This window comes from Staurois parvus, unplaced genomic scaffold (assembly GCF_062004578.1).
Source record: "Staurois parvus isolate SC_StPar_1 unplaced genomic scaffold, SC_StPar_1.0 ptg000221l, whole genome shotgun sequence".
In the NCBI taxonomy this organism is placed as follows: domain Eukaryota; kingdom Metazoa; phylum Chordata; class Amphibia; order Anura; family Ranidae; genus Staurois; species Staurois parvus.
In genome coordinates, this window is record NW_028318017.1 from 35,871 (window position 1) to 180,049 (window position 144,179).

General features: G+C 46.7%; 4 protein-coding genes across 5 annotated transcripts; 3 read left to right on the forward strand and 1 right to left on the reverse strand.

The window, feature by feature from the left end:
• Window positions 1-39,463: 39,463 nt before the first annotated feature.
• LOC149460701 (uncharacterized) lies at window positions 39,464-47,682 on the forward strand. Its single transcript, XM_089679330.1, has 2 exons — window positions 39,464-39,557; window positions 46,043-47,682. The coding sequence occupies exons 1-2, from the start codon at window positions 39,494-39,496 to the stop codon at window positions 47,455-47,457; spliced, it is 1,479 nt and encodes a 492-aa protein (XP_089535456.1). The 5' UTR covers window positions 39,464-39,493; the 3' UTR covers window positions 47,458-47,682.
• Window positions 47,683-64,565: 16,883 nt separating this feature from the next.
• Window positions 64,566-91,175, reverse strand: LOC149460702 (uncharacterized). Its single transcript, XM_089679215.1, has 3 exons — window positions 90,462-91,175; window positions 71,216-71,357; window positions 64,566-67,601 (listed from the first exon to the last, which is right to left on the reverse strand). Exons 1-3 carry the CDS (start codon window positions 91,173-91,175, stop codon window positions 66,019-66,021), a joined length of 2,439 nt encoding a protein of 812 aa, XP_089535341.1. The 3' UTR covers window positions 64,566-66,018.
• LOC149460703 (uncharacterized) lies at window positions 84,049-98,550 on the forward strand. 2 transcript variants are annotated; one of them, XM_089679331.1, is made up of 7 exons: window positions 84,049-84,118; window positions 92,886-92,938; window positions 93,026-93,823; window positions 93,914-94,000; window positions 94,087-94,152; window positions 97,139-97,203; window positions 97,746-98,550. In XM_089679331.1, the coding sequence occupies exons 3-7, from the start codon at window positions 93,121-93,123 to the stop codon at window positions 98,244-98,246; spliced, it is 1,422 nt and encodes a 473-aa protein (XP_089535457.1). In that variant the 5' UTR covers window positions 84,049-84,118; window positions 92,886-92,938; window positions 93,026-93,120; the 3' UTR covers window positions 98,247-98,550. The 2 variants fall into 2 exon arrangements, with proteins under 2 accessions (XP_089535457.1, XP_089535458.1); XM_089679332.1 differs by lacking the exon at window positions 97,746-98,550 and adding an exon at window positions 97,303-97,450.
• Window positions 98,551-100,261: 1,711 nt separating this feature from the next.
• Window positions 100,262-104,957, forward strand: LOC149460704 (uncharacterized). Its single transcript, XM_089679216.1, has 4 exons — window positions 100,262-100,363; window positions 103,865-104,071; window positions 104,161-104,388; window positions 104,493-104,957. The coding sequence occupies exons 1-4, from the start codon at window positions 100,262-100,264 to the stop codon at window positions 104,643-104,645; spliced, it is 690 nt and encodes a 229-aa protein (XP_089535342.1). The 3' UTR covers window positions 104,646-104,957.
• Window positions 104,958-144,179: the final 39,222 nt, after the last annotated feature.

Consider the following 144,179-nt stretch of genomic DNA (forward strand, 5'->3'; position numbering starts at 1 on the left):
GACAGGAGAGGTGAGCGGTGCCGGGAATTCTGGGACATTCTCCAGTAACAGACAAGGGATGTGTCTGGATGGTGACTGTATCATTGTGTGTGTCAGGTTCCTATAAGGTGTCAGGGTGTCACTGTCTATTTCTCCATGGAGGAGTGGGAGTATTTAGAAGGACACAAGGACCTCTACAAGGACGTCATGATGGACAATCAGCAGACTTTGGGTTTTGTGAAGATTGTAAGGAAGGAATTTCCCCGGAATGAGACGATATTGAAGCTCACCCTGGAGATCCTCAGCCTGCTGACTGGAGAGGTGAGTGTAATGAAGGGGTTAAATCTGACTCAGCTGTACACTGGGAGGGATTCAGAGTCACTTGAAGTCTTCTGATGTTCTGTAATCAATAACGACATCCACACAAGTACTATGAATACATAAAGTGTCCGGACTCTATGAGATTTGGTTATAGCACAAGATGGCGGCATTGGTTATAGAAGAGAACAATCTCAGCCTTCGTCCAATCAGGGAGACCCATGATTACCAGCATGCCACGCCCACTGACCACTAAATCCATGGGTGACATTTCCTGGTGGGTCAGTGAGCCTTACTAGTAAACCATTAGTAACTCTATTATATGACTTCTAGAAGGAGCTATAAATCTGACCCCATTGTCATCATATCATTGGATGGAGATGTCTGTCCTTTGCTGAGTCGGCACATTGTGGCCAATCCCTGGAGAATAAATCTAGAGCTGACCATAAAAGTGAGGGATTATGGGAGAGTGAGATTTATCTTTGTATCACACAGAACTGTACAGGAGTCATGAAGAAATCTACCGACAATGACACCAGAAGGAGATCTCATCGTATGACCACAAGATCCTCGAGAATCCAGAATCCCATCACCATCTCCCCTCCTCCATCCCTGATCCCTACAAGACAGAAGACACAGAAGATTCTAGAAGTCACCAAGAAGATGATGGAGCTGCTGACAGGAGAGGTGAGCAGTGCCGGGAATTCTGGGACATTCTCCAGTAACAGACAAGGGATGTGTCTGGATGGTGACTGTATCATTGTGTGTGTCAGGTTCCTATAAGGTGTCAGGGTGTCACTGTCTATTTCTCCATGGAGGAGTGGGAGTATTTAGAAGGACACAAGGATCTCTACAAGGACGTCATGATGGACAATCAGCCGCCCCTCACATCACCGGGTAAGAGGAGACTTTATTGTAAAGGAGAGAGCAGTACGGAGGATCCACCTAGATCCCCCATCATCTGATAAACACATAGAAACAATGGATTCAGTCTCAGGAGATGGGAGGCAGTGGTGTAGGACATCTACAACTTGTCTCATGTGAACATCTAGGCCACCACTGATTGCTGAATATCAATTTTATGAGTCCTGACCCTTACTCTGTATAATGTATTTTGTACATTCCATACTCCTGACCCCTGCACTATGTACTCTATGTTGTACATTACATCCTCCTGACCCCTGCACTATATACTCTATGTTGTACATTACATACTCCTGACCCCTGCACTATATACTCTATGTTGTACATTACATACTCCTGACCGATGCACTGTATACTCTATGTTGTACATTACATACTCCTGACCCCTGCACTATATACTCTATGTTGTACATTACATACTCCTGACCCCTGCACTATATACTCTATGTTGTACATTACATACTCCTGACCCCTGCACTATATACTCTATGTTGTACATTACATACTCCTGACCCCTGCACTATATACTCTATGTTGTACATTACATACTCCTGACCCCTGCACTATATACTCTATGTTGTACATTACATACTCCTGACCCCTGCACTACATACTCTGTTGTACATTACATACTCCTGGCCCCTGCACTATATACTCTGTTGTACATTACATCCTCCTGACCCCTGCACTATATACTCTATGTTGTACATTACATCCTCCTGACCCCTGCACTATATACTCTATGTTGTATATTACATACTCCTGACCCCTGCACTATATACTCTATGTTGTACATTACATAGTCCTGACTTCTGCTCTCCCCCTCCCCCCACTGCTATATATACACATAATATGGATTCTCTTTTGTTCCCCCCATTTCCTCCCAGCTGGACACTTTATATCGGATGATGTGATTGGAGCACAGACTTTTACATGGTGATAATAATGTGATAACATCCTCCAACTTTGGACTCTTAAACAGAAAGTGATAATGGGGGAGGAGTCAATACCCCAATGATGGTGGTCTTCAGGATCAGTCCAGTCTTCTATGTGAGTCTTCTAACACTATGTGAGTGTTCCTACAGATAGACTTTAACCATTAGACGCCCGGCCTATAGCCGTTTGGCGGCCGCAAAAATGCACTGGCTTTTCGGGTGCACGCCATTTGGCATCTTCCCGCACATGCGCAGTTCGCGCGGTTGCAGAGCCGCGCAGCAGCGCAATCTGTCACCGGCCGTGTACCTCGGACACGGCTGATGACAGATCTGAGTATCGGCCCCCGTTGCCGGTACCATGTGACCTGCTGTGACCAATCACAGCAGGTCACATGATAGTTGTATACAATGGATGGCTTCATTCATGCCATCCATTGTATACTAGTGTCTAGCTGTGAATGGTCACAGCAGGTCACATGCATATGTTATGTGATTAGCCATGGCCAAATCACAGCTAAGCACAAAAAAAAAAAAAACCCTGAATGAATCGATTTCATTCAGGTAAATGCTTGCTTATAGCAAAGTAATTCTTTGCTATAAACAAATTGTGTAAAAAAAAAAATATATATATATTGACCACTTCCCCAAAGTAGTACAATGTTACTATGGTAACATTGTACTACTTTGGTCATAGTAAAATATAAAAAAAATAAAAAAAAAAATAAAAAAAGTGTAATAAAAAATTTAAAATAATAAAAAAAAAATATATATATATTTTTTCATACTGTCACCAGTCAGTGTCCCTGTTCACCGCCATGCCAGTTATATGATGACGCTGTACTGCACTGGTGACAGAATGTAAAAAAAAAATAGTGAAAATAATTTTTTTAATTTTTTCATTTTCCGAAACATTATGACAAAAAATACAACTTCAAAAAACTCGCCATTCCTCTTATGAAGTACGTCGGACTGTCTACTCTGCAAAAAGGGGTCATTTGGGGGATATCTGTACTGTCCTTACATTTGGGGGATATCTGTACTGTCCTGACATTTGGGGGATATCTGTACCGTTCTGACATTTGGGGGATATCTGTACTGTCCTGACATTTGGGGGATATCTGTACCGTCCTGACATTTGGGGGATATCTGTACCGTCCTGACATTTGGGGGATATCTGTACTGTTCTGACATTTGGGGGATATCTGTACTGTTCTGACATTTGGGGGATACCTGTACTGTCCTGACATTTGGGGGATATCTGTACCGTCCTGACATTTGGGGGATATCTGTACCGTTCTGACATTTGGGGGATATCTGTACCGTCCTGACATTTGGGGGATATCTGTACTGTGCTGACATTTGGGGGATATCTGTACTGTCCTGACATTTGGGGGATCTCTGTACTGTTCTGACATTTGGGGGATATCTGTACTGTCCTGACATTTGGGGGATATCTGCACCATCCTGACATTTGGGGGATCTCTGTACTGTCCTGACATTTGGGGGATATCTGTACTGTTCTGACATTTGGGGGATATCTGTACCGTCCTGACATTTGGGGGATATCTGTACTGTCCTGACATTTGGGGGATATCTGTACTGTCCTGACATTTGGGGGATATCTGTACTGTTCTGACATTTGGGGGATATCTGTACCGTCCTGACATTTGGGGGGTATCTGTACTGTTCTGACATTCTTGGACCTCAAGAAATTAGATTGGCTGTCAGTAGTTCAGGATTGATCAATATTCAGATCTATACCATAGTTTGTGAACTCTATAACTTTCCTACAAACTAAATAATACATCCTAATTTGGGTTATTTTCACCAAAGACATGTAGCAGAATACATCTCGGCCTACATTTATGAAGAACAATATTTTATTTGTAAACTTTTATAACAGAAACAAAGAAAAACGTGTTTTTTTTCAAAATTTTTGGTCTTTTTTTGTTAATTTAGCAAAAAATAAAAACCCCAGTGGTGATTAAATACCACCAAAAGAAAGCTCTAGTTGTGTGAAGAAAATGATAAAATTTTAGTTTGGGTACAATGTTGTATGACCGCGCAATTGTCATTCAAAGTGTGAGAGCGCTGAAACCTGAAAACTGGCCTGGGCAGGAAGGGGGTAAAATTGCCCGGTATTGAAATGGTTAATAAAGAGACCTATTGCACTTAGAGGCGCTTCTCTCCTTCTCTCACCTACAGAGTCTGCTAAAGCTTATTTGGAAGCCTTGCCCTCAGTGCAACACGGATTCTCACTCTCTTCTTATAACAGCCATAACCACCACCATCACCCCATACTAATATTACCCAGGACTTCCTGCAGTGTTTGCGCTGTTACAACCCCCCTTATTGTTTCTTATGTGCTGAGGCAGAGACATCTTCATCTGATGTCACAGACTCCTCCTTATCCTGCCAGTCTATGGCACCCTCTGCAGCTGTACAGGGGCTACCACTGGAGATGGGAGGAGGGAACTCACCAGCAGATGGTGGATGTGGTGACTCACCAGCAGATGGTGGACTGTGGGGACTCACCAGCAGATGGTGGATGTGGGGACTCATCAGCAGATAGTGGACTGTGGAGACTCACCAGCAGATGGTGGACTGTGGGGACTCACCAGCAGATGGTGGATGTGGGGACTCATCAGCAGATGGTGGACTGTGGAGACTCACCAGCAGATGGTGGACTGTGGGGACTCACCAGCAGATGGTGGATGTGGGGAATCATCAGCAGATGGTGGACTGGGGAGACTCACCAGCAGATGGTGGACTGTGGGGACTCACCAGCAGATGGTGGACTGTGGGGACTCACCAGCAGATGGTGGACTGTGGGGACTCACCAGCAGATGGTGGATGTGGGGACTCACCAGCAGATGGTGGATGTGGGGACTCACCAGCAGATGGTGGACTGTGGGGACTCACCAGCAGATGGTGGACTGTGGGGACTCACCAGCAGATGGTGGATGTGGGGAATCATTAGCAGAGTCTCCACAGTCCACCATCTGCTAATGATTCCCCACATCCACCATCTGCTGGTGAGTCCCCACAGTCCACCATCTGCTGGTGAGTCCCCACAGTCCACCATCTGCTGGTGAGTCCCCACATCCACCATCTGCTGGTGAGTCCCCACATCCACCATCTGCTGGTGAGTCCCCACAGTCCACCATCTGCTGGTGAGTCCCCACAGTCCACCATCTGCTGGTGAGTCCCCACAGTCCACCATCTGCTGGTGAGTCTCCCCAGTCCACCATCTGCTGATGATTCCCCACATCCACCATCTGCTGGTGAGTCCCCACAGTCCACCATCTGCTGGTGAGTCCCCACAGTCCACCATCTGCTGGTGAGTCTCCACAGTCCACCATCTGCTGATGAGTCCCCACATCCACCATCTGCTGGTGAGTCCCCACAGTCCACCATCTGCTGGTGAGTCTCCACAGTCCACTATCTGCTGATGAGTCCCCACATCCACCATCTGCTGGTGAGTCCCCACAGTCCACCATCTGCTGGTGAGTCACCACATCCACCATCTGCTGGTGAGTTCCCTCCTCCCATCTCCAGTGGTAGCCCCTGTACAGCTGCAGAGGGTGCCATAGACTGGCAGGATAAGGAGGAGTCTGTGACATCAGATGAAGATGTCTCCGCCTCAGCACATAAGAAACAATAAGGGGGGTTGTAACAGCGCAAACACTGCAGGAAGTCCTGCAGATTTTCAATAAAAAAGCCAGGGACACCCTACTGACCATGTCCACTTTTATTGGAGTTGGGGCAACTGTGGAAGTGGGGGTGGGGATAATAGCAGCACTCAAAGCACTCTACACCAAATACTGGTTGTGGCTAAAATGTGCTCACAGTGGGAGGGGCTTAAAGAAGTATAATTTAATAACACTTGAGTCTACCTTTCTCTGGGTCAAGAGTGCATAGCTCACAGAGTGTAGAGGCCAAAAGTAAGTAAAGTACATTATGCCCCGCAAATATAAATTCCTCCACCCCCCAAATCCCTTCCCCCAACCTCCATGACAAAACCACCCCCAGCACAAAATCTCCCCTCCCTGAATTGTACTCACCAGACCTTGGCATGGCATTGCTTGTGAGTTCCCACAGTCCACCATCTGCTGGTGAGTCCCCACAGTCCACCATCTGCTGGTGAGTCTCCACAGTCCACCATCTGCTGATGAGTCCTCACATCCACCATCTGCTGGTGAGTTCCCACAGTCCACCATCTGCTGGTGATTCCCCACAGTCCACCATCTGCTGGTGAGTCCCCACATCCACCATCTGCTGGTGAGTCCCCACATCCACCATCTGCTGGTGAGTCCCCACAGTCCACCATCTGCTGGTGAGTCCCCACAGTCCACCATCTGTGGGGACTCACCAGCAGATGGTGGATGTGGGGACTCACCAGCAGATGGTGGATGTGGGGACTCACCAGCAGATGGTGGACTGTGGGGACTCACCAGCAGATGGTGGACTGTGGGGACTCACCAGCAGATGGTGGATGTGGGGAATCATTAGCAGATGGTGGACTGTGGAGACTCACCAGCAGATGGTGGACTGTGGGGAACTCACCAGCAGATGGTAGACTGTGGGGAACTCACCAGCAGATGGTGGACTGTGGGGACTCACCAGCAGATGGTGGACTGTGGGGACTCACCAGCAGATGGTGGACTGTGGGGACTCACCAGCAGATGGTGGACTGTGGGGACTCACCAGCAGATGGTGGATGTGGGGACTCACCAGCAGATGGTGGATGTGGGGACTCACCAGCAGATGGTGGACTGTGGGGAATCACCAGCAGATGGTGGACTGTGGGAACTCACCAGCAGATGGTGGATGTGAGGACTCATCAGCAGATGGTGGACTGTGGAGACTCACCAGCAGATGGTGGACTGTGGGGACTCACCAGCAGATGGTGGACTGTGGGAACTCACAAGCAATGCCATGCCAAGGTCTGGTGAGTACAATTCAGGGAGGGGAGATTTTGTGCTGGGGGTGGTTTTGTCATGGAGGTTGGGGGAAGGGATTTGGGGGGTGGAGGAATTTATATTTGTGGGGCATAATGTACTTTACTTACTTTTGGCCTCTACACTCTGTGAGCCATGCACTCTTGACCCAGAGAAAGGTAGACTCAAGTGTTATTAAATTATACTTCTTTAAGCCCCTCCCACTGTGAGCACATTTTAGCCACAACCAGTATTTGGTGTAGAGTGCTTTGAGTGCTGCTATTATCCCCACCCCCACTTCCACAGTTGCCCCAACTCCAATAAAAGTGGACATGGTCAGTAGGGTGTCCCTGGCTTTTTTATTGAAAATCTGGTCCCCTTCCTGTCTCCTTCTCTCCTGAACATATCGTAGAATGAAGCCGTATTGTTCTTTCAGTGTCATCATCCCGTGTTCTGTCCATTTCCACACTGACACCAACAGTTCCTCCACCATCCTGGAGTATTTGTTGTCTCGCCATGTTTCCAATGATGGAGATCCAGAGACTGACCGGGGTCTTCTCCATGTCACCAGACCATCTCTTCCTCTACTATTGGGGTGCTGGGCCTTTCTATGAATACTCCGGGCCCCAACCTCTTCTATATGATTGTGAAGATTTCTATTTACTAAGAAGAGAAAGAAGCTGAAGAAAATGTCCATGATGGAGATGAGGGTTCCATATAGTATGAGCAGCATCACCCTTCATTCTGTAACCAAGACCTAGTCTGGCAAAGCACACAATGACACCAATGAGTCTCTGACCAATCTCACAGTTTGGATGAACTTTCTCCTTTTGATGATGTCCAGGTGACCATGAATTAGAGTTCCAATATCTCCCCGGTGTTCTGCAGACAGATATACATTTCCTGATGACTTATGTTGTACAGATTCCTCGTGTTCCCAGATATGAGCTCATACATTGGACTTGTCCTACTCTCTTCAACCAGGAGTGAATGGACTTGGCAAGATACTCTCCCTATGTGGAGGACACATGGCCCGGTATGGTTCTGGAGGTGGGGGAAGTGCATGCATGTCCTCCCCTTTCCTGACCAGGCAAGCTGCAGACTGGGATATGGGTCTAGGATGGATTTTGTGGGGGACCCCATAAGTTTTGGGGTTTTGTTTTAAGGATTTGGTATGAATTTATCCCCTCCCTCCTAGATTGTAAGCTCGAAAGAGTAGGGCCCTCGAAAACCTCATGTTTTGTCTTGTTACTGTCTTGTCTCATGTTCTGTCCCCTACTATAATGTACAGCGCTGAGAAAACCTTTCGGCGCTATATAAATACTGTATAATAATAATATAATAATATTAATTTTGGTGGAGACCACGTGCCATTTTTTTACATGGTGTCTCCTTTGAAATCCATTGTAAACCTGAAAGGCCTGGTATGAATTTTATGAGTAACACCCCATGCCACCCCAGAAAACCGCAGCTGACACCTGAATGGAATGAGCAGGAATTCATTACTGGTTGTCAGGATGCCTGGGGTTGCTGGTTCTCTACTAGAGATGAGCCCAACTGCCCGGGGTTCTGTCCAAGCAAGGTTCAGAGAAGTTTCCATGCCAATTCCAAATTCCATTCAAATCAATGGGAGAAAAATCAAAAGGCCCATTTTCTAGGCCAATAGGTGTGCGAAAATAGCATGGGGGAGGGAGGGGCACTGTCATGGGGAACATGTACCAGTGCAAAATATAAGTTTTTCAAAAGTTCCACATTCAGCCAGGAGCAGGAATTTTTTTTCTTAAATGCTTAAAGTGAAGCAATAAAAATGTCCAATTCCTTTAACCTCTTCATCTCTGGAGCAATGTTTTCCCTTTTGTACACATGTATAAATCTGCATTTGTGTTGAGTAAATAGATACCAAACAAATAGATACCAAACAAGTCAAGTCTTACAATTGTGTGCGCCTGAGACATGGCAAAGAATGACGGCCCCTGAAAATCTCCATAGGAGACACTATAAAGCCTTTACTGCTCATCAGTATAGAGACAACTGTGATCTGTGGTGGTGGAATGATTCCTCATTCATGGCGATACCTCACATGTGTGGTGCAATCACGCTTTACATACACATACACACCCTTTGTGTACTTTTGTGTTTGCAGGGCAATGGGGGTTATGTTTAATTTTTTATATTTCAATATTTTTATTGAGAAATAAACATATTAAAACAAGATGGCTAACAATAAAAGAAAAGAAAAAAAAAAGAAAGGGCCCACCAACAAAATGGAACCAGATTCAGAATCATAAACATAATACTGGTAGGTAAAAAAAAAAAAAAAAAAAAAAAAAAAAAAAAAAGAAATTTAGCAGATAATAGCATTACAATGCACATGAAAAAAGTCAAAGCCATCAAAATATACAAGTTTCAAAGATCAATAAACAACAATTATAGCAAAATAGACCAAAAATAACAAAGAAAAATAAAAATGTTTAACAAATAGTAGGAAAAGAGAAAAAAAGAGGAAAAATAGAGAAAGGAGGGGGGGGGGGGGGTCAGCTGCCAGACACTCACGATACAGTAATATAAGCAATCCAAGGATCCCAAGTCCTCTCAAATCTGGACACATCATCAGAGACGATACTCGTCAGTTTATCATTAACCATTATCCAGTTCAGTTTTTGTTTCACCCTATCCAGCGGGATCAAAGATTGCTTCCAACTCCTAGCTATAGTAATGCGAGCCGCCAATAAGATATATACAATTAGTTTAATCGATCTTTTGGGAACATCAGAGGGTAGTATATTAAACAAGGCTACTTCCGGCGATCTACGGATATTAATTCCTGTCACTGAGTAAAGAAAATTAAATATGCGGATCCAGAACCTACTCACGACTGGGCATTTCCACCAGACATGGAACATAGTACCCTCTTGACCACAGCGTCGGAAACAGGCAGAAGAAACGGAAGGATACATAATGGCTAGGCGAGCAGGGACCAAATACCACCGAAGTAGCGTCTTGTAATTAGATTCAACAAGATCAGTGTTAATCGAAATCTTCGATAAGGCATGGGCCGCCGTCCGCCAGGTATCCAAATCCAATGAACTATTTAAATCCCGTTCCCATAAAGTCATGTAAGACAATTTTGTTAGAGGATCAACCAACAAAGCATAAACAATGGACAAGCGACCCCGCATTACCCCACTCGCCCCACAGGAGACCTCGAGGGAAGTAAGCGCACAAGGTTCTGTGAGTAGTCTAAGTTTGCTATCAATAAAAGAGCGAAGTTGATGGTAACGAAATATCTCTCCACGAGGCATCCCACAAAAATTCACAAAATACTGACGAGACCGAGGGCGAACCCCATCTAAATAATCACCAATACGTAGCAAACCCTTATTAATCCACCATTGGAACCCCGCGAAAGACAAACCCGGAACAAACTCAGGATTACCAAACACCGGAGCCAACGGAGTATGCGGAGAGAAAAAAGGTTTACGAGCTCGCCATCTATCCCACACTGACAATGAATAAGATAGAGTAGGACACAAAATAGGAGGGCGCAATCTATTGGGAAGCCACATGAGAGTACCAATAGCATATGGACGGCACGAAAGAGCCTCAATCCCAACCCATTGGGGGACATATCCCCTGGCCGTAGTACAAGATAATTGTGCTATTTGGGCCGCCTGAAAATATGCGAAAAGATTAGGGAGTCCCAAACCACCATGCCTCTTCAAAGAAAACAAGGTAGATTTGTTCAGCCTAGGGCGCTTTCCCCTCCAAACAAATCTGGAGACTGCAGCCTGCAGGAAGACTAGTTCTCGTTTGGGAATCAAAATTGGTAACGTCCTAAAATAGTATAATAATCTAGGTAGGAAGGTCATTTTAATAGAATTAATTCTACCGAACCAGGAAAGAGAAAGATCCTGCCAGGCTAATAAGTCATTCTTAAGTCGCTTGAAAAGCGGGATATAGTTGGCCTGGTATAGCGTCGATACAGATTTCGTAAGAAGAATCCCCAGATAGGGGAGAGAACCAGGAGCCCACTGAAAAGCAAAGTTTTCCCGGCAGTAGCGAACCTCTGAATCGGGTAAAGAGATATTCAAAGCAACAGTTTTAGAGGAGTTGAGCGTAAGACCGGAGACCTCAGAAAAACGATGAAACAGATGGAAGAAACCAGGTAGAGACGTTCGAGGATCAGATATATACATAAGAACATCATCGGCAAATAGGGCACATTTATGAACCCTTTGACCACAGATAACACCCGATATAGAGGAATCAGCGCGAATAGCAATCGCAAGAGGTTCCATCGCCAATGCAAAGAGCAACGGAGAAAGAGGACATCCCTGTCTAGTTCCTCGCTCTATCGAAAAAGGAACTGATTTATGTCCACGAATGGATACCTGAGCTGACGGGGTAGAATAGAGGGCCCGCAACAACGTCGTAAAATAAGGGCCAAACCCAAACCTGTCCAACGTTTTAAACAAATAATCCCAGGACAGACTGTCGAATGCCTTCTGAATATCCAGTGACAGTAGAAAAACATCCCTTTGCGACGATCCATCCCAATTGGACTGCACAGCTGACAGCAAAGCTATAGTCCGCCTAATTTGGTCCGATGTTTGTCGACCACTTATGAATCCTGATTGGTCATCATGAATGTATAAGGCCAAGAAGTTATGGAGCCGTAAGGCCAGGATTTTAGTAAGAATCTTTAAATCACAATTAATTAAAGAAATAGGCCGGTAATTGGAGACCATAGCGGCATCCTTGAAAGGCTTGGGAATGACACTAATGAATGCCTTATTTTCCTCTGGGAGAACCACACCCCCCTCCCGCAAATAATTAAAGTACAGGGCCATATGGGGTATCAGAATGTCCGGGAAAGCTTTATAGTAAGTATTAGGAAGACCATCCGGTCCCGGGGCCTTGTGAGAGGCCAGGGATTTCACCGCATTCCCAACCTCTTCACAGGAGATAGGTTGTTCCATTAGCTCCCTATGTGCCTCCTGGAGGGGGGAAAAGGAGATAGACTCCAAAAAAGCCTCCAGAGAGGAAGAAGAACAGCCCCCCGTGGGCGAACTATAAAGCTGAGAGTAAAAAGACTGAAATTTGTGGAGGATCTTACCCGGGTCCTGGGATAACGAACCATTGTCCAGTCTGAGCTTGGGAAGGGCCGTCTGGGAGTGTCTAGGAGTCAGCTTGCGTGCCAACAAGGTGCCAGGTCTGTCCCTCCACGTAAAGAATTTATGATTAGACCAACGAAGTTGTTTATCCGCAGTGGTAGTAAGACATAAATTAAGTTCCAGTCGGGCCTGGTCAAGTTTAAGTAACAAATCAGAACTGGGATGATGTTTATGTTGAGCAACCAGGTCAATATATAACTGAGTTTTAGTAGCAAGTAGGTCAGTTCGGGCTTTTTTTAAACGAGAAGAGAGTTGAATAATATAGCCCCTGACTGAGGCCTTATGAGCTGCCCAATTAATCGCCGGGTTCGTGTCCTCTGCTTTATTAAAATCAAAAAACATTTGTAGGTGCGATGAAATTTCCCGACAATGAGATGGATTACCCAAAATAGAGTCATTAAGACGCCAATGAAAAGCCGTCTTACCAAGAGTCTCGGACGAAAAGGTGATAGAAACTGGGTCGTGGTCAGACCAGGGCGTGGAAAAGATTTTAGCAGTGACAAGTTTGGGGAGTGAATATGTATGAAGAAAAATATGGTCAATGCGAGAATAACTATCATGAGCCCTGGAGTAGTGGGAGTAGTCTCGGGAAGTAGGATTAGCCTCCCTCCATGCATCAATAAGATCATAGCGATATAAAAGTTGAGCCAATTTACGGCTCCGTCTAGAAGGAGGTTGAAGCGTGGCGGTTTGGGAACGATCCAGAGTCTGATCCAATGCTAAATTAGAGTCACCAGCTAGAATAACGTCACCCTCAAATTCTCCTACCAGAGTACTTAGCAAAGATTGGAAAAATTCAACCTGATTGGTATTGGGGGTATAATAAATTATAAAAGTGATAAGGTCGCCTCCCAAGTGGCCTTTCACCAAAAGATATCTCCCCTCCTTGTCCCGGATAATTTTAGAGTCAACAAAGGACACTCGACGAGAAAAGCAAAGGGCCACCCCCCGCTTTTTCTCTGTGGCATTAGCAAAAAAGCAGAGAGGGTAATTTTTATGAATATAACGTGGAGAGAAGGAGGGTGGAAAATGAGTCTCCTGTAAGGCAACTATATCCGCCCCAAGGGAGTAGTATGAGCTGAAAGCCTGTATACGTTTGGATGGGGAATTGAACCCCTGAACATTATGAGAAAGGAAGCGAATTTCTCCGCTAGTGGACCGTATGGAAGACATGACAAATAATTATGGAACTAAGCAGAATAAAGACCCCTCGTTCCTTAAAAGTAAGAAGATCCCTATGAGTCCCTAAATGTCGCCAGCTGACCCCCCAAAAAATCAGAAAACAACAAAAAGAAAAAAGACAGAAAAAAACAGAAAAAAGAAAAGAGAACATTCGGATCACAAAAGTCCAAATGCCAAGTGACCGCGGTACACAAAACAGTATCAGAAAATGAAGGAAACAATGTACCAGGAAATACAGAGCAATAGCCCTGCGGTGGAATAGGTCTGCCCAGAGAAACATTCCCGGGGAAGAGTCTTCCAATCAGGGAGAGCGCAAAGACACTCTCCGGCACTAACAGCAGTTACAACCCAATAACAATAAATCAAACGCACAGTGCATTAAACAAAAAAACAAAGCAATTAGAGCCACTGAAATGATATTCAGCAAACAAATGTAATTAACATCCTAAGTCCCACCCCCAGCCCATCCCCCCAAACCAATATAACAACAGCGGCCAATGCTCCGAAGAGCCACAGAAAGGCCGCCATCAACGAACATATTCCAGCGAAAAGTCCCCAAAAGAACACAAAAGTTCAAGAAGTCCACCCGGGCGGATTCCGGGACCCCTTCTTCTTAGACGATGGAGTAGTCCACAAAGGCTGGAGCGGCGGAGGTCGAGAAGCCGATCCCGTGGGAGAATGGGACGTCGGACTGCGAGATATAATACCCAGCTGAAGCAGCAACTCCTCGCCATCCTGGAATGTAGTAAACCCATAGGACTTTCCATTAAGAGTGAACTGCAGACGAAAAGGGTAGGCCCAACGATATTTAATGCCCTTTTGAACCAAGTGAGAAAGAAGTGGCTTGAGGGAGCGCCACCTCTGGATAGTGGCCGACGAAACATCAGCAAAGATTTGTACCTTGTGCCCTGCAAGCTCTATATCCGGATTCTCCCTGCCAAACCGCATAACCGCTTCCTTAACCTGAAAAAAATGAGGCTTGACGATGATATCTCTAGGAGGCCCCCCTTGCCGGGGGGGGATCAATGCCCGGTGAATGCGATCAATCTCAAGATGAAGATCATCAATCGCAGGCATAGCGGACCGCATGAGGGTATGTGCGCAGCTAGTAAGCTCCTTAACCGACTCAGGAAGACCTCGAATGCGAAAATTGTATCGCCTAGCCCGATTCTCCAGGTCATCAATTTTAGAATACGCCTCCTCCAGGCGATCTTGCAAGTCGGTGATCATGTTAGAATTTTGGGAGATACTTTGGACTGTCGCATCAACTTTAGCCTCAATACAGTCTAAACGGTGGCCCAAGGCCTGAAAATCCTGCTTTAAATCCGCCGCCAATTTTGAGGTAGCTCTGTCTAATTCGCGTTGCAGCAAATCTGCGAATCGAGCTATCAAAGTCGCATCACAAGAGTATAGAGGCGGGTCAGGAGGAATCGTTGGCGAGGAAGCCGGGCTGTCATCAGCGGGATCTGGACCGCTATGCTGGCTTGAAAAAATGGCAGCTATGTCGCTGCTCAAGGGCGAGGATGCAGGGGAGTCACGGCTCAATGGACAGGCCGAAGCCTGGGACTCTAGTGGCACAGGGCTGGAGGATGACTGGGGGGGCTGCAGGAAGTCACTCACCCCACCTAGCGATGCTGCTGTAGTCCTCCCTGGCCCAGCGTGGGACGAGGAGCCCATCTTCTCTCTCCGAGGGAGAGGTGCTGCTGTAGGAGAGGCAGAGGAGACCCCATGAGCCGCGGGCGCCGATCCGGCCGCCATCTTGGTCCTCCCAGTCCCCGCAGGGAGCCGCAGCTGGGAGCCTCCACGGCTCTTAATCGCCGACTTGCCGGGCATATTGACAGGTGCCCGAGATCCGGAGATAGGCAGGGGGGGGCCCCGGGGGTGAAGCGGCACTATGCCCTTTTATGGGCTGCTGTCAGTGCCGGAGATGTGCGGAGCTAATGCCGGGACATCCGATCCCGGCGGCCGCGCATGCGCACTCCCATGTTTAATTTTTTAATAAATGTTATTGTCATTTGTATTTTTGTACTTGTGTATTTATTTCCTATTTAGCTGCATTGCTATCACAAGGAGTTAATAACCCCCCACTGTGGCATGATTGGTCAGGCGACAGGTCCTCTTTATGAGACATCGGGGCTCTATTAGACCTCCAATGTCTCCTCTACCCTCCAATGCACAGATGGCGCTCAGTTAGATGCTTCCTTGGCTGGATCACCCGGGGAATGATGGCTCAGAAACGGGAAACACTCAGAACTGAGGACTGACGGCTTCATTCAGTGCAGAGGAGATTGGGGAATGGACGTTCACCAGTCGCCTCCATCTTGGCCTCCTGAAGGCACTGGATGTGGTCTCTGGATCCCAGAATGAGTCCAAGAACCATGCAGGGGGAAGGGGGAGCTGTGATGGGGGCCTCACCACCTGCAGTGTAAATGTGATCAGGTAGTTATACAGCCACCCGGATCACTTTTACTGTGCAGCTGGGAGGCGGCTGAAGGAAACAAGCACTGCTACTGCCGCCATCAGCTTGTGAGGGTCTGTGTGATGTTTCAAAAGAAAAAAGGAAGACGGCAATTTAAGGCATTTTTTTCTTTGTAAATGTCACTTTTTCTGTAGCCCCTCCTACAGCAAGAATTAAAAAACTTATAGATCCCCCGAATACATACCGGACCCTCTGAGTCTAAGAGTCTATGGGGGTACCTCATACAAAAAGTGTGTGCCCCCCCAGAAAATCCATAGCAGACCCTTAATCCAAGCATGCAGCCTGGCTGACCAGGAAGGGGAGAGGGAAGAGTATGTGGCCCCACCCCCCTCCTGAACCATACCAGGCCATGTGCTCTCAATATGGGGTACCTTGTCAGGGGGGACCCCCTGTGGCAATGCACCTTGTCCCCATATAGATGAGGACAAGGGCCCCACCCCACACCCTGGCATGTGATTGTGGCGGGTCTGTGGTCAGGCAGTTCATCAGAATCTGGAATGCCCAGACACCGACCCCCCATATCAGTGAGTTTGGGGTACATAGTACACAGCACCCCTACTCATTCATAAAAAAGGAAATAAAGTGATAAAGACTTTCAATGTCCTCACTGACTGATAGAGTCCTGACCTGTCATCAGATATATAAAGGAAGGGGCGGGGATAGTGGTGACATCATTGCCCATATATGGCCATATTCAGACAATGATGTCATCCTCTATTCCCTGCTCATTTGCCTACGTGACCATGTAAGTGAGTGGGCGGGGTGAAGTCAGTGGTTGCTAAGGATACAGCTGTTGCATGCAGCCGTTGCTTCCCTAGCAACCAGTGAGAGCCAGAAGCCATCACATCGGTCTGCAGCAAATGCGGTAAACGTTGGATGTTCAGAAGAGTGTGGGAGCCGCCAGTGTTCATCCAAACTTCTGTCCAGACTCGGAGCTCATACCTAATGCAGATTATTGTCAGTGTGTGAGAGGATTGTATCTGCCAGACCGGGATCTGTAGGTGTGTATCACTGCCCGGCACACCAGTCACATCACACACTCCAGGTTGTGCCAATCTGCCCTCAATCATTGTGTGTGGGGTTTGCAGGGGTGGGTGGGCAGTGGAAGAAGGGATCACACCGGGATTATGGATGGGAGGATAACTTGGGGATCCTCTGAGGTGTGTGGGGATCACTTGTCTGCTCCACAGACTTCAGATTGTATCAGATTGTATGAAAGATTTGTATCTGCCAGTGTGTGTCCAGTCAGCCCCATGTGGGAGAGTCTCCCTCCAGTGGTGGTCAGCAGTATTGCAGGCTGTGAGATCTGTATCATTGCTGGTATTATCTTCCCAGAGAAAGCTCCACCCTCATTCCTCCTCTGCCAATCAAAGTCTCACTCCACTTAGCCAGTCACCATGGGCAGGATTTCCTTAACACCCATCATTGGTACAACATTGAGATAAAACCTTGAGATAAAATAAGCCTTATTGTTGGTGTCACTGAGATAAAATAAGCCCCATCGTTGGTGTCACTGGCATAAGATAAACCCCATTGTTGGTGTCAGTGAGATAAAATAAGCCCCATTGTTGGTGTCACTGAGATAAAATAAGCCCCATTGTTGGTGTCAATGGGAACTAAGTGTACCCCCAGCCCAGAATTGGTGGTCAGTGGTGGTACTTACCTGATCCCACCCTCCCGCTGCCTCTCTGCTGATGTCGGAGTTCCACTTTCCCTGTCAGAAAGGAGATGCCGGCTCCCAGCAGTCGAGTGTCATTGCAGTGCCTGGTGATGGCAGAGCTCCCGGCTGTCCCTCCTTCCTCCTCCTTGGTCCCTCATTCTGCTCAGATCTGTATAGTTGGATATAAAATGCTCTATTTATCTATCAGGAAGTGTTTCCCGGGGCTAAACCTTCCCTCCAACGTCTACATTTCTGGATTAGTACATTTCTAAAGCCGGTATAAAGGAATAGAAGTATAAACAGCACTTGTGGGGTTATCTCATCATTTCTTTGTATAATTCTCCTGTAGGGGGTGTGGCAGGGGGTGTGTCCTATGTCTTCATACCTTCACTAATAGGTGTCCCTTGTTCCTATCACAGAAATATGGGAGATACGTGATGGAACCCAGAGAGTGTTCAAGGTGTCATCACCTCAATGCCACTCTGCATTGAGTCCTAGAATCTGTGAGACATGATGGGACAGGAGACTAAATCCCGGGACTGTCCCTCATCATCCGGGACACTCGGCACCAATGAAAGAGCCGGGGCCACACTACCAGACATTTCTCAGGGCTGCAGATCCTCTGACCTCCATAAGGTGGTGATCACAGACAGGAAGTCTCTCTGGAAGACAAGAAGTGATGTCAGGTACAGACAGGAAGTGATGTCAGGTACAGACAGGAAGAGATCTCAGGTACAGACAGGAAGTTCCATGTGGGAGGAATCAGAGAGGAGAAATTGTTGAAAGTGGCAGCAGAGGAGGTAATAAGATGTTATTTCCAATTTACACCCAGTAACCCCCCGTCATGTCTGTCCTCTCTCTCCATAGTCATGTCCGTCCTCTTCCTCCATAGTCACGTCCGTCCTCTTCCTCCATAGTCATGTCCGTCCTCTTCCTCCATAGTCATGTCCGTCCTCTTCCTCCATAGTCACGTCCGTCCTCTTCCTCCATAGTCACATCCGTCCTCTTCCTCCATAGTCACGTCCGTCCTCTTCCTCCATAGTCATGTCCGTCATCTTCCTCCACAGTCACTGTGACGTCTTTTATCTCCAGCAGATGTTGATACACACATATATAGTGTGGGAACCCAGATGAACCCCTTCAGGGGGAGGAGTTGATGTTAATATATTTGCTCCCAAAGCTGGCCTACATGGTTCAGTTTTATTGTTCAGCCAGCGGGATGACCATAAAAAAATATAGAAGCAATTCCCCCATCCACACATTGGAGGTGGATGGGGGAATCCTCCCCGCTGCACTCTTGTATTCTGACAATGGGGGGACTCCTCCGCTCTCAGAATACACAGATCAGCACTGAAGCTATTGGCTGCAGCCGCTGGGGGAGTGGCTTTTATCCGGCAGTGGCCACACATGGATGGAAATGTGAGCGATCCCTGCTGAACCAGCTGAATTTCCATGGATCTATGGTCACCTTCAGTGACTTCCTCCCCTCCCCCTCATCTCCTTCATGATGGAAGTCATGCTGAGATCATCTCCCATTGGCTGAGCAATATTCTCATTTGTCTCTCAGCTCCTTCTTGCTATTCCTCGTCCTGCCTGTTGTTTCCTTGGATTGATTTTCTGTGTAGTGACCCCGGCTTGGTCTCTTGGATGCGCTCGTCTGTTGCTTGCCCTGACCTTTCTCCTGATTCCTGGATCTCCTCCTCATCTCTCCTCCATATCCTCTTACACAGCTTTTCTCCACACCTGCAGTGACCCTGGTGGGAGGAAACATGGCACCAGCACGCCGCCAAATCCATCCCCACCATTAGGGGCTCTGGAGACAATTGTCTGCTATTTACACTCCGTTCCTCCGCACGTCACCTGATCACATGACAGCTTACTTCCACAGATTCCGGACAGATTTCTGGATGGTAAAGGTCAAAGGTCACTCTTCAGTTTAGGAGAGGTAGGACACACCCAGGAACAAGGATTTGGTTTGCATGGGAGCTTCATATAGAGGACCCCTCAAACCTCCCCATCCAAATGTTCCTCCATCCAGAGTCAGAGAATCCTATGACATCACACTGACCTCACAGCTCCTCCTCCCAATGTCCCTCCATCCATAGTCAGAGAATCCTATGACATCACACTGACCTCACAGCTCCTCCTCCCAATGTCCCTCCATCCAGAGTCAGAGAATCCTATGACATCACACTGACCTCACAGCTCCTCCTCCCAATGTCCCTCCATCCAGAGTCAGAGAGTCCTATGATGTCACTGTAACATAAATGTAAGAGTAGAATCATGTTATCAGTAGCTGAGATGTGAGGTGATCAGTAGAAATTTGAAATTGTAGATTTAGTTTTGTGACAGAGGGTAAGCGGGTCAGAACACACAAGGCAGACGGCAAACACTTAAAGCTTTATTAAAACAGACAACAGTCACTCAACGGGGAGAGAGAGTCCACAATACCTGTAGTCCTGCCCCAAGGCAAAGTTAAAGTCTCTACAGCAGTTTATAATCCAAACAGGGGGCGCTGTGAGTCTCTGTAGTAGTTGTAATCCAACAGGGAGGTGCTGTGAGTCTCTGTAGTAGTTGTAATCCAACAGGTAGGTGGAGTGGGAGTACAAGAACAGTTCAGGGAAAACAGGAGAGCATAAACTCACGGGTCCAACAGGGATGTCCTGGTTCACAGCGGACAGCAGCAGGGGCGACCCTGCTCAGCACACAGCAACAGCGGGTAGTTCTAGCACACAGCCGAGGGGCAGTTGAGGCAAAGAGAGCCCGGGCACAGCAGAGGGCAATTCAGGCAGGCAAGGTAATCAGGGCCCACAGCAGAAGGTAGCTCTGGCAGGCAGGAGGTCCAGGCACAGCAGAGGGCAATTCAGGCAGGCAAGGTAAGCAGGGCCCACAGCAGAAGGTAGCTCTAGCAGGAAGGAGGTCCGGGCACAGCAGAGGGTAATTCAGGCAGGCAAGGTAATCAGGGCCCACAGCAGAAGGTAGCTCTGGCAGGCAGGAGGTCCGGGCACAGCAGAGGGCAATTCACAGGGTAGCGATCCAGGGACTCACCAGCCAGCAGTGTACAAAGCAAAGTACAGTTCCAAGCATCTCTTAGTTAAGGCTCAGGCAGGAGTAGCCCTGTCCATCATGGTTCCAGCTCTCCCAACAACGAGCCCACATGGTCCTGCAATTGTCCCCAGCTTCCTGCTAAGAAGTGGCCTGGACTGGTTTTCCCCAGCCACACAGAGCCATGCTGCCTTTGTTCTATATAGAGATACATCCCATTTCCCCTCCCCCTGTGAGGCCCAGGAACTTCAGACAACACACAAAAAAAGAATATTTCTGCTGTCCATCACAACTTTCATTCTATGTTATTACAGATAAGTGTTCAGTATTCAGTCAGAGACATATGTTCACCAATTAGCATCTGAAAGGACAGAGCAGCTTCTTACCTCGAGGTGACACCTGGATGCCAATAAAACATCACCTATGTAGCCAGACTTTGCCACCTTCTTGAACCTAAAAGAATAATCCTAGTCATTTTGGCTACAAGAGTCAGCAGGAAATAGATCAGAGGAATCTATTTCATCTCTCATAAAAGCTAAAATATTAGTTGCAGAGAGATGAAAATACTTCCTTCTGATTGGACACACTGTAGGCTACATCTGCATGTAAAACTGTATTTGTAGCCTCTGTAGAATCCCAGAGAAATGCACAAAATGGTTATATGGCACCTGATTGCGACAGCTGAAAAGTGATTGGTACTGTCGCGATCGGACTGATGTGCTTGTGTCAGAAATAATTTTCCTGACTCAGTGATCCAAACCGTTTCTTGCCCATTCAAGATTGGGCACCTCAGAACACAGAACATCCTGTGGGTTGGTACAGGAACACCCCTGAGGGTTGATTGGCCAAGGGTTAAAGTCCTAATAATAAATTGAGGACCCTGAGATATGGAGGGGGTGATTTGTACGGAGTCGGTTCAATATGACTGGTGAATTGCAGACTTTCTTTGACTTCCTCCAGTCGCAGGATAAATCTTGGTAAGGTTTTATTTCTGTTTTTATTCCCTTTTATGTTATAGTCAATAGCCAATTGTGTGTCTTTTTGTATTCAATCATAAAATTATTAAGTGACTTCTGTGTACTAAGCTCAGGCTCATATCTCCAGAGAGATTGTTGTATTGTAGTGTCTATGTGCTTGCTCTAAGTTCATTGCCAATCTGTATGTAATTGCACTGCGTGTTGGCAGATAGCATGCAGATTGTAAAGTAGCAGATCTGCCAGATGGAGATCGGTGTGTGTGTGGTGGCCCAGCAGACCAGTCTGCGGACAAACTGTTGGGTGGTGGCAAGCTACTGTTTGTTGTGTGTCCGGTGTGGGGGGGTGGACAGTGGAAGACTGATTAACAATGGGGTTCTAGCTTGTAGGATAGCTGGAGGAATCCTAGAAAGGTGTGCCAATTGCTAGATTGCTCCCCAACCTTTGCACAAGATTGTATGTAAGATTTGTGTTTGCCTGTGTGTGGTCAGCCAGCTGGATTGGAGTGGAGTCTCCCTCTAGTGGTGACCAAAGATAGTGCAGGCAGTGAAGGTATATCAAGGTCAGTCTTATATGCTCAAAGTCCCCTCATTCCCTCTTTACCCCAGTCATGGGCAGACCACACCTCAGTTAGCTAGTCACCGTGGGCGTGCATTTTATCTATGACATCACACTGACCTCACAGCTCCTCTCCCAATGTTCCTCCATCCAGAGTCAGAGAATCCTATGACATCACACTGACCTCACAGCTCCTCCTCCCAATATCCCTCCATCCAGAGTCAGAGAATCCTATGACATCACACTGACCTCACAGTTCCTCCTCCCAATGCCCCTCCAACCAGAGTCAGAGAATCCTATGACATCACACTGACCTCCCAGTTCCTCCTCCCAATGTCCCTCCATCCAGAGTCAGAGAATCCTATGACATCACAATGACCTCATAGCTCCTCCTCCCAATGTCCCTCCATCCAGAGTCAGAGAATACTATGACATCACACTGACCTCACAGCTCCTCCTCCTAATGTCCCTCCATCTGACTTTTTTCTGATGCTCTTAGGATGTGGGGTCCCTTGGTATCCTCACATGTAAAGTGGGACTGTTGGTCCTGCGTTGTATGTAATGACATCAGAATGCTGCAACAAGCCTATACCCTGCGTAGTGTGGGGGTCCTGTGGGGGGGAATTATACCTCAGCCTAAAGTGGGGCTTTAATAAAATGGAGACCTGAATGGAGAGGTGAGGAGGATTCTGGGAATATCATTTGATGTGACTATTTGTGTTCAGATGTAGAGTTTTCCTCCTTTGAAGTCTGGAGATCATATGACATCACATTGCCTCCACCTCCCTCCCTGATAGAAGAGAGAAAGAAGAAGAAGATTCTAGAAGTCACCAGAGAGATCACTGAGCTGCTGACAGGAGAGGTGAGCGGTGCCGGGAATTCTGGGACATTCTCCAGTAACAGACAAGGGATGTGTCTGGATGGTGACTGTATCATTGTGTGTGTCAGGTTCCTATAAGGTGTCAGGGTGTCACTGTCTATTTCTCCATGGAGGAGTGGGAGTATTTAGAAGGACACAAGGATCTCTACAAGGACGTCATGATGGACAATCAGCCGCCCCTCACATCACCGGGTAAGAGGAGACTTTATTGTAAAGGAGAGAGCAGTACGGAGGATCCACCTAGATCCCCCATCATCTGATAAACACATAGAAACAATGGATTCAGTCAGTGTGTGTGTTTCCTACAGATGGATCCAGTCATGGGAACCCACCAGAGAGATGTCCCCGTCCTCTGTATTCCCGGGATTCCACACAGGAAGGTCACACCATCCCTCACCATCATCAGGTAGATGATGACAATTATTGGTAGTTGTGATTTATACACAGCATGTTTGTTACAATGAATGTTTTATTATATCTTTCAGAGTGGAATCCTCGGGGATGATAATATTGATGTTAAAGAAGAGTATAAAGAGGAGGATGAGGAGTATGGAGTGATGGAGGAGTTTTCAGAAGGACACAAGGATATGATGGAGCCACCTAATACCAGGAACCCACCAGAGAGATGTCCCCGTCCTCTGTATTCCCGGGATTCCACACAGGAAGGTCACACCATCCCTCACTATTACAAGGTTGGTGGGATGGAGCATCTAGAACATGGATTCATGGAGACAATGTGTGGAGTTCTTTTATGTGACCTTATATTTACAGATGATATTTTCTCTCATTTTCTTGGTTCAGAGTGAAGATCTGATAGACATCAAAGTTGAGGTGAAAGCAGAAGAAGAAGAGGCGTATGTGAGGGATGATCAGCAGTCTATGGAGGAGGATGGAATAACGGGGACATTTATAGAGGAGGACACTCCTACAGAGATCAGCACAGGTGGGTCATGAACACTAAATCCATTCCTCCACCCATACTGCTCACTGATTGGTCCAGAGTAGGGCGGGGACTGGGTGATATCAGCCTGTAATCCCCTGGTCACTTTCCTGAGCTGTGTTCCCCATCCTGTATTCCTGGATTTCTCTCGGATAATCTTCCTTCTCTGTGCTGCAGACACAATTTATGTATCTAGACTGGATTTATGGAGGTTCTGGGGTTCAGCTGGCAGAAAAATGTTCATTACATCATAAGTGTTCCTAGACCTAGGCACCTGGGGTGTGTGTCTTGGGTGTCCTTCCTCATGTCCAGATCTATTAAGATCTCTGACAGAACATTTCTCCCAGGGTTCCTTGCTCTGTTATCTGCTGGCTGTGCCGGGTGGAGGGATATGTCTGTAGTGTCTCAGCCCCAAGTCACTGAGTGCAGTCTCAGGAGATGGGAGGCAGCGGTGTGGGATCTCTGCAACTTGTCTCAAATAACCAGTTAAAGTGGTTGTAAACCCTCCATATACCCAGAGAAGTGACTGGCCTCAGGTGATACACAGAGATAAAACAAATCCTCCTACATACGTTGTACATTATTTATTTGCAGCCTCTCTTCTCTATATTTGTTCAAAGTACAGAATTTATACAGCTTGTCCAAGAGGTCAGAAAAAAGGGGGCAGAGAGCTGAAGTCCCTATTTTTAGAGCTCAGTGAAGTGAGTTCTGAGAGATTATTAGTGGGAAGGGACACACCCTTTTCACACAGGAACAGAGCTGAGGCTGTCAATCACAGGCTGTGTGCATGAGCTCCCTCCCCTGTCATCTTTTTTTCTCTTGGTGTCAGGAAAATTGTCAGAGGTGACTCAGCTACTGATTGCAGAGGAAGGAGACAGCAGACAGAAATGACTGTTATTGCTCTGGAGTGAGACAAGTACACACTGTAGAGGGATATGTTTGTTCATATTCCATGTCTGAGGGTTACAACCACTGTAAGTGATCTCTGATTACTAAACACCAATTTGCTGTGATCCTTACACTATTTATTAGTATCGCCCCCCTTGTCCTGAATAGAGGTACTGTGTGGGTTTAGTTTGTGGCTGGGCTGTACTTGGCTCAGGCTGATTGTATAGTTCTTCACTTGGTTTCTCCCTAAGTTTAGGTTGTCTTGTGATGTCTCACTGTGGCCAGTAGATGTCACTGCTATCACTGGACATAGGATGAGATTTCACCAACCAAACTAAAGGGATATTAAACCACAAATGTCCCATATTGCAGCTCACCAATCATTGGGTGTGGCGGCTGCATTCCTTTTCTTTGGCTTTTTTCCCTGTTTTCACCTGATGATCTGCCAGTAACACACCTTCTGTATTAGAGCGCCCCCACTGTGGAAACAGCAGCATGGTCAGTCTGGGGGGAGGGGAGTGTTAGATGCATTGGCAGATTTAAAAACAGCAACTATTTGAAGCCAAACTCCAGCTCACACTTCATAATCAGTTACATCAAACAGGTTTTGTTCCTTTTGGGATAAAAGTTTTACATGAATAAATAAAAGCTGATCATTGTAAGCCCCCTGTCAGTGGTAAATGGTCTGCCTCATCCCTGGAACTGATACATTCTGCTGCAGAGTTTTTATAAAACAGATTTACTGGCTAGATCACCATATGAATATAGAAGAAATCATAAAATATACTGTATAGTCCTAACTTTTGTGTCCTTTATGATAAGTTGTAAATTACATGCTGTAGGCCTTAATTATTTTTCCCCCATTTCCTACCAGCTGGACATTTTATATCGGATGATGTGATTGGAGCACAGACTTTTACATGGTGATAATAATGTGATAACATCCTCCAACTTTGGACCCTTAAACAGAAAGTGATAATGAGGGAGGAGTCAATACCCCAATGATGGTGGTCTTCCGGATCAGTCCAGTCTTCATCTTGGTTGTTCTCCCCCCCATCCTCACTCTCTGACCTCTGGTGGGGCTCAGCCCCGCTGTTCTTCATGACTAAATCATGGAGTAAATAAGGAAGTGCAGTACTTCTTGTGTTGGGAAGATGGCGATGAGTGATAGAGGGGGTGGGGACCCTCGTCCTATAATCCCCTCATCACTGTCCCTCCTAGAAAAGACAGTTCTGGTTGTTTCCTCACTCTCTGACTAAGGTCCATGAATAAAGAAATGACCTGGTAGGAGATCAGAGGAGCCATTTCCTAGTTCTCTTGAGGGTGGAATTGTAAGCTCCTCAGAGACCAAGCTGCCTGATGTGGGCGGAGTCCTGGTTTGAGGGAACCAATCAGCTCCTGTCTAGTGATCCTCTTTGTCTTTGTATTTTAGTCCATGGCCGGGAGATGAGGAAAACCTCCGAGGATTGTCTCACTTTGTCTCCAGACTGGAAAGTAGAAGATGAGGACATCACACAGTATAGTCCAGGAGAAAACCCGGCTCCCTCCAATGTCCATCCGGCACCACCCAGTGTAGATGGACCATCGGATTCCTCGTATCCTGAGGAACCTCAGACTGTGCGGGACCGGGCCGGCCTTCCAACAGGGAAGAGCTTCTCTTGTAGTGAGTGCGGGAAATGTTTTCGTTATAAGTCCGATCTTTTCAGACATCAGAGATCTCACACGGGAGAGAAGCCGTATTCCTGTCCTGAGTGCAGGAAATGTTTTTCAGACAAGTCCAGTCTTTACAGACATCAGAGAACTCACGTGGTAGAGAACCCATATTCCTGTCCTGAGTGCGGGAAATGTTTTTCAAGGAAGTCCAGTCTTTACAGACATCAGAGATTTCACACGGGGGAGAAGCCATATTCCTGTCCTGAGTGCAGGAAATGTTTTGCACAAAAATCAGATCTTGCCAAACATGAAAGGTCTCACACAGGTGAGAAGCCGTATTCTTGTTCTGAGTGTGGGAAATGTTTTTCAGTGAAGTCCAATCTTTACACACATCAAAGATCTCACACGGGGGAGAAGCCACTTTCCTGTCCTGAGTGTGGGAAATGTTTTTCAATGAAGTCCCTTCTTTTCAGACATCAGAGATCTCACACGGGGGAGAAGCCATATTCCTGTCCTGAGTGTGGGAAATGTTTTTCAATGAAGTCCCACCTTTCCAGACATCAGAGATCTCACACGGGGGAGAAGCCACTTTCCTGTCCTGAGTGAGGGAAATGTTCCTCACTGAAGTCCTGTCTTCCTGTACATCAGGGGTCCCACACAACCCTGGAGGTTTATTAGTGCCTTGAGTGTGGGAAATGTTTTCTAGATGAACGTTGCTGGACATCCCAGCTCTCATGTGGGGAAGAAGCACACCCTGATATACACCTCAGATATACTCCATGGCTGATCTTCATCATGGAAGAAACAGTCCATAAGGAGATCAGAGGTCCCCAAAGACATGGATGAAGTGTGGGACCGGGTTGGCTATTGATGGCAGAAGAATAAAAATGGAGTCCTGCCCTGTGATTGGCTGAGTACATTTTGTGGTGGGAGATTTCACAAACACTTGGAGGTCTGTTTAAAAAGAAATTGTTCTACCTCCTGTATACCGGACACTTCCCCCCCCTTCCTACCCAGGCTGACTGGTAACTATCAGCGCTCTCACACTTTGAATGACAATTACACAGTCATGCAACATTGTACCCAAATTATATTTTTTTAATTTTTTCACACAAATAGATATTTATTTTGGTGGTATTAAACACCACTTTTTACCATTTTTCTTGTTTTTACAAATAAATCGTCTTTCCTTATCAATGTAGACAAAGGTGTATTCTGCGCCATTTCTTGGGTACAATAACCCCAATCAGTGTCTATGATTCAGTGTGTAGGAGAGTTATAGAGTCTACAAACTATGGGATAGATGTCTGAAAATCCATCATGTCTGATGACGGCAGATCTCATTTCTGAGGATCAAAAACACCAGAACGGTACAAATTGTCAGAACTTTATCTGTGAGGAAATAATCCGTATACAATTCATGGAAACAGGCGGGATCTGGAATGAAGGAGATTCCCTACTAATTCTCACAAAGTAACCGACATCCCAGTTCTGTATTTGTGATAATTGGAAGACGAAATAAAACACAATAATGTGCAAAAATATATATTTATTAATAATATAAATCAGTACAAAATGGGGATGAAATATAATAGGTGATGATAAATAATAAACAATACAAGATAACAGTACAATGATCTAATCCACAATAATGGGGAGAAATACAAGCCAGCAATTACTTCCAAATATTAATGAATTACATCCAACTGTCTGGAAATGTCGTGTAAGAAATCAGTAACTCAGCAACATGTGACAACAGATATACAAATCCCCCCCGTGATCTCTCTACACCCAGATATTCAACGCTCAACGTGTACCTTGCCATGACTTGATCTGGAATCCCATACACAGGCCAATCCAATCCGCTTACAATCTGAGATGAAGATGTAATGTTACATGAAGTAGTCTACCTTGTCATATATATACTGTATACATCCGGATAAACCATTGACTAGAAGCCAGAATCAGCTTCAGGGATATGTAAAATCAATCTTCCCCAGAGGAGTGAAATGATAATAATTTATACTGCAGGTAAAATGACGTCACATCCCCTCCTGTGCTCACCAGAACCGTTATCGGACTAAACAATGTATCTGGAGATATAAGGGGAGTACAAGTTATCTGAGGAAAATGAAAGTTCTAGTTCCCAATATGGACTGTATGGTGTCAGTGATGTCAGCTTTCAGTGCGCTCACTTCAGGGGGTGTCTGTGTCCGTCTGTTGCCCCTTGTCTCCTGTCTTGTGAGGTCTTGTTTTGTGATGTGTGTCCTCTTCTCTGTCCGTCTCTTACTTTTATCCCCCAAATAAAACCTAGGCGGGCAAAGGTTATCTCTCCTCACAATGACGTCAGACTAGGTGCTATTTTCTCTACTAATTGATTTCAGTGACCTGAAGGGGGCAGTATAGGATGAGGAATTTTCTGACATGTCTTCTGGAACATGACAAGGGTTGACCTTTAACCTCGGCTGGTAAGGACATGACTACATTTAGAGAGAACTGCTTTTCTGCCAGGTTTGGTGTCACACAGACTGGTACCCATGTCACTGCTAATAATGTATTACTGAAAGTGGTTGTAACCCTAAAAAACACAAATCAGTCTAATCCTGCAGTTGGGTAGATTTTACCTTTACTGAGCCATTCAGCTTAGTCTGGTATCTTGAAGCCATCCCTTTCTCCAGAAATCCCACCTGATCTTCTGAGCAGAATAAATCTGACACCAGCAGAAATATGGTGTCACCACTCCCCTTCTCCTGTGAGTGACAGGCTGTGCTGAGGAGGAGACCAGTATGAGCCTCCATGTAATACACTGCAAGGGGTGGGGGAGGGGGTGTCCTCTCCATGCTGGTCTCTGCCTTCACAAGATCCACAACTCAGCACTCATCAGCACCAGTGATTGTTCTTGAGCCGAGGATGGAGGGGGGTATAACTGGGGGATTGTGTGACATCATATCTCCGCCTACTATTCTCTGGTCCTAAGCCACGCCGACAGACCAGCAGTTTTTGGAGGGCTGAGACAAGCTAAAGGAGCATTTTTCTGAGGTACGCTCACAGCTGTATGGATGTTTACATTAAAATGTATTAATTTATGGCAAAAAGTAAATTTTTTAAATATTTGGGTTTTACAACCACTTTTAAGTGATTCTGGAGAAAAAAAATCTAGTAATATATATATTAATAAGTAATGTATTAATTAAGTGATTCTGGAAAAGAAAACAAATCTACCTAAATATCCTACAAAAATATGAGGTCATTATACTGAGACTTCTTATCTCACGTCTTCTGTAACATAACAACGTTGTCATACAATGAACTCAAACTGATACTTTATAATGTTACAAACAGAATATCCCCAATATATCAATATGTATTCATTGTTAAACCATTTCATATAAATATATGTATGTGGAAATGGAATCTAGTAATATAAACCTGGATGACATAAGTAAGCAAGCATTCACTTCATGTAATACTAATAATAATACAAGTGACATTTTTGGATCAGATATTCCTGTCACATAATAATAACACCATATACAATGTAAGGTATAATATGCACTCTTTCCAGAGGATCATGGGAAATAATCATTGTGACCAGTTCTTGTGTCCTTTGTTCAATCTAGACATGGACTCATCCATTTATCTTACCACTTGGTGTCATGTCTAGTCTTCATGTTGTAGCCGTCTGATACCACCATACCTCCCCCCAGATTTATAACCTGGGAACATAAGCTGTAACCACCTTGGAATGCTCTTAGAATCTGTGTTCAGAAACCATGAAATAGAATATACAGAACAAAATGGCTTCCAGCATGTCCATGTAGTGATGATAAGTTCAGCCTTCCTGTTTCATTCTGTGAGCCCAGAACAGTTCCGACAACCTGGTGATCTATGATTGGCTCATAACCCTGTGGGGTGGTAACCTGTAGGCACCTGGTGATCTATGATTGGCTCATAACCCTTTGGACTGGTAACCTGTAGGCACCTGATGATCTACGATTGGCTCATATCCCTGTGGGGTGGTAACCTGTAGGCACCTGCTGATCTACTATTGGCTCATATCCCTGTGTATCCTGATCAGATGATGATTGCAGAACTCCCAATGTTGTTCATGTAATGGAGTGCACAGTGTGTTCCATCCAAGAAGGGCAGCAAGGTAGAAGCCGGCAATTACAGGCCAGTGAGTCTAACATTGGTGGTAGTCAAGTTAATGGAATCACTCCTGAAAGGAAGGATCATTGATCATCTAGAAACACACAACTTGCTGGATCCAAAGCAGCATGGCTTTGCTGAGGGCAGATCATGGCAGACTCATCTGATTGGACTTTTTGACTGTATTACCATCATTTTGGACCAGGGTGGTGCTGTGGACATAGAATATCTTGATTCCAGCAAGGCATGTGATATGGTTCCACATAATGATCTAATACAGAAGTTGGACAAGCTAGGACTTAGCCCTTGGGGGGTTCAGTGGATGTGCAGTTGGCTAAAGGAGAGATACCAGAGTGTGGTTGTAAATGGGGTTCACTCGGAACAGAGAGCAGTCACTAGTGGTGTACCCCAAGGCTCTGTACTGGGAGCTGCTCTGTGCAATCTATATGTAAGTGATAGAACTAAAGGGTTGTTGGGTAAGGGGATGTCTCTTTGCTGAGGACACAAAGGTGTGTAATAGGGAGGATATCCCTGGAGGTGTCTGTAACATGGAACAGGATTTGGCATTGCTGGATGATTGGTCAAAAAAGTGGAAATTTCAGTTCAATGTTTCTAAATGTAACATAATGCACCTAGGGAAAAAGAATCCCTTGAGAGAGTACAACATGGGGGTTATGTTGCTTGCCAGCACTTCAGAAGAAAAGGATTTGGGGTACTTATTTAGATCTTTATATCACTATAGAGGTCACCAGCAGGAGGAAGGAGGTCCCGATTCCCCTATATAGGTCTTTATATCACTAGAGGGGTCACCGGCAGGAGGAAGGAGGTCCCGATTCCTCTATATAGATCTTTATAGCACTAGAAGGGTCCCCAGCAGGAGGAAGGAGGTCCCGAATCCTCTATATAGATCTTTATATCACTAGAGGGGTCACCGGCAGGAGGAAGGAGGTCCCAATTCCCATATATAGATCTTTATATCACTAGAGGGGTCACCGGCAGGAGGAAGGAGGTCCCGATTCCCCTATAGAGATCTTTCTATCACTAGAGGGGTCACCGGCAGGAGGAAGGAGGTCCTGATTCCTCTATGTAGATCTTTATATCACTAGAGGGGTCACCGGCAGGAGGAAGGAGGTCCCGATTCCTCTATATAGATCTTTATATCGCTAGAGGGGTCACCGGTGGGAGGAAGGAGGTTTTAATTCCTCTATATAGATCTTTATATCACTAGAGGGGTCACCGGCAGGAAGAAGGAGGTCCCGATTCCTCTAGATAGATCTATCACTAGAGGGGTCACCAGCAGTAGGAAGGAGGTCCCGATTCCTCTATATAGATCTTTCTATCACTAGAGGGGTCACCAGCAACCTCATGTAGAATACTGTGTCCGGTTCTGGAGACCTCACTTACATAAAGGTATTGATAAGATAGAACGAGTCCAGAGACGGGGAATACAAATAGTGATATCAGGAGAGACTTCAGGAACGTAACATGTCCAGTCTGGAGGAGAGAAGGGAAAGGGGAGACATGACTGAAACCTTTACATACAACAAGGGAGTGAATAAGGTTCAGGAGGGCAGAATTTTCAATATGAAACCAAAATGAAGAACATGAGGACATGACCTCCAACTAACTGGAGGAAAGTTCACAACTAATCTCAGAAAGTAATATTTTACTGAAAGAGTAGTTGATGCCGGGAATACATTTCCAGTAGAGGTAGTGAGGCAGAGACAAATCACAGAGACCATCACAATAGTACACAATGGATGGCTATGAATGAAAGACATTTATTGTGTACAACTGTCATGTGATCACTGTGATTGGTCATAGCAATCACATGGTACTGGGCTGGCCTGGTACAATGATCTGTCATCTAGTGGACACAGCAGGTGACATATCAAGATACAGCAGAGTCGCTACACTTGGAGGACTTCATATGATATCCTCCCAGGATGGGAGAGATCCCGCTCAGCTGTCATTCTGCTATAGGCCTGGTGGGAAGCAGTTCATTACAGGGGACACTGTACAGGTTCTATATGTAGTCTCGGTGGTCCCTGTGGAAGTCCATGTGTGGACATTTCTACCTATGATAAATGACAGGCTAAACCCACCTGGAGACTTTCTCCACACCTGGAGTGTGCTGAGTTCTTGGAGAACGTCTACACAGTGTTTCCAGATTGGCTTTATCACCCCAACGAGCTCGCTCCAGTTCATGGATGTCATCATTATGTTTGGAGGATCTCACCAGTCAGGAGCCTTTCCTGTCATCCTACATGTTCCCTTCTGAGGACTGTTCTATCCTTCCAAACAAATGTATGAAATCATGGATGAGTCCTCCTTCTATGTGATCTAGAAGATCTTCAATCACAATGTCTTTATGGATGAAGTGGATGGCCCAGTTTATATATTATTTATTGCTTTACAGCTTTATTCCCTCCAGGATTCATTCTTTATTTATAGAACCATTCAAGGAAGTGTTCTTACTGTGAGAGATCTCCACCACCATTCCTCTGTGACCATTACATCCTTGTCATTTATGTCTAACATCTTCATTATGAGTGGACTGATAGATATTTTTATGCCTTTGGATTTATTTTTGCATTTTTTTTACCCAAAAAGATCTGTTTTGGAGGTCTCTGTTTTATTATGTATTTTGTTTTTATCTTGTGTTCTGTGTCTTTAAGACTTTTCTATCTGTAGTAAAATATATTATATAAACAGTTGGTTGCATAAGAGTTAGGTTTATTGTTTCTTACTGTTTTTTAGTTCTTTTTGATCTTCTCTGGTATCCCTGTAAGGTAGATACAATGCTGGAATGGTCTTTAGGGGAAGTTTCTTGGGGCTGCTGTTTCTCTGAAATCCACAAGATGGGGATCTCATTTCTCCCCAGACAGGACTTCTTTATGGGATACAGACAGGAAGTGATGTCAGGTACAGACAGGAAGTGATGTCAGGTTCAGACAGGCCATTCCGAGAGGTGAGTTGGGAGGAAGCAGATCAGAGATATTTTGCTGCACTTGGCAGCAGAGGAGGTAATAAGATGTTATTTCCTATTTACACCCAGTAACCCCCGTCATGTTCGTCCTCTTCCTCCATAGTCATGTTCATCCTCTTCCTCCATCATCATGTCCGTCCTCTTCCTTCATAGTCACGTCCGTCCTCTTCCTCCATAGTCACGTCCGTCCTCTTCCTCCATAGTCACGCCTGTCCTCTTCCTCCATAGTCACGTCCGTCCTCTTCCTCCATAGTCACGTCCGTCCTCTTCCTCCATAGTCATGTCCGTCCTCTTCCTCCATAGTCACTGTGACATCTTTTATCTCCAGCAGATGATGATACACACATATATAGTGTGGGAACCCAGATTAACCCCTTCAGGGGCAGAACATTCCCCCACTTCCGGGGCCGGAACATTCTCCTCATTGTGGAGATAAATTCTAGTAATATGGTCCTCTAAACAAACAGCACTGACAATAAATAGACAAGACAAGGACCATCCTGACCATACATGGCCTACAAAGGGCAATGATGACACTACACAGGCAGCCAATGGGCAATCATTACACTATGCAGCCAACACAATGATGGAGTGCCGGGGTCAGGAGTATGGAGCATAGAGCCCCTTACATTGCTGCTCAGGAGGAAGGAAACATTCCTTTTTAACAGAAAATGTATATAAATCTGAGGCTCTTTAAGGAATGTTCGGGGGTTTCAAAAATGAAAGGGACTTTATAGCGACTAAAACATTTAATATGTGTAACATTGTTCTGTTTATCTCCTCCTCCCCTCCCCCACCTGTCTCCAGCACCGCACCCGGGGACTAGTAGGGAGGGGAGATTCCTTGCAGTGTAATGAGAACCGATTGGCTGCTCCTCAGGAAAGGGGAGTATCCGGCTTATCCTTCCTCCCTTTCACTTCCAGAGCCATTTTTGCAAACATTTAAAAAATCATTTTAGCCCTAAAGATGACACGAAACCCCCAAAATATCGATTTTCTGAAAGTAGAGACTTTAGAGAATAAAATAGCGGCAATTCTAATGTTTTATGTCAGAAAATATTATCAGAAAGTCTAGGAAATGCCAAATTTCAGTAAAAAATACACTTAAGTTAATTTCATGGCACAAAAAAGCAATAAATGACCCATTTATGTGTAAAAATATAAAAGCCGAGGTTGCAGCGAGTAAATAGATATCCAACATGTCAAACCTTAAGTTGTGTGTGCTGAAATGGTGACAACCTTTAGTCCCCGGTATTATCTATAGGGGACACATTTATAGCCCCTTCTAGGTCATCAGTATGGAGTACGGAGGAGGTCTGCTCCTAGAATTTAATGGTGTGAACCTCCTGCACTCCTAACTCAATACTGATGACATAAAAAACTCCTAATAAGAGGAAGCTGCTACCATCTATCATATACCTTATGACAGGGAAACAACCAAAAACATAATAAATTGATGCAGCGCTACCTAATATATAAATAATAAGTGAATAGAAATACTGAATATACAAACATATACTAATGAGTGATAATCATAGAATTATATACAGTGAAACCAATTCATGTGTAGAAGTGCCGGCCTTGTATAGTGTCCCCAATACTCAGTGTTAGCCGGATCGGCCCGGTCACTGCCAGCACTAGTGTTCAGCCCCTCCACTGTTCTTCACAGAAGATTTGTACCAATTGTGGGCCAAGGCAATTTATACACCACAATACATGGCTGCCCCCCAAATTCAGCTCTTGTCACACAATTCACATGGAACTCTATCACCGTTTATGAAATTAAAACATTTTTGGGCCGAACCCCCAACATGGACATTACAGAAAAGAATGAATTGCAGTCATATTGGTCCGCAGACCCGATTCATCGTATGTCCGTGTTCTCTGCTGGTACATATATGTCCAACATGGACCAGCAATGTACTGGAACGTCGCTGGACTTGGAGTGGTTATACCGGGAGGATGCTTGCAGCTACAGGAATCATTCTAGTGCTGGTTTATTAGCTGGAGGGCGGCTTTCATGTAAAAGTAATCCTAGTGGCCAATTAGCTGCAGAATTGTTTTTATGAGCAGCGAGATGGGACATCATTTACATGATTTCCTATAGCAGCAAATCTGATGAGATGAATGAAGTGGGTGTAAAGTGGAAGCAGTGGATGTGCAGGGAGCAGCATCTTGAGCACAAAGCACTTTATGTTGTGGATGGATTTGCACACGGTTCAGTTTCCTTCATTTATTGATAAACCCCATAAGACCAATGAAGTGGGTGTAAAGTGGAAGCAGTGGATGTGCAGAGAATAGGATTTGGAGCCCCGAGCTTGTTATCTCTGAATGTCTCCACATATTTGTAGTGTATTTGTGATGATTTCTGTGCACACACAATAGGACAGCGCTGTGACACATAATGCTCTTCTAGATGACAGGGAATCCTTCCCTTTGTTACAGCAGCAGTCCGCTAGAAGGTTTTTGTAGGTTTGGAGTTGTTACACATAGCGCGGGTTTTATCCATTTATAGTGATGACATCATTGCCCAAATCTGGGGGTCACCAGCCATTTCCACCCTTTACTCCCAGCTGGGGGGCTTTGTATCCATATACCAGATGTTCTACAGGACTAAATCTGCAATCAATGTTACTGCAAAATCAAAGGGGCCAAAACCCCTCCCCCGAGGAGTCATATATTTCTGTCCCCCTTGGTGGGGGTGGAGGTGACCCCTCTATAAGGATCTACAGTCCATACACACCCAGCACAAGGCCGGGGTCACACTACCAGACGCTTCTCGGGGCTGCAGTTCCTCTGAGCTCCACAAAGTGGGGATCTCACTTCTACCCAGACAGGAAGTCTCTATGGAAGACAGGAAGTGATGTCAGGTACAGACAGGAAGTGATGTCAGGTAAAGTCAGGAAGTCTCTATGGTAGATAGACAGAAGTGATGTCAGACAGGAAGTGATGTCATGTAAAGACAGGAAGTGATGTCAGATACAGACAGGACATTTTAGGGGAGAGGTAAATCAGGAGGAAGCAGATAGTCCACATTCCTGGATCTAGTAGCAGAGGAGGTAATATGTAGATGAACCCCTTCAGGGGGAGGAGTTGATGATAATATATTTGCCCCCAAAGCTGGCCTACATGGTTCAGTTTTATCGTTCAGCCAGCGGGATGACCATAACAACTGAAGCGATTCCCCCATCCACACATTGGAGGTGGAGGGGGGAATCCTCCCCGCTGCACTCTTGTATTCTGACAATGGGGGGACTCCTCCTCTCTCAGAATACACAGATCAGCACTGAAGCTATTGGCTGCAGCCGCTGGGGGAGTGGCTTTTATCCGGCAGTGGCCACACATGGATGGAAATGTGAGCGATCCCTGCTGAACCAGCTGAATTTCCATGGATCTATGGTCACCTTCAGTGACTTCCTCCCCTCCCCCTCATCTCCTTCATGATGGAAGTCATGCTGAGATCATCTCCCATTGGCTGAGCAATATTCTCATTTGTCTCTCAGCTCCTTCTTGCTATTCCTCGTCCTGCCTGTTGTTTCCTTGGATTGATTTTCTGTGTAGTGATCCCGGCTTGGTCTCTTGGATGCGCTCGTCTGTTGCTTGCCCTGACCTTTCTCCTGATTCCTGGATCTCCTCCTCATCTCTCCTCCATATCCTCTTACACAGCTTTTCTCCACACCTGCAGTGACCCTGGGGGGAGGAAACTTGGCACCAGCACGCCGCCAAATCCATCCCCACCATTAGGGGCTCTGGAGACAATTGTCTGCTATTTACACTCCGTTCCTCCGCACGTCACCTGATCACATGACAGCTTACTTCCACAGATTCCGGACAGATTTCTGGATGGTAAAGGTCAAAGGTCACTCTTCAGTTTAGGAGAGGTAGGACGCACCCAGGAACAAGGATTTGGTTTGCATGGGAGCCCCATATAGAGGACCCCTCAAGTCTCCCCATCCAAATGTCCCTCCATCCAGAGTCTATATGTCCTATGACATCACACTGACCTCACAGCTCCTCCTCCCAATGTCCCTCCATCCAGAGTCAGAGAATCCTATGACATCACACTGACCTCACAGCTCCTCCTCCCAATGTCCTTCCATCCAGAGTCAGAGAATCCTATGACATCACACTGACCTCACAGCTCCTCCTCCCAATGTCCCTCCATCCAGAGTCAGAGAATCCTATCACATCACACTGACCTCACAGCTCCTCCCCCCAATGTCCCTCCATCTGGCATTTTTCTGATGCTCTTAGGATGTGGGGTCCCTTGGTATCCTCACATGTAAAGTGGGACTGTTGGTCCTGCGTTGTATGTAATGATCAGAATGCTGCAACAAGCCTACACCCTGCGTAGTGTGGGGGTCCTGTGGGGGGAATTATACCTCAGCCTGAAGTGGGGCTTTAATAAAATGGAGACCTGAATGGAGAGGTGAGGAGGATTCTGGGAATATCATTTGATGTGACTATTTGTGTTCAGATGTAGAGTTTTCCTCCTGTGAAGTCTGGAGATCATATGACATCACATTGCCTCCACCTCCCTCCCTGATAGAAGAGAGAAAGAAGAAGAAGATTCTAGAAGTCACCAGAGAGATCACTGAGCTGCTGACAGGAGAGGTGAGCGGTGCCGGGAATTCTGGGACATTCTCCAGTAACAGACAAGGGATGTGTCTGGATGGTGACTGTATCATTGTGTGTGTCAGGTTCCTATAAGGTGTCAGGGTGTCACTGTCTATTTCTCCATGGAGGAGTGGGAGTATTTAGAAGGACACAAGGATCTCTACAAGGACGTCATGATGGACAATCAGCCGCCCCTCACATCACCGGGTAAGAGGAGACTTTATTGTAAAGGAGAGAGCAGTACGGAGGATCCACCTAGATCCCCCATCATCTGATAAACACATAGAAACAATGGATTCAGTCAGTGTGTGTGTTTCCTACAGATGGATCCAGTCATGGGAACCCACCAGAGAGATGTCCCCGTCCTCTGTATTCCTGGGATTCCACACAGGAAGGTCACACCATCCCTCACCATCATCAGGTAGATGAGGAACAATCACTGATAGTATCATTAGGATCTGTACATTATCTGCATTGTTACCATTGATGTCATTTTTATTATATATTCAGAGTGGAAACCTGAGAGATCCTAAAGTTGAGGTTAAAGAAGAGATAAAAGAGGAGGAGGATGAGGATGGGGGGATGGAGGTGTCAGAGCTTCTAAGAGAACACAAAGATCTGTACCAGGACACCATGGTGGAGTCATCCAGCTACAGGAACCCACCAGAGAGATGTCCCCGTCCTCTGTATTCCCGGGATTCCACACAGGAAGGTCACACCATCCCTCACCATCATCAGGTAGATGATGACAATTATTGGTAGTTGTGATTTATACACAGCATGTTTGTTACAATGAATGTTTTATTATATCTTTCAGAGTGGAATCCTCGGGGATGATAATATTGATGGTAAAGAAGAGGATAAAGAGGAGGATGAGGAGTATGGAGTGATGGAGGAGTTTTCAGAAGGACACAAGGATATGATGGAGCCACCTAATACCAGGAACCCACCAGAGAGATGTCCCCGTCCTCTGTATTCCCGGGATTCCACACAGGAAGGTCACACCATCCCTCCCCATTGCAAGGTTGGTGGGATGGAGCATCTAGAACATGAATTCATGGAGACAATGTGTGGATATTTTCTGTGACCTTACATTTTACAGATGATATTTTCTCTCATTTCCTTGATTTAGAGTGGAGATCCAATCGATATAGAATTTGAGGTGAAAGCAGAAGAAGAAGAGGCGTATGTGAGGGATGATCAGCAGTCTATGGAGGAGGATGGAATAACGGGGACATTTATAGAGGAGGACACTCCTACAGAGATCAGCACAGGTGGGTCATGAACACTAAATCCATTCCTCCTGAATATATTTATTCAAGATGGCGGCGGGAGCAGACATGCGTTAGGAGCTCCTGCGCTCCTAGCCCCAATCCGCTGCCATCCGGGCCGCAGCGGACCCCAGCGGGGCCCCTAAGACACTCCCGGCCCAGCCCGACCACCAGGGAAGGCTTCTGGACCTTTTCCCGGAGCTCCGGGAATCGTGGCCTACCCGCGCACCTGAAGCCGGGGCCTCAATTTTTGCCGCGGCCGAGCCGCGACCGGACCACATCGCCGGACATCCGCCCGGACTGTCTCCGCTCTGCCCACCGGGTCCCACCGACCTGCCTGCCTGCCCAGGGCCCTCCCCATCAGCCCTGGGTCCTCGTTGACTACCCTGGACCACCAGGAACCGGCACGGCCTCACTGTCTCCCTGGAGCCCTCCCTGCTAGCTCAGGGACCACCCCAGACCGCCCGCTTCCAGCTGCTGACACCCTGCCGCCACCTCGGGGCACCCAGCATCCAACACCCAGCGGCCCTGCCTGGGAACTGCTTTGGGCCTCCCAGTACCCTGCGGGCTGCCCTGCACCAGCCGGCCCCAGACCAGGGACCTTTCCAGGATGCCGCTGCACCTCCGCTACCTGCACCGAAAGGGTAAGCCTCCCCTTTGGGGCACCTACCACTGAACTGCCCAAACCCTATCCAATTCGGCGGAGCCAAGCCTACCACGTGGCCTTACCGCTCCCACCGACGCAGGTCCCCCAGCACCCCCAGTCACTGGCCCACAACATCCACCTGCGCTGCTCACCTCACCCACGGACGCTGAGCCAGACTGCTACTAACCCACTCCACCTCCAGACGTCGGTCCTCACCACCTCCTGCCAACGGCCCCTCTACACCGCCTAACGCCGGTTCCTTCATACACCACCTGATGCCGGGCCCTTAAGCACCATCAGTGCCTCCCGACGCTGAGTCCTCAGCGCCTGGCCCTCAACATCCGCCTGCGCCGGCTCACTTCGTTCACGGACGCTGAGCCTACTACAGCCTACTCCACCTCCAGACGTCGATCCATACCACCTCCTGACGACGACCCTTCCACTCCTCCCGACGTCGGGCTCTTCAGCACCCTCAGCGCCTCCCGACGCCAAGCCCTCAACACCTGGCCTCAACTTCTCCGGTCTCCAAGCCGCCAGCATCACCAGATGCCGCGCCTACTGCACCCCAGACGTCGCGCCCTACGACCCCTCCGCTCAACGAACCACCACATCCACTGATGACGTGCCGCCGCACCCACGGACACCAACCTACTTCACCCGCAGACTACTACCAACCAGCTGCTATCCTTGCTGCCCTCCACTCTCCCTCTCCCCTCCCAGAAGAACTCAATAGTCTCCTCCACAGCGCTTCAGACGCTCTGCTTCACCATCCCGGACTTGCACCCCCTCACCTCCCACGGCATTTCGGACACTTCGCTTTGCCATCCCTGACCAGCACCCCTTCACCCCCCTGACCTTTCCAGCACCCCGCTCACCCCAACATGCCGCCCACGCTCCTCCTCCTCGTCCTCCTCTCCTCCATCCTTAAAACCGCCTCCCTCTACCCGCCCACCCCCACTAAGCAGCTGTATATCGCCCCCTCGCTTCTCCCCTCTCCCCATTACGGCACCCACCACCTCCTCCTGCTACTCCACTTCCCCGCTGACCCACTTGCCACCACGTCCAGACCCACACGCTCCTACACCTCCCGTTCCCATGCCACCTTCCTCACCCTCCTCCTTCTCATATCAGCTGGGGACATCTCCCCGAACCCTGGCCCCTCACCACCTCACCCCCCCCCTAGAGCCCCCCTTGCTCACGCCAGCCGACGCAACTGCCTCAACCTCATACATGCACCCCTCCTCCCCATACCTATCCCCCCTCTCTCGTTTGCACTCCTGAATGCTCGTTCGGTTTGCAACAAACTTACCGCCATCCACGACCTCTTCATCTCCCGCTCCCTAAACCTCCTAGCAGTCACCGAAACCTGGGTACAGGCCACCGACTCCACTTCCCCTGCGGCACTCACCCATGGAGGTCTCATCTGGACCCATTCGCCAAGACTGAGCGATCGCAGAGGTGGCGGTGTTGGCCTGCTCCTTTCACCGCTGAGCACCTTCCAGGTCCTCCCTAACCCACCCTCTCTATCCTTCCCCTCCTTTGAGGCGCACTGCATCCGACTCTTCACCCCCACCCCCCTAAGGATCGCAGTGATCTACAGACCTCCTGGGTCCATACCCCACTTCCTGGACAACTTCGCCGCCTGGCTCCCCTTCTTCCTCTCCTCTGAGCTACCGACCATCATCCTCGGGGACTTCAACATCCCCATCAACGACAACAACCCGGCCACTTCCCAATTCCTCCACCTAACCTCCTCCTTCGCACTCACACAGCACACTCAATCCTCCACCCACATCGGAGGGAACACCCTGGACCTCGTCTTCTCCCACCTCTGTACCCTCAACCAGTTCTTTAACACCCCCTTCCCTCTCTCTGACCACCACCTCATCACGTTCTCCATCTCCCCTTCCCCCAACTCCCCCTCCCCAAAAACGCCAAACCATCACCAACCGCAATCTCCGCAACCTGAACCCGGCCCCCCTCCACTCGGCTGCCGACTGCCTACATGACAGCATCCTCCCACTGTCATGTCCTGACCTAGCCACCACCTTGTACAACGACTCACTGTCAGCTGCCCTAGACTCTCTGGCACCCCTAACCACACGCATCATCAAACCCAGACCGCTCCAACCCTGGCAGAATGACAGCACTAAACGCCTCAAACGTCGCAGTCGCGCACTGGAGAGACTGTGGCGCAAAACCAGGTTCCCTCACGCATTCTCCCTCTACAAATCTGCCTTCCTCCCTTACACCTCCTCCCTCCACGCCGCCAAGCAGGCCTACTTTGTTAACCTAATCAACACCCTCTCCACCTGCCCTCGCCGACTCTTCTCCACCTTCAACTCCCTGCTCTCTCCCCCCCCTCCTCCACTCAGTACCTCTCTCACCGCCCACGTGATTGCCACCCATTTCCGTAACAAGATTGACACTATCCGTAAGGACATTGTCAACTCGCAATCTACCTCCCCACCTAGCCTCCCCACCCCCATCACCCCTTCTTCTCCCCCCTCCTCTGCCCTCACAACCGCACTGCCCTCCACCGCTCCCAAGGCCCCGCCCACCGTAACCCCCCCTGCACTGCACTCCCTCAGCCCTGTCACTACTGAGGAAATCGTCATGGTCCTCTCAGAAGCCCGCCTCACTACCTGCCCCCTGGACCCTATCCCCTCTCAACTCCTCCGGTCACCACCCTCTTCCCTCATCCACTCCCTCACCCACATCTTCAATCTCTCCCTCTCTACTGGCGCATTCCCCTCCCCCCTAAAGCACGCACATATCACCCCCATCCTCAAAAAGCCCTCCCTGGATCCCGCAGACCCCAACAACCTCAGACCCATCTCCCTGCTGCCACTCACCTCCAAGCTCCTTGAGCGCATAGTCTACTATCGCCTAAGCGCCCACCTTATTGACAATAACCTCCTTGACCCATTACAGTCCGGCTTCCGTCCCCTACACTCCACCAAAACCGCCCTCCTCAAAATCACTAACGACCTACTTACCGCCAAAGCCAAGGGCGACTACTCTGTCCTCCTTCTCCTGGACCTCTCTGCGGCCTTCGACACAGTCGACCACTCCCTCCTCCTTAATAAACTACTCTCCCTTGGCATCAGAGACACCGCTCTCTCCTGGTTCTCATCATACCTATCCCGACGCTCCTTCAGCATCACCTACAGTGGTACCACCTCCCCCTCCCTCCCCCCCTCTGTTGGGGTCCCCCAAGGCTCTGTCCTTGGACCCCTTCTCTTCTCCATCTACACCTCCTCCCTGGGCAAACTCATACACTCCCACGGCTTCAACTATCACCTCTACGCTGACGACACCCAAATCTACCTCTCCACCCCTCTCCTCACCCCCACTATCTCCGTCCGCATCACTCACCTCCTAAACGACGACATCTCAGACTGGATGTCGCTCCATTTCCTCAAGCTTAACCTCTCCAAAACCGAGCTCCTCATCTTTCCCCCTGCCCACACCCCCCCCAGCCTATCCATCATCACCACCAACACCACTATCATTCCCGCCCAGCAAGCCAAAGTCCTTGGCGTCATTCTGGACTCGAACCTCTCCTTCCTCCCTCATGTCAAATCACTTGCAAAAACATGCAGGCTCCATCTCCGCAATATTGCCAAGATACGTACCTTCCTCACCCCAGACACCACCAAACTTCTTGTACACTCCCTCATCATCTCACGCCTGGACTACTGCAACTCCCTCCTCACCGGCCTACCCCAGTGCAGGATCTCCCCGCTCCAGACCATCCTGAACTCAGCGGCCAGACTCATCCACCTCATCACCCGCTCCGCCTCTGCCACCCCCCTCTGCCTCTCCCTCCACTGGCTCCCGATTGCCCAACGCATCAAATTTAAACTTCTAATCCTGACCTACAAAGCCGTTCACAACGCTGCCCCTGACTACCTCACCAACCTGATCCCCAAGTACCACCCTACCCATACCCTTCGCTCCTCACAGGACCTCCTTCTATCCTGCTCCCTGGTCTCCTCCTCCCATGCACGACTGCAGGACTTCTCCAGGTCCTCCCCTATCCTCTGGAACTCACTGCCCCAATCCATCCAACTGTCGCCTTCCCTCCCCACATTCAGGCGCTCCCTCAAAACCCATCTCTTCAGGGAAGCCTACCCCACCTAACGGCCATCCTCCCTCATTCCTCCCACCACTTCATCCCCCTCAGCCACTTCATTCCCCTCAGCCACTTCCTATTGTTCCACTACCCCCTCCCTCCTAGATTGTAAGCTTGAAAGAGTAGGGCCCTCTTACCCCTCGTACGCTGTCTGTTTTTGTGGTACTGGTTCATGTATTGTCCCCCCTATTGTACAGCGCTGAGCAAACCCTTTGGCGCTATATAAACTCCATGTAATAATAATAATAATAATTCCTCCACCCATACTGCTCACTGATTGGTCCAGAGTAGGGCGGGTACTGGGTGATATCAGCCTGTAATCCCCTGGTCACTTTCCTGAGCTGTGTTCCCCGTCCTGTATTCCTGGATTTCTCTCGGATAATCTTCCTTCTCTGTGCTGCAGACACAATTTATGTCTCTAGACTGGATTTATGGAGGTTCTGGGGTTCAGCCGGCAGCAAAATGTTCATTTTTACTATAAGCATTGCATAATTGACTGGGGTCTCCTGCCTTGTGCCTGACTCTTCCAGGGGACCTTCTCTGTTATCTGCTGGCTGTGCCGGGTGGAGGGATATGTCTGTAGTGTCTCAGACCCAAGTCACTGAGTGCAGTCTCAGGAGATGGGAGACAAGCAAGCCTTTAAGGACCTTTAATTACTGAATACCAATATTATGAGTCCTGACCCTTACACTATATAATTTATATTGTACATTACATCCTCCTGACCCCTGCACTATATACTCTATGTTGTACATTACATCCTCCTGACCCCTGCACTATATACTCTATGTTGTACATTACATACTCCTGACCCCTGCACTATATACTCTATGTTGTACATTACATACTCCTGACCCCTGCACTATATACTCTATGTTGTACATTACATACTCCTGACCCCTGCACTATATACTCTATGTTGTACATTACATACTCCTGACCCCTGCACTATATACTCTATGTTGTACATTACATACTCCTGACCCCTGCACTATATACTCTATGTTGTACATTACATACTCCTGACCCCTGCACTATATACTCTATATTGTACATTACATACTCCTGACTTCTGCTCTCCCCCTCCCCCCACTGCTATATATACACATAGTATGGATTCTCGTTTGTTCCCCCCATTTCCTCCCAGCTGGACATTTTATATCGGATGATGTGATTGGAGCACAGACTGTTACATGGTGATAATAATGTGATAACATCCTCCAACTTTGGACCCTTAAACAGAAAGTGATAATGAGGGAGGAGTCAATACCCCAATGATGGTGGTCTTCAGGATCAGTCCAGTCTTCATCTTGGTTGTTCTCCCCCCATCCTCACTCTCTGACCTCTGGTGGGGCTCAGCCCCGCTGTTCTTCATGACTAAATCATGGAGTAAATAAGGAAGTGCAGTACTTCTTGTGTTGGGAAGATGGCGATGAGTGATAGAGGGGGTGGGAACCCTCGTCCTATAATCCCCTCATCACTGTCCCTCCTATAAAAGACAGTTCTGGTTGTTTCCTCACTCTCTGACTAAGGTCCATGAATAAAGAAATGACCTGGTAGGAGATCAGAGGAGCCATTTCCTAGTTCCCTTGAGGGTGGAATTGTAAGCTCCTCAGAGACCAAGCTGCCTGATGTGGGCGGAGTCCTGGTTTGGGGGAACCAATCAACTCCTGTCTAGTAATCCTCTTTGTCTTTGTATTTTAGTCCATGGCCGGGAGATGAGGAAAACCTCCGAGGATTGTCTCACTTTGTCTGCAGACTGGAAAGTAGAAGATGAGGACATCACACAGTATAGTCCAGGAGAAAACCCGGCTCCCACCAATGTCCATCCGGCACCACCCAGTGTAGATGGACCATCGGATTCCTCGTATCCTGAGGAACCTCAGACTGTGCGGGACCGGGCCGGCCTTCCAACAGGGAAGAGCTTCTCCTGTACTGAGTGCGGGAAATGTTTCAGTTATAAATTCAGTCTTAATGTGCATAAAAGATCTCACACGGTGGAGAAGCCGTATTCCTGTACTGAGTGCGGGAAATGTTTTTCAGTGAAGTCCAGTCTTTACAAACATCAGAGATCTCACACGGGGGAAAAGCCGTATTCCTGTCCTGAGTGCGGGAAATGTTTTCCAGAGAAGTCCAATCTTTACAGACATCAGAGATCTCACACAGGGGAGAAGCCGTATTCCTGTCCTGAGTGCGGGAAATGTTTCAGTTCTATATCCCATCTTAATGTGCATAAAAGATCTCACAAGGAGGAAAAGCCGTATTCCTGTCCTGAGTGCGGTAAATGTTTTTCAGTGAAGTCCAGTCTTTACAAACATCAGAGATCTCACACAGGGGAGAAGCCGTATTCCTGTCTAGAGTGCGGGAAATGTTTTTCAGAGAAGTTCAATCTTTACACACATCGGAGATGTCACACAGGGGAAAAGCCGTATTCCTGTCCTGAGTGCGGGAAATGTTTTTCAGTTAAGTCCAGTCTTTACAAACATCAGAGATCTCACACAGGGGAGAAGCCGTATTCCTGTCTAGAGTGCGGGAAATGTTTTTCAGAGAAGTCCGATCTTTACACACATCAGAGATCTCACACAGGGGAGAAGCCGTATTCCTGTCTAGAGTGCGGGAAATGTTTTTCAGAGAAGTCCAATCTTTACACACATCGGAGATGTCACACAGGGGAAAAGCTGTATTCCTGTCCTGAGTGCGGTAAATGTTTTTCAGTTAAGTCCAGTCTTTACACACATCAGAGATCTCACACAGGGGAAAAGCCGTATTCCTGTCCTGAGTGCGGGAAATGTTTTTCAGTGAAGTCCAGTCTTTACAAACATCAGAGATCTCACACAGGGGAAAAGCCGTATTCCTGTCCTGAGTGCGGGAAATGTTTTTCAGAGAAGTCCAATCTTTACAGACATCAGAGATCTCACACAGGGGAGAAGCCGTATTCCTGTCCTGAGTGCGGGAAATGTTTCAGTTCTAAATCCCGTCTTAATGTGCATAAAAGATCTCACAAGGAGGAAAAGCCGTATTCCTGTCCTGAGTGCAGGAAATGTTTTACAAGGAAGTCTAATTTTTACAAACATCAGAGATCTCACACGGGGCAGAATCCACTTTCCTGTCCTGAGTGAGGGAAATGTTCCTCACTGAAGTCCTGTCTTCCTGTACATCAGGGGTCCCACACAACCCTGGAGGTGTATTAGTGCCTTGAGTGCGGGAAATGTCTTCTAGATGAATGTTGCTGGACATCCCAGCTCTCATCCGGGGAAGAAGCACACCCTGATATACACCTCAGATACAGTTGCAAGAAAAAGTATGTGAACCCCTTGGGATTACGTGGAGTTTTGCATGAATTGGGCATAAAATGTGCTCTGAACGTCATCTAAGTCACAACAATAGAAGAACACAGTCTGCTGAACATAATATTACACAAACATTTGATGTTGCCATGGTTTAATTGCACATAACATGTAAACATTCACAGTGCAGGGAGGAAAAAGTATGTGAGGTCCTAGCTTAATGACTTCTCCCAGAGCTAATTGGAGCCAGGAGTGAGCCAACCTTGACTCCAATCAGTGTGATGATATTGGATGTGTTGCTGACAGCTGTCCTGCCCTTAAAAAACACACACCTGTTTTGGGTTTACTGGTTTCAAGAAGCACTGTCTGATGTGAACCATGCCTCGCAGAAAAGAGCTCTCAGAAGACCTACGATCAAGAATTGTTGACTTGCATGAAGCTGGAAAGGGTTACAAAAGTATCTCCAAAAGCCTTGATGTTCATGTGTCCACGGTAAGACAGACTGTCTACAAATGGAGAAAGTTTAGCACTGTTACTACTCTCCCTAGGCGTGGTCGTCCTGTAAAAATGACTGCAAGAGCACAGCACAGAATGCTGCATGAGGTAAAGAAGAATCCCAGAGTGTCAGCTAAAGACCTACAGAAATCTCTGGCACATGCTAACATTTTTGTTGACACATCTACAATAAGGAAAACATTAAACAAGAATGGAGTACATGGGAGGACACCACGGAGGAAGCCATTGCTGTCCAAAAAGAATATTGCAGCACGTTTGAAGTTTGCAAAAGAGCACCTGGATGTTCCACAGCACTACTGGCAGAATATACTGTGGACAGATGAAACCAAGATTGAGTTGTTTGGGAAGAACACACAACACTATGTGTGGAGAAAAAAAGGCACAGCACACCAACATCAAAACCTCATCCCCACTGTAAAACATGGAGGAGGGAGCATCATGGTTTGGGGCTGCTTTGCTGCCTCAGGGCCTGGACGGATTGTTGTCATTAATGGGAAAATGAATTCCAGAGTTTATCAAGACATTTTGCAGGAAAACGTACGACCATCTGTCCGCCAACTGAAGCTCCGCAGAGGATGGGTGATGCAACAGGACAATGACCCAAAGCATACAAGTCATTCAACAAAACAATGGCTGCAACAGCACAGAATACGCCTTCTGGAGTGGCCCAGTCAGAGTCCTGACCTTAACCCGATTGAAATGCTGTGGCATGAACTTAAGAGAGCGATTCACACCAGACATCCCAAGAATATTGCTACATTAAAACAGTTTTGTGAAGAGGAGTGGTCCAAAATTACTCCAGATCGTTGTGCAGGTCTGATCTGCAACTACAGGAAACGTTTGGTTGAGGTTATTGCTGCCAAAGGAGGGTCAACCAGTTATTAAGTCCAAAGGATCACATACTTTTTCCTCCCTGCACTGTGAATGTTTACATGTTATGTGCAATTAAACCATGGCAACATCTAATATTTGTGTAGTATTATGTTCAGCAGACTGTGTTCTTCTATTGTTGTGACTTAGGTGACGTTCAGAGAACATTTTATGCCTAATTCATGCAAAACTCCACGTAATCCCAAGGGGTTCACATACTTTTTCTTGCAACTGTATACTCCATGGCTGATCTTCATCATGGAAGAAACAGTTGATAAGGAGATGAGAGGCCCCCAAAGACATGGATGAAGTGCAGTAAATGTCGGGGTGCAGAGTGGTCAGTAGATCCTGGAAATGAAGGACACAACTTCAGCCCTTCTTGGGTGTCGGAGTTGCGTTTCCTGATAATGATATAGCGGGTTACAGAGCTAGAAGCCGGGAGAGCCCAGATCTCGTTATCGGGGAACTTTACACAGACAACAAGAACTTCTGAAGTTGATGTCCTTCATTTCAAGGCTCTACAGAACAGTGGTGACCCCGAAGCGTCTCTCTGTCTTCAGTCCATCCTTCTCCCATCCCCCAACAGGAGGGAAGGAAAACTCCGCCCCAAACTAGGGGGGAACTTTCCTCTCATTATTTCCCTTGGCTTCTGTGTGGGTTTGGGTGGTTGGAGGAGTGCGGCACGAGAGGGAACACAGCTTGTTGTTCTATGTCTACATATGGGGTCTGGGTAGAGGGGATCCACCGGAAAATATTTCTACTCTTTGATTTTGTGCAAATCGTTTCTGTTTTCACTTTGAAGGGCGATATTATGTGTGGTTTGTAAAAGGGATTGGCCCAATAGATACCGCCCCACTTAGAGAATAGATGAACTACTATGACCAGCATTCATTCAGCCAAGTCACATGTTGGGATCTTTTCTACAATACTTTGTTATAATAATGGAACACGTTGTGTATTGTATTGTACACCAATAATAATGACTCCGCCCCCACATTCCAGACAAGGGATCTTCCTGACCAATCAGATTCCTTCCTTTGTTATTTCCTGATTCTATGATTACAATCTTGTTAGAAGTAAAACTATAATAAAGAATTTATTGAGTGAAAAGAATTGTGTGTGTCGGGGCCACGATGGGGATCTTTGGGGCCCAAACATTTCTCACAGGAGTCACTTTACAGGTCATCCAGTCTCTGGTTCACCATGAATAATGGCCCAGAGTGCAGGGGTCAGGAGACTACTTCATACAGCCCTGCAAACAACGTGCAGTGCTCAGGAGTTACATCCCAGAGTACAGAGTGTAGTGGTCAGGAGTATGTGATTTCCATCCCAGAGTGCATAGTGTAGTGGTCAGGAGTATGTGATTTACCTCCCAGAGTACAGAGTGTAGTGGTCAGGAGTATGTGATTTACATCCCAGAGTACAGAGTGTAGTGGTCAGGAGTATGTGATTTACCTCCCAGAGTACAGAGTGTAGTGGGCAGGAGTATGTGATTTCCATCCCAGAGTACAGAGTGTAGTGGTCAGGAGTATGTGATTTACATCCCAGAGTACAGAGTGTAGTGGTGAGGAGTATGTGATTTCCATCCCAGAGTACAGAGTGTAGTGGTCAGGAGTATGTGATTTCCCTCCCAGAGTGCATAGCGTAGTGGTCAGGAGTATGTGATTTCCCTCCCAGAGTGCATAGCGTAGTGGTCAGGAGTATGTGATTTACATCCCAGAGTACAGAGTGTAGTGGTCAGGAGTATGTGATTTCCATCCCAGAGTACAAAGTGCAGTGGTCAGGAGTATGTGATTTACATCCCAGAGTACAGAGTGTAGTGGTCAGGAGTATGTGATTTCCATCCCAGAGTACAAAGTGCAGTGGTCAGGAGTATGTGATTTACATCCCAGAGTACAGAGTGTAGTGGTCAGGAGTATGTGATTTACATCACAGAGTGTAGTGGTCAGGAGTATGTGATTTACATCGCAGAGTACAGAGTGTAGTGGTCAGGAGTATGTGATTTACATCCCAGAGTACAGAATGTAGTGGTCAGGAGTATGTGATTTACATCGCAGAGTACAGAGTGTAGTGGTCAGGAGTATGTGATTTACATCCCAGAGTACAGAATGTAGTGGTCAGGAGTATGTGATTTACATCCCAGAGTACAGAATGTAGTGGTCAGGAGTATGTGATTTACATCCCAGAGTACAGAGTGCAGTGGTCAGGAGTATGTGATTTCCATCCCAGAGTACAGAGTGTAGTGGTCAGGAGTATGTGATTTCCATCCCAGAGTACAAAGTGTAGTGGTCAGGAGTATGTGATTTACATCCCAGAGTACAGAGTGTAGTGGTCAGCAGTATGTGATTTACATCCCAGAGTACAGAGTGTAGTGGTCAGGAGTATATGATATACAGTCCTCATACAGAGTGAAGTAGTTAGATGTAGTATGTCATGTACAGCGCACAGTGGGTAAGATCATGTCTTATACAGCCCAGCATTTAGAAGTGGTCATTGGTCAGGAACATGTCATACACGGCTCAGCAAAAGGAGTGCAGTGGTTTGGAACATGTCATGTACAGCCCATCATAGAGTGTAGAGGTCAGGAACATGTCATATACAGCCCTGTGTACAGAGTGCAGTGGTCAGGTTTATATTTTAGGCCTGTGTACAGAGCGCAGTGGCCATGAATATATCATATACAGCCCCGTCTATACCTGACATCACTTCCCATCTGTACCTGACATTACTTCCTGTCTGGGTAGAAGGAAGGTCATCACCTGGTGAAGCTCAGAGGAACTGCAGCTCCAAGAAATATCTCATAGTTTGAACCTTGTTGTTGTTTCCAAATGTTCTCCAATGATCCTTTCCATGTCTGGCAGGTTCCAGGACTCTTCAGAGTGGCAGTGAGGTGATGACTCCGGAACACTCTCTGGGTTCCATCACCAGGCACTGCAATTATACCCGACTGCTGGGAGCCGCCATCTCCTTTCCTACAGTGAAAGTATAATTGTGACAGCAGAGAGATAGTGGGAGGGTGGGATCAGGTAAGTACCACCACTGACCACCAATGCTGGGCTGGGGGTACACTTTATTCTCACTGACACCAACAATGGGGCTTATTTTATCTCACTGACATCAACAATGAAGCTTATTTTATCTCACTGACACCAACAATGGAGCTTATTTTATCTCACTGACACCAACAATGGGGCTTATTTTATCTCACTGACACCAGTGATGGATGTCAATTAAATCATGCCCACGTTGACTGGGTAACTGGAGATCCATGATTGGTGTAGAGGAAAGAGGGTGGAGCTTTCTCTGAATTCTCTAGAATTCTCATCTGTTGACAATTGATGGACTGATCTGAATTCTGTGTGAAATGTATCTGGTTGTTAATGATTGGCTGGAAATCAGGCGGTCACACCCCTAACCGATGACTCCTCATCTGTCGGCAGGTTTCCCCACTGACAGCTGAATGTCCACAAAAGAATTGTCAGCAATTACAAATTGTGGAAAACCCCTCAGAATGTCTCTGAGAAGAAATGATATTTTATCTTCTCTCCAACTCAGACTATATTTGTCTTAGACGTAAGAGGCCCAAAATCCCGAGTCCCTGTCAGGTCTGAGCTCCAGCCGGATACAATCACCTTCTCCACTCACATAGTTTGCTTTTGTAAATGAAGTGAGTACAGAATTGAGGAAAGCGAGGACACCCGGCAACAATGGGATTCTGTCCTATCTCCTGCACCCGGAGCAAATGAACAACATGTACCAGCCTTCCCAGCCCCATCAATGTACACTGTGGAGGCATCTTGTATGTAGACTCTGGATTCAACAAACCAGCAGCCTGGCCATTCAGGAACGTACCATTGTTCAGTTCTGGGGGGGAACAAACATCTCTCATGGAAAGGAGCTCTGGGGAGTCAACAGACCAATCTTTCATCTATACATATGTTTCCATCTATCCACATCACTCCATTCTTTTTCTGGACAAAACCATTATAAATATCAGCGACAGATTTACAAATCTAGGATTTTACAATGAGAACACAATGTCACAAGGGATCTATAAAAGATTTTATCCGGACACAAGATCCCATTGTAAGAAAGGAATTCTGAATATGAACAGCGACTGTTATGTGGGATCCCATTATATTCAGTGCGGGGAAATGTATCTTTTACCACCTTCATGTCCTCCACTCGCCTTCATTTGTGGCCAGTGGATATTTTGAGGCCCCAGGCAAGAACTGGCATCGAGGACCTGCATAAAGACCCTGGCATGCCAGAGGTGGTTTGGGAGCAGCACAGCAACTTGACCATCCCTTTCCTCTATGCTGCTTTTGGGGGGGCACAATTGGTTATTGTTCCTGAATGAACTTTCACTGGATATCGGAGTCCTCATATTTTCAGGAGTCATGTGCTGGCAAACAGTGGAGGCAGTTTGTGTTTTGGTCAAAAATTGAGAGCTGGCAGCCATATCTTACCTTTTTTTTGTGTTTAGTCAAATAAAGACTAATTATTTGTTCCTGAAAAAAGTTTCAGATCCTCTTGATTTCATTCCTGAGACTTCAGATGGCCAGATAATATGCAATGTGATGAAAAGTCAGTGTAATGTCCTCCACATGTAGCTAAAGTCTGTCATAGGAGGACCTACCAGAACAATGCATTCATTTGGAGTGGGCCAGGCCCATACAGTACATCATGGAGGCTTGCTATGAAGGAACATTCACGTTTGGATACTTGAGCTCATGTGGTTTGTTTCCAAATATTTCTGCCCATTGCAGCGTATTGACTATTGCAGCTCAATAAAGATCAGGCATACAGAAAAGTGTACCTTGTCCATAGAATAGCCACTGGGAGGTCCTATCTGGGCACACAGATCTGGCCTATCCATAATTGGGTACATTGGGGAAAATGAGAATTCAGTATGCTTTATGATCAGGTATGCTTTAGTTCATGCTTGTGTAGCGCTCTTTGTACACTCTTTGCAGCTACTGGGGTATGATGGTGCCACCTGTATAGTAATTAGGAGTAGAGTCTTTATATAATCTGTGTGATCAGGACAAGATCTCTAACAAGCACTAGTGCCTCCACTCAATTGGGGCTTGTGGATAACAATTGAAATCCCAACTGAGAAATGTATCATCCACATAGACAGTAATCCACACAGCATTGTATATGAAAGTCCATGTACTGGAGAAATCACATTCAGTGACCATCCAACATAAAGTATCTTCCAAACAGGAACATTAAAGCATTAACAGTGTTTTCTGCATGTCTCAGTGAGGGGAGGCTGCAACACTGACAGTCTGAGCTCTCTCTCTCAGGAAAATCCACACCCCTCTCTGATGACCTCATCCTTAGTCCCCAGAGAGCATAGCAGCCATATTGGAAAAGGGCATAATAGAAGTATACAATGGAAGATGGGCAAAGAAATTATCACATCACTACATTCTCCCCCTGCTGAAAATCCTTCCAACCCGGCATGGATATACAGTGAGGAACAGAAGAATTTGAACCCCCTGTGATTTTGCAAGTTCTCCCACTTCTCCATCATGGAGGGTCTGACATTCACATTGTAGGTGCATTCCCACTCTGAGACAGAATTCAGGAAATCCCATTATATGATTTGTAAAGAATGTATTTGTCTTGCACTGCTGAACAGAAGTATTTGAACCCCTGAGAAGATCCATGTTAATATTTGGTACAGAAGCCTTTGTCTGCAATTACAGAGGTCAGACGTTTCCTGTAGCTCCTGACCAGGTTTGCACTGCAACAGGGATTTTGGCCGATTCCTCCACACAGATCTCCTCTAGATCTGTCAGGTTTCGGGGCTGTCGCTGAGCAACACGGAGTTTCAGCTCCCTCCAAAGATGTTCTATTGGATTTAGGTGTGGAGACTGACTAGGCCACTCCAGAACCTTGATATGCTTCTTACGGAGCCACTCCTTGGTTCTCCTGGCTGTGTGCTTCGGGTCGTTGTCATGTTGGAAGACCCAGCCACAACCCGTCTTCAATGCTCTGACTGAAGCAAGGAGGTTGTTGCTGAAAATCTCACAATAAATGGCCCCATTCATCCTCTCCTTAATACAGTGCAGTCATCCTGTCCCCTTCGCAGAAAAGCACCCCCAAAGCATGATGTTACCACCCCCATGCTTCACAGTAGGGATGTGTTCTTGGGATGCAACTCATACTTTTTCCTCCAAACACGACGAGTGAAGTTTAGACCAAAAAGTTCTACTTTGGTCTCATCTGACCACATGACTTTCTCCCATGCCTCCTCTGGGTCATCCAGATGGTCATTGGCAAACTTCAGACGGGCCTGGACATGTGATGACTGGAGCAGGGGAACCTTCAGACGGGCCTGGACATGTGATGACTTGAGCAGGGGAACCTTCTGTGCAATGCATGATTGGAAACCATGACGGCGTAGTGTTCTACCGACAGTGACCTTTGAAACTGTGCTCCCAGCTCTCTTCATGTCATTGACCAGCTCCTCCCTTGTAGTTCTGGGCTGATTCCTCACCTTTCTTATCATCAGTGATACCCCACGAGGTGACATCTTGCATGGAGCCCCAGTCCGAGGGAGACTGATAGTCGTCTTTAGCCTCTTCCATTTTTTTTAACAATTGCTCCAACGGTTGATCTATTTTCACCAAGCGGCTTGGCAATTGCCCCGTAGCCCTTTCCAGCCTTCTGGAGGTCCACAATTTTGTCTCTGGTGTCATTTGACAGCTCTTTAGTCTTGCCCATGGTAGTAGTTGGCGTCTGACTGACTGTGGGGTGGACAGGTGTCTTTAAAGAGCTCAGACAGGTGCTACTAAGTTAGATGAATGAGTGGAGTAGAGGTGGACTTTTTAAAGGCGCAGTAACAGGTCTTTGAGAGACAGAATTCTTGCTGTTTCTTAGGTGTTCAAATACTTCTGTTCAGCCGTGCGAGACAAATACATTCTTTACAAATCTTACAATGTGATTTCCTGAATTTTTTTTTTAATTCTGTCTCTCAGAGTGGGAATGCACGTACAATGTGAATGTCAGACCCCTCCATGATTTCTAAGTGGGAGAACTTGCAAAATCGCAGGGGGTTCAAATACTTCTGTTCCTCACTGTACACATAAATAAACAACAAAATATAGCAAGTTCACATTGTTGTCGCCTTCTGCAGACCACTTCTCCAGAAGCAATCTATTACAGAGATTAGCTGCAAAGAAAACATGGTTAGTAACAAATAGGCATCATGCTAACCAGTCTAGAATGGGCTGTAATGTCCATCAGAACATGAGGTTGTACAGCATAGTTCTGTACAGCACAGCAGGGTCTTCCCAAGGTGTCATAAGTAAACATTGGTGGAGGTCCTCACACAGGATCTCCTCAAGCCCTCAGGCATTAGTCCAGATAAATCTGGGACTGCACTAGTGGGAAAACTTGGTGCTCCAATCATGCCTGGAACTGTAGGCACAAAGGTTTGGGCTGTTGGTTCAAAAGCAGGAGTAGTTGGGTTCAGACCTCCCCTCTGAGGAAGACCCCCATTAGTAATAGGTGAAGGAGCCTGTACAGGAGACTCTGGTGGAGGTGTAAACCAGTCATTGTCATCACACTGTCCTCCACTGTCTGCACAAGGCACATCATTAGAATCTGTAGCAATATCAGGTTGGGGCTCCTCATCCTCAGTAGCAACTTGTGGTACTGGAAGCAAGTGATTCCTATGCCAGGCTTTGATCCGATCCTCAGGTCTTCGAATCAGGTAGACTGGAATTCTAGGCAGTTTTTCTATAACTTCAAACAACTCATTTCTCCAGCGATCAACTAACTTATGTTTGGCTGAGGGTCCCAAATTGAGAAGAAGCACTTTATCACCAGGTTGTAAGTCTTTGTAATGAACTTTGGCATCTAAGCGTCTTTTATTGGCAGCATTTATTTTTGCAGCATTTTCCTCAGAAATTCGATAGGCCTCTTGTAAACTATGTGTGAGTTGTGCCACATACTGGTAGTGATTTCTATGTTCCAGTCCATCGGTAGACACATGCAACTGAATGTCAATAGGCAGACGGGCTTCTCTCCCAAACATTATTATTATTATACAGTATTTATATAGCGCCAAAGGGTATGCTCAGCGCTGTACAGTAGCAAGGGGGGCAGAACATGAGACAAGACAGTAACAATACAATACACAAGGGGTTCAAGGGCCCTGCTCTTTCGAGCTTACAATCTAGGACATGAGAAAATAAGGAGAGAAACCAGTTGACTCATGTCTGGTACAATTCTAGGCATGTACCATAGCTCCAACATGTCGGCTCCAGGTTTGTTTAGCACCATTAGGGAGGGTACCCAACATATTCAACAAGGTACGATTGAAACGCTCAGGGAGAGCATCACCCTCTGGATGATAAGGCGTGGTTTGGCTCTTGTCCATGTTAAGCAATGTTAACAGCTCTTTAATTAGGCGACTTTCAAAGTCCCGTCCCTGGTCAGAGTGAAGTCGATTTGGCAGTCCATAATGAACAAAAAACTTCTCCCACAACACTTTGGCCACAGTTACTGCTTTTTGATCTTTGGTGGGATAGGCTTGAGCATATCGAGTGTAGTGATCAGTCACAATCAAAACATTTCCCACACCACTGCTGTCATTATCAATACACAAAAAGTCCATGCACACTAAATCCATTGGACCAGAACTTTTCAAGTGTTCCATAGGAGCAGCTCGAGTAGGCAGCGTTTTCCATTGCAGACATCTCACACAACAGCGGCAATAGTCCATAACAGCTTCCCTCATTCGTGGCCAAAAGAAACGGTTTCGGATTAATCCATATGTTTTTTCAACTCCTAGATGCCCATGTTGGTCATGCAAACTTCTCAAAACAGATTTTCTGTAGACTTGAGGGAGCACTAGCTGTCTCCTTCCAGGATGATCATGGAACAAAAGTACCCTATACAAAAGTCCATCGATTATTTTGAGTTCATCCCATTCCTTCAGATAGTAGCTACTCTGCTCAGGTAGGGTTTTTCTCATGTAATTAGGATCTTTGCAGAAAACAGACTCTCTAACATGTCTGATTACTGGATCCCTCATTTGTAGAAGAATCATATCTTTCTTTTGCAGCTGGATGTTTTCTGGTACCCCTAGAGCAGTGGGGCAGCAATACATGTCTGGGATACACTCTTCACCAGCTCCCAATGAGTCAATAACTCGTAAGTCAGAGAAAACAATATTGTCTCCTTGTACAGCAGCTGTAGCACAGTAGGCAGCCACAGCAGGCCCAGGTACTTCCTCCAATTCACTTTCTTCTAAGTTCATTGGCAATCCAGGATTTCTGGAGAGAGCATCAGCCCCAATATTTTTGGGTCCTGGCTTGTACTTGAGAGTGAATTGGTAATTAGACAAGGCAGCAAGCCACCTATGACCAGTGGCATCCAGCTTGGCTGTAGTCAAAACATAAATAAGGGGGTTATTATCATTTCTCACCTCAAACTGAGCCCCATACAAGTAATCATGCAGCTTTTCAACAATAGCCCACTTCAGGGCAAGAAATTCCAGTTTGTGAACAGGATAATTATTTTCTGCTCGGCTTAGACTGTGACTGATATAAGCAACAGGCCTTAGACCTCCTGGGTACTCCTGATGGAGGACTCCTCCTAACCCATCATAGCTGGCATCTATATGCAGAATGTATGGCTTTTGTGGGTCTACATAAGCCAACACTGGTGCTTCTGTAAGGCTTTTTATAAGCTGTAGAAAAGTTTCCTCACAAGCAGAAGTCCACCTATCACTGAAAGGAGTTTTGCTGGTTGTGTCAATACCATGTGTTTCTTTAAGCAAGTCATTAAGAGGCCGATCAGTCTTGGAATAGTCTCTAATGAAGCGGCGATAATAGCCACAAAACCCCAAGAAGGACCTCAGTTCTGTCAGATTTGTGGGATGGAGCCAGGTTACCACAGCCTCCACTTTAGCAGGATCAGTTGCTACCCCTTCTGCAGATACGATGTGGCCCACAAAGTTTACTGAAGAATGGGCAAACTTACATTTGTAAGACCTTCTCTCCTCAAACGAGCAAGCACTTTAAACAGTCTCTGATCATGCTCCTCCAGGGTAGAGCCAAAAACAATTATGCCATCTAGGTAGACAATACATTGAGTGGGACAAAGGTCTCCCAGTGTCCGATCCATTAGATGCTGGAAGGTTGCAGGTGCACCACTAATTCCCTGAGGCATTCTAGCAAACTGGAAAACCCCAGGGGGCAAATAAAAGCTGTCTTTTCTTGATCTTCCTCACTCATTGGTACTTGGTAATACCCGGATCTTAAGTCCATTACTGTGAACCATTTGTTGCCTTGCAGGGCATCAAGAGCTTCCTCAATGCGAGGTAACGTGTATTAATCTGGAACCGTTCACCGATTTAGAGTCCTGTAATCAACATATATTCGCACTCCACCATTTTTCTTTCTGACCATCACTATTGGGGATGCATACGGGCTTTTAGACTCAATAATGATGTTTTGTTCTTTCATTTTGTGCAAGCACTCTCGAACATCATCCAGATCTTTAGGAGGTATGCGCCTGGATCTTTCTCTAAAGGGGGTGCTATCTGTTAGGCAAATACTGCGTTAAATACTTTTAGCACACCCGACATCCATGTCATCAGTAGAGAAAACATCATTGTATTCCATTAGCTGCTCTTCTAGTGCTTGTTTATGCTCTGCAGGACTATCAGCATCATTCAGGTGAAAGTCTAATTTGGTTTCTTTCTCCTCGACCTTGGCAGGGTAAGAGCTAATGGTTTCCACTGGGTAACAATAGGCTACCTCCTGCCAGGCTGGTATTATAACTGGGTATGTGATAACATTCCGAACAGTAACAGCATCCACTCTTGGACATTTTAAATGATAGTACGAGAAAGGAAAGACTATCTCCCAGCCATTCTTTGCAGCCTCTTTCAGATCAGTCTCTAGCAGGAAAAAGCTACCGTTTGCACCCGGTGAAATTTCCACATAAACCCGCAACACTCTCACTCCCCCGGCTGGAAGCTCTATGGGATGCCATGGATTCCCCACACATCCTCCAGGAAGATCAGGAGCAAAAGTTTGGCAGATATTTTGAAGTTCTGGAGCAACAGGCAGTGAAGGTAGAGGAGTATCCTGTTGTGGCTGAAGAAATCTTATGAAAGCAGCCTCAACGGCTTCAACATTGGAACCCACAACCATAGGAGCAGACTCGCTACCCCCGGGTGGAGGGCTCACATAGGCAATGACTTTAAGTGGGGGATCCTCATCAGCTGTCACACCAGGAATGCGAAGCTCAACTTCTAGACAACCATCCATAAAAACAGGATTTTCTCCCACACCATAAACAGGCATAGTGTCCATAGGTTTCAATGGGAGGTGGCTTAAGTGTTGCTGATAGAAGGGTCTATAGATAATAGTCACCTGAGAGCCGGTGTCAAACAGAACAGTATTGGGTATATCATTAACAAACTGAAAGGACATCTGCGACTTACTCCAGGCAGTTTAGTGAACATTTGTTTTCTTGATTTTCTCTGTTTTCTTTTATACATTTGTCCAGCTTTACTGTGAATTTCAGAACTATCAGCAATCTGTAGACACTGATGAACTGTGTGGCCTGTTTGTCCACAGCGGAAACATTCAATGTGGAAGAGAGGCTTATCAATGGAGGTTTTATCAGCAGATAGAGCTCTAGGCTGTGGAAGTCTACCAACTTCTTTGTTTTTAGCAACAGTCTCATTTTTGTGCTCACCCCAAGAACTCTGATGAACTTTGCTTTTAGAAGGGGTACTAAAAAGGATATGAGCCTCCTGTTTCTTTACTTCACTCATAGTTTCAGTAAAGTAAAGTTTCTCTCTCTCAAAACAACTCTTAGGGCCGGTGACATTGGGTGATGCGGCAGAAGCCCCTTTATGATTTGAGCAGTCCTTAATTTATCAACATCTGCAGGAGAGATGACCTTTTCAGTGAGCAATCTTCCTAGAAGCACTTCTAGCCTCCTCACAAACACAGAAACATCCTCTCCCTCTCTATGCTTTGTCTGTTTACAATCAGCAATCTGCATCTGATCCGGGTCACGGTGCCGTCCATAAGCATCTGTCAAAATATCAATATATTCTTGAGCACTGGTACTCACATGTGTGTCCTTGTAAGCTCTGACAATAATGGATGCTGGTGGTCTTAAGCTTTCCATGATGCGCTGTTTTTCTTTTCCTCTGTGCATATCCATTCCTCTATCACTTGTGCAAAATTTTTCCACACTTCAAAGCTTTCTTCACCAGCAGGGACAGGTAGCACTCCGGAAAAAGCCTTTCATTTGCGGTAAGAATCAGCATGTAAATTCTAAGCAATGACTTCAGTGACTCAATATTTGTTTCCTGCATGGTGGCTGTAGCAGGCGACATTTCAGACTCTCCTGATGAAGTCGTTGTGTTCAATGGTTCACACTTTACAGGCAGGGCTGGTAACTCTCTCCTTACTGGAGGTGAAATCACTGGAAATACTACAGCACAACCAATTGCTTCAGCCCCTTTGGGATTTATGCAGAAGGGCCCTTTAACTGGATTTATATCCACCTCACTGAGACAAAGATAATGGGTATACAGTTCACAACTCTCATCCTCTTCTCTTTTATCCACAAGAGTGGCATACTACAAGGTTTTATTTGCTTTTAGTGCCTCCTGCAGTCTGTGGGAACTCACAGTGATAGGCACATATGAAATGGCAAATGTCCTTTCAGGTGGCAGTCCCTCTTCTAGGGCTCACTGCCTCACAGCTTCTGTTAATAACAATGACATGGTAGTTCCTTAATGTCCTGATCCAAGATAGCTCTCAGCAGTGCCTCCAAATGTAGTGCTATATGTACACTCTTTGTGGCTACTGGGGTATGATGGTGTCACCTGTATAGTATTTAGGAGCAGAAACCTTATAATCTGTGTGATCAGGACAAGATCTCTAACAAGCACTAGCGCCTCCACTCAATTGGGGCTTGTGGATAACAAGTGATATCCCAACTGAGAAATGTATCATCCACATAGACAGTAATCCACACAGCATTGTATATGAAAGTCCATGTATTAGAGAAATCATATTCAGTGACCATCCAACATAAAGTATCTTCCACACAGGAACATTAAAGCATTAACAGTCTTTTCTGCATGTCTCAGTGAGGGGAGGCTGCAACACTTACAGCCTGAGTTATCTCTCCCCCAGGAAATCCACACTTCCCTCTTTTTCACAAGTCTCTCTCTGATGACCTCATCCTCAATGCCCAGAGAGCATAGCAGCCATATTGGAAAAGGGCAAAACAAACACTGCATAATAGAAGTATACACTGGAAAATGGGCAAAGAAATTATCACATCACTACACGTGATGTGTAGTATGTAACACGGTGTTATGTCCCAATGTCATAGCCATAGATGCCTCCACTCCCATTTTCTATCCCTGCATAACTGCCTGTATATATATAATTCCTAACTCTGATGTCAGATTTCATCCTGCCTCTTCTTTCCAGACCTTCTTAAATCTTTTTAGGAACTCCATAGTTGATTCTATACTGCCCTGGTTACAAGCAACTGCTGTAGCTAGTGACTGCTTATCTTTCCACAACTTCTGCATTTCTGCAGCCAACTCCTTCCACATCTGTTTCTGTCCTACGGACGTTCTCACTCATAGTCCACAGTCAGTTCAAACGGCTCATGAAGCTCATATATAGTAGGCACGTTGATCCAATCTCAACCTGATTCCATATCATATCCCAAAATTCCATCGATGATTATCTTCATGTCCTGTTGTGAACATTGCTGCCCCTGCGTTGCTCTTTTCAAGTAGTTTATGGCAGCAGTGGGGTTTTTCCGAGGATCAGGACAACCCTTTATAATGTCGTTAACATCATTAATTTCCATTTGCTTGATCACCACATCATTTCCCACAATGATGTAAGGGTAAGCTTGGATGGCTCCCTCGCCTTCAGCGTCTTTTCTGGACCTCAAATAATACTTACCAAATTCTTCTGAATTATTTTGCTCCTGCTGACTCACCTCTACATCTCCTTTTGAATCTTGATACGTCCCTCTCCTGTACTGTCTGCTCTTTTACCATTGATGTCTGTCCGCCTCATTTCAATGGATTTCTTACTACCTTTCATTTTTTTTCTTGGTCCTGGGCAGCAGAGCAGCCAGTTTGCTGCATCTGGTCTAATGTCCTTCCCAATGTAATTTTTTTTTCTTTCCACTCTTTATTCATTTCACACATTGATAAACTTCAACCTGACCTGAAGAATCTTCCACATCACCACAGATCACTGCCAAATGGCCTCTTTCATCAGTGTGAGACGGTGGGGGCTCTTGGGCTGGGACAGAGTGTAATGCATTTCTCCTCCAAGAGAACAAATAATCCTCATCCTTAGTGAGCTGAGGATACAGCTGAATATAATCAGGAAGTGCAGTGGCAGGCATCAAAGAAGTGGCAAAAAAAAGGATTATTACTGTGTTTAGCTACTGGGGCAGAAGGGATTGGTGTCGGGTACTTATATCCTGGGCATACTTCAACCAATTCAATGCTCCCCCTCTCATATATTTCATATCCCACTCAGGATCTGGACCAAAATAGGGAAAGGCAGTTTCATCCCCTAAACATATCCCCTTTATCATATCCATGTGAAAATCATCATTGTCCCCATCTCTGGGAAAAGGACTGGCATTCCCCATGGTTGAACTCAACCCCACCAAGCTGTCCACTCACGGGACAACATAACAATCCCAAGGTGACAAATACTCTTTACATGTCTCATTAGCTGGTAGTTGGGATTTTTCTAGAGCTGATCCGTCTTCCTTAGTAAATTTCTTTAACAGGTTTTCTTCCTCTGAATACTTTACACGGTGGCTCTGGAGGGTCTGGGTACTTCCCCTTACCTTGGGAGTTTCCCATCATCACTGCAAAGCAAAGAAGCAATATTATGTGAGCTGACCTATGTGTTTCTGTCCCGGTGATGACTCTTTGTGCCGGGTGAAGCTGGACTGAACTCACGTAGAGCTCCAACAAAATTCTTCTCAACTGCACAAGTGCTTCAAAGCTGAAAATCACCTGGATAGATACACCCCTATTGTCACTCCTTCAGACTGTCACCATGCTTTCACCTATCCCAGGCCAATGGAGAAATCTCCTCACTGAGTAGATGGGGCATTTCACAGTCCTACAGAGACTTGGAATACATCTACTGAACAGTTTCTCTAGTTACAAGCATACATAATCACTGAACACACTACTCTGTATGATTGTATGGAGGACACACACACATTTCTTATATATCAACCTAGGTTCTGTTTAACCCCGCGTGTTCCCAAATCTCCAGCAGACAATTGCTCATGCTACCACAGTACAGAAGCTCGGTGGAGATAGGGGGCAATCAGGGCAAAGGAAGACAAAAAATGCTCACTTACCTCTGATGGCCGATCCTATCCCACTTCTGACACCACTTCTGTCAGGAACATCAATTTATGCCGGCCTCCTCCTCCATACAAACATCCAGTTCAAAGTACTTTGGGAATAATGCAAGTCAGACATCTGGATGTGTGATGCAAAATGTGACTTCTTTATTATTCATCAAGCTTTAATAATAAATGATAACCCAGCATATATCAGGCGGTTTCCATAAATCACCAATCAGAATACAGAATTTTCAGTAAACTACTCCATGTTGCGTCATAACAAAAATACAACAGGATAGTGACTTCTGATTTCTATAAACAAGAAATGTGAGCATGGATAACATTCACATCCCACGGGAACATCTTGTAAAATAAACCAGTTAGTAGGCACAAAGCAAAAGTGAGTGAACTATTAACCCTTTCATATAGTAGGTGGAGCGAATTACTATGATACTTAGCTCCATCTAAAGGCCAGATAGGTTTTCTTTGCTTTAAATCAATGGTTGGTTTAATCCTGAGGTTTTTTTTAATTTATGTCCTTCAATGTCTACTGTACTCATAAATGTAGGAGTGTGATCTCCGTTATTTGTATGACACCATCCCTGACATAGTACACTAATAATATGTTGGGTGGAGAGACAAGCATGTGTCCAGCCGTGACACCAAAATGCCTCAATTAGGAAAAACAGTTCCATACCACATTATGGCCACTAGATGGAGCCAATGATCATAGGAAATCACTGTATGAAAAGACCAACATGTGACATGGCTGAATGAATGCTGGTCATATTAGTTCATCTATTCTCTAAGTGGGGCGGTATCTATTGGGCCAATCCCTTTTAAAAACCACACATAATATCGCCCTTCAAAGTGAAAACAAAAACAGTTTCCACAAAATCAAAGAGTAGAAATATTTTCCGGTGGATCCCCTCTACCCAGACCCCATATGTAGACATAGAACAACAAGCTGTGTTCCCTCTCATGCCGCACTCCTCCAACCACTCAAACCCACACAGAAGCCAAGGGAAATAATGAGAGGAAAGTTCCCCCCTAGTTTGGGGCGGAGTTCTCCTTCCCTCCTGTTGGGGGATGGGAGAAGGATGGACTGAAGAAAGAGAGACGCTTCGGGGTCACCACTGTTCTGTAGAGCCTTGAAATGAAGCACATCAACTTCAGAAGTTCTTGTTGTCTGTGTAAAGTTCCCCGATAACGAGATCTGGGCTCTCCCGGCTTCTAGCTCTGTAACCCGCTATATCATTATCAGGAAACGCAACTCCGACACCCAAGAAGGGCTGAAGTTGTGTCCTTCATTTCCAGGATCTATTGACCACTCTGCACCCCGACATTTACTGCACTTCATCCATGTCTTTGGGGACCTCTCATCTCCTTATCAACTGTTTCTTCCATGATGAAGATCAGCCATGGAGTATATCTGAGGTGTATATCAGGGTGTGCTTTTTCCCCACATGAGAGCTGGGATGTCCAGCAACATTCATCTAGAAGACATTTCCCACACTCAAGGCACTAATACACCTCCAGGGTTGTGTGGGACCCCTGATGTACAGGAAGACAAGACTTCAGTGAGGAACATTTCCCTCACTCAGGACAGGAAAGTGGCTTCTCCCCTGTGTGACATCTCTGATGTCTGGAAAGATGGGACTTCCGTGAAAAACATTTCCCACACTCAGGACAGGAATACGGCTTCTCACCTGTGTGACATCTCTGATGTCTGGAAAGATGGGACTTCCGTGAAAAACATTTCCCGCACTCAGGACAGGAATACGGCTTCTCTCCCGTATGAGATCTCTGATGTGTGTGAAGATGGGACTTTGCTGAAAAACATTTCTCACACTCAGGACAGGAATACGGCTTCTCCCCCGTATGATATCTCTGATGAGTGTGAAGATGGGACTTCAATGAAAAACATTTCCCACACTCAGGACAGGAATACGGCTTCTCCCCCGTATGAGATCTCTGATGTGTGTAAAGATGGGACTTAGCTGAAAAACATTTCCCACACTCAGGACAGGAATATGGCTTTTCCCCCGTATGAGATCTCTGATGTGTGTTCAGATGGGACTTCACTAAAAAACATTTCCCACACTCAGGACAGGAATACGACTTCTCCCCCGTATGAGATCTCTGATGTGCGTTAAGACTGGTCTTAAATGAAAAACATTTCCCGCACTCAGGACAGGAATACGGCTTCTCCCCTGTGTGAGATCTCTGATGCTTGGAAAGACTGGACTTCTGTGAAAAACATTTCCCACACTCAGAACAGGAATATGGCTTCTCCCCCGTGTGAGATCTCTGATGTGTCTGAAGATAGGACTTGTCTGAAAAACATTTCCCACATTCAGAACAGGAATATGGCTTCTCCCCCATGTGAGATCTCTGATGTGTCTGAAGATAGGACTTGTCTGAAAAACATTTTCCGCACTCAGAACAGGTATACAGCTTTTCCCCCATGTGAGATCTCTGATGTTTGTATAGATGGGACTTGTCTGAAAAACATTTCCCACACTCAGGACAGGAATATGGCTTCTCCCCTGTGTGAGATCTCTGGTGTGTGTAAAGATTGTACTTCCTTGAAAAACACTTCCCACACTCAGGACAGGAATATGGCTTCTCCCCCGTGTGAGATCTCTGATGTCTGTAAAGCTGGGACTTCACTGAAAAACATTTTCCACACTCAGGACAGGAATATTGCTTTTCCCCTGTGTGAGATCTCTGATGTATGTGAAGATTGGACTTTTCTGAAAAACATTTTGCACATTCAGGACAGGAATACGGCTTTTCCCCTGTGTGAGATCTTTGATGTCTATAAAAATTGGACATATGTGAAAAACAGTTTCCACACTCAGGACAGGAATACGGCTTCTGCCCAATGTGAGATCTTTTATGCACATTAAGACCATGTTTAGAACGGAAACCCTTCCCGCACTCAGTACAGGAGAAGCTCTTCCCTGTTGGAAGGCCGGCCCGGTCCCGCACAGTCTGAGGTTCCTCAGGATATGAGGAATCCGATGGTCCATCTACACTGGGTGGTGCCGGATGGACATTGGAGGGAGCCGGGTTGTCTCCTGGACTATACTGTGTGATGTCCTCATCTTCTACTTTCCAGTCTGGAGACAAAGTGAGACAATCCTCGGAGGTTTTCCTCATCTCCCGGCCATGGACTAAAATACAAAGACAAAGAGGATTACTAGACAGGAGCTGATTGGTTCCCCCAAACCAGGACTCCGCCCACATCAGGCAGCTTGGTCTCTGAGGAGCTTACAATTCCACCCTCAAAGGAACTAGGAAATGGCTCCTCTGATCTCCTACCAGGTCATTTCTTTATTCATGGACCTTAGTCAGAGAGTGAGGAAACAACCAGAACTGTCTTTTATAGGAGGGACAGTGATGAGGGGATTATATGACGAGGGTCCCCACCCCCTCTATCACTCATTGCCATCTTCTCCATGTTTTCCTATGTTAATATATAACAGTGGGTAGATAGAGAGCAGAAGTCAGGAGTATGTAATGTATAAAATGGAGTATATAGTGCAGGGGTCAGGAGTATGTAATGTAATCGTGCTGGAGCGATTGTGGCCTAAAACCAAATCCCACCAAGCATTCACCCAATATAAACCTGCTTTTCTAACATACACTTCCTCCCTTCAAACTGCCAAACAAGCCTACTTTGTCACTCTCATTAATACCTTCTCTTTGAGTCCTCATCGGCTCTTCTCTACCTTTAACTCTCTACTTTCTCCACCCCCATCGCCACCCAGCGCCTCATTCACTGCCCACGAGATTGCACTCCACTTCCGAAACAAGATTGACGCAATTCATAGGGACATTGCCACTACACAGACACCCACCCCACTTAGTATCCCTCACACCATACCTCCCTCAACACTGTCCTCCTTTGACCCCGCTACTACTGAAGAGGTCACTAAGGTTTTATCAGAAGCCGAACTCACCACCTGCCCCCTGGATCCTGGCCCCTCACAACTCCCTTGGTCCCCCTCCTCTTCCATCCTATGCTCCCTCACTCACATCTTCAATCTTTCCCTCTCTACTGGTGCCTTCCCCTCCCCTCTAAAGCATGCGCACATCACTCCCATACTTAACAAGCCCTCCCTGGACCCCACAGACCTGAACAACTTAAGACCCATCTCCCTGCTGCCATTTACCTCTAAACTCTTAGAACGCTTAGTCTACAATCGTCTGAGCTCCCACCTCACCAATAACAACCTTCCTGACCCTTTACAGTCTGGCTTTCACTCGCTACACTCCACTGACACCGCCCTACTAAAACTCACTAATGATCTACTAACTGCAAAAACCAATGGCCATTACTCCATACTCATCCCAACCAATGGCCACTACTCCATACTCATCCCAACCAACGGCCACTACTCCATACTAATCCCAACCAACGGCCACTACTCCATACTCATCCCAACCAACGGCCACTACTCCGTACTCATCCCAACCAACAGCCACTACTCCGTACTCATCCCAACCAACGGCCACTACTCCGTACTCATCCCAACCAACGGCCACTACTCCGTACTCATCCCAACCAATGGCCACTACTCCGTACTCCTCCCAACCAACGGCCACTACTCCGTACTCATCCCAACCAACGGTCACTACTCCATACTAATCCCAACCAACGGCCACTACTCCGTACTCATCCCAACCAATGGCCACTACTCCGTACTCATCCCAACCAATGGCCACTACTCCATACTCATCCCAACCAATGGCCACTACTCCATACTCATCCCAACCAATGGCCACTACTCCATACTCTTACTACTTGACCTCTCTGCGGCTTTTGACACAGTTGACCATCCCCTCCTCCTCAAAAAACTCCACTCTTTTGGCCTCAGCAACTCCACTCTCTCCTGGTTCTCTTCCTACCTATCCCAATGCTCCTTCAGTGTTACCTATAATGCTGCCACCTCCCCCTCCCTCCCCCTCTCTGTTGGGGTCCCTCAAGGTTCTGTCCTTGGACCCCTTCTCTTCTCCATCTACACCTCCTCCCTTGGTCACTTGAAAAACTTCCATGGCTTCAACTACCATCTCTATGCTGATGACATGCAAATCTATCTTTCTACACCTCACCCCTTCAGTCTCCTCCTCACCTCACCCCTTCAGTTTCCTTTCGCATTACTAACCTACTAAGTGACATATCGGCTTGGATGTCACTCCACTTCTTCAAACTCAATCTTTCCAAAACTGACTTTTCCCCCCAGCCCGTGCCCCCTACCCTGACTTCACCATAAATATCACTAACACCATCCTAACCTCGGAAACCACTAAGCAACTTATTCACTCCCTTGTCATATCTCGCCTCGACTACTGTAACTCCCTCCTCACTGGCCGACCTCATCGCAGGCTATCCCCCTCCAGTCTATCATGAATGCTGCTGCCAGACTCATCCACCTCACTAACCGTTCTGTATCTGCCACCCCTCTCTGCCAATCCCTCCACTGGCCTCCATTCAGTATCCTCCACCCCTCTCTGCCAATCCCTCCACTGGCCTCCATTCAGTATCCTCCACCCCTCTCTGCCAATCCCTCCACTGGCCTCCATTCAGTGTCCTCCACCCCTCTCTGCCAATCCCTCCACTGGCTTCCATTCAGTGTCCCCCACCCCTCTCTGCCAATCCCTCCACTGGCCTCCACTCAGTGTTCTCCACCCCTCTCTGCCAATCCCTCCACTGACCTCCACTCAGTGTTCTCCACCCCTCTCTGCCAATCCCTCCACTGGCTCCCAGTTGCCAAACGGAAAAAATTCAAAACTCTGACAATGACATATAAAGCCATCCACAACACTGCCCAAATTTTAATAACCGATCTTATCTCTAGATATCACCCAAACTGTACTCTCCGCTCCTCGCAAGACCTCCTACTCTCTAGCTCCCTTGTCTCCTCCTCCCATGCTCATCTCCAGGACTTCACCAGGGCGTCACCCATCCTCTGGAACTCCCTACCCCAATCTATCAAATTATCACCTGCCTTTTGGCGTTCACTGAAAACCTTTCTCTTCAGGGAAGCCTATCCCGTCCTCTGCTAATTCTGGAATCCTCTACTCTTCCAACCACTCCATCCCCCACAGTTACCACCTACTGTACCATTCACCCCTCCCTCCTAGATTGTAAGCTCGAAGGAGCAGGGCCCTCAAATCCCTCTTGTATTGAACTGTATTGTTGCTGTATTGTCTCCCACTATAATGTAAAACGCTGACCAAACCATTGGCGCTATATAAATCCTGTATAATAATAATAATAATAATGTACAACATAGAATACACAGTGTAATGGTCAGGACTCATAATATTGTTATTCAGTAATTAAAGGTCCTTAAAGGGTTGCTTGCCTCCCATCTCCTGAGACTGCACTCAGTGACTTGGGTCTGAGACACTACAGACATATCCCTCCACCCGGCACAGCCAGCAGATAACAGAGAAGGTCCCCTGGAAGAGTCAGGCACAAGGCAGGAGACCCCAGTCACATGTCCTGGGTGCCTACATTATGCAATGCTTAGAGTAAAAATGAACATTTTGCTGCCAGCTGAACCCCAGAACCTCCATAAATCCAGTCTAGATACATAAATTGTGTCTGCAGCACAGAGAAGGAAGATTATCCGAGAGAAATCCAGGAATACAGGACGGGGAACACAGCTCAGGAAAGTGACCAGGGGATTACAGGCTGATATCACCCAGTCCCCGCCCTACTCTGGACCAATCAGTGAGCAGTATGGGTGGAGGAATGGATTTAGTGTTCATGACCCACCTGTGCTGATCTCTGTAGGAGTGTCCACCTCTATAAATGTCCCCGTTATTCCATACTCCTCCATAGACTGCTGATCATCCCTCACATACGCCTCTTCTTCTTCTGCTTTCACCTCAAATTCTATATCGATTGGATCTCCACTCTAAATCAAGGAAATGACAGAAAATATCATCTGTAAAATGTAAGGTCACATAAAAAATCCACACATTGTCTATATGAATCCATGTTCTAGATGCTCCATCCCACCAACCTTGCAATGGTGAGGGATGGTGTGACCTTCCTGTGTGGAATCCCGGGAATACAGAGGACGGGGACATCTCTCTGGTGGGTTCCTGGTATTAGGTGGCTCCATCATATCCTTGTGTCCTTCTGAAAACTCCTCCATCACTCCATACTCCTCATCCTCCTCTTTATACTCTTCTTTAACATCAATATTATCATCCCCGAGGATTCCACTCTGAAAGATATAATAAAACATTCATTGTAACAAACATGCTGTGTATAAATCACAACTACCAATAATTGTCATCATCTACCTGATGATGGTGAGGGATGGTGTGACCTTCCTGTGTGGAATCCCGGGAATACAGAGGACGGGGACATCTCTCTGGTGGGTTCCTGGTATTAGGTGGCTCCATCATATCCTTGTGTCCTTCTGAAAACTCCTCCATCACTCCATACTCCTCATCCTCCTCTTTATACTCTTCTTTAACATCAATATTATCATCCCCGAGGATTCCACTCTGAAAGATATAATAAAACATTCATTGTAACAAACATGCTGTGTATAAATCACAACTACCAATAATTGTCATCATCTACCTGATGATGGTGAGGGATGGTGTGACCTTCCTGTGCGGAATCCCGGGAATACAGAGGACGGGGACATCTCTCTGGTGGGTTCCCATGACTGGATCCATCTGTAGGAAACACACACACTGACTGAATCCATTGTTTCTATGTGTTTATCAGATGATGGGGGATCTAGGTGGATACTCTGTACTGCTCTCTCCTTTACAATAAAGTCTCCTCTTACCCGGTGATGTGAGGGGCGGCTGATTGTCCATCATGACGTCCTTGTAGAGATCCTTGTGTCCTTCTAAATACTCCCACTCCTCCATGGAGAAATAGACAGTGACACCCTGACACCTTATAGGAACCTGACACACACAATGATACAGTCACCATCCAGACACATCCCTTGTCTGTTACTGGAGAATGTCCCAGAATTCCCGGCACCGCTCACCTCTCCTGTCAGCAGCTCAGTGATCTCTCTGGTGACTTCTAGAATCTTCTTCTTCTTTCTCTCTTCTATCAGGGAGGGAGGTGGAGGCAATGTGATGTCATATGATCTCCAGACTTCACAGGAGGAAAACTCTACATCTGAACACAAATAGTCACATCAAATGATATTCCCAGAATCCTCCTCACCTCTCCAGTCAGGTCTATCTATTATCCACTTCAATATCGGGCACTTTCACCCCCTCCCAGTTAATGCCAATTTTCATCTTTCAGCACTGTTGCACTTTGAATGACAATTGTGCGGTCATGCAATACTACACATGAATGTTTTTTATATTTTTTGAGATAGAGGTTTTTTTTAAGGTATTTGATTATCACTGTTTTTGTTTTTTTGTTTGCTATATAAATAAAAAAATACAAAAAAAATTGAAAAAAAAACATTTGCTCTCTTTGTTTTTGTTATAAAATTTTGCAATGAAATAATCTTTCTTCATACATTTAGGCCAAAATGTATGCTGGTACATTCTGGGGGTAAAAATAATCCAAAACAGTCTATATTATTTAGTCTGTGAGAAAGTTATAGAGTCCACAAGCTATGGGATATATGTCTGAAAATTGATCAGTTGAGACCCTAAAATGCCAGATGCTGGTATGACGTATTTATTATTATTATTATACAGTATTTATAAAGCGCCAATAGTTCACTCAGCGCTGTACATTACAAAGGGGGACAGAACATGTGACAGAACAATACCAATACAATGCAAAACATGAGGGGATCGAGGGCCCTGCTCTTTCGAGCTTACAATCTAGAAGGGATGGGATAGTGGTACAGGAGGAGATAGCTGTGGGGGATGGAGTGGTAGGAAGAGTGGAGGAGGTCAGCAAGTTAGCAGGGGGTGAGGTAGGCTTCCCTGAAGAGATGGGTTTTCAGGGTGCGCCTAAAGGAGAGGAGAGTAGGTGATAATCTGATGGGTTGGGGCAGGGAGTTCCAGAGGATGGGTGACACCCTGGAGAAGTCCTGGAGGCGGGCATGGGAGGAGGAGACCAGGGAACTAGAGAGAAGGAGGTCTTGTGAGGAGCGGAGTGTGCGTGCTGGGCGGTACTTGGATATTAGGTCAGTGATGTAGTTCGGGGCAGTATGGTGGACAGCTTTGTACGTCAGCGTTAGGATTTTAAATTTGATCCGTTGCGCAATCGGAAGCCAGTGGAGGGATTGGCAGAGGGGGGTGGCGGAAATGGAGCGGTTGGAAAGGTGAATGAGTCTGGCAGCCGTATTCAGGATGGACTGAAGCGGGGGTAGCCAGCGGCGAGGCAGGCCAGTGAGGAGGGAGTTGCAGTAGTCGAGTCGTGATATGATGAGGGAGTGGATGAGCTGTTTAGTAGTTTCTGGGGTTAGGAACGTGCGGATTTTGGCGATGTTGCGGAGGTGGAGTCTGCATGAGTTTGTTAAAGATTGGACTTGGGGCTGAAAGGATAGGTTGGAGTCCAGAATGACACCAAGTACTCTGGCCTGCAGAGCGGGTTTGATATTGGCGTTGTTGGATGTGATGTAGAAGTCAATGGGGGGTGGGGTTCGGGCTGGGGGGAAGACAAGGAGCTCGGTTTTGGAGAGATTCAGTTTAAGGAAGTGGAGCGACATCCAATCTGATATGTCGCTCAGTAGGTGTGTGATTTGGGCAGAGACCGAAGGGGTGAGGTGGGGGGTTGAGAGATAGATTTGTGTGTCGTCGGCATAGAGGTGGTAGTTGAAGCCGTGAGAGTGTATGAGTTGGCCAAGGGAGGAGGTGTAGATGGAGAAGAGAAGGGGCCCAAGGACAGAGCCTTGAGGGACCCCAACAGAGAGGGGGAGTGAGGGGGAGGTGGTAGCATTATAGGTAACGCTGAAAGAGCGTTGTGACAGGTAGGATGAGAGCCAGGAGAGAGCAGAATCTCTGAGGCCGAGGGAGTGTAGTATTTTGAGGAGGAGGGGGTGGTCAACTGTGTCAAAGGCCGCAGAGAGGTCAAGGAGTAGGAGCACTGAATAGTGGCCATTAGCTTTGGCGGTTAGAAGGTCGTTGGAGAGTTTGAGTAAGGCGGTTTCGGTGGAGTGTAGGGGGCGGAAGCCAGACTGTAGGGGATCGAGGAGGTTGTTGTCATTGAGGTGAGAGCATAGGCGGGTGTAGACGAGACGCTCGAGGAGTTTAGATGTAAGTGGGAGCAGGGAGATGGGTCTGAGGTTGTTCGGGTCATTGGGGTCCAGGGAGGGCTTTTTAAGTATGGGGGTGATGTGTGCATGCTTCAGTGGGGAGGGGAAAGTGCCGGAGGAGAGGGAGAGATTAAAGATGTGGGTGAGGGAGCGTAGGATGGAGGGGGAGGGCGGTCGTAGGAATTGTGAAGGGATAGGGTCGAGGGGGCAGGTGGTGAGGCGGGCATCAGAGAGGATCTTGGAGACTTCCTCAATGGTAGTAAGGTCAAAGGTGTGGAGTGTTGGGGGAGCTTCAGTATGAGGAATGTAGGGTGGGGTGGGAGTGGAGGTCAGAGCAGTGGTGGGGCCGTGGGAGAGGGGTGATGAGGGGGTAGCTGAGTGAGGGGGAACGGGGTCGGAGGGAGTTTGAGCAGTGACGAAGTCCCTGCGGGTAATGTCGAGGGGGAGGGGGGATGAGGGGGTAGCTGTGTGAGAGGGGACGGGTTGAGAGGGCGTGTGAGTTGCGGCAATGTCCTTGCGAATTGTGTCAATCTTGTTTTTGAAGTGATTGGCAATCTCAAGGGCGGTGAGTGAGGTGCTGGGTGGAGGTGGGGGTGGAGAGAGTAGAGAGTTGAAGGTGGAGAAGAGTCGGCGAGGATTGGAGGAGAGGGCCTTGATGAGGGTCAGGAAGTAGGCTTGTTTGGCTGCGTGGAGGGAGGAGGTGTAGGTGCGGAAGGCAGATTTGTAGCAGGTGAAAGCTTGTTGGGATTTTGTTTTGCGCCATAGTCGCTCCAGGGCACGACTGCGTCGTTTGAGGGTTTTGGTGTGATCAGTCTGCCAGGGCTGGAGCGGTCGGAGTCTGATGTTGCGTGTGGTTAAAGGCGCTAGTGAGTCAAGGGCTGCTGACAGTGCGTTGTTGTAGGCAGTCATAGCCAAGTTGGGGCAGGACAGGGGGAGGATGCGGTCGTGGAGTTGATCAGCTGCAGAGTGGAGGGGGGCAGGGTTAAGGTTGCGGAGGTTACGGCTGGTAGTAGTGTGACATTTGGAGGGGTAGGCGTTGGAGGACGAGGAGATAGAGAAGGTGATCAGGTTGTGGTCAGAGAGAGGGAAGGGGGTGTTAGTGAGGTTGTGGGGAGCGCAGCGGTTGGAGAAGACAAGATCAAGGATATTACCGTCGGAGTGGGTGGTGGATTGTATGCACTGTGCAAGTGCAAAGGAGGAGGTTAAGTGGAGGAGACGGGCTGTGTCCGGGTTGTCAAGGTTGACAGGGATGTTGAAATCCCCAAGAATGATGGTGGGTAGCTCAGAGGAGAGGAAGAAGGGTAGCCAGGAGGAGAAGTCTTCCAGGAAGCGGGGTATGGATCCAGGAGGCCGGTATATCACAGCAATCTTCAGGGGGGTTGGGGAGAATAGTCGGACGCAGTGGGCCTCGAAGGAGGAGAAGGATAGGGAGGGGGGGTTTGGGAAGACTCGGAAGGTGCTCTGCGGTGACAGGAGCAGACCAACCCCACCACCTTTACGACCGTTAGGCCTGGGTGAGTGGGTCCAGGTGAGCCCTCCATAGGAGAGTGCAGCAGGGGAGGTAGAGTCAGTGGGCTGGATCCAAGTTTCCGTGATCGCCAGGAGGTTGAGGGAGCGGGAAACAAAGAGGTCGTGGATGGCGGTAAGCTTGTTGCACACCGATCGGGCGTTCAGGAGTGCACATGAAAACGGGGGGGAGATTTTAGGGAGCAGGGGGACAGATACTAGGTTGCGGTAGGACATGGCGGCGGGAGGGTGTTGTGCGGGTGAGGGAGGTGGTGGAGGGCCAGGATTCGGGGAGATGTCTCCCGCGGCTAGGAGGAGGAGAAGGGTGAGAAAGGTGGCATGGGAGCGGGATGTGCAGGAGCGTGAAAAACTCCTAGTGGAGGTGTTCGGGTCAGTGGGAGAGTGGAATAATAGGAGGAGGTGGTGGGTGCCATAGAGGGGCGAAGGAAGCAGTGAGGACACAATATACAAATGTTTAGGAGGAGCAGAGGGATATAGTGAATGGATTTTGGGAATGGAGGAGAGGAAAATGAGAAGGAGGAGTAGAAGAGGCATTGTGGGGGGTGATGAGAGCAGTAGTAGGGAGATGATAGCAATGAGGGGGAGATGTGCAAGTTTTGGGGTGGAGCAGAGGGGTAAAGAAATGAGATTTGGGGACAGGGGATAGTAGTATGAAGAGGAGTGTATTATATAAAGGTACACAGAGTGGGACTCAGGCATGTAAGAGATGTTTCCCGGGGTGTTTGCTTGCAGTCTGTCCAGCATGCAGTAGAGTTTCTTGTTGTTGTGTCTTCCTGCTGCTTGAGTTCTCCTGCTTTAGTTCAACTGCTGTGTTTAACTGCTTCGCACTCTTTCGAAACCGCACTCCGTCAGAAGCAGCACCCCCATCAGAGACTGTGCCCCCCATCAGAGATCTCCCCCATGAGCTTATCTGAATGTATAGCAGTGATTAGGACATTGGTATGAGGTATGACAATGTTCAGGATACTGGTATGTTGTATGGTGGGGATCAAGACACTGGTATGGTGTATGGGGTGATCAGGACACTGGTATTGAGTATGGAAGTGATCATGACATTGGTTTAAGGTTTGTTTGTGATCAGGATATTGGTATGAAGTATGACAATGTTCAGGATGCTGGTATTGTGTATGGTGGTGATCAGGACGCTGGTATGGTGTATGGTGGTGATCAGGATGCTGGTATGGTGTATGGGGATTATCAGGATGCTGGAATGGTGTATGGTGGTGATCAGGACGCTGGTATGGGGTATGGAGGTGATCAGGACGCTGGTATGGGGTATGGAGGTGATCAGGACGCTGGTATGGGGTATGGAGGTGATCAGGACGCTAATATGGGGTATGGAGGTGATCAGGACGCTGGTGTAGGGTATGGTGGTGATCAGGATGCTGGTATGAGGTATGACGATGTTCAGGATGCTGGTATGGTGTATGGGGGTGATCAGGACGCTGGTATGGTGTATGGTGGTGATCAGGATGCTGGTATGGTGTATGGGGATTATCAGGATGCTGGAATGGTGTATGGTGGTGATCAGGACGCTGGTATGGGGTATGGAGGTGATCAGGACGCTGGTATGGGGTATGGAGGTGATCAGGACGCTGGTATGGTGTATGGGATGATCAGGACACTGGTATGGGGTATGGTGGTGATCAGGATGCTGGTATGGTGTATGGGATGATCAGGACACTGGTATGGGGTATGGCGGTGATCAGGACGCTGGTATGGGGTATGGAGGTGATCAGGACTCTGGTATGGGGTATGGCGGTGATCAGGATGCTGGTATGGTGTATGGGATGATCAGGACACTGGTATGGGGTATGGCGGTGATCAGGACGCTGGTATGGGGTATGGAGGTGATCAGGACGCTGGTATGGGGTATGGAGGTGATCAGGACGCTGGTATGGGGTATGGAGGTGATCAGGACGCTGGTGTGGGGTATGGTGGTGATCAGGACGCTGGTATGGTGTATGGCGGTGATCAGGATGCTGGTATGGTGTATGGCGGTGATCAGGATGCTGGTATGGTGTATGGCGGTGATCAGGATGCTGGTATGGGGTATGGTGGTGATCAGGACACTGGTATGGTGTATGGGGTGATCAGGACTAGAGATGAGCGAATCGAACCAGGCGAACCGGAATTCGAGTCGAATTTCAGGAAATATTCGATTTGCGGCGAAACCGAAATTTTGCCTACTTCGGGTGTGCGAATCGAACATTTCCCGATCAGCCGGCAAAAGTGTCCCTGCAGTGAGCTCCGCTATTTCTGACAGTTCTCTGACAGAAGGAACACATGTTTAGCGGTTGAAACATTGTATCTATTAGTTTCCATTTAGGATACAGATGTTTCAACCGCTGTACATGTGAAGAAGCTGTGAGAGAACTGTCAGAAATAGAGGAACTCTGCACATACACTTTTTGCCGGCTTGGAATTATTCTTCTTTTCATCCTACTTCTTCTTCTTCTTCTTCATCCTCATCCTCATCCTCTTCTTCTGAGGATGAGGATGAAGAAGAAGAAGAAGCAGTAGGATGAAAATAAGAATAATTCCAAGCCGGCAAAAAGTGTATGTGCAGAGTTCCTCTATTCTGCAGATACACTTAGAGGAGCTCTGCACATACACTTTTTGCCTGTTTGGAATTAATCTTATTTTCATCCTACTTCTTCTTCTTCTTCTTCTTCTTTATCCTCATCCTCAGAAGAAGAAGAAGAGGATGAAGAAGAAGAAGAAGAAGAAGAAGAAGAAGTAGGATGAAAATAAGAATAATTGCAAGCCGGCAAAAAGTGTATGTGCAGAGTTCCTCTATTCTGCAGATACACTTAGAGGAGCTCTGCAGATACACTTAGAGGAGCTCTGCACATACACTTTTTGCCGGCTTGGAATTAATCTTATTTTCATCCTACTTCTTCTTCTTCTTCTTCATCCTCATCCTCATCCTCAGAAGAAGAAGAAGAGGATGAGGATGAGGATGAAGAAGAAGAAGAAGAAGAAGAAGAAGAAGTAGGATGAAAATAAGAATAATTCCAAGCCGGCAAAAAGTGTATGTGCAGAGCTCCTCTAAGTGTATCTGCAGAGCTCCTCTAAGTGTATCTGCAGAATAGAGGAACTCTGCACATACACTTTTTGCCGGAAACCGCTGTATGGAGGGAATGTCCCAGAACTGTCATAAATAGTCTATTTCTGACAGTTCTGGGACATTCACTCCATACAGCTGTTTCAACCGCTGTATGGAGGGAATGTCATAGAACTGTCAGAAATAGACTATTAATAACAGTTCTGGGACTGTCCTTCCATACAGCGGTTGAAACATTGTATCTATTTGTTTCCATAAATGGATCCATTTATGGAAACAAATAGATACAATGTTTCAACCGCTGTATGGAAGGACAGTCCCAGAACTGTCATTAATAGTCTATTTCTGACAGTTCTATGATATTCCCTCCATACAGCGGTTGAAACAGCTGTATGGAGTGAATGTCCCAGAACTGTCAGAAATAGACTATTTATGGCAGTTCTGGGACATTCACTCCATACAGCGGTTGAAACATTGTATCTATTTTTTTCCATAAATGACATTCTGCAAATACACTTAGAGGAGCGCTGCAGATACACTTTTTGCCGGCTTGGAATTAATCTTATTTTCATCCTACTTCTTCTTCTTCATCCTCATCCTCATCCTCATAAGAAGAAAAAGAAGAAGTAGGATGAAAATAAGAATAATTCCAAGCCGGCAAAAAGTGTATCTGCAGCGCTCCTCTAAGTGTATCTGCAGAATGTCATTTATGGAAAAAAATAGATACAATGTTTCAACCGCTGCATGGAAGGACAGTCCCAGAACTGTCATTAATAGTCTATTTCTGACAGTTCCATGACATTCCCTCCATACAGCGGTTGAAACAGCTGTATGGAGTGAATGTCCCAGAACTGTCAGAAATAGACAGAAACTGTCACAGAACTGTCCTTCTTCTCATCCTTCTCCTTCTTCTCATCCTTCTTCTCATCCTTCTTCTCATCCTTCTCCTTCTTCTCATCCTTCTCCTTCTCCTTCTTCTCATCCTTCTCCTTCTTCTCATCCTTCTCCTTCTTCTCATCCTTCTCCTTCTCCTTCTTCTCATCCTTCTCCTTCTTCTCATCCTTCTCCTTCTCCTTCTTCTCATCCTTCTCCTTCTCCTTCTTCTCATCCTTCTCCTTCTCCATCTTCTCATCCTTCTCCTTCTCCTTCTTCTCATCCTTCTCCTTCTCCTTCTTCTCATCCTTCTCCTTCTCCATCTTCTCATCCTTCTCCTTTTCCTTCTTCTCATCCTTCTCCTTCTTCTCATCCTTCTCCTTCTTCTCATCCTTCTCCTTCTTCTCATCCTTCTCCTTCTCCTTCTTCTCATCCTTCTCCTTCTTCTCATCCTTCTCCTTCTTCTCATCCTTCTCTTTCTCCTCATCCTTCTCCTTCTTCTCATCCTTCTCCTTCTCCTTCTTCTCATCCTTCTCCTTCTCCTTCTTCTCATCCTTCTCCATCTTCTCATCCTTCTCCTTCTCCTTCTTCTCATCCTTCTCCTTCTTCTCATCCTTCTCCTTCTCCTTCTTCTCATCCTTCTCCTTCTTCTCATCCTCCTCATCCTTCTCCTTCTTCTCATCCTTCTCCTTCTTCTCATCCTTCTCCTTCTCCTCATCCTTCTCCTTCTTCTCATCCTTCTCCTTCTCCTCATCCTTCTCCTTCTTCTCATCCTTCTCCTTCTCCTCATCCTTCTCCTTCTCCTCATCCTTCTCCTTCTCCTTCTTCTCATCCTTCTCCTTCTCCTTCTTCTCATCCTTCTCCTTCTTCTCATCCTTCTCCTTCTCCTTCTTCTCATCCTTCTCCTTCTTCTCATCCTTCTCCTTCTTCTCATCCTTCTCCTTCTTCTTCTCATCCTTCTCCTTCTTCTTCTCATCCTTCTCCTTCTTCTCATCCTTCTCCTTCTTCTCATCCTTCTTCTCATCCTTCTCCTTCTTCTCATCCTTCTCCTTCTTCTCATCCTTCTCCTTCTCCTTCTTCTCATCCTTCTCCTTCTCCTTCTTCTCATCCTTCTCCTTCTCCATCTTCTCATCCTTCTCCTTTTCCTTCTTCTCATCCTTCTCCTTCTGCTTCTCCTTCTCCGTCTTCTCATACTTCTCCTTCTCATCCTTCTCCTTCTTCTCATACTTCTCCTTCTTCTCATCCTTCTCCTTCTTCTCATCCTTCTCCTTCTTCTCATCCTTCTCCTTCTTCTCATCCTTCTCCTTCTCCTTCTTCTCATCCTTCTCCTTCTCCTCATCCTTCTCCTTCTTCTCATCCTTCTCCTTCTCCTTCTTCTCATCCTTCTCCTTCTCCTCATCCTTCTCCTTCTTCTCATCCTTCTCCTTCTCCTTCTTCTCATCCTTCTCCTTCTCCTTCTTCTCATCCTTCTCCTTCTCCATCTTCTCATCCTTCTCCTTCTTCTCATCCTTCTCCTTCTTCTCATCCTTCTCCTTCTCCTTCTTCTCATCCTTCTCCTTCTTCTCATCCTTCTCCTTCTCCTCATCCTTCTCCTTCTTCTCATCCTTCTCCTTCTCCTTCTTCTCATCCTTCTCCTTCTTCTCATCCTTCTCCTTCTCCTCATCCTTCTCCTTCTCCTTCTTCTCATCCTTCTCCTTCTTCTCATCCTTCTCCTTCTTCTCATCCTTCTCCTTCTTCTCATCCTTCTTCTCATCCTTCTCCTTCTTCTCATCCTTCTCCTTCTTCTCATCCTTCTCCTTCTTCTCATCCTTCTCCTTCTTCTCATCCTTCTCCTTCTCCTTCTTCTCATCCTTCTCCTTCTCCTTCTTCTCATCCTTCTCCTTCTCATCCTTCTCTTTCTTCTCATCCTTCTCCTTCTTCTCATCCTTCTCCTTCTCCTTCTTCTCATCCTTCTTCTCCTCATCCTTCTCCTTCTTCTCATCCTTCTCCTTCTCCTTCTTCTCATCCTTCTCCTTCTCCTTCTTCTCATCCTTCTCCTTCTTCTCATCCTTCTCCTTCTTCTCATCCTTCTCCTTCTCCTTCTCCTTCTCTTTCCTCATCTCCAAGGGCATTTAAATTAAAGGTACAGTGTTCTGCACTAATTTAAAGGCTCTCTGAAGCCTAGAAACCCTTTTTATAAGTCATCTTCGTAGCGAAGAAATTCGCATCGAATCGAATTTCACACTGGAATTCGCCGAATCAGCCGAATCGAATTTTTGAGAAATTCGCTCATCTCTAATCAGGACATTGGTATGGTGTATGGTGGTGATCAGGACATTGGTATGGTGTATGGTGGTGATCAGGACATTGGTATGGTGGTGATCAGGATGCTGGTATGGTGTATGGGGTGATCAGGACGTTGGTATGGTGTATGGTGGTGATCAGGACACTGGTATGGTGTATGGGGTGATCAGGACATTGGTATGGTGTATGGTGGTGATCAGGACATTGGTATGGTGTATGGAGGTGATCAGGACATTGGTATGGTGTATGGTGGTGATCAGGACATTGGTATGGTGTATGGAGGTGATCAGGACAGTGGTATGGTGTATGGTGGTGATCAGGACGCTGGTATGGTGTATGGCGGTGATTCTCTGACTCTGGATGGAGGAACATTGGGTGGTGGGGATGGATTTGGCGGCGTGCTGGTGCCAAGTTTCCTCCCCCCAGGGTCACTGCAGGTGTGGAGAAAAGCTGTGTAAGAGGATATGGAGGAGAGATGAGGAGGAGATCCAGGAATCAGGAGAAAGGTCAGGGCAAGCAACAGACGAGCGCATCCAAGAGACCAAGCCGGGGTCACTACACAGAAAATCAATCCAAGGAAACAACAGGCAGGACGAGGAATAGCAAGAAGGAGCTGAGAGACAAATGAGAATATTGCTCAGCCAATGGGAGATGATCTCAGCATGACTTCCATCATGAAGGAGATGAGGGGGAGGGGAGGAAGTCACTGAAGGTGACCATAGATCCATGGAAATTCAGCTGGTTCAGCAGGGATCGCTCACATTTCCATCCATGTGTGATCACTGCTGGATAAAAGCCACTCCCCCAGCGGCTGCAGCCAATAGCTTCAGTGCTGATCTGTGTATTCTGAGAGCGGAGGAGTCCCCCCATAGTCAAAAAAATGTTCCGGCCCCGGAAGTGGGGGAATGTTCTACCCCTGAAGGGGTTAATCTGGGTTCTCACACTTTATATGTGTGTATCATCATCTGCTGGAGATAAAAGACGTCACAGTGACTATGGAGGAAGAGGACGGACATGACTATGGAGGAAGAGGACGGACATGACTATGGAGGAAGAGGACGGACATGACTATGGAGGAAGAGGACGGACATGATGGGGGGTTACTGGGTGTAAATAGGAAATAAAATCTTATTACCTCCTCTGCTGCCACTTCCACCAACATCTCTTCTCTACTTCCTGTCTGTACCTGACATCACTTCCTGTCTGTCTTCCATAGAGACTTCCTGTCTGGGTAGAAGTGAGATCCCCACCTTGTGGAGCTCAAAGGAACTGCAGCCCCGAGAAGCATCTGGTAGTGTGACCCCAGAAATATACCTTATATACCATATATATATATATATTTTAAATATACCTTATACCAGATGTTCTACAGGACTAAATCTCCAATCAATGTTACTGCAAAATCAAAGGGGCCAAAACCCCTCCCCCGAGCAGTCATATATTTCTGTCCCCCTTGGTGGGAGTGGAGGTGACCCCTCTATAAGGATCTACAGTCTATACACACCCAGCACAAGGCCGGGATCACACTACCAGACGCTTCTCGGGGCTGCAGTTCCTCTGAGCTCCACAAGGTGGGGATCTCACTTCTACCCAGACAGGAAGTCTCTATGAAAGACAGGAAGTGATGTCAGGTACAGACAGGAAGTGATGTCAGGTACAGACAAGACTTTCAGTGTGGAAGCGAAGCAGAAAGGAGACGTTCCTGGAAGTGGCAGCAGAGGAGGTAATAAGATGTTATGTTCTATTTACACCCAGTAACCCCCCCATCATGTCCGTCCTCTTCCTCCATAGTCACGTCCGTCCTCTTCCTCCATAGTCACGTCCGTCCTCTTCCTCCATAGTCACGTCCGTCCTCTTCCTCCATAGTCACTGTGACGTCTTTTATCTCCAGCAGATGAAGATACACACATATATAGTGTGGGAACCCAGATTAACCCCTTCAGGGGGAGGAGTTGGTGATAATATATTTGCTCCCAAAGCTGGCCTACATGGTTCAGTTTTATCTTTCAGCCAGCGGGATGACCATAAAAACTGAAGTGATTCCCCCATCCACACATTGGAGGTGGATGGGGGAATCCTCCCCGCTGCACTCTTGTATTCTGACAATGGGGGGACTCCTCCGCTCTCAGAATACACGGATCAGCACTGAAGCTATTGGCTGCAGCTGCTGGGGGAGTGGCTTTTATCCGGCAGTGGCCACACATGGATGGAAATGTGAGCGATCCCTGCTGAACCAGCTGAATTTCCATGGATCTATGGTCACCTTCAGTGACTTCCTCCCCTCCCCCTCATCTCCTTCATGATGGAAGTCATGCTGAGATCATCTCCCATTGGCTGAGCAATATTCTCATTTGTCTCTCAGCTCCTTCTTGCTATTCCTCGTCCTGCCTGTTGTTTCCTTGGATTGATTTTCTGTGTAGTGACCCCGGCTTGGTCTCTTGGATGCGCTCGTCTGTTGCTTGCCCTGACCTTTCTCCTGATTCCTGGATCTCCTCCTCATCTCTCCTCCATATCCTCTTACACAGCTTTTCTCCACACCTGCAGTGACCCTGGGGGGAGGAAACTTGGCACCAGCACGCCGCCAAATCCATCCCCACCATTAGGAGCTCTGGAGACAATTGTCTGCTATTTACACTCCGTTCCTCCGCACGTCACCTGATCACATGACAGCTTACTTCCACAGATTCCGGACAGATTTCTGGATGGTAAAGGTCAAAGGAGAGGAGAGGTAGGACGCACCTAGGAACAAGGATTAGGTTTGCATGGGAGCCCCATATAGAGGACCCCTCAAATCTCCCCATCCAAATGTCCCTCCATCCAGAGTCTATATATTCTATGACATCACACTGAACTCACCGCCCCTCCCCCCAATGTCCCTCCATCCAGAGTCAGAGAATCCTATGACATCACACTGACCTCACAGCTCCTCCTCCCATTGTTTCTCCATCCAGAGTCAGAGAATCCTATGACATCACACTGACCTCACAGCTCCTCCTCCCAATGTCCCTCCATCCAGAGTCTATATGTCCTTTGACATCATACTGACCTCAGAGCTCCTCCTCCCAATGTCCCTCCACCCAGAGTTAGAGAATCCTATGACATCACACTGACCTTACTGCTCCTCCTCCTCCCAATGTCCCTCCATCCAGAGTCAGAGAATCCTTTGACATCACACTGACCTTACAGCCCCTCCTCCCAATGTCCCTCCATTCAGAGCCAGAGGATCCTATGACATCAAACTGACCTCATAGCTCTTAGGATGCGGGGGGCCCTTAGCATCCCCAGTAGCAAAGTTGAACTGCTTGTCACGTGTTGTATGTAATGACGCCAGAATTGACACATTTTTAACCTATGGAATGTGGGGGTCCTGTGTGGGTGAATTATACCTCAGACTGAAATGGGGCTTTAATAAAATGGGGACTTGAATGGTAAGGTGAGGAGGATTCTGGGAATATTATTTGATTTTACTATTTGTGTTCAGATCTAGAGTTTAAATAATCTATACCGGACGAAGGTATGTTTCCCTTCGCACCATCTGGCCAATTGATGAATCTAAAATATATAACCTTTATTCAAACATATAAACAATGTATGCTCAGCTGTAATTGATGGCTTTATATAATCCCATTTTAGATGAAGTGACGGCATACAAGGAGGTCCTGTAGTTTGATCATAAACCTATCAGCTTGACTCTATAATCTCTGTTGAGGAAATGGAGTTCCCCCCCCTGGACAAAACTAATTGGATTGTATAATCTATCTTGTTACATATATGTATTATGGGTACACTCATCCACAGGCCTGAATGTCATCCTCTTGTGGATAAGCCCCATACATCACCATATCCAGACAAAATACCTCACTGTCTTGAGGAATGCAAATGATGCTTTGTAAAACGCAGTACAAACCTCTCCAAAAAAAGGGAGCGGAGTGAATACCATGTGCATTGAAAAAGTGTTCCCAAAGAAAAAAAGAATCTCTACGTTTCACTCCAGAAAACAGCTTTGTCAGGGATACAAAGAACCAAAATAGGTCACATAGTGGTTGGAAGTTGTGCTCAGCTGCACACGGTGGCACAATGGCACCTATCATTTGTTTCACCTCGATATATAGAGATGATCATCAAAATGCCCCCCCATCACACACAAAAGGAAGGAAGGTAAATCCTTCATTTACACCATGAGGTGCCCTTGATCCTAAACGGAAGATCCATTCTGCAAAAGACATTTATCTCGGCCCCCTTTTCTAGGACCTAGATTATATTTGTCAATAATCCAAAAGTCTAAGAGATCAGGCTATCCATCATGTTTTTGTATCATATGTCCTGCTACTGGTCTACCCTTGTTTGGAGCAATATCATTCACATGTTCAAGAACTCTTCTCCTAAAGGGGCAAATTGCTTTTCCTACATATATTAGGGGGCATGGGGCATTGTAAAGCATAAATCCCCCCCTCTGCGCTGCAATTATAGCAATCTCTTATTTTAATAATCTCCCCAATTTTAGGAGTAACAAACTCCTTGGTATTGCTGAAGAAAGTCCGTGCCTTACAGTGACCACACCTGAAACTACCTTTTGGTTTCTCAGGCAGCCAAGTGTGTTTCATTGATGATTTAGAGGTTTTTTCTAGATGACTATGTACTAACATGTCTCTCAAATTCCTCCCCCGTCTGTAGGTTATCTTGGGGTCTGTAGATAGGATCTGTGATAGATATTTGTCCTCACACAAAATGGTCCAATATCTCTTTATGATGTTGAAACTCTGCTCTGATTGATTTGAATATTTACCTATGATACGCATGCCTTGCTGGTCATCCACTTTTATGTTTTTCTTTTCTTTTTTTTGTATAATCTGTTTTTATTAAAGATTTTAAAAATAGAAGGTAACGAAACAGTAAGGATAAAGACACACAGAAACATATAGGGCAGATATCAATATTAGAAAAGGTTCCAATAGCAGACCCAGCGTACAATGATGTAATACAAGTATAGGTCCAGCACATGGTACAGTACAGATGACATGCCACATACCCCCCACCCGCTGTCATGGCAGCGAGAAGCTGCACAAAACTTATCACCCATAGATCTGACCGCCACGCAGGAGCTACGTCTCTGCTCGAGGCCAGCCAATCTCAGGGCGAAGGATCAAACATGCCCCCCCAGTATACTTCAAGCTTCAAACTTAGACAGTAAAATACCATTATATAGCACAAAGGGCATTTGCAGAAACTCAGCACTCATGTGAGAAGGCAAAGCATATAAAAATAATCCAGAGAAAAGAAAAATAAAAGAGGGGAACAAAAGAGAGTACTAGAGGCCGTATAGGGCCAGTAGAATAGGAATAGTAACACAGGATTGAGGGCATGATGCTCATGCTAAAACAGGAGGGGGACAATTCAGGGAGCAGAACCTTGGAGAGACCCACCACATGGCAAGCTGGCCATAGAGTTTCTGGGTCTAGGCATGCAGAGGGACACCAGCTGGGGGAGGGGGGGTCTGGAAGCCCAGATGGGGGACCCAAGGAAAGGATTGAGAATTGTAGAGAGCCCGTATCTGGAGGAGAGTCAACTGGGTCCTCTAATTCCATAGAGTAGTACAACCACCCTTCCCAAATGCCATGAAATTTCTCAAGGTTGTTTTTGACAGTATGGTTCCAGCGTTCGGCCTGATAGACCCTTTCAACCTCTTGCTTCCACTCTGCTACTGTAGGGCATCTACTCTGCTTCCATAGGCATGGTACTAGGCACTTAGCAGCATTCAAAAGATGCAGAGTAACACTCTGTTTATACGTTTTGATTGAGGAAGGGGTGCCATGAAACAGATAGTGTAGAGGGGTGAAATCAATAGGTTGAAAGGTCGTTTTCTGGATCCAGGGGGAAATATCCCTCAAAAACTTTTGAATCTTGGGGCAATGCCACCAAAGATGTAAAAAGGTGCCTTCCTGAGGACACCCCTGCTATCATCTATTATCAGACCCAGGGAAAATCTTAGCAAGCCAAGAAGGTGTCCTGTACCACCTAGATAAAAACTTATATCACGACTCTTGTGTTTTGGAACTAATGGACAAAGCATTGTAGTAGCAATTATGGCAAACCAGAAAACTCCGAACATGGACTTGAGGAATACAAATGATTTATTAAAAACAGCACTGTTTTGACCCAGCCGGGCACAAGCCTGCAAAGCTGAGTGAGTTATAGAAAACTTCTTACAAGCGTATATACCAACGATTACGTCACAATACATACATTCCTCTTTCACTTCCTATATTTTCAAGAGAGTTCCTAAACTCTGCAGAATAACCTTGGACAGCAGCTGTAGATAAGAATACCAGCTACGAGCCGGTACACAGTATTCACAGGAAATAAGTGAGGAGGGACTATGAGCCAAAAACCTTGCAAACAGATACTGAAGTGTGGGGTCTTGTGAGCTACTATGGTGTATGCTAAAATATTTCAATATTACCAATACTGTGTGGTAAAATCGATACAATAATGAGATTATCAGAAAAATTGTGTAAAGAAATATGAGAAAATGAGTGGTTCGCTTACACTATACACATCCTCATACCATTGTGTCGTAGAAAATAAATTCAGAAGTGGTGTCGCGCTCCACTACCAATTGCAAAAATGTAAATAAATAAATAATTGTCCAGCTTCAATAGAGTGTATATTATACACACTTTCGAAGCTGGACTGTTATTTATTTAATATTTATTTATTCACATTTTTGCAATTGGTAGTGGAGCGCGACACCACTTCTGACTTGCAAGCAGATCCTGTTAGAAATGTTACGGTTTAAAGGGGAACTCTGCCATATCTGGGTGCTACCACATTCCCCCCTTTGATGCTATCGTAGCGAACGTTTGAATGAGATAAAGTATCACCAATTAACCACTAACTACCCAAATCATAAGGGTCTAAGGGCAGACTTACTGATCTTGGACATCTAGGGGTTGATATTACCACATGGCCATTACATGGATTGCAGTCTTACTATTGGACAGCTGGATAAGCTCGGCAAGGACTAAAGGCTAGCGTCATGACTTTCCTCTCCCCATGTTCCCCATGCTACACAACCCCACTGAGGACAGTCATTTCAGAATTCATTATTGCAGCCATTTCCTCGCTTCCCTAAGCAAATATACTTATCATTTGCCAGGTACTCCCTTTCCCATTCTAACCCCCCCCCCCCGCAACCTTTCCTGGGGGAATAGTTTAGGTTAATAGCAGAGCATACATCAAAGATCCGGCTCGCTGCAGCATTGGGATTGGTTATCAGGGTACGGTTTATCAGCTTGCCTGTGGAGCTGTAGCTCCATATGGTCACCCAGGTTTTAGTGGGTCCATAGGTGGGGTCATAACAGGTTACCTGGTTCCCTACCGTGCACATTGAATACGTTGTTTCATTATGTACACAAGTGTCAGTCATTGTTCCCTCACCTTGATAATGAGAATGCCATAGTAACATTCTAGTGGTTACAGATCCTACTCTTGTAGTCTCCATACATGGGTCACATGATCTGCCCTCCCCCCTCTCGTTCTAGTCAGGGTTATTACTATGGCTACCAGCATTTTATTAAAACATTTTTATCAGGTATCCTATCGGTGTATATTCCCATCTTGTGCTGTGCATTGGCCAGTCAGCTTCCAGGTGTGACTGGAGCAGAGCTGGAATTCTTCCTTCTGGTCAGATGTAACCTTTTCTTCCACCATGTGTAGACTCAACAGCTTCCAGGTATGTGCTGAGAGCAGGGCTGGAGTCCTTCCTTCTGGTCAGATGTAACCTTTTCTTCCACCATGTGTAGACTCAACAGCTTCCAGGTATGTGCTGAGAGCAGGGCTGGAGTCTTTCCTTCTGATCTCTTTGGTCAGCTTCAGCTTTAAGGGGTCTTGAGGGTCTGCTTTACTTTGTGGTGATACCACAGATTCCTGGCTGAGCACCTCGCTTTGCTCTGGATTGATGTATCCAGGGGGTCACCTTGGCCACCTTGATGGCTGTGGGAGTGGATAGAAGAACAGTGTAAAGACCACCATCTGTGCCCTAAAGGGATTACGCTCCACTCCTTTACCCACACTGCATCTCCTGGTGCAAAGGGATGGATGGGGTTGGACAGGCATATGGGGAGTTTCTCTTGAACCCACTTTCCTATATCCTGCATGTTCTCCCCCAATTTCTGTAACAGTTCATGGTTCACCACCCTTCCTATCTGGTGTAAGTCTCCCTTGATACCTCCAATGATGGGTGGGGGCCTACCATATAGTACTTCAAAAGGGGACAAATTTGTCCTCTTTGTTGTAGTACTCCAGATTCTCAACAAGGCAATGGGCAGCATCAAGGTCCACTTCATTTGGGTTTCCTGACAGAGTTTTGCCAGTTGTAACTTTAGGGTGCGGTTCATTCTTTCCACTTTTCCAGATCTTTGAGGCCTGCATACGGTGTGTAGTCTCCAAGTGGTCTTGAGTATGGCTGCAAATATCTGAAGGCACTTGTGAACAAAGACAGAACCATTGTCTGAGCCTATGGAAGAGGGATCTTCATATCTAGGGATAATTTCCTGTATTAGGCATTTGACCACTTCTCTGGTAGTTTCAGTTCGTATAGGCCAGGCTTCCACCCAACCTGAATAGGTGCAGATGGCCACCAGCAGATATTTATATCCTCCTGAAGGGGGCATAACAGTGAAGTTGACCATTAATTCTTCCATTGGTGAGGCCCTACTGCTTGTACTCTGGGACTTGGTACAGGCCCTTGTCTCGGATTGTTTCTGGTTCATTCCACACATCTACTGGCTGCTGCTTGTGCTTGCGTGGATAGACAGGGAATGTAAAAATATCTCTCTAGGGCCTTTTCAATGGCTGTTTTGCCTGTTGTGTGTTCCCTTGTAGAATTCTGTCACTAATTCAGTTGCTACAGTAGCTGGAATGACAATTCTTCCATCCTGCAGTTGATACCACCAGTCTTCCTGTACTTTCCAGGTTCAGTCTCTATCCATTCTTGTTCTGCCTTTGTATAGACTGGGTCCCATTCAGAGAGTGGTACTGAGAACAGAGGGGCCATAATCTGTTGTGGGGACCACTGAAGTGCTGCCTCTTTGGCTGCTTGATCTGCTTTTCTGTTGCCTTTGGCCTCCTGGGAGTCTCCCTTTTGATGAGCCCTACAGTGTATTACTTCCGAGGGGACCCATACTGCTTCCAAAGTGTCTAGTATTTCTGTCCCATACTTGATGCTCTTTTCCCTGGATGTGATGAGTCCTCTTTCCTTGTACAGGGCTCCATGAGCATGAAGAGTCAGGAAGACATACTTAGAGCCCACATAATCATTCAGTCTTAGGCCTGCAGCTAGTTGTAACACTCAGGTCAGGGCAATTAATTCCACTTTTTGTGCAGAGGTCCCCTGTGGTAGGGCTGTTGCCTCAATCACCGTTTCCTGTGTGACCACTGAATAACCGGCATAGTGGATTCCATCCTTTACGAAACTGCTGCTATCAATGTAATATTCAACATCTGGCTTTCCCAAGGGTCTGTCTCTCAAGTCTAGCATAGACTTCATCCATTACCTGGAGGCAGTCATGTATTAGGGGTTCTTTTGAGGTGGGGAGCAGGGTGGTGGGGTTCAGAGTGTTAACAGTCTCTAAATGGATTTGAGGATTGTCACACAGCATGGCCTGGTATTTGACCATCCGGCTGTTAGTAAACCAGTGATTTCCCTTATAATCCATCAATGCCTGAATGTGGTGTGGAACTCCTGACATAGATCTCTTGACCCAGTGACAACTTGTCAGCTTCGGCCACCAAGAGGGCTGTTGCTGAGATAGCCCACAGCCAAGGTGGCCAACCTTGAGCTAGTGTCCAGTTTGGAAAGGTACGCCACTGGCCGACATTTTATACAAAAATTTTTTTCACAACTCTGAGTTTATTAAAAAAGTCATATAAGGACACTTTTTGTTGGGAATAATTTATTTTTTGAATATTTTTTGATTATTTTATTCTTATTGATTTTAACATATGATTGGTTAAACACTGTGGTCATCTAGTAAGAAGGAGCGCTGCCTTTTTTTATTTACATGCACACCTGGTTAAGGGTTAGGTGAGCTGCTCTTTCACATTTGCATATTAATTTCCACATTGATTGGTTGATTGATTTTTTTGTGGCCATATTCTAATTATCTTAATGTGGTGTTTGTCTGGCCAAACCCAGTATTTCTTCCTCTAGACCTGTTAATGTATCACCTCCCACGTTGGTTGTGTTGGCATTTTTTACTTGGCTTTGGGGTCCCCCTCAAGCAGGCCCTGGGCTTTCTCTGGAGGCCATAGACCTGACCTTTGGTCTTATGTCCTTTTCCCCATTGCAGATTTTGGAATACTTTGCCCCCCCCTCCATCCCAGGCCAAGAGAGCCATTTAGTTGTCTTGGTAAGTGTGGCCCCCGCCAGGGCATGTGCTGTAGTTGGAGCCCAGAAACCTATTGCCCTTCTGTCTTTTTTCTCATTGCAGGATTTTGACGTATCTGCCCCCCCTTGGGCCAAGAGGGTCAGTTGTTTCTTTTGGTAAGTGTGGCCCTTCCTCCAGGGCATGTGCTGTCTTTGGAGCCCAGACAACTAAACCTTGCCCTTATGTCCCTTTTTCTGTTGCAGATTTTCACACTAACACACGGACATCCCGCCACTTAGGACCTGCTGCTTCTGCTGCAAACAGCACCTAGTCAGACTCACTGCCCACTTATCCTCCCATGGCACCCCCAAGGAGGCGAAGAGTCCAGGGTTCCAGGGGGGGTCATGGTGCCAGGGGGGATACTAGGCCCCCCACTGGCCATGATGCCAGGGGGGCTACTAGGGCCCAGGGGTCCACTAGGGCCAGGGGGGGCATGGTGGGCCAGAGGTCTGGCTGTGATATGAGAAGGTCACAAGCTGGTGGCAGAAGGGGCCAGGCTTCCTTCAGAGAAGAGGCGGAAGCTGAGCTGAGTACCTCACCTGGGTCTGATGCCTCCCCTTTAAGCCCAGGAGAAGGGACATCAAGGGCAGGCAGAAGGTCCCGGTCCAAGCCCAAGTTTCCACCCTTCTCCCGTGATGAGACCTGGGCCCTGGTGGTTGCTTATGTAGAACGGGCTGAACGCATCTCGGGGCACAGGCCCTCCCGCAGTGGTCAGGCAGCAAAGGACCGTCTGTGGAAGGAAATCATGGTGGCCGTAAATGCAGTGGGCAGGATGTTACACCGGAACCTCAAGAACGTGAAGAAGCGTATGCGTGATCTGAGGCGGAGATTAAAGGAGAAGCTGACTCTGTGGGCTGGGCAGGGGCATGTTACAAGGCATGGAGTGGACCCTGACCATCTGCAGGAACTGTCTCAGACAGAACGGGCACTTCTGCCAATCATCAGCCTCAACACGATTGTTGGGGTGAAGGCTCATGGAGATACTGATGATTGTCACAGTGGTAAGTACACTACACATGTCCATATTGTGTCTTCAAAGTTGTGTTATCTTTTTAACATTTAACATTTGTTCATTTTGTGTTGTGTTGTAGCCAGTCCCGAGGCAGGGGCAGCCCCAACCAGCCCATCAGAGGACAAGCCAGATCACGCATACGCTGATCCAGAGGTGTTCCCTCCTGGTAAGCACTCATTGGGAATGCACCCCGTAATGTTGAACAGGCTGCTAGAACATCAAACATCTCACATGTCAATGTCCTATTCACAGCACAACATCAGCAGGAGGAGGAGGAGCGGCTCCCCCCGCTGCAGCCAGGAATGGAGGAAGATCTGGGTATGTATTAATGTGCTTGTCTACAACAATCATAATCACTCAGGATCAGCCAATGAGCATCCTCTTAGGAATGCAGAACAAACCAATGCTAAACTCTGTGTGAACACAAATATATCTCCACAACACGCTGGATTTCTTTGGGGTTCCTCACTGTATTGCACTCAAACCCCTAGAGAAATCAATGTGGAAAACTGTTACCACACAGAAATGTGTCTAATCCCTGCCAAATGTCCTGGGACCAGTTTCCCTGAACCAAGAAAAGCAGGTAACCCCACCAAACCAAATGGGGGAACTAACTGATGAGGGCAATAAAGTTCCAAACATCACTAACTAGCTGACATCTCCTGAGCGTTCCAAATCAGACTCGTCCTCGCAACTTCACAACTTCTCCCAGACACAAAAACATTCCACGCATGTAAACACATACATGTAATCTGACCAACGTCAACATGCCCAACTCTGACAGTCCCAGAATATCCAATGTGTTTGGTGTTTAGTGACATCATATATCATGCCTGCTCAATATACAGGAAATGATCCACTACAGGGACCCATCACCTCCCAATCGTGCCGCTCACCTTCAGGTTTGAGCCACACAAAGGGAAGGTCAAACACACTTTGGTCACCACTATGGGTGGCAGAACTGGCAACATTCCTCCACTTCACTTGGAATCAGTAAGTCTCATTTTAAGGTCTCCAGGCAAATCCTTGTTAAAATTAAAGCCCAGAAGAGCTCATGATTGTTTACATTTCCATTCAATGAGTTTATTGGCCCCTTAAGGATGCAGATTTCCAGAGTAGTGTTTAACCACTTGTCACCTGCACTGTAGCTGTCATTTGGCTACAGTCCAGGGAGGGCATCCTATGACGTCCTCCCAGAACACGCCCTCCCACATGTCCCTGGGGGTGCACACCCAGCCATCTCAGGGGTCGCTGTGTTCTATGGACACAGCTGATCACGTGATGTGGTAAAAGGCCAATCACAGCGGCCTTTTACCACGTGATCATGGCAGATCACCAGTAAATGCAGTTGCCGGTTATCGGCTGCACTTTCCTCATGCTGTCACAGTGGGAGGAAAGTACTGCAGATAACCGACAATTGGCAGAGGGTGGATAGGCACCGATCACCAGCTTACTGATGATCATTGACCTGATGATCAGAGCCCAGCAGTGCTGCCAGTCAGTGCTGCCTATCAGTGCCACCTCATCAGTGTCCATCAGTGCTGCCTATCTGTGCCACCTCATCAGTGCCCATCAGTGCTGCCTATCTCTGCCACCTCATCAGTGCTGCCTATCTCTGCCACCTCATCAGTGTCCATCAGTGCTGCCTATCTGTGCCACCCCATCAGTGCCCATCAGTGCTGTCTATCAGTGCAGCCTCATCAACACACATTAGTGAAGGAGAAAAATTACCTGTTTGAAAAAGAGAAACAAGGACAAAAATTTTTTGATTTAAAATTTTTAGCTCTTTTTTTTGTTTATAGCACAAAAAACAAAACACCCATCAGAGATTAAATACCACCAGATGCAACCACTATTTGTGTGAAAAAAATGATAACAATGTCATATGGGTACAGTGTTGCATGACCACAATTGTCATTCAAAGTGTGACAGCGCTGAAAGGTGAAAATTGTCCGGGGCAGGAAGGGGGTCTTAGTGCCCGGTAGCCAAGTGGTTATAAAAGCCGTGCTGACACTGCTGGCAGTAATGTCTAGTGGGCCCCTCTCCTGACTTGTTTCATCATGTGATCTGGGACTTCAGCATAGTAAAACTTGGTCAACATCAAGAAATGTAGCTACTCACCCAATCGTCAAGTTCCAAGTGACGGCGACCATTCTCCCATTGCTCAAAATGTAGAGGCCAAATCAAATACATACCAAGACTGAGAATTCTTGGGGCCATTTTCCCGGAGTCCAAAAACCCAACCAGATCCAAATAAAATTACACAAAATTTTCATTTTTCTAATTCTTGAAAAAGGAATCCCCAGGGGCAAATCATTTTAAAGTGCTCCCCCCCCCCCCCAAAAAAAAATAGAACCTAACTAATGCTTTGGGCCTCTTATGTAAACTTGGGGCCAATAATTAGACTGCTTTGTTTTGGCACATCACATGACTAGCAGGAAGATCTATTCCTTTGCCAGACTTATCCACTAAGAATCTCAGGATTGAAGTCACCTAAAGCCCAAAAGGCATCATAAAGACTAATCTATAGTTCATTGACAAATACACTATATTGCCAACACTGCTGGGATGACTTCCTTTCCGCACACATGAACTTGAATGGAGTCCCAGTCTTAGTCCGTAGGGTTCAATATTGAGTAGTCCCGCCCTTTGTAGCTCAGCTTCCAATCATCTGGAAAGGCTGTTTAATCTTTTCAGATACTCTGAGACTGCCACAAGAGTTCACTATTTTCCTTTTCACATTGAGTTTGCAGGAGGTCTGCGGTTTAAAAGTGATTAAAGGAGTTTTGGATGCATTGCTCTTGGTCTCTTCAGATCAACAGTTATATCAACAATTCTTTTGGCGCATTTACATGCATTTGGTTTTGGAAATATTTTGGGGAACATTTAGATTTGATCCGACCCCTTTTTTTCCCTGGGTGACCCTTCTATAACCTATTGAATCCTTTTTGGAATGTTGCCTTAATGACAAATGTTATATATTTTGCTTTAATGTTTGAAGCCCATGGTCAAAATGGCTGCAGTAGCTTATGGGCATAATGGAGCCATCCTAACATCTGCCTCCTTGTTTGGCAGGAAAGGTGGCCCCTCATTCTTGTGGCCCCTGCTCCTGAGCCTTACCATGCCTCTTTCTACTCCCTACCAGTCTCCTGGGCTGTGGCTGCCAGTGTCCTATTTGTCTGGATAAACTTGGGTGAAGAACATACCAATGAGCAATCCCTCAAACCTTGGTCACAAATGTCACATCATACATACAGCCTAACTAGTATCTGTTACTAATCATCATCTTGAACTCTATTTGCAGATCATCTTTTGCCCCTGGAGGCCCCAGCTGTTGGAGTGGGAGAGGAATCTGCATCTGATGTTGGGGTACGGGAACTGCTGTAATGGGGTGGGGGAGGTACAAATGCATGTTGCATGTGTATTTGGGAAATGGCATGTATTTTTTTGTTTTGTTTTGTGGTGCAGGGAAGTTCAGGCACTCCAAACTTGTGTGAAATGCCGTCACCTCCACCTGAGTTGCCTGAGCCTCCGGTAAGAGATGCTAAAGATGTTCTCCCTAATGAGTCACCCATTTAGAGTATAACTCCGTTCCTGGCTGGGCAGGATTTGGCAACGTGATGTGTAACTTACTTTTTTGGGATCATTGCTTAGTCAGGAGCTGGAGGGAGTGATGTGCATGTGACAAATCAGCAGGAAGGGATCAGTCTGGGGAAAGATGCCAAACCATTCATTTCAGTCAAATGTTCATCCAGTGTAATGTGTCAGGGAAAGGCATTCACCAATACCTGGTCCTAGGGGTGGGACAAGAACATGATCTAGTGTTTGGTGTCAGACGAGACCCCTGTCCTACTGTACCCTTGTGCTGTGTGTTAAACACGCTTTCATTTTTTGTTTGTTTCTCCTTGCAGCCAACATTGGATGCGGCTGGATCAGCACCCCGTCCACCTGGACCCGGCCCCCTTCTCAAGCTTGGGGAAAGGCTGGTCTTCAACATGGAGAGATTATGGGAGCAAAGGAGGCTTTCTAATGCATCCAGTAATATGGAAAGGTTACTGGTGCTCCAACATGAAACCCTGCTTGGACTTGTCACCGCGGTCAGAGAGCAGACTACAGCATTGCAGGACCTTAGTCATGATATCCGGGCCTTATGTCAAGCAGGGGCTGAACAAAATGCACCTTCGGCCAGAGGCTCCCAACCCCTGTGCAGTAGTTGTTTGGGGCCAATGCCAAGGTTGCCACAGAGTTTCCCTGTAGAAAGTGCTGGGGAATCAGCAGGGGAACAAGCCTTGGAGGTGCCGATTCTGGAACTACCCACTCTGGAGCAGCCCCCTCAAGAAACCTCACCCGAAGACCAGTTTGGCTCCCTCCCCATGGATCCTTCTTCTGCACCTTCCTCACACTCCCCTTGACCACACCCCTACTTTCACATCCTCTCCCCTTGTTTCTACACACCCTTCCTCTCAATCCCATTTCCACCCTTACCTTCCACATCCTGCCCACTCTCCTCAGCCCTCAAATGCCCCGCCCCACATTCTCCCTGTCTTCCATTCCCCCCATTCAACCTCTCCCCCAGCACTCCCTCCCCACCATTCTTTCCCATCCCCTCCACACACTGTACCTACCCAACCCCCACACCCACCCCCTCTGCAGCAGCCGCCTTCTCCTCCCCATTAATTTTGTATGTTTTTTGTAATAAACATTATTTGGAAAGTAGCAGAACGTGTCTTTCAAATTGTCAACAATGCGTTTGGGGTAATAATGGTGGCTTGGTCATGTAGGGAATCCAACACAGGCGCTTTTCTGAGTATGGCTACCAATAATTCCAAATAGCGAACACTAAAAAAGCAGCACTTCAGAAAGAAAACTAAAAGGTGACCCTTCCAGAGGCATTGGTGGTTAGACTCTTTGGCCTTTCTGCTGCTTTCACCTGGTGGTCTGTCCTGCAAATAGTTTTAGCTGTTCCAGAAATATGTTCCCTGTGCTACTTCATTGACACACACTATACAAGAAGTGTGTAATATCCAGGACACCAGGCGTGACACCAGGACACAACTTACACACAGTAAGCCTGCCAAGGAATGCTAGAGACACAGAAAAGTTGGGAGAATAAGAAGAAGGCCTTCTGTTGTTTGGACTATCATTATGCTGGACTAACTGGACCCAGACTAAGTTTGCTTTACACCCCGTGTAACATCTTGCCCTGAGATTGGTTGGGGAGCATAGGATCTTTAGCTGCCTGATTCTAGACGTGTGTGCCTATGGAATTTATGTGCCCAGTGGACACTTGTTCCTCACTTCATTCCCTCCCCACCTCTTGTTGACAAAACACTGACATGTGAATGAGCAACAAGTTGGATCCAAGTGGTATGTGTGGAGCAGATAGACAATTTGCCCATTAGGACCCCTTCTTTTCTGGGGGACATTGCATGTAACTGGTCTCATCCATAACTGATAGTCCTTCCAAGAGCAGCTTTCAAGTCATGTGACTTCTGTGTAATGCCAATCCCAACTAGAGATGAGGTGATGGGAGACATCTTGACAGAGTTGGGCCACAGGACCCCCCCACACATTGTCTACTTGGCTGCACCCCCCTTTTGGCAGTCTGCACAACTCCACTCCACCAAGCTATGTAGAAGTCCCTGGATGGAATGAAGAGCTACTCCAAACGTGAACAATGTAACGTGAATGGAGTGTTCTGTGTAAACTGTTGCAGCATTTCACAAGAGGAAGCAAACCAAGATTGGGAGTAGCTGCAGACAGCAAGCAGACAACTTCAATCTCTATGTATCCCAGCTTAGGATGGAAGGAGCTGGTTTACCTCTCGGAAACATGCAATCCTATCTGCTACAGTCCTAAAGCTGGACTTGCCAGAAAACACTTCGTTTGGACATTACCAGAAATTCCAGGTAAGCAAGATTGTCCAGTGCAGCTGGAGCTAGCAGAGTCCTGCAATGCTTTAGGGACATGCAGATCAGCTCCAACTGCAATGAAGAAGATTGCCGACCTGCAAAGGGTGAAGAAGACACAACACAGGGCACTGTCCAAGAGAAATAGAACATTTATTACCAACAATCAATAGAAAACTATAAAACATCATAAACAATTGTAACTAAACTAAAATTGCTGCCTGAAATAGGCTCCAAGGCTGGGCTGGTCCTCGTCTGGTTCCACCTCCAGGGCTTGCTCCAGGGCCTGGATCCAGCGGCACATCCAGCCCAGGAGGCCACGAATGTCAGGATCGGGGAACAATGTAGAAAAAGCCAAACAAAATGTATTATCTCTAATAAAAAAGGAGACAGACTTGCTTCACACAACAACAGCATGCAATGCTTGTCTACCTTTGTCCATTATCCTGAAAGCACTCTATGCTGTTGTCACCTCATAATTGGAACACAGAACTTACATTTCTTGCCTGGATGATATCATGGCCCAAGGAGTGAGCTTGGAATCCTTAGTCCTAGATTACCCGCTTCCCACCCGCAATGTACTGTGGCCAGGCGGCAGCTACAGGCACAGCAATGTACTTGTACGTCACTCTGGCTGTACTAACACAGGAGGCACACCACACACCCGAGCCGGCACACAGCGCTCCCCTCCCCCGACTGCTGTGTCTGGTGGATACAGCGGAATGAAGATCCCAGTGATTGTGACCCGGTGATCATGTGATCTCTAGGTGATCCCAATGTAAGCAGTTATTATGAATCAATCTCATTTATAACAGCTCTGCTTCTCCTCCTACTGTGCTGTGATTGGCCCACGGCTGTCACATGATACACAAGGTTAATCACAGCACAATTTACCATGTGACCAGCTCCAGCCAATCACAGATCACTATCTTGAGCTGTCAAAAATCTAACTCACTGATGACAGTTGATGAATGAGTTCGGTGCTGACAGCAAGCTTTGTAGGAAAAATGATCATTATTTCTACTGCAAAGAAAAGTGTAGAAAAAAATCCCTGATCACCCCCCCCCCCCCAGTAGTACAATGGTTACCATGGTAACATCCTACTATTCTGATACAAGTATTAAAAAAAAGTTAAATACCAGATTGAGAATTTTGTTTTAAAATGTTTTTAAGGTTTTTTTTTTTTTAACTTACCCGCATTTTGTGGGCGAGCAGCAGCTCTTGGAAAAGTGGCGTAATCTGCATCACTTCCTGTTTTGGGGTGTCAATGCACCTGCGCCCCCCAATACCCCCCCGGTCGGTCCAGAGAGAGAAGAGAGAACACGGCACCGAGTAAAAGCACCACTACATTGTACACACACATGTTAGATTAGCACATTTAACCCTTTGATGGCCCCGTCACCCAGCCAGTGCCATTAGTACAGTGTCAGTATATAGAATGTTTCACTGATCTCTGTATTCCTGCCACTAGTGACATCACATAGTGTCAGGGTCAGTAAGCCCCTCCCAGCCAGGGTCAGCTGGCGTTAGATTGGCCGCACACTGTCGCACTCACGCTATAGGTCGCTGATCACCGCCATTACTAGTATAGTGTTTGTACGGATCAATATATTGATCATGAACAGAACTATACTAGTGCCGGCTTTGTATAGTGTCCCCAATACTCAGTGTTAGCCGGATCGGCCCGGTCACTGCCAGCACTAGTGTTCAGCCCCTCCACTGTTCTTCACAGAAGATTTGTACCAATTGTGGGCCAAGGCAATTTATACCCCACAATACATGGCGACACCCAAATTCAGCTCTTGTCACACAATTCACATGGAACTCTATCACCGTTTATGAATTTAACATTTGTTTGGGCCGAACCCTCAACATGGACATTACAGAACAGAATGAATTGCAGTCATATTGGTCCGCAGACCCGATTCATCGTATGTCCGTGTTCTCTGCTGGTACATATATGTCCAACATGGACCAGCAATGTACTGGAACGTCGCTGGACTTGGAGTGGTTATACCGGGAGGATGCTTGCAGCTACAGCCATCATTCTAGTGCTGGTTTATTAGCTGGTGGGCGGCTTTCATGTAAAAGTAATCCTAGTGGCCAATTAGCTGCAAAATTGTGTTTACGAGCAGCGAGATGGGACATCATTTTACATGATTTCCTATAGCAGCAAATCTGATGAGATGAATGAAGTGGGTGTAAAGTGGAAGCAGTGGATGTGCAGGGAGCAGCATCTTGAGCACAAAGCACTTTATGTTGTGGATGGATTTGCACACGGTTCAGTTTCCTTCATTTATTGATAAACCCCATAAGACCAATGAAGTGGGTGTAAAGTGGAAGCAGTGGATGTGCAGAGAATAGGATTTGGAGCCCCGAGCTCTTTATCTCTGAATGTCTCCACATATTTGTAGTGTATTTGTGATGATTTCTGTGCACACACAATAGGACAGCGCTGTGACACATAATGCTCTTCTAGATGACAGGGAATCCTTCCCTTTGTTACAGCAGCAGTCCGCTAGAAGGTTTTTGTAGGTTTGGAGTTGTTACACATAGCGCGGGTTTTATCCATTTATAGTGATGACATCATTGCCCAAATCTGGGGGTCACCAGCCATTTCCACCCTTTACTCCCAGCTGGGGGGCTTTGTATCCATATACCAGATGTTCTACAGGACTAAATCTGCAATCAATGTTACTGCAAAATCAAAGGGGCCAAAACCCCTCCCCCGAGGAGTCATATATTTCTGTCCCCCTTGGTGGGAGTGGAGGTGACCCCTCTATAAGGATCTACAGTCCATACACACCCAGCACAAGGGCGGGGTCACACTACCAGATGCTTCTCGGGGCTGCAGTTCCTCTGAGCTCCACAAGGTGGGGATCTCACTTCTACCCAGACAGGAAGTCTCTATGGAAGACAGACAGGAAGTGATGTCAGGCACAGACAGGAAGTGATGCCAGGTACAGACAGGAAGTTCCAGGGGAGAGGTGAATCAGGAAGAAGCAGAGAGTCCACATTCCTGGATCTGGCAGCAGAGGAGGTAATACGTAGATGAACCCCTTCAGGGGGAGGAGTTGATGATAATATATTTGCCCCCAAAGCTGGCCTACATGGTTCAGTTTTATCGTTCAGCCAGCGGGATGACCATAAAACCTGAAGTGATTCCCCCATCCACACATTGGAGGTGGATGGGGGAATCCTCCCCGCTGCACTCTTGTATTCTGACAATGGGGGGACTCCTCCGCTCTCAGAATACACAGATCAGCACTGAAGCTATTGGCTGCAGCCGCTGGGGGAGTGGCTTTTATCCGGCAGTGGCCACACATGGATGGAAATGTGAGCGATCCCTGCTGAACCAGCTGAATTTCCATGGATCTATGGTCACCTTCAGTGACTTCCTCCCCTCCCCCTCATCTCCTTCATGATGGAAGTCATGCTGAGATCATCTCCCATTGGCTGAGCAATATTCTCATTTGTCTCTCAGCTCCTTCTTGCTATTCCTCGTCCTGCCTGTTGTTTCCTTGGATTGATTTTCTGTGTAGTGACCCCGGCTTGGTCTCTTGGATGCGCTCGTCTGTTGCTTGCCCTGACCTTTCTCCTGATTCCTGGATCTCCTCCTCATCTCTCCTCCATATCCTCTTACACAGCTTTTCTCCACACCTGCAGTGACCCTGGGGGGAGGAAACTTGGCACCAGCACGCCGCCAAATCCATCCCCACCATTAGGGGCTCTGGAGACAATTGTCTGCTATTTACACTCCGTTCCTCCGCACGTCACCTGATCACATGACAGCTTACTTTCACAGATTCCAGACAGATTTCTGGATGGTAAAGGTCAAAGGTCACTCTTCAGCTTAGGAGAGGTAGGACGCACCCAAGAACAATGATTTGGTTTGCATGGGAGCCTCATATAGAGGACCCCTCAAATCTCCCCATCCAAATGTCCCTCCATCCAGAGTCTATCTGTCATAGGATTCTCTGACTCTGGATGAAGGGACATTAGGAGGAGGAGCTGTGAGGTCAGTGTGATGTCATAGGACATATAGATTAACCAAAATTATTGGTAGTTGTGATTTATACACAGCATGTTTGTTACAATGAATGTTTTATTATATCTTTCAGAGTGGAATCCTCGGGGATGATAATATTGATGTTAAAGAAGAGTATAAAGAGGAGGATGAGGAGTATGGAGTGATGGAGGAGTTTTCAGAAGGACACAAGGATATGATGGAGCCACCAAATACCAGGAACCTACCAGAGAGATGTCCCCGTCCTCTGTATTCCCGGGATTCCACACAGGAAGGTCACACCATCCCTCACCATCATCAGGTAGATGAGGAACAATCACTGGTAGTATCATTACGATCTGTACATTATCTGCATTGTTACCATTGATGTCATTTTTATTATATATTCAGAGTGGAAACCTGAGAGATCCTAAAGTTGAAGTTAAAGAAGAGATAAAAGAGGAGAAGGATGAGGATGGGGGGATGGAGGAGTCAGAGCTTCTAAAAGAACACAAAGATCTGTACCAGGACACCATGGTGGAGTCATCCAGCTACAGGAACCCACCAGAGAGATGTCCCCGTCCTCTGTATTATCGGGATTCCACACAGGAAGGTCACACCATCCCTCACCATTACAAGGTTGGTGGGATGGGAAATCTAGAACATGGACTTGTGGAGACAATTTGTGTATTTTTCATGTTAGTTTATATTTTACAGATATTATTTTATCTTACTTATTTTAGGGTGAAGATTTAATAGATATAAAAGTTGAGGTTAAATTAGAAGAAGAAGAGGCGTATGTGAGGGATGATCAGCAGTCTATGGAGGAGGATGGAATAACGGGGACATTTATAGAGGAGGACACTCCTACAGAGATCAGCACAGGTGGGTCATGAACACTAAATCCATTCCTCCACCCATACTGCTCACTGATTGGTCCAGAGTAGGGCGGGGACTGGGTGATATCAGCCTGTAATCCCCTGGTCACTTTCCTGAGCTGTGTTCCCCGTCCTGTATTCCTGGATTTCTCTCGGATAATCTTCCTTCTCTGTGCTGCAGACACAATTTATGTATCTAGACTGGATTTATGGAGGTTCTGGGGTTCAGCTAAATATTAATTCATTGACTCTGATCAACCTAGACACCTGTCAGAGCCTGGACCTGAACCCAGGACCTCTACTGTGTCTGGCAGAAACTCTTCTCACTGAGCTACCTGATATAATGGACGACACTCTGCTTATCCATTGCTGTGTTTTCTGCTGAGCCTTGAACTCTTTGCTCCTCCCATGAACTTCCTGATTTAAGTCATGTCTTTGCACTTCCTGGTTGGCAGATTATTGTGCCTTCTCCATCCAATATCTTGCTCTTATCTCTCCTGCTACCGTCTGTAGCTTTGCTATTGACCTTTGGCTTGTTTCTGGTCTATGATTCTGCTTCATCCCAACCTGCAGCCACTTGTTACCGACCCTTGGCTTGTTTATTGACTACTACTACTGTGACCTGGTACTAACACGCAGCAAAACCCATACCCACCATCTGGAGCTCTGGTGATACTGGTTAGTGCTTAGACCCCGCACATCAGGTGAGCCCATGTCATCCGTCAGGGTGACCTGCCTGTATACCTATCCTGTTGGTTGGTCTTCTGCTATAACTACTGGTCTCTGAGCCTGACCTCTGACCGGCACAGGAAAATCTGACCCAAACATGGAGGCCGCTATAGCAGATACCGTGGCTCCTTTCAGGCACCAACTTTCAGAACTGCAAGAGTTCGGTGTTACCTACCAAGAAAAATGTTCTGGAAAGTGTGGTAAAGGGGCAACAGGAGGAAATCCATGCTCTGCAAAGACGATTGCTGGACTTATGTTCCCGCGATGTTGCTAACACAGGCATGCCTCTGTCAGTCAAGTTCAATGGAGACCGACGCCATTACAGAGGTTTCCTTAACCAATGCCACATTTTTTTGCAGATGCAACATGCTGCATTTAATTCTGAGAAATAAAAAGTATTGTTTGTTATAAACCTCCTGACTGAGGAAGCCCTAGCTTGGGCCTCTCCCCATATAGAACATGACTGCATTGAACCAGGTCTTTGAGGATCCCAACCATTGTGCTACTGCTGAAGCAAAGCTGCATAGTTTACTGCAGGGTAGACGCTCTGTTTCTGAGTACACAGCTGAATTCTGATGATTGATCTCAGATACCACCTGGAACCCAGCAGCACAAAAGAATCAGTTCCGCCAAGGGCTCTCTGAACAGGTAAATGATGAGCTCACCAGAGTAGAGATTCCTAATGATCTGGAAGCTTTCATCTAATTATGCATCTGAATTGGTCAGAGACTTACAGAAAGGAGGAAGGAGAGACTGGGAATGTTTGGAAGTATTGGTGACATATGTTTCTCTACTGATCAGTTCATTCAGAAGGATCTAAAAGTTTCTCCAGATTCTAACACATCCAACCTATGCAGGTAGATGCTATTAAGTAATCCATTTTTACTCAAAAGAAAGAGAAGATGTTTGGAGAACTTATGTCTGTATTGTGGGGACTCTGGACATTACACAGTTAATTGTCACAGCAAAGTTAAAAGAACAATTGCTGCGATTGATAGTATATTATTATTATTATACAGTATTTATAAAGTGCCAATAGTTTGCTCAGCGCTGTACATTACAATGGGGGACAGAACATGTGACAGAACAATACCAATACAATGCAAAACATGAGGGGATCGAGGGCCCTGCTCTTTCGAGCTTACAATCTAGGAGGGAGGGGATGGTGGCACAGGAGGAGATAGCTGTGGGGGATGGGGTGGTAGGAAGAGTGGAGGAGGTCAGAAATTAGCAGGTGGTGGGGTAGGCTTCCCTGAAGAGGTGGGTTTTCAGGGTGCGCCTGAAGGAGAGGAGAGTAGGTGATAGTCTGATGGGTTGGGGCGGGGAGTTCCAGAGGATGGATGACACCCTGGAGAAGTCCTGGAGGCGGGCATGGGAGGAGGAGACCAGGGAACTAGAGAGAAGGAGGTCTTGTGAGGAGCGGAGTGTGCATGCTGGGCGGTACTTGGATATTAGGTCAGTGATGTAGTTCGGGGCAGTATGGTGGACGGCTTTGTACGTCAGTGTTAGGATTTTGAATTTGATCCGTTGCGCAATCGGAAGCCAGTGGAGGGATTGGCAGAGGGGGGTGGCGGAGATGGAGCGGTTGGAAAGGTGAATGAGTCTGGCAGCCGTATTCAGGATGGACTGAAGCGGGGATAGCCAGCGGCGAGGCAGGCCAGTGAGGAGGGAGTTGCAGTAATCGAGTTGTGATATGATGAGGGAGTGGATGAGCTGTTTAGTGGTTTCTGGGGTTAGGAACGTGCAGATTTTGGCGATATTGCGGAGGTGGAGTCTGTATGAGTTTGTTAGTGATTGGACTTGGGGCTGGAAGGATAGGTTGGAGTCCAGAATGACACCAAGTACTCTGGCCTGCGGGGCAGGTTTGATTGTGGCGTTGTTGGACATGATGGAGAAGTCAGTGGTGTGCGGGCTGGGGGGAAGACAAAAAACTTGGTTTTGGAGAGGTTCAGTTTAAGGAAGTGGAGCGACATCCAGTCTGATATGTTGCTCAGTAGGTGTGTGATTCGGGCAGAGACTGAGGGAGTGAGGTGGGGGGTTGAGAGATTTGTGTGTCATCGGCATATAGGTGGTAGTTGAAGCCGTGAGAGTGTATGAGTTGGCCAAGGGAGGAGGTGTAGATGGAGAAGAGAAGGGGCCCAAGGACAGAGCCTTGAGGGACCCCAACAGAGAAAGGGGGAGTGAGGGGGAGGTGGTAGCATTATAGGTAACACTGAAAGAGCGTTGTGACAGGTAGGATGAGAGCGCGGAATTTCTGAGGCCGAGGGAGTGTAGTTTTATGAGGAGGAGGGGGTGGTCGACTGTGTCGAAAGCCACGGAGAGGTCAAGGAGTAGGAGCACTGAATAGTGGCCATTAGCTTTGGCGGTTAGCAGGTCATTGGAGAGTTTGAGTAAGGCAGTTTCGGTGGAGTGCAGGGGAATTAAGCCGGACTGTAGAGGATCGAGGAGGTTGTTGTCATTGATGTGAGAGCATAGGCGGGTGTAGACGAGGCGCTCGAGGAGTTTAGATGTAAATGGGAGCAGGGAGATGGGTCTGAGGTTGTTCGGGTCATTGGGGTCCAGGGAGGGCTTTCTAAGTATGGGGGTGATGTGTGCATGTATCAGAGGGGAGGGAAAAGTGCCGGAGGAGAGGGAGAGATTAAAGATGTGGGTGAGGGAGCGTAGGATGGAGGGGGAGGGAGGTCGTAGGAGTTGTGAGGGGATAGGGTCGAGGGGGCAGGTGGTGAGGCGGGCATCAGAGAAGACCTTGGAGACCTCAATGGTAGTAAGGTCGAAGGTGTGGAGTGTTGAGGGGGCTTCAGTGTGAGGAATGTTGGGTGGGGTGGAGGTCAGAGCAGTGGTGGGGCCGTGGGAGAGGGGTGATGAGGGGGTAGCTGTGTGAGAGGGGACAGGGTTGGAGGGAGTTTGAGCAGCGATGAAGTCTCTGCGGAGTTATGTTGAGGGAGAGGGGTGATGAGGGGGTTGCTGTGTGAGAGGGGACGGGTTTGGGGTGAGTGTGAGCTGCGGCGATGTCCTTGCAAATTGTGTCAATCTTGTTTTTTAAGTGATTGGCAATCTCAAGGGCGGTGAGTGAGGTGCTGGGTGGAGGTGGGGGTGGCGAGAGTAGCGAGTTGAAGGTGGAGAAGAGTCGGCGAGGATTGGAGGAGAGGGCCTTGATGAGGGTCAGGAAGTAGGCTTGTTTGGCTGCGTGGAGGGAGGAGGTGTCGGTGTGGAAGGCAGATTTGTAGCTGGTGACGGCTTGTTGGGATTTGGTTTTGTGCCATAGTCGCTCCAGGGCACGACTGCGTCATTTGAGAGTTTTGATGTGGTCAGTCTGCCAGGACTGGAGCAGTCGGGGTCTGATGTTTTGTGTGGTTAAAGGCGCTAGTGAGTCAAGGGCTGTTGACAGCGCATTGTTATAGGCGGTCATAGCCAGGAAAAGGCAGGACGGGGAGGATGCTGTCATGGATTTGATCAGCTGCAGAATGGAGGGGGGCAGGGTTCAGGTTGCGGAGGTTACGGCTGGTGGTAGTATGACATTTAGAGGGGTAGGGGTTAGAGGACAAGGAGATAGAGAAGGTGATAAGGTTGTGGTCAGAGAGAGGGAAGGGAGTGTTAGTGAGGTTGTGGGGAGCGCAGCGGTTGGAGAAGACAAGACCAAGGATTTTACCGTTGGAGTGGGTGGTGGATTGTATGCACTGTGCAAGTGCAAAGGAGGAGGTTAAGTGGAGGAGTTGGGATGTGGCCGGGTTGTCAATGTTGACAGGGATGTTGAAATCCCCAAGTATAGTGCCTGAACAAATATACTCCATTACCAGTCTATCTCCCCATTGATTTATGAAGACATAAAAGTTGATTCTATACAGTCTCATTTTGTTGTCCCTATCATTCTTATCACTGAGGGCCATGAAATTCCATGTTCTGCTATGCTGGACTCTGGGGTTGGGCGGAACTTTATGGACATAGAATTTGCCCACAACAACATAATCTCCCAAGAAAAAATTCTGCCCCATTGATATGGAGACGGTTGATGGTTCACCTTTAGGACCGGTGTTTCCCATGAAACGGTTCCCCTGGTACTCTAATTTGAGGCTGACCTTTATGAGACCATCATTTCTCAGCTGATTACATCCCCTAAATTTCCTGTCATCTTGGGCATTCCTTGATTTTCTACCCATAACACCTCCACCAATTGGGGAGAACGGACTATACATTTTATGTCCCCTCATTGCAAGGAGCATTGTAGGGAACCATGTTGTACAAGTTTTCTACCAATCAGGGAATCACAAGTTGATGTGGTAACTACCCAGTCATATGACAACCTGCCTCCACAATACTATGAGTTCCGAGATATCCATGATAAAAAGAATGACGATCAATTATCCTCACCCTTACGATTGTCCCATTGAACTGCTTCCAGGGTCAGAAATACCATTCAGCCGCCTTTTCAATCTGTCAGAACCTGAATTAAAGGTGCTCAGGGAGTGGCTTGATGAGAATTTGAGAAGGGCTTTATCAGACCCTCAACATCTCCTGCAGGGGCAGCCCTGTTCTTTGTTGAGAAAAAGGATTGCACTTTGCGTCCATGCATCGATTTCAGGGACTAGAATAAATCACTATAAAAACCGTTACTCCCATTAATCATTGAAATTCTGGAAAGACTCCGCACTGCCAAAGTTTTCACAAAACCTGACTTACGGGGGGCATATAACCTTGTATACATTCATCAAGGAGACAAATGGAAAGCCACCTTTACAACCAGATATGGGCACTTCGAGTCCCTAGTTATTCCTTTTGGCCTATGCAACGCTCCCGCGACTTTTCAGCACTTCATCAATGATGTGTTTTGACATCTGTTGGACCAGTTTGTTATTGTATATCTGGATGATATTCTCATCCTTCCCGATAACTTGGAGGACCATCTCAAGCGTGTCTGCACTGTATTCAAAAGATTAAGGAAGAACCGACTTCAAACTGGAGAAATGTGAGTTTGAACAAACCCAGATCCAGGTCTTGGGATTTATTATCTCTTCAGAAGGAGTGAGCATGGATCCCGAGAAGATCAAGGCAGTGGTGGATTGTCCTGTACCTTGAAACGTGAAGGAAATACAATTTGTTGGATTTGCCAACTTACAGGAAATTCATAAGAAACATCTCTAAGGTAATCGCACCAATTACAGAGCTGACAGAAAGGAGTGCCCTTTGTATGGTCACCTGAGGCACACACTGCTTTTAGTAAGCTAAAGTTTATTTTTCATTTCTACACCAATATTGGTACATCCTGATCCTGAACTACTCTTGTTGTCTCTCACCTTGACTATTGTAACTCCCTCCTCATTGGCCTACCTCATCGCAGGCTATCCCCTCTTCAGTCTATCATGAATGATGCTGCCAGACTCATCCACCTCACTAACCGTTCTGTATCTGCCACCACTCTCTGCTAATCCCTCCACTGGTCTCCATTCAGTTTCCTCCACCCCTCTCTGCCAATCCCTCCACAGGCCTTCATTCAGTGTCCTCCACCCCTCTCTGCCAATCCCTCCACTGGATTCCACTCCATATCCTCCACCCCTCTCTGCCAATCCCTCCACTGGCTTCCATTCAGTGTCCTCCACCCCTCTCTGCCAATCCCTCCACTGGCCTCCATTCAGTGTCCTCACCCCTCTCTGCCAATCCCTCCACTGGCCTCCATTCAGTGTCCTCCATTCCTCTCTGCCAATCCCTCCACTGGCCTCCATTGAGTATTCTCCACCCCTTTCTGCCAATCCCTCCACTGGTCTCCATTCAGTGTCCTCCACCCCTCTCTGCCAATCCCTCCACTGGCTTCCATTCAGTGTCCTCCACCCCTCTCTGCCAATCCCTCCACTGGTCTCCATTCAGTGTCCTCCACCCCTCTCTGCCAATCCCTCCACTGGCTTCCATTCAGTGTCCTCCAACCCTCTGCCAATCCCTCCAGTGGATTCACATTGCCCAATGAATAAAAGTCAAAACATTAATAACATATAAAGCCATTTATAACTCTGTCCCAAGTTACATCACCGATCTTGTCTCCAAATATCACCCAAACCGTACTCTCCGCTCCTCCCACGACCTCCTGCTCCTCCTGAGGGAGGAGTCAATACCCCAATGATGGTGGTCTTCAGGATCAGTTCAGTCTTCGTCTTGGTTGTTCCCCTATCCTCACTCTCTGACCTCTGGTGGGGCTCAGCCCCACTGTTCTTCATGGACTAAATAAGGAAGTGCAGTACTTCTTGTGTTGGGAAGATGGCGATGAGTGATAGAGGGGGTGGGGACCCTCGTCCTATAATCCCCTCATCACTGTCCCTCCTATAAAAGACAGTTCTGGTTGTTTCCTCACTCTCTGACTAAGGTCCATGAATAAAGAAATGACCTGGTAGGAGATCAGAGGAGCCATTTCCTAGTTCCCTTGAGGGTGGAATTGTAAGCTCCTCAGAGACCAAGCTGCCTGATGTGGGCGGAGTCCTGGTTTGGGGGAACCAATCAGCTCCTGTCTAGTAATCCTCTTTGTCTTTGTATTTTAGTCCATGGCCGGGAGATGAGGAAAACCTCTGAGGATTGTCTCACTTTGTCTCCGGACTGGAAAGTAGAAGATGAGGACATCACACAGTATAGTCCAGGAGAAAACCCGGCTCCCTCCAATGTCCATCCGGCACCACCCAGTGTAGATGGACCATCGGATTCCTCGTATCCTGAGGAACCTCAGACTGTGCGGGACCGGGCCGGCCTTACAACAGGGAAGAGCTTCTCCTGTACTGAGTGTGGGAAAGGTTTCCGTTCTAAACATGGTCTTAATGTGCATAAAAGATCTCACTCGGGGGAGAAGCTGTATTCCTGTCCTGAGTGTGGAAACTGTTTTTCACATATGTCCAGTCTTTACAGACATGAAAGATCTCACACGGGTAAGAATCTGTATTCCTGTCCCGAGTGTGCAAAATGTTTTTTAGAAAAGTCCAATCTTCACATACATCAGAGATCTCACAGGAAGGAAAATCAATATTCCTGTCCAGAGTGTGGAAAATGTTTTTCAGTGAAGTCCCATCTTTACACACATCAGAGATCTCACACGGGGGAGAAGCCGTATTCCTGTCTTGAGTGTGGGAAATGTTTTTCAAGGAAGTCCAATCTTTACACACATCAGAGATCTCACACAGGGGAGAAGCCACTTTCCTGTCCAGAGTGTGGGAAATGTTTTTCAGACAAGTCCCATCTATACAAACATCAGAGATCTCACATGGGGGAGAAGCCGTATTCCTGTTCTGAGTGCGGGAAATGTTTTTCATGTAAGACCAGTCTTTACACACATCAGAGATCTCACACAGGGGAGAAGCCGTATTCCTGTCCTGAGTGTGGGAAATGTTTTTCAGACAAGTCCTATCTTTCCACACATCAGAGATCTCACACGGGGGAGAAGCCGTATTCCTGTTCTGATTGTGGGAAATGTTTTTCACAGAAGTCCAGTCTTTCCAAACATCAGAGATCTCACACAGGGGAGAAGCCGTATTCCTGTCCTGAGTGTGGGAAATGTTTTTCATTGAAGTCCCATCTTCACACACATCAGAGATCTCATACGGGGGAGAAGCCGTATTCCTGTCCTGAGTGTGGGAAATGTTTTTCAGCAAAGTCCAATCTTCACGCGCATCAGCGATCTCATAAGGGGGAGAAGCCGTATTCCTGTCCTGAGTGTGGAAAATGTTTTTCACGGAAGTCCCATCTTTCCAGACATCAGAGATGTCACATGGGGGAGAAGCCACTTTCCTGTCCTGAGTGAGGGAAATGTTCCTCACTGAAGTCCTGTCTTCCTGTACATCAGGGATCCCACACAACCCTGGAGATGTATTAGTGCCTTGAGTGAGGGAAATGTCTTCTAGGTGAATGTTGCTGGACATCCCAGCTCTCATGTGGGGAAGAAGCACACCCTGATATACACCTCAGATATACTCCATGGCTGATCTTCATCATAGAAGAAACAGTTGATAAGGAGATGAGAGATCCCCAAAGACATGGATGAAGTGCAGTAAATGTCGGGGTGCAGAGTGGTCAGTAGATCCTGGAAATGAAGGACACAACTTCAGCCCTTCTTGGGTGTCGGAGTTGCGTTTCCTGATAATGATATAGCGGGTTACAGAGCTAGAAGCCGGGAGAGCCCAGATCTCGTTATCGGGGAACTTTACACAGACAACAAGAACTTCTGAAGTTGATGTCCTTCATTTCAAGGCTCTACAGAACAGTGGTGACCCCGAAGCGTCTGTCTTCAGTCCATCCTTCTCCCATCCCCCAACAGGAGGGAAGGAGAACTCCGCCCCAAACTAGGGGGGAACTTTCCTCTCATTATTTCCCTTGGCTTCTGTGTGGGTTTGGGTGGTTGGAGGAGTGCGGCACGAGAGGGAACACAGCTTGTTGTTCTATGTCTACATATGGGGTCTGGGTAGAGGGGATCCACCGGAAAATATTTCTACTCTTTGATTTTGTGCAAATCGTTTCGGTTTTCACTTTGAAGGGCGATATTATGTGTGGTTTGTAAAAGGGATTGGCCCAATAGATACCGCCCCACTTAGAGAATAGATGAACTAATATGACCAGCATGCATTCAGCCATGTCACATGTTGGGATCTTTTCTACAATACTTTGTTATAATAATGGACACGTTGTGTATTGTATTGTACACCAATAATAATGACTCCGCCCCCACATTCCAGACAAGGGATCTTCCTGACCAATCAGATTTCTGCCTTTACTGTTTACTGATTTTTTTTCTGCAATCTTGTTAAAAGTGAAATTATAATAAAAATTGTATTGAATGAAAACAAAATGGTGTGTGTTCAATGATGACAAAGCTGTGTATCCAGAAACGGCTGGTCGGTGACACTTCCATATACAGCCCAATGAAGTGACAAGGAAGCCCTAGAACCCTTTGGAGGAACCCTGGCTGAGAAAGGCTGGACTAGGCAGTCACATATCTCTGCCCCCCTTGCAGGGTTCCCAACCCTCCGTGACTTTTATTACTGACACAACATGAACATTTACTGACGGAGGACATGTTTTTCCTGACATCCTGAAAAATGACAGAACTCCTGTTAGGATGTCAGACGATGGATATTGAATCCATATAACAGGACATGTGATCACTGACAATCCCCAGAACAAGCCATCTGCCTGGTTTACACCTAATAATTCAATCCATGGTGACCACAAATCAGCCCAACGCAGACACATGAAAACCAAGTTCTGCTCGGCATGTCATGGAGAGTAATGGGCACGGTCGGATGGGAGGGGCTTAGAAGAGGATGATGTCACAGACCCGCCCCCTGATCACCTACCTCTAAATGAAGAAAGCAGCTGATTGGGTGAGTACACATTGCTGTGACCTCCATGCTTAGCTTCACAGTGCGGCAATGTTACCTTCACATGCCGAGTCTCACAGGTGGCACCGCCTGTCATCCATTGTGCTGAAATGTCATTGCAGCAACTCAGAATGGTCCTCAGTAGTCTGTATGGCCCCCATGTGCTTGTATTCATGCCTGACAACATCGGGGGAGGCTCCTAATAAGATATCACCAGCAAGACTCCCATCATCCATCCACTACACATCTGCATCAGAGGTTGGTCAGGAGCTCGGAGGAAAGGGATTCATCCCCGAAACGCGTCAGCCATTTGACCGCACTGACACTTGGAACACCTTGCTTGCCGTTGTGGCCATCGTCATTATGCAAATGCTTTTTAGATACATGCTTCATCCGTGAGTATGGTTTTATTTTTCACTCCTTTCAATAATCCTTGGATAATGCACAAGGTGTGTGCGCACCTGTTTATTCTCTATCTAGTGGCTGATCTCCCCGTCTGAGGAGGGCTGCACCCCTGAAGCATTTCCTTTGGTTGTCGCTGTCCTGGTTCCCTTGGCTTCCCTTTTGGCTGTGCATATCCTGAGGCGCTGGAGACTACATACGATATCCGGTTTGGTTGCAACCTGGTGGCATCGGATGGACCAAAACATGATATCCTAGAGGTGTTCTGTTGGATTTAGGTCAGGTAAGTGAAAGGATTGATTTTCTTATCCCCTCAGAGACCCCCGGTCTGTGGAGAGATTCCTGGTTTATCAGCAGAGTTCTGGGAACACCCCTTGAACACAGAAATAACGGCAGCTTATGTTCAGAGATGTTCAAAGTTTATTAGACATTACTAAGATTATATAGGATACAGAAATAATAAGGGGGGGGGGGGAGCGAGTTCTAAAACTGTAATTGTAAGTTTCCATCATGAGCTGACTACATGAAACATGACATATACATTTCTTGGTACAAATTGTTTTTGCTAGCTTTCTGAGAAATAGAAAAGAAAACTTCAGGGTCATGTTATCTTTTGTTGATAAATCCTTGAGCAAACTAAAACAGTTCCAATAAACTTCTAATATATCTGCAAAAACCTAACTTAATATTTAAAATGGCGTACATCAACACAATGGAGGTTCTCTAGATCCTTTCAATCCCCTCTTAGATCATGAACATGATCTCAATTCTTTACCTCATTCATCTTTTTGTACATAGCCAGATAACCTTCATTTGTATTTTGTGGCTTGGTAGCTCTAGCAATGCAATATAATAAGCATTTAAAACATAGATATAAAGATAAAACAAAAAACAATATCATGACTATTCTTACAGCGATACCTTTCATCCATGAAAAGACGGAACCAAATCCTGATCCTAGCCAATCAAAAGGAGTCCATCCATCTTTTCCTATAGCTCTAGCTTCTTCCATTAAACCATCTACCTGTTCCCTGTGTTGCTTTATTATTTCATAATAATCTGGAACAGTCATTGTGGTATTATATATCCAAGTACAACATTCAGAATCCTCTGTCATCTCACACAGACCTGTCAGAGCAGCACTCATGCTTTCAATAGCTAATTCTTCATCTCCAGCTGTTCTCTAATAGCTCTGGTCTCGGTATTTAGCAACCCCATGTCCTTAGAGTTCCTCTCCAGTATATCATCAATAATGTTTGTGTAATTATTTATTTTGTTCATGAGTGTTATTCCCCATCCCGTGTAGGTAGGGAACCATGACCAAACCTTATCCCCTGTAGAGAATAGATCTACCTTTTCTTGTTTGGTTTCCCTTCTCTGTCTCAGAGTTAGTTGGTGTTTTGGGTATGTACTGGCTTTTACCTGGTGTTCCTTCTGGTCTATAGCTGCCATGATTGGCACTAATTGGGCTACATAGCACCAGCCCTGGACATTACTCGGTATCCAAGGGTAACAGATCTTACCACAACAGATATAGGTATTGTTTCGCAAGGAAATTGGCAATTTTTGTATTGCAGAATGAAATTCAGGGGTGACAACAAGTGTCAAATAAAAAGGTTTTCCAAACATAGTTTTCCCCACATTGTCTTGTATCCCTTCTAAACTTTCATTCAGGGCTCTACCATTTACCTGCCAGAGTTTCACAGAAGAAGTTCCATCCCTCCTTCCAGGATCAGATATATTTAATATGGACTGAGAACACATTCCCTTTCCCTTGTGGGAAGTATTCCCCAGTCTAAAACACCAATCGGGGAGTTGAGTGACTCCCAGAGTTGGAAAAGATATGGCGGCATTAGAAGTAATATTGGTCAAACCAATACTTACATTCCCTGTTATTAACAAAAATATTTTGACTGGAGCGGCCAGAAGAGGAATTTCATATGTGTAAGGATGTAACTTACTACAGATCCAACATTTATCAGAACCTGACTTTTGAGCATAAGCAGATTTAAACTGCATCATCAACATTTTCCTGAAAAAGGATTGTTCTCTTCAAAACTTTCTTTTTGACTTTCTTTCACTTTTGGTTATCTGGGTCTCATTTAAAACTAGTCCTTGACCACAGATACCTTTTATTAGGCCCAAGTCCTCAGGGTGATAAATACAGTTAGTTATGATCCATACTGGCAGGAAAAAGAGCAGTCAGTGTGCCCAATAGGACCCAGAGCTTCAAAGCACCATGAGGGGCAGTAAGGAATGTCATTGTCAGGAATGGACTTGCCAATAGTGGTGTGACTCACCTGCCTTGTGGGCTGCAGTACCAGGGCTGGCCAGCGGGTGCTCTCAACAACCAGAGGTTCACTTCGGCAATTAGCCATCACCTGGGGCTTATTGCAGGTGGCGTATTTAAGGGATGGCCAGACCTGCAGTCTGTGCCTTGGTGTGTGTTTTTCCATGGGCCCCTGTATCTTGTAACCTGCATTCCTGTTCCTGTTTCTGCCTGACTTGTTGCCGACCCTGCCTGATCCTGACCTCTGCTGACTTCTCCTGTTTGATCCCTGGCTTGTGACCCTGACCATTCTCTCCGCCTGCTCCTCCTGTACCTACCTGCCCGATAGTTATCGACCCGGCCTGCCTGACTACGTTGTGCTCTATATGTGTATGTACCTGTGTATCTATATCAGTTTAGGTTTGGGTTTGTTTCACCTTGTTGTATGTATTTGTGTTAGCTTGGGGTTTGGTGTACTGCATTTATATTTGTATTGTTAGTCTCAATAAATTATATTATTTACTATATCTGAAGCCTACGTTTCCCTGTGTCAGTCCACACACTTCTGGTCAAACCCGCATCCCTGACAGTCATCTTCAGGGTCTTTTTCACTTACTTCATCTGCTCTTCGAGGATTTTCCTCTCATATTTCTCCTTTTTCCATCTCGTGTTTCTCAAGTGTTTGGTTCACCTTCTTCACTCGACTAGCATGGATCCAGGACTGGGAATTCTCCACCAGAACAGCCATTCTGGTAACCGCTATCACCATAGTAGGTGGTTCAAAGGGGCAGCCTTGCTTCTTGTCTTTAGCGAGTTGGCGGACCACTATGACATCTCCCACTTGGAAAGGTGTGTTGGTTCCTGAAAAGATAAAGGAAAAGTGCGAGCAACATTTCTTTCAATCTGATCTAAAGTCTGAATCAATTTTCTCACATATTCTTGTTGTACCAGGTCAAGGTCCCCTCTTTCTAACATAAGTGGCTGTCTAGCCCAAGGAGTGGGGAACGGTCTTCCATTAATATTTCAAAAGGAGATAACCCTGTAGTCTTATTAGGTGTCATTCTTACCTCTGCTAGAATTGCAGGTAACATCTTCTTCCAGTGGGTATAGGTTCCTCCAGTGGCCTTCCTCAACTTATCCTTAATTGTCCTGTTCATCCTTTCTACTATACCCCAACTTTGAGGATGATAGGGAATATGACATTTCCAATCTAAGTACTTTTACCAGGTCTTGGCATACCTTGGCCACAATGGCTGGTCCGTTATCAGAATTTATCTGCAGCGGACATCCCCATCTGGGTATTATCTCCTGTGTGAGAATTCTGACTACAGTCTGTGCGTCTTCTTTATTAGTGACAAATGCTTCCACCCATCTGCTGAACATATCCACCATTACCAACAAAAACTCTTGCCTCTGTCCTGTTTTTGGCATGTGGGTAAAATCTATTTGTAAATGGGTGAAAGGTGTAGTTGGGTACACTAGATGCTGGTGTTGTGATTTCTTTGGGTTCTGTGGATTGTTCCTTATACATGTAATGCACCTGGAAACATATTCTTTCACCAACCTAGATAAACCTGTAATGTAAAAATCCTGCAATAATGTTTCACATGTCGTTTTCCATCCTCTATGTCCTAGACCGTGGTACTGTGCAATGAACAGTGGGGCACCTGACATGGGAATGCATGGTTTCCCCTCTAAGCACACTAGACCAGAAGCTGGATCTAGTTGTGCTCCAGAACCATTCCAGTCTGCTAAATCGATTTTTGTAGCAAATGTTTGTAAATCTGCATACATCTGGTCATGTGGGGTGGTTGTGACGCCTGAAGTGGGCATAGGCATCTGCTCACTGGCCACCTGTTGTAATGCGGCTTCCTTTGCTACCTTATCTGCTAATGCATTTCCTTTGGCAATATGATCTCTGCGATTTGTATGTGCCCTGCAATGAAGAATGGCTAATGTTTTTGGTAACTGTATGGCTTTGAGTAGATCAGATATCAAGGAAGAGTGAGATATGGTTTTGCCATCAGCAGCAATGAATCCTCTTCTCTCCCAAATGACCCCAAAATCATGTACAGCACCATGGGGGTACTTGGAGTCTGTGTAAATGTTGACATGCTCTTGTAAGGGCAATCAGTTGGGCTGCTTGGGCTGACTGATATGGGATTGGCTTTGCCTCGAGTATTTTGTCAGGAAGTTGCACAATGGCATATCCTGCATGGTAAGTATTATCATTTGGCCTAGAACATGAGCCATCTCCAAACACATCTGGGGCCCCATCAAGAGCCACAGCTGACATGTCGGGCCTAGGGGAAGTGTCTTGCTGTATGTGGGTTATACAGTTGTGTTCTGGTGCCACTTCATCCTGTTCCCCCTTTAGCCCCAATAGCGCATTCAAAATTGGAGCAGGACCTGAATTTGCTGAAGAATATTTAATAATCAAGTTGGGATCAGATAGAAGAATCACTTCATATCCGCTCAACCTTTGTGCTGACATGTGTTGAGTGTGTATGTTTTTCAGTAGTAAGGACACTTGATGTGTGGTGTGTAGGGTAGTTTCATGTCCCAATGTGAAAGAAATAGCCATCTCCACCACCATTGCACAGGATGCAACAGCTCTCAGACAAGCAGGCATGCCCTGAACCTGAGTTGGCACTACTTTGGAAAAAAAAGCTACAGGGCGGAGCTTGCCTCCATGTTCCTGAGCCAGGACCCCCGCCATGGTTGTACAATTTTCCCCCGCATACAGATGAAACATTTTCTTATAGTCAGGTAGTCCAAGACCAGGGGCCGTTACCATAGCATTCTTCAGGTACACAAAGGCATCAACCATTTCATTTGACCATGTGAGAATGTCAGGTGATTCTGAAAGTGTGGCAGACCTCAGAGTGTGATCATAGAATGAACAATCAGGTATCCATTGGCGGCAGTAACCAATCATACCAAGAAAAGTTAGCATGTCCTTTTTTGTTTGTGGGCGGGGCAGACCCAGGAGAGCCGCAGCTCTTTTGTGACTGACATTCCTCTCACCATGACGTAGAGTAAAACCAAGGTATTCAACCTGTTTTTGACACCATTGCAATTTCTTTTTAGATGCTTTGTGACCATTCCCTGACAACCATTCTAACAGAGACCAACTATCCTCCTGACTGGCCGCCTGACTTGAACTACAAATCAATAGGTCCCACATATTGTAGGAGGACCGAACCATTGGGAGGGGTCCAGGACCTCAGTGTGGTCTGGAGGGCAAGTGAGTAGACTACAGGCGAATCTACATAGCCCTAGGCATTCTACACCAGGTCATCTGGCGATTACGGAACGTAAATGCAAATAGCGCCCTCGTCTGGTGATCCACAGGAACCAAAAAAAATGCATTTGTTAAATCAATCACTGTAAATTATTCTGCATCAGACAGAATGGAGGTGAAGAGTGATGGCACGTCAGGCACTATTGGGACTATTGGAACCACCAAATTATTTATGGCCCTCAAATCTTGTACAAACCTATAAGAGCCACCCGGCTTCTTAACAGGATTGATAGGTGTGTTGTAAGGAGAAACCGTTTCTTCTAAAATACCTGTCTCTAAAAATCTTTCTACTAGAGGAGCAATCCCTTCCTCCTTTTCTGGCGTTAATTTGTATTGCCTCTGTTTGTAGGGCAATGCCCCTTCCTTGAGTGTGACTGTGTACGGTGTACATGAAATTAATCCTACATCCATAGAATTTGTGGCCAAAACTGGATGTGTATCAGGAGGGGGTGTAATGTGTGAGGGATGACTCTCATCATTGAAATAGGCGGGTATAATGGGTACTTTGGAGGATCTGGCAACAATACCTCCTTCTGATGTTACTCTCAGAGAAATCCATAAAACTCCCATAAAATCTCTCCCTCTCTCTCGGGAATGGGTCTGTACTTCCCATGGCTTCTGTCCAGCCTGCCATACAATCCACCCAGGGATTTATTAAATAGTAGTCCATTCCATAAACTCTAGTAACATAATCCTTACAATTTTCTCCCTTTTCTGGGGGACCTGGTGGGTAACTACCTCCTTGACCCATATTTAGACAGTGGATAAGATTATCTTACCTTATAATCTTATTTTGTTCCACACAACAAATTATCTTATACTTCTACACAACAGAAAGAAAAAGCAAAAGACAGATAAACCAGAATCTGCTCCACAGACTTATTAACCTTTTGATAGCTTCCCAAAAGTTATCTCTTCACTGTTCTACCAAAGGACAGTGTGTTCTACCAAAGAACAATTTATTTTATGTTCTACCAAAGAACAATCTGTGTTTTACCAAAAACACTCTTTTTATAGTGCACTATATTGTAACTCTACCAAAGAGTTAAGTCTGCTTACCAAAAGCAGCTACAGGTTATCACGGGTCTATATAGACAATACAGAATGATTCAAGACCTTCCCTCAACACAGGGCAAGAAAGAGCTTTTGGTCATAAAAAGACAAAAGGTTTACTTACCAATTGAGGTGGGTGGTCATCCCGGGCCGAGCCCCCAGCTGAAAGGATGATTTTCTTTATCCCCTCAGAGACCCCCGGTATGTGGAGAGATTCCTGGTTTATCAGCAGAATTCTGGGAACACCCCTTGAACACGGAAATAACGGCAGCTTATGTTCAGAGATGTTCAAAGTTTATTAGACATTACTAAGATTATATAGGATACAGAAATAATAAGGGGGGGGGGAGCGAGTTCTAAAACTGTAACTTGTAAGTTTCCATCATGAGCTGACTACATGAAACATGACATATACATTTCTTGGTACAAATTGTTTTGGCTAGCTTTCTGAGAAATAGCCAGGCGAAGACATTGTCAGGGTCGTGTTATCATTGTTGATACATCCTTGAGCAAACTAAAACAGTTTCATTAAACTTCAAATATATCTGCAAAAACCTAACTTAATACTTAAAATGTTGTACATCAACACAATGGAGGTTCTCTAGATCCTTATACCTAGGGGCTTGATTGTATACACTTGTGGTCATGGAGGGGATTGGAGCACATGAATCCAATGATTGGAGGGGATTGGAAAACCTGAGTCACATGATTGGAGGGCTGGCCCAATACTTGGGGCAATATAGTGTACTTCCACTCCTTAAATGAAAGTCTCCTGACATTTAGGGGTCTCTTCATAACAGATTTTCCCAGCAATTCCCCCGGTGATGGCCCATGTACATTCCATCTCTGGGAATGGGGGTAAAACACAAATGCTATTAGACTGTTTACTGAGTTGGTCAAAAAGTTTATAATGATTTGAAAAAATAACTGCTTTCAGTTTCTAGATGAGCGAATTCCTATGATACTTAATGTCATCACTGGATGAATACAATACAACCGATATTCATCACAGCTGGACACATGCTACTCACATTTGTCCAATAATTTGTTTAAAAATAGACCTTTAATTGTTTGTGAAATCTCCCACCACAAAATGTACTCAGCCAATCACAGGGCAGGACTCCATTTATATTCTTCTCCTGCCATCAATGGCCAACCCGATCCCACACTTCATCCATGTCTTTGGGGACCTCTGATCTCCTTATGAACTGTTTCTTCCATGATGAAGATCAGCCATGGAGTATATCTGAGGTGTATATCAGGGTGTGCTTCTTCCCCACATGAGAGCTGGGATGTCCAGCAACATTCATCTAGAAGACATTTCCCGCACTCAAGGCAATAATACACCTCCAGGGTTGTGTGGGACCCCTGATGTACAGGAAGACAAGACTTCAGTGAGGAACATTTCCCTCACTCAGGACAGGAAAGTGGCTTCTCCGTTGTGTGAGATCTCTGATGTCTCTTAAGATTGGACTTCACTGAAAAACATTTCCCACACTCAGGGCAGATATACGGCTTCTCCCCCATGTGCAATCTCTGATGTTTGTAAAGATTGGACTTATCAGAAAAACATTTCCCGCATTCAGAACAGGAATAAGGCTTCTCTCCTGTGTGCAGTCTCTGATGTGTGTCAAGATGGGACTTCCCTGAAAAACTTTTCCCACACTCAGGACAAGAATATGCCTTCTCCCCCGTGTGAGAAATTTGATGTGTATAAAGATGTGACTTCACTGAAAAAGATTTCCCACACTCAGGACAGAAATGCGGCTTCTCCCCCGTGTGCAGCCTCTGATGTCTGTAAAGATGGGAATTGTCTGAAAAACATTTCCCGCACTCAGGACAGGGATATGGCTTCTCCCCCGTGTGAGATCTCTGATGTGTGTAAAGATAGGACTTCTGTGAAAAACATTTCCCACACTCAGGACAGGAAAATGGCTTCTCCCCAGTGTGCAATCTCTGATGTTTATAAAGATTAGACTTCACTGAAAAAGATTTCCAACACTCAGGACAGGAATATGGCTTCTCCCCCGTGTGGGATCTCTGATGTATGACAAGATCTGACATTTCTACAAAACATTTCCCGCATTCAGGACAGGAATACAGATTCTCACATGTGTGAGATCTTTTATGCATAGTAAGTTTGGATTTAGAACAGAAACCCTTCCCGCATTCAGAACAGGAGAAGCTCTTCCCTGTTGGAAGGCCGGCCCGGTCCCGCACAGTCTGAGGTTCCTCAGGATACGAGGAATCCGATGGTCCATCTACACTGGGTGGTGCCGGATGGACATTGGAGGGAGCCGGGTTTTCTCCTGGACTATACTGTGTGATGTCCTCATCTTCTACTTTCCAGTCTGGAGACAAAGTGAGACAATCCTCGGAGGTTTTCCTCATCTCCCGGCCATGGACTAAAATACAAAGACAAAGAGGATTACTAGACAGGAGCTGATTGGTTCCCCCAAACCAAGACTCCGCCCACATCAGGCAGCTTGGTCTCTGAGGAGCTTACAATTCCACCCTCAAGGGAACTAGGAAATGGCTCCTCTGATCTCCTACCAGGTCATTTCTTTATTCATGGACCTTAGTCAGAGAGTGAGGAAACAACCAGAACTGTCTTTTATAGGAGGGACAGTGATGAGGGATTATAGGACGAGGGTCCCCACCCCCTCTATCACTCATCGCCATCTTCCCAATGTTTTCCTATGTTTATATATAGCAGTTGGAAGAAGATAGAGAGCAGAAGTCAGGAGTATGTAATGTACAATATAGAGTATATAGTGCAGGGGTCGGGAGGATGTAATGTACAACATAGAGTATATAGTGCAGGGGTCAGGAGTATGTAATGTACAATAAAAATTATACAGTGTAAGGATCAGGACTCATAATATTGGTATTCAGTAATCAGTGGAAGCTTAAATGTTTACTGTAGACAAGTTGCAGAGATCCCACACCGCTGCCTCCCATCTCCTGAGACTGCACTCAGTGACTTGGGGCTGAGACACTACAGACATATCCCTCCACCCGGCACAGCCAGCAGATAACAGAGAAGGTCCCCTGGGAGAATTGTTCTGTCAGAGATCTTACTAGACCCGGGTATGGGGCAGAAGACCCAAAGCACACACCCCAGGTGCCTAGGTTAAGTAATGTCTATGGTGAAATGAACATTTTGCTGCCAGCTGAACCCCAGAACCTCCATAAATCCAGTCTAGAGACATAAATTGTGGCTGCAGCACAGAGAAGGAAGATTATCCGAGAGAAATCCAGGAATACAGGACGGGGAACACAGCTCAGGAAAGTGACCAGGGGATTACAGGCTGATATCACCCAGTCCCCGCCCTACTCTGGACCAATCAGTGAGCAGTATGGGTGGAGGAATGGATTTAGTGTTCATGACCCACCTGTGCTGATCTCTGTAGGAGTGTCCTCCTCTATAAATGTCCCCGTTATTCCATCCTCCTCCATAGACTGCTGATCATCCCTCACATACGCCTCTTCTTCTTCTGCTTTCACCTCAAATTCTATATCGATTGGATCTCCACTCTAAATCAAGGAAATGAGAGAAAATATCATCTGTAAAATATAAGGTCACATAAAAGAACTCCACACATTGTCTCCACAAGTCCATGTTCTAGATGCTCCGTGCCACCAACCTTGTAATGGTGAGGGATGGTGTGACCTTCCTGTGTGGAATCCCAGGAATACAGAGGACGGGGACATCTCTCTGGTGGGTTCCTGGTATTAGGTGGCTCCATCATATCCTTGTGTCCTTCTGAAAACTCCTCCATCACTCCATACTCCTCATCCTCCTCTTTATACTCTTCTTTAACATCAATATTATCATCCCCGAGGATTCCACTCTGAAAGATATAATAAAACATTCATTGTAACAAACATGCTGTGTATAAATCACAACTACCAATAATTGTCATCATCTACCTGATGATGGTGAGGGGTGGTGTGACCTTCCTGTGTGGAATCCCGGGAATACAGAGGATGGGGACATCTCTCTGGTGGGTTCCTGTAGCTGGATGACTCCACCATGGTGTCCTGGTACAGATCTTTGTGTTCTTTTAGAAGCTCTGACTCCTCCATCCCCCCATCCTCATCCTCCTCCTCTTTTATCTCTTCTTTAACCTCAACTTTAGGATCTCTCAGGTTTCCACTCTGAATATATAATAAAAATGACATCAATGGTAACAATGCAGATAATGTACAGATCCTAATGATACTATCAGTGATTGTTCCTCATCTACCTGATGATGGTGAGGGATGGTGTGACCTTCCTGTGTGGAATCCCGGGAATACAGAGGACGGGGACATCTCTCTGGTGGGTTCCCATGACTGGATCCATCTGTAGGAAACACACACACTGACTGAATCCATTGTTTCTATGTGTTTATCAGATGATGGGGGATCTAGGTGGATCCTCCGTACTGCTCTCTCCTTTACAATAAAGTCTCCTCTTACCCGGTGATGTGAGGGGCGGCTGATTGTCCATCATGACGTCCTTGTAGAGATCCTTGTGTCCTTCTAAATACTCCCACTCCTCCATGGAGAAATAGACAGTGACACCCTGACACCTTATAGGAACCTGACACACACAATGATACAGTCACCATCCAGACACATCCCTTGTCTGTTACTGGAGAATGTCCCAGAATTCCCGGCACCGCTCACCTCTCCTGTCAGCAGCTCAGTGATCTCTCTGGTGACTTCTAGAATCTTCTTCTTCTTTCTCTCTTCTATCAGGGAGGGAGGTGGAGGCAATGTGATGTCATATGATCTCCAGACTTCACAGGAGGAAAACTCTACATCTGAACACAAATAGTCACATCAAATGATATTCCCAGAATCCTCCTCACCTCTCCATTCAGGTCTCCATTTTATTAAAGCCCCACTTCAGGCTGAGGTATAATTCCCCCCACAGGACCCCCACACTACGCAGGGTATAGGCTTGTTGCAGCATTCTGATGTCATTACATACAACGCAGGACCAACAGTCCCACTTTACATGTGAGGATACCAAGGGGCCCCACATCCTAAGAACATCAGGGAAAAAGACAAGATGGAGGGACATTGGGGGAGGAGCTGCGAGGTCAATGTGATGTCATAGGATTCTCTGACTCTGGATGGAGGGACATTGGGAGGAGATGCTGTGAGGTCAGTGTGATGTCATAGGATTCTCTGACTCTGGATAGGGGACATTGGGAGGAGGAGCTGTGAGGTCAGTGTGATGTCATTGGATTCTCTGATTCCGGATGGAGGGACATTGGGGGGAGGAGCTGTGAGGTCAGTGTGATGTTTCCACCCCCCAGGGTCACTGCAGGTGTGGAGAAAAGCTGTGTAAGAGGATATGGAGGAGAGATGAGGAGGAGATCCAGGAATCAGGAGAAAGGTCAGGGCAAGCAACAGACGAGCGCATCCAAGAGACCAAGCCGGGGTCACTACACAGAAAATCAATCCAAGGAAACAACAGGCAGGACGAGGAATAGCAAGAAGGAGCTGAGAGACAAATGAGAATATTGCTCAGCCAATGGGAGATGATCTCAGCATGACTTCCATCCTGAAGGAGATGAGGGGGAGGGGAGGAAGTCACTGAAGGTGACCATAGATCCATGGAAATTCAGCTGGTTCAGCAGGGATTGCTCACATTTCCATCCATGTGTGGCCACTGCCGGATAAAAGCCACTCCCCCAGCGGCTGCAGCCAATAGCTTCAGTGCTGATCTGTGTATTCTGAGAGCGGAGGAGTCCCCCCATTGTCAGAATACAAGAGTGCAGCGGGGAGGATTCCCCCATCCACCTCCAATGTGTGGATGGGGGAATCACTTCAGTTTTTATGGTCATCCCGCTGGCTGAACGATAAAACTGAACCATGTAGGCCAGCTTTGGGAGCAAATATATTATCATCAACTCCTCCCCCTGAAGGGGTTCATCTACGTATTACCTCCTCTGCCGCCAGATCCAGGAATGTGTCCTCTCTGCTTCCTCATTAATGGAACTGCCTGTCTATACCTGACATCACTTCCTGTCTTAATCTGACATCACTTCCTGTTGGTCTTCCATAGAGACTTCCTGTCTGGGTAGAAGTGAGATCCCCACCTTGTGGAGCTCAGAGGAACTGCAGCCCCGAGAAGCGTCTGGTAGTGTGACCCCGGCCTTGTGCTGGGTGTGTATGGACTGTAGATCCTTATAGAGGGGTCACCTCCACTCCCACCAAGGGGGACAGAAATATATGACTGCTCGGGGGAGGGGTTTTGGCCCCTTTGATTTTGCAGTAAATGTGATTGCATTAGTCCTGTTGATTTTCGTATTTCCATGTAATAAAAGGTGTCACATGATGTCAGGTTCCCCTTTCTCTCCTCCCTGAGTGTGTATTTAGAGGCGGAGCTCCTGCTGGAATGGCGGTCGGAGGCGGAGTCTAGGAGGGAGACTGACAGAACCCGCAGCAGACTTGCAGGAGTGAGCGAGGAGGATCCGGTTCCTTTACCATCGGAGATGAGGAGAGTGTGAAGGATGTTTCTGACTCTGGGAGCTTAAAAGCTGGGAGTCCTATTGGTGTGGTGAGGGGGAAGCACTACTAGGGGGCGCCCTCACCATCCCGTGTACAAGAGGTGGAAGAAGGCGGGGCTACACTACAGCCGGCACAGTTTGGAGGGCGGAGCACTTTCACACCTTATCAACTTTTCACTGATTAGATTTTTGTAGTAAAATAGGTGGATTGAAGTAGATGCAAAGTGGAAGCGGTGGACTTGCAGAGAACACTATACTGAGCACACAATATTGTCGGTCTCGATGGATTTGCACAGGATTTGAGATGATTTCCTATAGCAGCAAATCTGATGAGATGAATGAATGTAGCGCCCCCTCCTGGTCAGGTCTAGGATGTGTAGTCAGGTAAAGCATAGCTGTGTTTCTCTGCTCACCAGAGAGGCTGTCAGGTAAATTCAGTCGGGTATTCTGCTTTACAGAGAGCTGTGATTGATTAGTCAGGTCTGCTCATGCTGCTCTGGTTCTGTTGGAGTTTGTCTGAGTTCTGCCCGCCTTCAGGAAGCTATGAGAGTCTTCCAGAACATGGGAATTGGCTAGACAAATGACCAGCATGAATATGGATACAGTCCTGGCCAATTGCAGGGGAAGGTGGCCCCATTGCATGCTGGGAGTGGTATTTATACTCTGAGAGCACATGGGTTCAGTGTCTTTCCTCGGGAGAGGATTGCACCAGCCAGGCTGGAGGCAGGCTGCCTCGCCTGGCATTTGCTGTTATGTGGCCTCGGGTGGGTGACCTGAGGGCCTGAAGTTAGAGAGAGTGACCCTGATTCTACAGTAAGCTGACTGAGGGGAGCTGTCTGCCAAAGCTCTGTCTGGTGTCACTGGAGAGAGTGGCTTGGAAGATTGGAAGGAGGCAACCATTCTGTCCTTGGACCTGTGAGTGCAAACTCTGAGAGATCTGGGGGGCTCTGTGTGCTTGTTACCCCTCTGGTGCTTGATAGTCAGCCTGGGTCTGAGAAAGGGAGCCCTGCCTAGTGTTCTGCAGAGCTTGTCCAAGTATTGCTACTGCTAATGGGACTTGGCTCTCCTACAACTACTTGCTGCTATTTGTTACTGAGAAGTCTGCTATCTACTGTCAGCCGAGACTTCACAAGTGTTCTACTAAGAGATCAGCTAGATGTCCTCAGTGTGAAGAGTTCTGATTCTGGAGGATCCGACTACATTCCCCATCCCTATCCCCAGTTCTACAATAAACTCCAAACACAAAACATCCCCTAGACTGGTCATTGGAGACAACGAGCAGAAGTGTGTGTGTTTGCCTTGCTGTGGGGCAAAGCAAAGGGAAACCAGGGGCAACATTCGGCTCCTTCTGAGGTAGTGCTACATGAAGTCGGTGTAAAGTGGAAGCAGTAGATCTGCAGGGAACTGCATCTTGAGCACAGAGCTCTTTTTTTATATGGATTTTCACATTGTTCAGTATTCTTAATTTACTGGCAAACACCTCAAGATCAATTAAGTAGGTGTAAAGTGGAAGCAGTAGATCTGCAGAGAACTGCATCTTGAGCACAAAACACTTTGTTGTATATGGATTTGCAGATGGTTCAGTATTCTTAATTTACTGGCAAACAACACAAGATCAATGAAGTAGGTGTAAAGTGGAAGCAGTAGATCCGCAGAAAATAATATTTTGAGTAGGGATGGGTTGACAGTTTGAGTCAAACATAAGTTTAACTTGAACATTAGCCATTTGAGTGTTCGCCATTATGCAGGAAGTTCACCTGTGTGCCCAAACAATGTAAAACATGCTTTCTGATTGGCCAAAGCATTGCACCTGACCACAGGCCAGGTGCTACGCTTTGGCCAATGACAGCAGAGTTCTCAGGCAGAGCCATGATTGGTCAAAGTGCTGGCCGTATTATTGAACCACAACATGCAGAAGAGGTGGTGTAGTGGATAAGTCAGTCATCCTCATCCTCTGTCATCCAGGCTCATACTATTTTGCCTTCCACCACAGCTGCCAAAGTGTCCTGTTCCTCCGGCTCCTTGTCCACCACAGCTGCTCCTTCCGTAGCCCCACCATCATGCATGGAGGAGTCACCAGAATGATTGGATCATAGTGTCAGTCCCATGCTGCTGGAGGATGTGCAACAATCTGAATGCTGTGATGTTGGGTCCCAGGATGAGGAAAGTAGTGACGTGAGCCTAGAGAGAGGGGGTGCCAGTGAGGGAAAAGAAATGGTCAGTCCTGTTCCCCCAGCCGCAGCACACTGCCAAGTTGGCTCCATTGATGAGGAGGATGGGGATGATGAGGTCACTGACCATACTTGGCTGCCTGAGAGAACAGAGGAGGACAGTGAGGAGGAGGCAGAACTCCAACAAGGCAGGATGTCCTCCAGGGACAGGCATAAGGGCAGCCAACCAATGGCATCACACGACAGAGCTCCACAGGTGGGGGGCGCTGCTGACTCCAGGCAGACTTCCACAAGTTCTCTGGTGTGGGCTTTCTTCAACACATGTGCAGCATTGCTGTTTGCAGTCTTTGACTGAAGCAGACCAAGCGTGGCCAATACACCAGCCACTTGGGCACCACATGCTTGACAAGACGTATGATGAGCTGCCATGCAGCCCGCTGGTAACAGCACCTGAAAGACCCAGAAAAAGTGCAGACTTCTCCTTGCTCCTCATCTGGGATCTCTACTGTAAAACGTCAGGTCTTCTCAACAGCCTCCACTGAGAGGAGTGATGGTACAGCAGTGGGTGGCCCATCTGACAGCAGGACACCACCTGTTCATTTCAGCAGGAACATTTCACTACCCCATTTGCTGAACCCTGAAAAATAGACTGTCCCAGCCATCCACATTCTATCCTGGCCAAATTGCTGCGTTACAACTGCTGCCTTTCCATCTGGTGGACTCTTCCCCCTTCCGGGAATTTGCAGAATGTTCTGTATCACAGTGACAGGTTCCGAAAAGACAATTTGTTTCATGCAAGGCCATTCCAGCTCTGTACCATCATGTGGAAGGTCATGTTTTGGCCTTGTTGGACAAGGAGGTCAGCAGCAAGGTCCACATTACTGACACGTGGTCCAGCAGGCACAGTCAGGGATGTTACATATCCATCACGGCACACTGGGTGACTCTGCTAGCAGCTGGGAAGGATGCAGGACAGGGTTCAGTTCTGGAGCTTGTTCCACCACCATGCCTCCAAAAACCTGGTGGTGATTCTGCCACATCTGTCTGCTCCACCCCCTCCCCTTCCTCTTCCTCTATGGCCTCTTCTGCTGAATTGTCATCTCCACTGGCTTCCGCTCACCCAATGAATCAAATTCAAAATACTAACAACTTACAAAACCATCCACAACTCTGCCCCCAGCTCCATCACCAACCTGGTCTCAAAACACCAACCAAACCGCTCCCTTCAGTCCTCTCAAGACCTCCTGCTCTTTGCCTCCCATGCTCACCTCCAGGACTTCTCCTGATCCTCTTCCATCCTATGGTACTCCCTACCCCATTCTGTCCAACTATCTCCTACTTTATCCACCTTTAGAGGATCCCTGAAATCCTTCTCTGTAAAGAAGCCTCTCCTGCTTCCAATGAATACACTGTGTTTTAGTTCCTCCATCGGCCCATTGCCCAGTTATGACCTTTGTATCACTTCACCCTCCCTCTTAGATTGTAAGCTCCCACGAGCCGGCCCCCTGATTCCTTCTGTACCAAATTGTATTGTAGCTGTACTGTCTTCCATCATGTTGTAAAGCGCTGCGCACACTGTTGTCACTCTATAAATCCTGTATAATAATCTGATGATAATGATTCTGTACTGAAGTGTACCCTGGATACAGCATTGTGCTAATATCAGGATCACAATGTCACCAAACATGCTATGAATGAATCTCATTCTGATACTAGTGAGCTGTGATTGGCCCACAGCTATCACATGGTACCTGGGCCAATCACAGCACCCTCTACTATGTGATGTAGTGGTAGCCAATCACAGATCACTAGTAATCACAGCTGTCATGAATGACACTCTGTATAAAGCATTGCTGACACGGTGATCATCATTGTAAAGAGAATCCCTGATCCCCCCTGGAGTAGTGCAGTGCTGCTATGGACACTACTCTGATGGGGAAAAGAAATGTTTAAATAATTGAAAATGTTTTTATTGTTTTTTTTTGGTTTGGTTTGTTATCATACTGACACCAGTCAGGGTCCCTGATCACCGCCACACCAGTCATGTGATGACGCTGTACTGCGCTGGTGAGTTTGTAGAAAAAAAAGTGAAAAAATATTTATTTAATTTCTTTATTTTCCCAAAAATTGTGACCAAAACTGCCAACTTCAAAAAAACTAGGATTTATTTTTACCGAAGACATGTAGTAGAATACGTTTTGGCTGAAATGTATGAGGAAATGTTTTTTTTTCTTATTGGATATGTTTTATAACAGAAAATATTGGGTTTCTTAAATGTTCATTTTTTTCATTTATATAATAAAAAACTGTGGGCATCAAATAACACCAAAACAAAGCTCCATTTATGTGAAACAAATAATATATATTTCATTTGCACACATTGTTGCATGACCGAGCAATTACCAAGTAGCGTAGTGCCAAATTGCAAAAAATGGCCTATTCATGAAGGGGGTAAAATCTTCTGGAGCTTAACCCCTCGCCTACCAGGCACCTCTACCCCCTTCCTATCCAGGCCAATTTTCAGCTTTCAGCGTTGTCACAATTTGAATGACAATTGCGCGGTCATGCAACACTGTACCGGTATGAAAGTTTTATCATTTTTTTCACACAAATAGAGGTTTTTTTGGTAGTATTTAATTGCTGCTGAGTGTTTTATTTTTTGCGCTATAAACAAAAAAAGCAAAACATTTGAAAAAAAAAAGTTTTCTTTGTTTTATTATAAAATTTTGCAAACAGGTAATTTTTCTCCTCCACTGATGTGTGTTGATGAGGCTGCACTGATGGGCACTGATAGGTGGCACTGATGAGCTGGCACTGATATGCAACAATGATGGGCACTGATAAGCAGCACTGATAGGCGGCACTGACTGATGGGTGGCACTGCTGGGTGGCACTACTAGGTACTGCTGGGCACAAGTGGGTGGCACTGCTGGGCACAGGTGGGTGGCACTGATGGGCACAGGTGGGTGGCACTGATGGGCACAGTTGGGCGGCACTGCTGGGCAATAATCAGGGCATTGATCATTAGTTCCCTGGTGATCGGTGCCGATAAGTCCTCTGACAACTGCAAGTTATCGGCAGTACTGTGGCAGCGTGAGGAAAGTGCAGCTGATAATCGGCAACTGCATTTACTGGTGATCTGCTCTGTCATTGGACACGGCTGATCATGTGGTAAAAGGTCGCTGTGATTGGCTTTTTACCACGTCACGTGATCAGCTGTGTCGGTAGGATGTGGAGATCGCTGGGTGCACGCCCCTGGGGGCGTGCGGGAGGGTGCGTCTCTGTGAGAATGTCATATGATGACCTCCCAGGACTGGACAACCATGCTGTAGCATCATTCAGTTATAGCGCGGTTGACAAGCGGTTAAAGTGGATCTGCACTTCATCTGAACACCACACACCAAAAATACTATTTAATTCATTGGTAATATTCAAAGCAAACTCCCCCATCCATCCATCCATCCACTCATCCATCCATTTGTGTCTTCAGGATTTATTTTGCTGAGAAATCGTTTTGAAAAACCTCCCCCCCGCATTTCTGTCAGTAGCCATCTTGAGTAAGGGCAGGTGATTCCTGTAGCATTTACTTTCTGGAATCCATCAGCCCTTAGCTTAGGCATTGGCTGAGCTGAGAACCCTCCATCCCCTCCTGAAGACTGTTGGGGTGTATGACATCATTTGCCTAGGCAGGAAACCAGGAAGTGAGTGAAGACATGTAAATAAAAAAAATTCAAAACAAGTAAATACAATCTACTTTCCTATCTATATACTGATACTAGCAGTGTAAGGACTAGAAATAGTCAATGCTGATTGGGAGAGTGAAGTTCCACCTTAAGAGGTTAAAGTGATTTCCTATAATCGTCAGCTCCATCTAGTGGCCATAATGCTGTATCTTCCCTGAAATACCTCCTGATGTAAAAATAGTGCAATGATGATGTGAAATAAAACATGGCCAAAATCTGTCCCAGCTGGGTGAACACGGCTCACATTCATTCAGCTCATTGTTTTATGGAACAGACCTCCAAGTGTGACATCTCCCACCACAAAATATACTCAGCCAATCACAGGGCAGGACACCATTTTTATTCTTCTCCTGCCATCAATGGCCGACCCGGTCCCACACTTCATCCATGAGAAGGAAATAAACCGCGTTAGGACTCCGTGTATGGACTACGACTCTTCCTCTCTGGGGCAAACATGGAACACATGACCCTACACATACGTGATCCCACTGCCGCCATCTTGGATTCTGGAATATGAGTTGTTTATATGATATGAAGAGCCTGATTGTTATCTTTCATTGTAAGACCATTTATAACATTAACCCCTCCCCCTCTTGAGGATTTACCCCCGCCTTCCTGACCAGCCCATTTACCATATTAACCCCTCCCCCTCCAGAGGATTTACCCCCCCCTTCCTGACCAGGCCATTTACCACATTTACCCCTCCCCCTCCAGAGGATTTACCCCCCCACTTCCTGACCAGGCCATTTACCACATTAACCCCTCCCCCTCCAGAGGATTTACCCCCCCCCCCTTCCTGACCAGGCCATTTACCACAATTTAGTCACATTAATAATTTATTAATAATAGATTTCCTATTATACTATTTAAAATTTATAAATAATAATTTAAAAATAAAAAATTTATAAATTATAAATAATTATTAATAATTTAATAGGAAACCACATTAACCCCTCCCCCTCCGGAGGATTTACCCCATCATCCAGACCAGGCCATTTACCACATTAACCCCTCCCTCTCTGGAGGATTTACCCCCCCCCATCTAGACCAGGCCATTTACCACATTAACCCCTTCCCTCCAGAGGATTTACCCCCCTTCCTGACCAGGCCATTTACCACATTAACCCCTCCCTCTCCAGAGGATTTACCCCCCATTCCTGACCAGGCCATTTACCATATTAACCCTTCCCCCTCCAGAGAATTTACCCCACCATTCCTGACCAGGTCATTTACCATATTAACCCCTCCCCTTCCAGACGATTTACCCCCCCTACCTGGCCAGGCCATTTACTACATTAACCCCTCCGGAGGATTTACCCCCCTTTCTGATCAGGCCATTTTCGACATTCACCCCTCCCCCTCCAGAGGATTTACCCCCCCACTTCCTGACCAGGCCATTTACATTAATCCCTCTGGAGGATTTACCCCCCCCCCCCCTTCCTGACCAGGCCATTTTCTTGCAATACGGCACTGCGTTACTTTCACTGGCAGTTGCGCGGTCATGCAAAGCCACACCCAAATGAAATTTACATCCTTTTTTGCCCACAATTGGATCTTTCTTTCGGTGGTATTTGATCACGTGTGTGTGTTTTATTTTTTGTGCTATAAACAAAAAAGGCCAACAATTTTGAGAAAAAAACAATATTTTGAACTTTTTGCTATTAAACATGTCCAATAAAAAAAAACAAATTTCATCATAAATTTCAGCCAAAATGTATTCTGCTCCGTGTCTTTGCTAAAAAATCCCAATCTGTGTAAATTAATTGGCTTACATGAAAGTTATACAAATAGTTTACAAATGGCGGTATAGATACTGGAATTTTTTTCATCCTAGTAATGGCGGCGATCAGCGACTTATAGCAGGACTGCAGCCGGCATTCTTACACTGGGGGGGGGGGGAAATGACTTGGTGTCACTGACATCCCCAGTGGCACCAATACAGTGATCAGTACTAATAAAAAGCATTGACATTGTACTAATTACACTGGGCAGGAAGGGGTTAACATGAGGGCCCATCAAAGGGTTAAATGTGTGCTGTGTTTCACTGTACGCATGCTGCTATGCAGAGCCATACAAAGCAGTGTGCGGGAGCTGACAAGGTAGAGATGTGTGTTGTTTATACACAGGTCTCTCCTCCATTGGAGATACTCAATGATCACCGGATGCCGGAGAGTAATCACCGTTGGGGACCCGGTCATTGGCAGCCAAGGCCATGAATGGCGGCGCAGGTAGAGCGTGTGCCTCCAACCCGGAACTACAACACCACGTATATATAGCTGATTTAGTGCAGCCCTGCCACCCTGTAGCAGTATTTCTTCTATAGGGGGAGGTGAGCGGATGTTTTATCGGGATGACACCATGGAGAGCGTCTTTTCCTTTGTCATTCTACTATGTCACACTGAGTCTATCTGCACAGCGATCTGATGGGATGCAGCACTGCCATCGTCTCACATGGGGGTTGGAGGAAAGCTGGAGATCTCGGATTGATAGACAAGTGCTGGGTGGCCTCTCTGAATTGGGGGTCATAGGATTCTGGGAAGCCCCCCAGAGTTGTACCCTGAAGTGCTGTGTGCTTCATCATGAAGAAGTGTTGGTGACATACACATCTGTCATTTCCCTCGTCATCAGAGAACCACACAATTCAGTTTTTGGCTTCACGTTTGCTTTATTAAATTTCAATTTGTGGTGAAACATAAGAGATTTCCATCGTATTGTGACCACTTCATCCATGTGTCTGGGAACCTCTGATCTCCTGGTCTACTGCTTCTTCCACCACTTCATCCATGTCTATGGGGGGCCTCTGATCTCCTGGTTCTTCCATCACTTCATCCGTGTCTATGGGGGGGCCTCTGATCTCCTGGTCTACTGCTTCTTCCACCACTTCCTCCATGTCTCTGGGGGCCTCTGATCTCCTGGTCTACTGCTTCTTCCATGTCTCTGGGGACCTCTGATCTCCTGGTTCTTCCATCACTTCATCCATGTCTATGGGGGGCCTCTGATCTCCTGGTCTAATGCTTCTTCCACCACTTCCTCCATGTCTCTGGGGGCCTCTGATCTCCTGGTCTACTGCTTCTTCCACCACTTCATCCATGTCTATGGGGGGCCTCCGATCTCCTGGTTCTTCCATCACTTCATCCATGTCTATGGGGGGCCTCTGATCTCCTGGTTCTTCCATCACTTCATCCATGTCTATGGGGGGGCCTCTGATCTCCTGGTCTACTGCTTCTTCCACCACTTCATCCATGTCTCTGGGGGCCTCTGATCTCCTTGTCTACTGCTTCTTCCACCACTTCATCCATGTCTCTGGGGGGCCTCTGATCTCCTGGTCTACTGGTTCTTCCACCACTTCATCCAAGTCTGTGGGGGCCTCTGATCGCCTGGTCTACTGGTTCTTCCACCACTTCATCCAAGTCTGTGGGGGCCTCTGATCGCCTGGTCTACTGCTTCTTCCAACCCTTCATCCATGTCTCTGGGGACCTCTAATCTCCTGGTCTACTGCTTCTTCCACTACTTCATACATGTGTCTGGGGACCTCTGATCTCCTGCTACTTCCACCACTTCATCCATGTCTCTGGGGGCCTCTGATCTCCAGGTCTACTGCTTCTTCCACCACTTCATCCATGTCTCTGGGGGCCTCTGATCTCCTGGTCTACTGCTTCTTCCATGATGGAGATCAGTTATGGTGTATATCTGAGGTGTATATCAGGGTGTGTTTCTTCCCCACATGAGAGCTGGGATGTCCCAGCTCTCATGTGAGGAAGATATTTCCCTGTCTAGAAGACATTTCCCACACTCAAGGCACTAATACACCACCAGGGTTGTGTGGGACCACTAATGTACAGGAAGACAGGACTTCAGTGAGGAATATTTCCCTCACTCAGGACAGAAAAGTAGCTTCTCCCCAGTGTGAAATCTCTGATGGCTGGAAAGAACAGGAAAACAGATTTTCACCTGCATGAGACCTCAGATGTTTGACAAGTTTTGATTTTTCTACAAAACATTTCCCGCACTCAGGACAGGAATGCGGCTTCTCACCCTTGTGAGATCTCTGATGTCTAGAAAAACTGGACTTCGCTGAAAAACATTTCCCGCACTCAGGACAGGAATACGGCTTCTCACCCGTGTGCAAACTATGATGTTTGTAAAGATGGGACTTCTGTGAAAAACATTTCCCGCACTCAGGACAGGAATATGGCTTCTCACCTGTGTGAGATCTCTGATGTCTGTAAAGATGGGACTTCACTGAAAAACATTTCCCGCAATCAGGACAGGAATATGGCTTCTCCCCCGTGTGAGATCTTTCATGCACATTAAGACCAGATTTAGAACAGAACCTCTTCCCACACTCAGTACAGGAGAACCTCTTCCCTGTTAGAAAGTCAGCCCGGTCCCGCACAGTCTGAGGTTCCTCAGGATACGAGGAATCCGATGGTCCATCTACACTGGGTGGTGCCGGATGGACATTGGAGGGAGCCGGGTTTTCTCCTGGACTATACTGTGTGATGTCCTCATCTTCTACTTTCCAGTCTAGAGACAAAGTGAGACAGTCCTCGGAGGTTTTCCTCATCTCCCGGCCATGGACTAAAATACAAAGACAAAGAGGATTACTAGACAGGAGCTGATTGGTTCCCCCAAACCAGGACTCCGCCCACATCAGGCAGCTTGGTCTCTGAGGAGCTTACAATTACACCCTCAAGGGAACTAGGAAATGGCTCCTCTGATCTCCTACCAGGTCATTTCTTTATTCATGTACCTTAGTCAGAGAGTGAGGAAACAACCAGAACTGTCTTTTATAGGAGGGACAGTGATGAGGGGATTACAGGACGAGGGTCCCCACCCCCTCTATCACTCATCGCCATCTTCCCAACACAAGAAGTACTGCACTTCCTAATTTACTCCATGATTTAGTCATGAAGAACAGCGGGGCTGAGCCCCACCAGAGGTCAGAGAGTGAGGATGGGGGGAGAACAACCAAGATGAAGACTGAACTGATCCTGAAGACCACCATCATTGGGGTATTGGCTCCTCCCTCATTATCACTTTCTGTTTAAGGGTCCAAAGTTGGAGGATGTTATCACATTATTATCACCATGTAAAAGTCTGTGCTCCAATCACATCATCCGATATAAAATGTCCAGCTGGGAGGAAATGGGGGGAACAAAAGAGAATCCATATTAGTCAGGACTATGGAATGTATATCGTAGAGTATATAGTGCAGGGGTCAGGAGTATGTAATGTACAATATAAATTATACAGTATAAGGGTCAGGACGCATAATATTGTATTCAGTAATCAGTGGAATATTAAATGTTTCCTGTAGACAAGTTGCAGAGATCCCACACCGCTGCCTCCCATCTCCTGAGACTGCACTCAGTGACTTGGGTCTGAGACACTACAGACATATCCCTCCACCCGGCACAGCCAGCAGACCACAGAGCAAGGAACCCTGGGAGAAATGTTCTGTCAGAAATCCTGTTAGCCCCAGGATAAGGGGTAGAAGACCCAATACACATGTCCCAGGTCAATCACACCTATTGTGAACATCAACATTTTGCTGCCAGCTGAACCCCAGAACCTCCATAAATCCAGTCTAGAGACATAAATTGTGTCTGCAGCACAGAGAAGGAAGATTATCCGAGAGAAATCCAGGAATACAGGACGGGGAACACAGCTCAGGAAAGTGACCAGGGGATTACAGGCTGATATCACCCAGTCCCCGCCCTACTCTGGACCAATCAGTGAGCAGTATGGGTGGAGGAATGGATTTAGTGTTCATGACCCACCTGTGCTGATCTCTGTAGGAGTGTCCTCCTCTATAAATGTCCCCGTTATTCCATCCTCCTCCATAGACTGCTGATCATCCCTCACATACGCCTCTTCTTCTTCTGCTTTCACCTCAAATTCTATATCGATTGGATCTCCACTCTAAATCAAGGAAATGACAGAAAATATCATCTGTAAAATGTAAGATTTATGATTGTGACATCACACACAAAATCCACACATTGTCTCCATGAGTCTATTTTTTATAACCTCCCCCCCACCAACCTTGTAATGATGAGGGATGGTGTGACCTTCCTGTGTGGAATCCCAGGAATACAGAGGATGGGGATATCTCTCTGGTGGGTTCCTGTAGCTGGATGACTCCACCATGGTGTCCTGGTACAGATCTTTGTGTCCTTCTTGAATTTCTGACTCCTCCATCCCCCCATCCTCATCCTCCTCCTCTTTTATCTCTTCTTTGACCTCAACTTTAGGATCTCTCAGGTTTCCACTCTGAATATATAATAAAATGACATCAATGGTAACAATGCAGATAATGTAAAGATCCTAATGATACTATCAGTGATTGTTCCTCATCTACCTGATGATGGTGAGGGATGGTGTGACCTTCCTGTGTGGAATCCCGGGAATACAGAGGACGGGGACATCTCTCTGGTGGGTTCCTGGTATTAGGTGGCTCCATCATATCCTTGTGTCCTTCTGAAAACTCCTCCATCACTCCATACTCCTCATCCTCCTCTTTATACTCTTCTTTAACATCAATATTCTCATCCCCGAGGATTCCACTCTGAAAGATATAATAAAACATTCATTGTAACAAACATGCTGTGTATAAATCACAACTACCAATAATTGTCATCATCTACCTGATGATGGTGAGGGATGGTGTGACCTTCCTGTGTGGAATCCCGGGAATACAGAGGACGGGGACATCTCTCTGGTGGGTTCCCATGACTGGATCCATCTGTAGGAAACACACACACTGACTGAATCCATTGTTTCTATGTGTTTATCAGATGATGGGGGATCTAGGTGGATCCTCCGTACTGCTCTCTCCTTTACAATAAAGTCTCCTCTTACCCGGTGATGTGAGGGGCGGCTGATTGTCCATCATGACGTCCTTGTAGAGATCCTTGTGTCCTTCTAAATACTCCCACTCCTCCATGGAGAAATAGACAGTGACACCCTGACACTTTATAGGAACCTGACACACACAATGATACAGTCACCATCCAGACACATCCCTTGTCTGTTACTGGAGAATGTCCCAGAATTCCCGGCACCGCTCACCTCTCCTGTCAGCAGCTCCATCATCTTCTTGGTGACTTCTAGAATCTTCTGCATGTTGTGTCTCTCAGGCTTTAGGGAGTCACATGGAGGCACTGTGATGGTCATATGATCACCTGACTTCAGAAGAGGAAATCTCTGTTTTGAAGAACCAATAGGAATATTAGTTAGAATCCCAGAATCCTCCTCACCTCTCCGGTCAGGTCTGTGTTTTATTAACAGAGATAAGAGTGATGTCATGTGACCTCCCAGAATCCTCCTCACCTCTCCGGTCAGGTCTGTGTTTTATTAACAGAGATAAGAGTGATGTCATGTGACCTCCCAGAATCCTCCTCACCTCTCCGGTCAGGTCTGTGTTTTATTAATGGACATAAGAGTGATGTCATGTGACCTCCCAGAATCCTCCTCACCTCTCCGGTCAGGTCTGTGTGTTATTAATAGAGATGAGAGTGATGTCATGTGACCTCCCAGAATCCTCCTCACCTCTCCGGTCAGGTCTGTGTTTTATTAATGGACATAAGAGTGATGTCATGTGACCTCCCAGAATCCTCCTCACCTCTCCGGTCAGGTCTGTGTGTTATTAATAGAGATGAGAGTGATGTCATGTGACCTCCCAGAATCCTCCTCACCTCTCCGGTCAGGTCTGTGTGTTATTAATAGAGATAAGAGTGATGTCATGTGACCTCCCAGAATCCTCCTCACCTCTCCAGTCAGGTCTGTGTTTTATTAATAGAGATGAGAGTGATGTCATGTGACCTCCCAGAATCCTCCTCACCTCTCCGGTCAGGTCTGTGTTTTATTAATAGAGATGAGTGATGTCATGTGACCTCCCAGAATCCCCCTCACCTCTCCGGTCAACAGGTAGATGATCTCCAGGGTGAGGTTTAGTATCTTCTCAGTCATGTGACTCCGGTCCTCCTCCATCCTCATTGGTGCCATCATGTGATCTATACAGGTCTCCTTGTAGACGGATAACTTTGGGAAATGAAAGTAAGAATGATTTGGATGGTATTGGTCACACAATAATAGGATGTGGATGTGAGGGGGGAATAGGAGGGTTGCTGGACATTGAAGAACTACTCCCCCCATGGGAAGACATTTAGTCTGGACTCAGGGAGTTACAAATCCTATCTCCCAACTCTCGGGACATGTAGTTCCGGGCGCAATGCAGGTTGTTTTCTTACATTTATCCCTGTTGCAGGCAAGCAGCAGGGTTACTTAAGAAAGTGATTGGTAGACTCCGGGGGGGGCGGGCTGCAGCTGGGCATGCTCAGTGTCTGTGACACTTGTTCAGACAGCACATTTCCCCCCTCCCTCCCCGCATAGACGGGGAAGGAGTAAGATTCTGTTTTGCTCCGCCTCTTCCCGCCCCTCTGCTCTGTGACTGCCCTGTGGGCGGGATATTTGAAGATCCATCCGGTTGTAGAATTGGGGATGTCTGAGTCTGCAGAGAGCAGCCTGGGGGTGAGCGATCTCTGCTCTACTATGGAGCTTTCCCCACCTCCTTCCCTTCTCTCCTTATCTACCTCCCCCCTCCCTGTTCTTCCAGCAGCTTCACACTTCACTATTCCATGTCCAGTTAGCAGCTGAGCTCTGATGTAAGGGGGGACTCTGCTGAGCTCTGACGTAAGGGGGGGACTCCGCTGAGCTCTGACGTAAGGGGGGGACTCCGCTGAGCTCTGATGTAAGGGGGGGACTCCGCTGAGCTCTGATGTAAAGGGGGGGACTCCGCTGAGCTCTGATGTAAGGGGGGGACTCCGCTGAGCTCTGATGTAAGGGGGGGGGACTCCGCTGAGCTCTGATGTAAGGGGGGGACTCTGCTGAGCCCTGAAGTAAGGGGGGCACTCCACTGAGCTCTGACGTAAGAGGGAATCTTCTGAGCTCTGACGTAAGGAGGGGACTCTGCTGAGCTCTGAAGTAAGGGGGGTGGCGGACTCTGCTGAGCTCTGACGTAAGGGGGGTGGACTCAGCTGAGCTCTTACGTAAGGGAGGTGGACTCAGCTGAGCTCTGACGTAAGGGGGGTGGACTCCACTGAGCTCTGACGTAAGGGGGGGGACTCCGCTGGACACTGACATAAGGGGGGGACTCTGCTGGACACTGACGTAAGGGGGGACTCCGCTCGACACTGACGTAAGGGGGGGACTCCGCTCGACACTGACGTAAGGGGGGGACTCCGCTCGACACTGACGTAAGGGGGGACTCCGCTCGACACTGACGTAAGGGGGGGAATCCGCTCGACACTGACGTAAGGGGGGGACTCCGCTCGACACTGACGTAAGGGGGGGACTCCGCTCGACACTGACGTAAGGGGGGGACTCCGCTCGACACTGACGTAAGGGGGGGACTCCGCTCGACACTGACGTAAGGGGGGGACTCCGTTCGACACTGACGTAAGGGGGGGACTCCGCTCGACACTGACGTAAGGGGGGGGACTCCGCTGGACACTGACGTAAGGGGGGGCACTCTGCTGTACACTGATGTAAGGAGGTAAAGATGGGGACTTTGATGGAAGGGGGGACTCTTATGTGAACATGGTGCTCATCCTGACTGCTGCACTCTCTATGTTGTGTTATGTACTTACTCCTGGCCCCTGCACTCTATATGTTGTGTTTGTACTTACTCCTGGCCCCTGCACTCTATATGTTGTGTTTTGTACTTACTCCTGGCCCCTGCACTCTATATGTTGTGTCTTTGTACTTACTCCTGGCCCCTGCACTCTCTATGTTGTGTTTTTGTACTTACTTCTGGCCCCTGCACTCTATATGTTGTGTCTTTGTACTTACTCCTGGCCCCTGCACTCTCTATGTTGTGTTTTGTACTTACTCCTGGCCCCTGCACTCTCTATGTTGTGTTTTTGTACTTACTCCTGGCCCCTGCACTCTCTATGTTGTGTTTGTACTTACTCCTGGCCCCTGCACTCTCTATGTTGTGTTTGTACTTACTCCTGGCCCCTGCACTC

Bases quoted from the DNA above. Each gene is read 5' to 3' on its own strand.
- LOC149460704 (XM_089679216.1), top strand. From the start codon at position 100,262: ATGGCCCAAGGAGTGAGCTTGGAATCCTTAGTCCTAGATTACCCGCTT. The intron at 100,364-103,864 runs GTACGTCACTCT...TATATCTTTCAG, and splicing joins ACAGGCACAGCAATGTACTT to AGTGGAATCCTCGGGGATGA. The intron at 104,072-104,160 runs GTAGATGAGGAA...TTATATATTCAG, and splicing joins CCATCCCTCACCATCATCAG to AGTGGAAACCTGAGAGATCC.
- LOC149460703 (XM_089679331.1), top strand. From the start codon at position 93,121: ATGGCACCCCCAAGGAGGCGAAGAGTCCAGGGTTCCAGGGGGGGTCAT. The intron at 93,824-93,913 runs GTAAGTACACTA...GTTGTGTTGTAG, and splicing joins TACTGATGATTGTCACAGTG to CCAGTCCCGAGGCAGGGGCA. The intron at 97,204-97,745 runs GTACGGGAACTG...TTCTCCTTGCAG, and splicing joins AATCTGCATCTGATGTTGGG to CCAACATTGGATGCGGCTGG.
- LOC149460702 (XM_089679215.1), bottom strand. From the start codon at position 91,175: ATGTGTGGAATGAACCAGAAACAATCCGAGACAAGGGCCTGTACCAAG. The intron at 71,358-90,461 runs GTAAAGGAGTGG...TCCTTGATTTAG, and splicing joins CACCAGGAGATGCAGTGTGG to AGTGGAGATCCAATCGATAT. The intron at 67,602-71,215 runs GTGGGTCATGAA...TTTGTATTTTAG, and splicing joins TCCTACAGAGATCAGCACAG to TCCATGGCCGGGAGATGAGG.
- LOC149460701 (XM_089679330.1), top strand. From the start codon at position 39,494: ATGGAGGAGGATGGAATAACGGGGACATTTATAGAGGAGGACACTCCT. The intron at 39,558-46,042 runs GTGGGTCATGAA...TTTGTATTTTAG, and splicing joins TCCTACAGAGATCAGCACAG to TCCATGGCCGGGAGATGAGG.